General features: G+C 37.8%; 1 long non-coding RNA gene and 1 pseudogene across 1 annotated transcript; both read left to right on the forward strand.

The window, feature by feature from the left end:
* Positions 1-3,190: 3,190 nt before the first annotated feature.
* Positions 3,191-115,682, forward strand: LOC141585254 (uncharacterized). The gene is made up of 3 exons (XR_012518650.1): positions 3,191-3,227; positions 27,567-27,608; positions 115,605-115,682. It is a non-coding gene; the product is annotated as an uncharacterized LOC141585254 (long non-coding RNA).
* On the forward strand, positions 4,779-7,018 carry LOC101053557 (DNA mismatch repair protein Mlh1 pseudogene; annotated as a pseudogene).
* Positions 115,683-144,179: the final 28,497 nt, after the last annotated feature.

The following is a 144,179-nucleotide window of genomic DNA, read 5'->3' on the forward strand; positions in this document are numbered from 1 at the left end:
AATGAAAATGGCCTTCTAGTTCATTGATTCAAGACGAGTTTAATAGTCATCACCAAATGACTTGGCCTGCCATTAAGTTATAAAATATAAAATTTCCATGAAATATAGAGAAAATGATAGGCCATGTAAAACAGAAATTGCAATAAATTATATGAGTAAATATCTTAATTTTGGCAGATGTAGCCTGTAATCCCTTAATGCATTTTTTCTCCCTGAACAAAGGAGGCTTTTTCAATGATCCTTAAAAAATCAATGCTGCAGTAAATTAATCACAGCCTGCTGTTGTGATTGGATTAATGGGAAGATCTTGCTAGGGCTTACATAAAAGCCTAAAGTAAACAGTTACCCAATATACAGATCTACTGGTCTGGGCACAGAAATGCTATATGTACATACATATATATATATATAACTTAATAAATCCATCTGCTTAAAAAAACAAGAAGAAGCTGAAACTTCAGATTCTCTGTCCTCTTACCCCTTATCAATTTTGTCCAAATCAAATTTAAGTTATTAAAAGCATAGATCCCATGGAAGTCATAGGCAAGTTAGCCAATGCATCTGCCCCATTTGCTTCCTGGGGTGGTGATGACTTTAGACGCTTTAACATACGTCAGATAAATGTCTAAATTTTCATCAGATTCACTTATGAATTTAAATTAGCCTCAGAACATTCAACGCTGGGATCTTTTAAGCTAAACTTGAGAAAGTCTCTTAAGCTTCCACTGTGATAGAAAGGAAGGTACAGTTAAGAAACTGAGTCCCCACTAATTTGCATGATTCAAGATGTTCAGCATGAAAGTTGAGGGAATGATGAGTCAATAGGCACTCAGAGGTTGCCATAATGCTCCAATTTATCATATTTTGCTTTCCCCACAAAGCAGGAGACAAAATGGGAATAAAGCCAGATGAATCTATCTTTATTAGATTGGGCCTACAATCTCATATTGGGTTTAGATGCTGGATTTCCTGCCAGCTTCTCATATTGTCAGCCTATTGCTTTCAAATAAGCCAGCAATGGCCAGGGATAACAGTGTGTCTGTGGTATGAGACTTCTTAAATGGATGACACAATTTCCCTGGGCTCTGCTGCTGTGGAGTTCCCTAAGCAAGTTAGCGTTTATGTGCTGCTGATGTTTGGGGGCCAGATATGAATGATCTTTGCCTAGAATAATGATATCGTCAAAGAAAGTGGGAACACAAAGATAAATATTCTCACAGATGACATTTACTCAGGGACAGTATTGTCTGAGTGAGGAGCTGTTTTCTTTTGGCTAAGAAAGATTCAAGAATTCTTTCTGCACTGATTTTCCCTCTCATTTCCTCTTAGGTTATTATGAAATACACTTGCCTTTGACATATCCCTTATACCCAATTGTGGGATATTCCTCTTTCCCACATCAAATTTGACATATGCTCCCCAAATCCACATGTTGTAGACTTGGTCCTTTAATACTGTTCTGACATAAACTTGATCTGTGTGGCTTAAAGCTTCAGTGTGACAAAACAATAAAGCACTTTTCTTTTCTGTTTAAATTATACTTGAGACTTGGTCTGGCTACTCTTCTTATAAATGTAAGTTTGATTATAAAAGTACTAAAGTTTGCCGATAGGTTGAAAAATAGTATTTTTCATTAATTTAAAATTTAAAGACACAATCTGACATGGATGCTGAGAAAACAGGAGGCAATCAAATCAGTATAAAACTTAGATATTAGCAACGCTTTGTTAAAAATTGAAGTTCCTGGGGCTAGAAGTTGTGGATAGATGGGTAGGTAGAGAGAGGTGAGGGGCACCACATTTCTTAACCAGAAGATTGCTTCATCTCCTAGTAGCTCCTTCCGGGACTGCTTGTGCCCCTGGCATTAGCAGCTGACTGTCCCTTCTGTCTAGCAGTGTCTTGCAGGACAAAGACCAGCCTCACACCTGCTGCACTGGTCTCCATTTCTCTGTCCCAGCAATGCAACCACAAACTGATTGGGTAAGGCCCACCTGGCTGGAATGGAGGTTGGCGCTTTCCCCTCCTGACACCATTTGCTCAGAGAGTAGGGCTTCTGTGCACCTTGTTCTGGCCTTCAGGGTAAGTCCAGGGCTATGCTGTCTTGCCCCCATTCCTAACCCCCTACACACTTCTGTGGCTAGCCTTTTTCCATCTTCTTTGTAGATGATTATACCTTCTACTCTTGGAATCGTAATCTTTCAGCAGTTCTGTTTTCTTCTTTCTCTGTCTACACTCCCAGCTTCATTTATCACTAGTAAGTTCAAATATGCAGTGCCAGGGGATTGGTGTGCACAGAGGGTGAATTTCAATTCTGAAGGCAATAAGGGAGAGGATTTTTGGGGAGAAAAAAAGAGAATGAGAGACAGCAAGAGGAGAAAGCAGTTAAGTATTATTAGGATGGGATTTTTTTTTTTCATAAGATAAAATTTATTTTAGGTTGTAGGAAGCAGACAGTGAAGAAGAAGAGATTAATAATTCAAGAAACAGGGAAAAACTCACAGGGAAGTATTTGGGAGATTAACAGAGCGAGACAGAGACCTGACGGAGTACACACACAGAATAGGGAAGAGCTTGCTCAATGGAAGAGTGGTTATCAGAGAAATTACGGTAAAATTGGGATGTGGAGAGTAAGAGAGTTAAAGTTCTGACTCGAATCCTCAGTCTTGTGTATAAATAGAAGAGAATTTGTGTGTGTGTGTGTGTGTGTGTGTGTATGTGTGTGTGAAAATTGGTGAGGAAGGAACCCTGAGAAAAGTAGAACAGGGAATTTTGGACTAGTGACTGGGAGAATGGTGACAGGAGGCAAAAAAAAAAAAAAGAAAAAAAAAAAAGAGTGTGAAAGGCTGACTTTAGACTGGAATCAACAGCACCTGGTGTTAGGGAGCAAGATGGGAGGTTGCAGCTGGATAGGAGGTTGCAGCCTGGCCAGGTGGTGATGTTAGGAGGCTGAGGGGCCTAGGTACAAAACAGTGAGTGAAGATAATTAAACATGCTGACGATAGGGTATACTGTCAACTGTACTTAATTGCTTCCGCCTCTTGCTATCTGTCATCCTCTTTTTTTTCTCTTTAAAGAATCCTCCTCTCCCTCCTTGCCTTCTGCCTTGAAGTTCAGCCTCTGTGCACCCCACTCCTCTGACCCTGCATATTTGAACTATGTGGAAAAATGGAAACTAGGAACATGCCTGAGGAATGGTGAGAATAGGAGGTGTGGAGGCGACAAGAGAGGTAAGGAAGAGGGAGATCAGCTTTCCCTCAGTGCTTACTTACTGTTCTCTATTCTCATTAGCTTATCATTTCAGCCCCAATTTCACTAGTAGGTTAAAAGATGAACATGCGTGTGAATAACATCCAGTTTAGTAGTCAGCTACTTCAACAGCACATTTTTGTTCCAGCCAACATGAATTTATATGGGAAAATAGACTTTTTAAGGGGGGAACTACCATGTCTTTCTGAGTAGAGTGAGAAAAAGGGTAGTATCTGCTGTCTGAAAGCAGTAATCTGGGAACTACAGACTTTGACTTCAGGTCAAGGGAGTGAGGGATACCCCTTAAAGGAGGCAGAATGCCAAAGAATAACCTGGCCTAGCCGTATTTGGTCTTACAGGTGTCTGATGCTGAGGTAAATAAATTATTGTGAAATTCAGTCTAACCTCTGACCCAGGACCATGCGAGTGATCAATTAGGAACCAAGAACTGATGGAAGGGAAATTGCCTACGTAGACCAAGACAGTTCCCCATATCCAAGTACAGACGGTGCCCGCCCTCAATTGTTTTTTTGTCTTTGGACAGCTGCCAAGTTTTGTCTCAAGAGGTCTTTATTTTCTTTCAAGAGACCAAAAATCAATCACTTAATTCTTGGTGAGGTTAAGGTGGAAGATTAGAACGGATTAGAGTCGATTATAAACACAATCCCTTCTGCCGTGCTTCCTGGGGACCAACAGAAGCCCGTCAGTTGCCTCATTAAAACAATTACTCTCACAAGCCAGTGATAGGGTATCTACATTATCTATTGACCAGACCTGAGTCTACACTGAAACCAAGCCAGGGAAATTAAGAGAACAAAACAGGAAATAAAATGCCTCAAGGATCTCACAGATCCCAGATTGAATGCACATGGCGCACAAGCAGTCTCTCTCTCTCTCTCTCTCTCTCTCTCATGTGTGTGTGTTTGTGTGTGTGTTTTACTTTAGATCAAGCCTGGCAAGGACCTTCAGCTTCTGGAACTGACCAATCTAGATATTAATATTAGACCCACCCTTTCTGAGCTAAAATAACTGAAAACAATGATGGTGATGGTGAGAGGTGAAAGGAAATTTAACAATAAGCAAATGATAGAAAACTATAGGTCAAAGAGACAATTGAGGCTAGAAAATACTGCTGGTGCCTCTTCCACACCCCGTGAAAATGCTGGGCCTCCATGTTGCGATGAATGGCCCATCTACCCTGTCGGCTCCTCTACCAGAGTAGATTCTGTATGAGGCATTCCTGTTAAAGAATGGCTAAGTGGTTCTTCGACGTGTGGTTTAAATGTTTGCCAGGTGCCAAGTGTGAACTGGGGCTTGGCAGCCTAAAGTCCCTACTGTGTGACCTCAGAATCATTTCAAACTGTCTCTTTATCTTTTATAAATGTTATGTGAACCAATAACACTGATAAGTAATTCTTTTTAACATTGTAAATCTTAGAATGCAACTTCATTTTTAAAGAATATGCCTTCGGATTGACTGAAGGCACTTCAGGTGAGCATCTAGATGTTTCCTGAGCTCCCCTGGTGCCAAAATGTTGTTCATGGCTGGGGTTATTCAGTGGCTGGACGAGACAGCGGTGTACCGCATCACGTGAGGGAAGTTATCCAGCGGCCGGTTGATGCTATCACAGAGATCATCGAGCACTGTTTAGATGCAAAATCCGCAAGTGTTCAAGTGGTTGCTAAAGAGGGAGGCCTGAAGTTGATTTGGATCCAAGACAGTGGCACTGGGATCAGGAAAGAAGATCTGGATATTGTATGTGAGAGGTTCCCTAAGAGTAAACTGCAGGCCTTTGAGGATTTAGCGGCGGGCCAGTATTTCCACCTATGGCTTTCAAGGTGAGGCTTTGGCCAGCATAAGCCAAGTGGCTCATGTTACTATTACAGGGAAAACAGCTGATGGAAAGTGTGCATACAGAGCAAGTTACTCAGATGGAAAAACTGAAAGCTCCTCCTAAACCATGTGCAGGCAATCAAGGGACCCAGATCATGTTGGAGGACCTTTTTTTTTTTTACAACATAACCACAAGAAGAAAAGCTTTAAAAAATCCAAGTGAAGAATATGGGAAAATTTTGCAAGTTGTTGGCAGGTATTCAATACACAATTCAGGCATTAGTTTCTCAATTAAAAAACAGAGACAGTAGCTGATGTTAGACAGTAGCTAATGCCTCAACCATGGACAATATTCGCTCCATCTTTGGAAATGCTGTTAGTTGAGAACTGATAGAAATTGGGTGTGAGGATAAAACCCTAGCCTTCAAAATGAATGGTTATATTTCCAAAGCAAACTACTCGGTAAAGAAGTATATCTTCTTACTCTTTATCAGCCACCGTCTGGTAGAATCAACTTCCTTGAGAAAAGCCATACAAACAGTGTATGCAGCCTATTTGCCCAAACACACACACCCATTCCTATACCTCAGTTTAGAAATCAGTCCCCAGACTGTGGATGTTAATATGCACACCACAAAGCACGAAGTTCACTTCCTGCATGAGGAGCGCATCCTGGAGAGGGAGCAGCAGCACATTGAGAGCAAGCTCTTGGGCTCCAATTCCTCCAGAATGTCCTTCACCCAGACTTTGCTACCAGGACTAGCTGGCGCCTCTGGGGAGATGGTTAAATCCGCAACAAGTCTGACCTCCTCTTCTACTTCTGGAAGTAGTGACAAGGTCTGTGCCCACCAGATGGTTCCTGAGAACAGAAGCTTAATGCATTTCTTCAGCCTCTAAGCAAACTGCTGTCCAGTCAGCCCCAGGCCTTTGTCCCAGAGGATAAGACAGATATTTCTAGTGGCAGGGCTAGGCAGCAAGCTGAGAAGATGCTTGAACTCCCAGCCCCTGCTGAAGTGGCTGCCAAAAATCAGAGCCTGGAGGGGGATATAACAAAGGGGACTTCAGAAATGTCAGAGAAGAGGTGATCCACTTCCAGCCCAGGCAATCCCAGGAAGAGACATCGGGAAGATTGCGATGTGGATGTGGTGGAAGTTGATTCCCGAAAGGACATAACTGCAGTCTGTACCCCCCCGGAGAAAGATCATTAACCTCACCAGTGTTTTGAGTCTCCAGGAAGAAATTAATGAATGGGGACATGAGATTATTGCTGGGAGATGTTGCGTAACCACTCCTTTGTGGGCTGTGTGAATCCTCAGTGGGCCTTGGCACAGCATCAGACCAAGTTATACTTTCTCAACGCCACCAGCTTACTGTAGAACTGTTCTACCAGATACTCATTTATGATTTTGCCAATTTTGGTGTCCTGAGGTTATTGGAGCCAGTACCGCTCTTTGACCTCACCATGCTTGCTTTAGACAGTCCAGAGAATGGCTGGACAGAGGAAGATGGTCCAAAGAAGGACTTGCTGAATACATTGTTGAGTTTCTGAAGAGGAGGGCTGAGATGCTTGCAGACTATTTCTCTTTGGAAATTGATGAGGAAGGGAACCTGATTGGATTACCCCTTCTGATTGACAACTATATGCCCCCTTTGGAGGGACTGCCTATTTTCATTCTTCGATTAGCCACTGAGGTGAATCGGGACGAAGAAAAGAAATGTTTTGAAAGCCTCAGTAAAGAATGCACTATACTATGTTCCATCCAAAAGCAGTGCATATCTGAGGAGTTGACCCTCTCAGGCCAGCAGAGTGAAGTTCCGGGCTCCATTCCAAACTCCTAGAAGTGGACTGTGAAACACATTGTCTATAAAGCCTTGCACTCACACATTCTGCCTCCTAAACATTTCACAGAAGATGGTAATATCCTGCAGCTTGCTAACCTGCCTGACCTATACAAAGTCTTTGAGAGGTGTTAAATATGGTCATTTGTGCACTGTAGGATGTGGTGTTCATTCTTTGTATTCCGATGTTATTGGGAGCACTTAAGACTTACACTTGCCTTCTAACTGGTAGCGTTCCTTTATGCATGGTGGATTGATTATAAACAGTCAGATGTGTCCTAAAAAAAAAGAATATTTCATAAAATGAGTGAATTATGGTTGAAATTAATACAGTGTCAAAATTGGTATTTTAATCACATAGAAAGGCAGAACATGTAAAGTCATGACTCTCTGTGCTATTGCAATATGATGTCCCAGCAAATATTTTTTTAAAACTTAATAAATATGGTATACCGTCCCTCTCTGCTGGTACAATGGGTTCGCTATGTTTTCCTCGGGATTTTAAATTTGGAATTTTTGCTTGGATTTATAGGATTAAAGACACAGCACTAATTTTGCCCTAATATTTAATTGTGTTTTATTTTTAACTCTCCTCTTTAAGAAATAAAAATTAATAAGAGCAGAAACGAGACAGGGACATTCACTGGGTAACTCAGTCAGAGACTGAGTTGCTAATGTAAGCCTTAGGAAGGCCCCTGAAGGCAAACATGAATTGCAGGGTAAATAGCAATGCTGTCATGTGTGGTTACCCACAGTTATTCTCCACTGAACTGGACCAGCCAGTTGACTTACAAAGGGCCTTTGCTACCCACAGGATTACAACTGAATTTCAGCTGTCAAAAGCATTGGATTTAGAAGAACAAAACTTGGACTTCAGCCCTAGCTCTATCATTGACTAGCTCAGTGAACTTAGGCCAGTGATTTTACCCTCTGAGTCTGCTGTCTTATCTGAAATCATAAGATCTGGACTTGAGCTCTAGCTCTGTCATTTACTAGTTCTGTGAACCTAGGCCAGTTATTTTACCGTCTGAGTCTGCTGTCCTGTCTGAAATGAGAAAATTCCAGGGTCTTCTTAACTGGAACAGAAATTTTCTTGGGTTTTTAGAAAGATTAAATGAACTCACAAAGGGAGAACCACTCAATACAATGCCTGGTGCACAGTAGATATCAGATAAATATTGGACCATTTTCTTTTATTCTATTTCAATTAAGAAAGGATGGCTTTTGAAAAATTATTTCTGGGAGTCACGTTTCCAATTACTTATAGCTTAGGCAGAGATATCTATGCAAGTCATTTTACAACAACTTCCAAAGCATTATCAATCATCATTATCCCAATGAAAAGAGGTCCGACCCTGAGAATCTTCTAGTCAAGTTCCCTCATTTTATGGATAAGGAAATTGACCCAGAGAGGTTCTGTGAAACACCCAAGGTCACACAGATATGTGGTGGCAATGAGAACTGGAATCCAGGTCTCTTGACTCACGCCCAGTGCTTCCTTCCTGTACCAAGCTGGCACTATTTCTTATGCACTACAGAAGTGTGCGTGGCCAGGGTGCTTGTGAATCTGAAGGTTTAGGGGTGCTTGTACTTTTTCAGTCAGCTCACTGGTCTGAGCAAATGGCCAAACCTGGCATGTACCCAAATCCCTATGGAAAAAGGACTACTCAATCTGACCAATAAATACTTCCAGGAATTTGTGGAGGAGCCAAGAGTTAACTTTGAAGCTAACTTAGATCTGATCTTATACACTTATCCTCAGAGCCCACAGTAGTCTGACTGTGTCCTAAATAGTTCTACCCGATGGTGACAAATGAGAGTCTAGACATGATGGATGGAATCAAAATAGACTTGGGTGAAATTCTGAGTTGAGCATATACTTTTTCCCATAGGCGTCTCCTCTTCAGGTTGGGCTCGCAGCTGAATCTTTAAAAGCAGATAATGTCATGTGGCATACTTCAGGGAATACTCCCCAGCCCCACTGATGGCCTGTATGGGATTCTGATGGAGGTCATTTAGAACAATGGTTTCCAGAGGCCAGTCTTAAGGCTCGTGCCAGGCTGGCCAGCTGTACATCTAGGGAGTCCTCTGAGGAGAGAGCTTTAAGAGAGCTTTACCTTCCCTGCCAGACTCCTTTCATGGAGATTCTCTCTTAGTCAGCCTGTGGTGAGGTTTGAGCATCTCCATTTTTCAAAAGCTTCTCAAATACTTTGATATGCAGCTGTTGCACTAACTCAGGGTGGGAGGAGTTGGCAGAGATGTAAGGGACTGGTATAAATGGCAGTGTGAGGGTTTCTAAGCAGCCAAGAGCATCACCTCATGGAATAGATGTAATATAAAAGACAACAGTTAAGCATCGCCACCTTAAGCTACTCCTCCCTGCAGAGTCAAGTTTAACCACCCATCCACCAGAATCCAGCCTAATACCTTGAGTATACCTCTAGTAAGTATTTCACTCTGTCATGTGAAGGTTCCAGTCTTTCTCCTTTACTAAATACAAGCTCCTTGAGTTGAGAATAGAGACTGGCATATTCTTCAGTGACCCCTGTTCCTAGGGCTGTGTCTGGTGCAGGGTAGCAATAGCCTGCTTTCTATCAGGAAGTGGCATTATCTCTGCTTTGACTTTAAAAAAAAAGATGTTGATGTGTTTGGGGAGAAGCTTACATCATTAAAAACTCAGAATTATTTTTCCAGGGAACTGGTCAGTCCCTGAACTCAATTTCTGTGAGACACATCCTAACCTGGTGACCAATAATAAACACTCAGCGTCACCTTAGATGAGCCATGTGGTCCCTGGGCTGTCCACATGGCTTCATAACTCTCAGAGTGATTCAGCCAGTGGCTGTGTAACAAATACAAGTGCTGATCTGGGAAGCAAAATGAAGCTAAAAGCTAGTGAGCCCACAAATCTACAGTAAATTCGACCCTAAAACAACTGGGATACTTTGGGAAGCATATAGTCTTCTGAAGCAGATTCATCTTCAGCTGCTCTGAATTAATATGGAGATTTATAAAACTGAAATTTCAGAATGAGAAAACAATGAAAGTGTCAGCTTCTGCTGACACCCAAAGAACTAAGTGTATCAGCAAGTTATTTGCCGTGATCCAAGAGACAATTCTACGTTTTATTGAAATGAAAAATAGTGGCGGTCTCAGTTGAACTTAAACTCTGTTCCTTCTTCGCTGGGGCTCAGACAAGTCTGGACAATGCTAGCCGACTCAGGACTGCATCTGCCAGAAGTCTGTGGGACTAAGAGTAGTCTTGGGGAGAGTTTATCTCAGGGGAGGAAGAGACAGTCAGACTTGACTGAGAAGTAAAGCCTCAGCAGCGGGAATGTTTTGGACACCTTGTTGCCTCTCCTGCATATTTGTCGCCTGACCTAATCCTTATGAACTCATCTCTTGGTATACGGAGGGGAGAAGAATAGGATGGGAATATGATAGTATCTAGTACATAACTATGGAAATAGCTACATAGTGTCTACAAAGCTGCACCTGGTCCAGGCTGAAATGCAAAACTTTATCTTTGAAGCATTAAGTGAATAGAGAAACTTGGTTCACTGCTATTCTAATGAAAACATGCGGTCCTCTCCAAATTCTTGGCATCCTTCCATTCCTGGAAGTCCCTCAGTCTTTCATCCTAACAGAATTCTCCCCTCGACATAGTCTTGTCCTCACCACCCTGTTCCACCATCTCCATTCTCCTTTGCAGGGAGCTTTCACGACATGTATCTGGCGTGGCATATCTTTCTACCACATGCCTCTCTTCTCCAGGGATGTGGTTCTTTTTCCTTGATTGCTTTACTCAAATTAATCCATCTACTTAGATTTTTGCCATCATCTTGTCAGAGAGGGGAGAGGCAAAGGAGCTAAGTGTGGGGGGGAAAGGAAGAAAAACCCGTCAAACGGTTTACCTCATCACAGCTTTCAATAAAAATTCCGTAGAGCATGGGATCCAAGCAGCCCTTTTTTGATATCTCACTAAAGAGAAGAATGTAGTTTTTCACAGAGTCCCATATAATATTGGACAGGGTTTCTTGATGGTTCCTGTACAAAAACAAGCCCAATGTAGGTGATGGTAGCATGTATGTGATGGTTGCCAGAGTATGTGTGAGGGATGCATTGAGATGGCAGTGGCATATCATAGCAGAAGCATCTAATAACATTCTCTGAAAAAAGCGGTACCAGGGAAAGGCAGTGGCCATGCCCAGTGGCAGCAACAGTGTCCTGTGGAGGTGACGGCAATACTCAGGAAAGCAGTGGTACTGATGAGAGAGAGAATTACTGTGGGCTCTGCCAGCAGACACAGGACACCTTCACATGGTCCACATACACTGGAGGACTTGACAGCAGACACCGCTGAGTGCCTCTGGAGCACAAGTTTACAAAGAGGACATACTCCCTGTGGTCAATAAAGGAACTATTGGAAGCACATGTGAGATACCGTAAGAGCTGGAGGATTAGTGTTGGAGCTGGTGATGCCATAAAGCAAATAGCAAAAGACTGTGCTAATGTCACCATGTTTTTTCTGTTTTATGCCCTTCCAGAGAATAACACAATCCAGGAATGAAGACACATGGCTAAAGACTCATAGATCATTTATTACAAAAAGTTACAGTATGCAATCCAAACTGACATGCTGATATCCAAGTTTTCATAGCAAACTGTAGGCAAGCAGTTCCTCTTTTTAATTTATTTTTGGGAATCTCCATGTATCTATGATCAGAAACTCTATGTGTGTGTCTACTCCCTGGTTCAGTGTTTTCTTACATGTAGCATATGGAATACATGCCCTCCATATAGTCCCTCAAAGCCACGCTTCTATCCTTTAGACTTTTGAGTGCTTGAGAATTAGATGGATTTATTATAGTATTTGTGCTGTAACAACTATATAATCGGGAACAGATTTCTATCATTGGCTTATATTTCTTTGGCTAACGATGGAATGATGGATGCATAAATATATGCAGACAAATACGGTTTAATATTCTTCTACAGTATCTCTGAAGTAGCTAATAACATCAAGTTAGGCAGCCATTGGAAACATATTTCTTCAGTCTTCATTCTTTAAGTATCACTGACATTATAGAAAAATAAAAAAGAATATTAGAGTAGAAATCAATAGATTTATATCTGCAAATCACTATGTGTACTCAAACACATTCTTCATTTCTCCCTAGCTCAACTCTCTCATCTCAATATAATCAGAGAATTGGATTGTCACTTAAATCCCTTTTGGTTCTAAATTTTTATGATTCTGCTTTTCTTCTGTTGCTTTAATTGAGAAGAGCAATGGTTTTTCAACTTCTTAAACCAGTGATTCCCTTAATCCATATGACATAGGGATTATACTTAACATATTCAGCAAATAAAGGCAGAAGTTCTGTGAATGAAGTGTGGATGAGCGGGGAGTTGACATTCCTTGACTCCTCAACTTTCCTGCTGATCCCTTGAGTGTTTCTTCTATGCCACTTTATAAACTGTTTTGCTATGGAAGTGGGAACTAAAGAACTTGAAACTAGATGGCTCTGAAGTGATAAAGTAAAAGCTTAAATATTGAATGCATCCCAAAATTGAAACACCAGTAGTTCTGGTTAGTTCAGGAGTCAGCTAGGAAGAACATAAAAGTTTCAGAAAGATGCTCAACAGGAAAGGGGCTGATTCCACAAAACACCAATTTTCTTTCCATGATTTCAAGACCAAATTTGGTAAAACCCTTATGTCAACTTCTCTTTTTTTTTTTTTTTTTTTTTTTTTGACAAATGAAGGCACAAAGAGGGGAGCATTCCTGAAGGAATTTTGGACAGGCAAACTTAAATCAGACTCATGGAAAGAAAAATTCATTTAAATTTTTTTCAAGTAGCGTGATGCAATGACACATCAATAACAAATGCCTGTAGCCACATTTTTAAATGATGGCTTGGACTCTATCCCCATTGCCTCCCTTCTTCGTTTCAAAATAAATGGCAAATCAGGTTGAGTGAGAAATGTCATCTGTGCTTTTCCCATTCTTCTTCAATTCAGAAATGAAATGGTGTTGATATTTTATTTTGGTCACCTTTTGTTAGAATCCTAACTGCCATCCATCATGTCCTCTACAAATATTAGCAATTCCTTTTGACCTAGTAGAAGACAGTGAGTTTCAAATTGACTCACTGACGAGGGTAAGTGATAAACTATGCTACTTTTCAGCTATTTTAGGTAAAGCCCATTCTTGACATAACTCTGATGGATGGTAGTAAAACACACCATGGGCAAAAGCAAAAAGGAGGCAATGTGAAAAAGTAATCATGATATTTTCTCCACCTTCCCCTCTCACCTACCTCCCCACAAGAGAATGGTATGTCAGAGAGACCTTCAATATGAAAGTTACAATTGTTCCTTTATTTAGCACAGCTCAAGGCTGTAACTGACTGTATCACAAAGGACTCTTCAGGAAAACTTGTTGAAATAATTATTGAAAGTAAAGAATAAAGAATAGGAAAAAAAACTTCTTAAAAGTGATGTCATTTCCTGCAAATGAGAGTTACTATCTCTTTATTCCTCATCTATTCTTAATTTATCCTATGTCATCCTCAACTTTGTTTAAAGAGAATAAGATTGTGTTAATTCAGATTTTAGTTATAAATTTCTCCACGGTAAAAAATTAAAAATCAAAGATTTCTCTGCATAATTTTTCACACATCTTTTTGTTTATTCATCCAAACATTAAGAATTTATGGGCCAGGCCTGGTGGCTCACACCTGTAATCCAAGCACTTTGGAGGCCAAAGCGGGCAGATCACCTGAGGTTGGGAGTTCAAGACCAGCCTGACCAATATGGTGAAACCCTGTCTTTAAAAAAAAAAATACTTAAAAAAAAAAAAGAATTTATGAAGTTCCTATGTAGTAAGAACTATTAAGTGGTGGAGAGAAAGCAAGTGAGCAATACATGAATCCTCTCTGTGTTAGTTTGTTTGCATTGCTATAATGAAACATCTGAAGATGGGCAATTTATTTAAAAAAGAGGTTTATTTTGCCTCGTGAGTCTGCAGGCTGTATGAGATGCATGGCACCAGCATATGATCCTAATGAGGCCCCAGGAAGCTTTCAATTGTGGTGGAAGGCAGAGGGAGAGCCAGTGCATCACCTGGTTGGAGAGGGGACGAGAGAGAGAGAAGTGGGAGGTGTCAGGCTCTTTACACAGCCAGCTGTCATGCGAACTCAGAGCTAGAACTCTCTCATTACCATGAGGATGTCACCAACCCATTCATGAGGGACTCGTCCCCATAACTTCAATGCCTCTCACTAGGCCTCACCTCCAATAGTGGGAATGACATTTCAACATGAGATTTGAAGGATGAACATCCATACCATATCACTCCCCTCAAGAAGCCTACGGTTTTATTTTTCTGCATTAAAATCACAGCTTGGGTCTAAATAGAGTTGTCTCTAAACTGAATGCATTATCAACAACAGGAAGCTAAAAGTAAAAAAGATAAGCTGGGACTTAATAGCAGAAATACAGTGAGAAAAAGATCAGTTAATTCTTAGTGTTCTGTTATAACCCAGTTGCTTATCATTATACTCCCTCATTCCCTCCTATCTCATCTGGATAGGAGGTGCAGTGCCTTTGTACCAGGCCGTATCCTCCTTTCTAATACTAATGGCAGACATAAGCAGTGATTTGGGCAGAAGCAGATCACTGGTCCTTCTTCTTTTTACCTAGTGCTGTATGAAATGTAAATCTGACTTTTGAAAAAAAAAAGAATTCTAAAAAGCAAAGAGAACTTTGAATTTCCTTGAAAATTTTCTTCTTATTACATTTTTACATAAGACAATGTAGTGGGGATTATTTCTCTGTCTAGCTAATTAATTCTGTCAATGTCACTGTGAGGGAGAGATTATTGATATTGAGATTCAAACAATTGGGTAATTTACAGGAGGAAGAATGTGGCAGCAAACACATAGTTGAATGTTTGCAGATTATAATAGAGGCTCCCAAATTTGGTTTGTTAAATGATGTGTGTTTATTAATTAGAAATAATAAATACCTTATCTGTTAGAAATGTTTACTGGAAAATGTTTGCTCTTAACATATTTTTTCAAGATAGGAATTTTAATAGTATCAAGAGACATCATAAAATATTTTATCTTAATTTACACCTATAAAGAGCTATAAACATTTATGTAGAAGGTGCATTCAGGTTGGTCAAGAATTAGTGGTAGAGTAGGAGAAAGGAGGAAACAGAATGAAATAGTTACAGAATCATGTAATTCATCTATTTAAGAATATGCAGATATGAAATCATAGATTGTTTCTCTCAGCACAACTGGAGGAGGATTGCAGGGACTCTTCCACTTAAGGAAGTTCAAATGTGTCAACTATTTATCATGAATATATTCATCTGCTATGGTCTAAATGTGTCCTCCAAATTTATGTGTGAGGAGGATTGCAGGGACTCTTCCACTTAAGGGAGCTCAAATGTATCAACTATTTATCAGGAATATATTCACATGCTATGGTCTAAATGTGTCCCCCAAAAAGGCTTTATCCTCAGCATAATAGTGTTGGGAGATGGGGCCTTTTGAGAGGTGTTTAGGTTACAAGGGCTCTGTCCTAAAAAGTGAAATAATGTCTTAAAAGGGGGCTCTGGGGGCGGGTTTCCTTTTTGTTGCCCTTTAACCTTCTGCTATGTGAAGATGCAGCAGGAAAGCCTTCACCAGAGGCTTGTGTCTGGATCTTCGACTTTGTAGCCACCAGAACTTTGAGAGACTAAATTTTTGTTATTTATTTATTTATTTTCTTCTTTTCTTTTTTTTTTTTTTTTGAGACGGAGTTTCGCTCTTGTTACCCAGGCTGGAGTGCAATGGCGCGATCTCGGCTCACCGCAACCTCCGCCTCCTGGGTTCAGGCAATTCTCCTGCCTCAGCCTCCTGAGTAGCTGGGATTACAGGCATGCACTACCATGCCCAGCTAATTTTTTGTATTTTTAGTAGAGACGGGGTTTCACCATGTTGACCAGGATGGTCTCGATCTCTTGACCTTGTGATCCACCCGCCTCAGCCTCCCAAAGTGCTGGGATTACAGGCTTGAGCCACCGCGCCCGGCCTCTTTTTTTAAATTGCATTTTAGGTTTTGGGTTACATGTGAAGAACATGCAAGATTGTTGCATAGCTACACACATGGCAGCGTGATTTGCTGCCTTCCTCCCCTTCACCTATATCTGGCATTTCTCCCCATGCTATCTCTCCCCAACTGCCAACCCCTCCGTCCCTCCTCTACTTCCCCACAACAGACACCAGTGTGTGATGTTCCCAAATTACTCAGTTTGTGGTATTTTCTTATGGCAGTACACATGGACTAAGACATGAGGCTATAGAGTCCATTGGAGCATCTAAATGGATTGAGTTGACTTTTAAGTGCAGATGAACAGAAACACAGCAAAGACAGCATGCCTACTTCTAAATAACTATACTGCTTCACAAGTAATGCCGGTATGTTACAACAAAGCATTCCCAATTCTTCCCTCCTGTTCCTTATTATGTTGCTATCATTCATTTCACTTATCCATACACTATACTCACCTAGTACATTGCTGCTGTTATTATTTTGAACTGTTATCTTTTAGATCAATTAAAATCAATAAAAATGAAAGATTTCATTTTACCTCCATTTATTTCTTCTCTAATGTTCTTCCTTTCTTTGCATATAAATAGATTTTTGTCTATAGTATTTTCCTTCCCTCTGAAAAACTTCTTTAAACACTTCTTACAAGGCAGGTCTACTAGAGACCAATTCCTCCAATTCCTTCAATGTTTGTTTGAGAAGGTGTTTATTTCTCCTTCACTGTTGAAACATAACCCAATCCAGAAATTTTGGTGGTAGTTTGGTTTTTCTTTCAACCCTTTGACTATCTCATTCCACTTCCTTTTTCTTTGCACATTTTCTGAATGCAAGTCCATTGTAGTTCTTATCCTCATTCCTCTATATGTTAGGTGTTTTTCTTCTGTCTTCTTTTGAGATTTTTATGTTTGTCTTTGATTTTCTGCAGTTTTTATATGATAGGCTTAAGTATCGTTTTTTGGTATTTATTCTGCTGCTTGTCCTCTGAGCTTCTTGAATGTTGGAAACGGGTTTATGACATCGGGAAGAGTCCACACCGAGACAGTGGATCACTCAGCAAGGCTAGTTTACTTTCGGCAGAAAGGGTGCAACTCACCAGCAGCTTGCCATGAGAGCACACCTGAGAAAAGGAGGCGGCACATTTATAACTTTCACAACCTGACACAATCACCCCACCGCTGTGTCCAGTTTTCATAGGCTGGAATGGAACCTCACATTCTATGTTTGACTCAACTGGCTAAAAACTTGAAAATTTCCTGAATAGATAAGGGGGAAATAAAAAGAGGAAGAAGACAGGGAAGAAGAGGAAGCTAGTCAGGAGAAGGTCTGGAGAGTTTCCAAACAAGGAATGGCATGCACCAGGGTTTGGAGCTTGCCCAGTTCTGTTCAGACATGCCAGAGTGAGTCAAGGTAGCTGATTTAAGATGTAACTGATTTAGAGAATATATATACATGGGTATATGTTTATGCTACTAGCAGATAATGGCCATAGAGCAAAAGATTGTAACTCCTTATAATGTAGTCTAAGATATAAACTTTGAAGAAGAACTTTCCCATCTCTCACAATTCCCTTCTGTTTTTATTTCATAATTCTTCTTCAAACTTATCTAATAGGTCCTTGCTTCATTGTTCAGCTTGGTCTTCCAACAGAAGTAATTTCTCTGCATAGGGTGGAGGAGAAGTTGGAGATAGGTTAGCGAGGGTAGTATTAACAAGCCTTTGCACGAGTCCTTGAACACAGGGTATAACACAACATCCTACAAAAAGTATACCTAATACTGCTACCAGGGAAGTGAGGACTGATGCCAGCATCCTTCCATTTGCCGAACCAGTTCTCTAGCCAGTTTGAAATGAGGTTATTTATTCCTGAATTTTGGACCAGGTCATTAGATTGAGCCGTAAGTCCCTGTAAGATTCTTGTGATACTTCCATCTGGAGCTGTGTTATTCGGAATGAAAGCGCAGCATTAAGTCTTCATCATTATGCAACCACCACCCTTTTCAGCTAACGTCATGTTGAGCAATCTTGTTTTCCCATGCCATTTGGTGGGTAGACCTTAACTGTTCTGTGATTCCGTTATCACAACTATCCTTGGTATAGTTAACAAATCATTGTCAATTATAATAAATGTAATTTATCCAGTCTACATATTTATTTATTGTCACCCACCAGAATAGTGTTGATTCAAATCCAGCAGCTATATGATCTCTGGCTTTGACTTCATTTTGAACTCCTCTTAGGACTCCAATTTCATCTAAGTACACATGAGAATCAAAGGACCCATATGGGGCTCCTCTTGTATGTCGTTGGTGGGTTTTCTCTGTTGGTTGATGAAATGCCAAGGTAAAAGGGGTAACCATTTTGACTAGAGTGCAAATACCACTTCGGTTATGTGGCAGAGTGTCCAGTAAGGGTCTCCCACAATACCACCATATATCTTCTGGGGAATAGCTGATGGAAGACTGATGAACTAGCTCTCGAAAGTGTCTTACTTCACTGCATCCTGTGAAATTTCCAAGGAATGTTGAGTTCTCCTCCTGCCATGAGAGGCACGAGGTGAGCCCTACCTTGGAAGATGGAGGTTGAATGGCCCTCAGGGCCTGACCCTTAGGGTGTTGGACCTCAGGATATTGTAGAGAGAGAGCTTGGCACAGTCCATTATTCTAGGTGGTAGAATGTTGAAAGAGAGCTATCACACATTCCAGGTCCGTCTGGTGAGAGGACCACTTCAGTGGGAAGAGGATAATCTGGCCTTCTGGCCTGCCATGCACACAAGTGTAAGAGTTGCTTTTATTCAGTATGGGAAAGGAATAGTTAATCCATTCTAACCAGGCATTTGCAATTTGATACCCTGTCTCAACAGCTAAGGTTTGCTTCAGATCATTTATCTACACTACTGATACCTTTGTTTTAAGATTAGGGGTGGGAATAATTTGAACAGCTGATGTTTGATATAAGGCTAAAATGGCTGGGGTTGGAGAAGGGGAAGGTGGAAGACGGAGAAGGCATATTTCAAACATACCTATAGGATCTTTCCTGTTTACATTTGCCCCACTGCTGTAAAGGCTATTTATAACAGCTTTACTATCCATAATTGTAGAAATAGTGTTAGAAATGAGGATAGGATTGCATTGGTAAATTTTGCAATCAGGGGAAGAGGTCACTTTAGTGAAGTAGAGGCTAGATCTGAGATCAGTACAGATTCTTCCTGCCGAGGTCCAGCCTCTACACTGAGTATTCCATAAGACCTTGTCCCAGCTATTGCACAGCTGTCAGTCAGTAGGGACAAGGAATTGATGCCTGGGTTGTAACTTGTCGCATCAATGAGCACTGGAAACTGCCAAATCGGTTAGGGGGCCAGGGCATAAGTATTTCTCTGAGGAAGTTAACTGTTTTTGACTATGTAAGTTTCCACAAGGCATTACTAGGCAAGCATCAAAGGTTATAACTTGAGGGGAATCTGATCTAGTTGTATTAATGATAAAATGAGGCGTAGCAAAAGGAAGGAAAGAAAAATAGAAGTAGAAATACATCAAATTTTTCTGAATTTTAACTTAGTAGGGTTTGGTCTGGGAATAGCTGAGGGAGCGGCTGCCTTCTTGAGTCAAGTATAATAGACCATCCCTTCTTGGCTGTGCAGATGCAGTCTTGGTGGTCCACAGCACAAGACAGGATCCTTTCCAAGCTGGCTCGAGCTTCCCTCCTTCCCATCCTTTAATGAAGACAGTCTCTCCAGGCCAGTGTTGGTGTACTGGAAATTCCAAGGGTGATGCCTGTGATAAAAGACCTCTGGTTTTAAGAGGAGAGGGTGGAAGAGAGACCAAGTATATAATTTCTAAGAAACTGATCTTTGGTTTCAAACATAGGAACATTAGCTGAGGAATGTAAGTAAGGTAGTTCATATAGCATCTCATATGGAGGTAACCTATGTCGTTCCGGGGAGCCATCCTGATCTTTCTTTCTTTCTTTCTTTTTTTTTTTTTTGACTCTGTCTCCAGGCACCAGGCTGGAGTACAGTGGCACAATATCGGCTCACTGCAACCTCCGCCTCCCGGGTTCAAGCAATTCTCCTGCCTTAGCCTCCCGAGTAGCTGGGATTATAGGTACACACCACCACACCCAGCTAATTTTTGTGTTTTTAGTAGAGACAGGGTTTCACCGTGTTGGCCAGGATGGTCTCGATCTCTTGACCTCATTATCAGCCTCCCAAAGTGCTGGGATTACAGGCTTGAGCCACTGCTCCCGGCCCATCCTGATCTTTAATAAGCCAATGGGAAGGCATTTGGTCCACAGTAACTGGGTTTCTAAAATTAACTTAGTTAAATGATTTTTAAGTGTCTGATTCATTCTTTCCACTCTCTCTGAGGTGAAAGGATGCCAAGGAATATGATATTTCCATTCTATGTCTAATGTCTGGGCCAATTTCTTAATGATGTCTGAGGTAAAGTGAGTTCCATTGTCTGAGTCAATGTTATTTATTAATCAAAATCTGGGTAAAATATGCTCAACTAAGGCCTTTACTACATTATTAGCAGTAGCTTTCAAGAAAGGAATAGCTCTACCCAAAGAGTGAGATAATGAACTATCACCAGTAGGTATCTTCATCGGCCCACTGGTGGCGTGTCAGTGTAATCCATTTGTACACTTTGGAATGGCCTTAACTCGGGAGTTCTCCTACCCAGAGGTAATTTCTTCAGAGCCTGAGTATTTGTCTTCTTGCAGATGAAATGGCCATCTGTGACCTGCCTATGTAAATTCCAATACATCCATAGACTCTAAGAACGGCATTACACAAGGCCTGGGGGTGCCAGTGTGTTCCTGGGTGCAGATGAGATAAGACTTCTCTCACTAGGGACTTCGAGAGTATCTCACTCTGGTCTAGGAGAATACATTTCCTATCTACATTTTCCTTAGCTACAATTTCTGTCAGTTTCTCCTTCTCGGTAGAAGAGAAAATACAAATTAGTTTAGGAGAAAGAAGGCAGGAAGTTAGATGAAACATTGGCTTGGCGGCCACGGCTACCTTTTTGGCCCCCTGGTCTGCAAGGTTGTTTCCCTGACTTTCAAATGAAAAATCATGTTGATATCCAGAGACGTGTACGACAGCTAGTTTTTCTGCTAATTGGAGATTGTTCAAGAAACAAACAACCAATGGTTCATGAGCAAGTTCTCAGCCTTGGCTGTTCATCAGACCTCTTTCCGCTCAGATTTTTCCAAATGTATGTCTGACTCCAAAGGCATACTTAGAGTCTATATGAATGATTCCTATTTTATTTTCTAAGTATTTCAAAGCTCAACTAAGGGCCAATAATTCACAACTCACAACCTTGGGCAGAATAACTATTGGGTAATTGTTCTGATTCGCTTTTTTCAAGGGTGTCTCCAGCCCCACTGAGTACCCATTATTTTGTTTCCCATCAAACATCTGTGAGGACCCATCTACAAATAGGTGCCGTCCAGTCTTATAAGGGGTCTCATCTGATCAGAACTTTGTATGGTAATTAATAAATGTTCTGTCTGTAACAATGATTTTCTAGTTAAGAAACCACAGGGTTGAGTGAGCTATCAGTTGTTATGGTTAAGCAATCTCTTTCTTGCAGAATGGCTTCATACGTGAGATTTCTAGAACTGGTAAGCCATCTTCCTGCCTTTTGATTTAAAATAGCTTTAATTTGATGGGAGGTACTCAGAGTCAAGTACCCTCCAGAGGTAATTTTTCTACTTAAGATGGGGTATTATATGGAGACATACAAGGCTCTAAGAGCCCTTGTACGTCTTCATATAGCACCCCTATTATTATATGGTCTCTAATGAGACCTTCAATCACAGGTTTCAATCCTACCTGACCTAGAGGGATTGGGTACTACATTCTCTTAGCCACTCCCCCAGGAATCTTTAAATGAATTTGTATCCGGGAAATCTGGAGCCTCCCTCGATTTCCTTCTTTGACCATACATCAGGGTGAATTTTCCTTTCATCTGCAGTAGTCAGCAAGTGTAGAGAGGGAAATAATCCCCTTGGCCCTACCTGTAGTCTTAGTCCTAACTTCAGCATCAAGTCTCTCCCTAATAAATTAGTACCTGCTTCAGGGATTAGCAAAAATTGAATATTAGTCATTTGATCTTTATATCTTACCTCTGTGTTTTCTAAAATATTGGCCTTGAATTCTTCCCCCTTTACCCCAGATACTAATAATTCTTTGGAAGAGCAATTTAAGCCATTTGGAGAGATGCGTAAGGAAAAATGGATCACTCCAGAATCTATGAGAAACATTATTTGTTCGTAGTTTGGTCCCCACATCCAAATTTATCAGGGGCTCTTGGTGGGACTCAAGATGGGAAGGAAGGGGCCCCTGACGTCCCCCATTCTTCCTCTTCAAAAGCTGGCATGAGTGAAACAACTTCCTCTGTGGCCTCTATTTCAGGGCATTTTCTTTTAACATGGCCTGATTTTCCAGAATTGTAGCATCTATCCTGCCCACATTCTCTTCCTATTCCGGCACCCTTCTGCTTTTGCTTATCCTCATCTGCTCTGTATTTCCACCTTTTACAACACATACCATGATCCTCCCCTGTCCCATTTTGACCTTGCCTTCTCCCTCTCTGTGAATCCACATTTCGGGATACCGGTTGGAATTTTGTCCTTGGAAAGCCTATCTAGGTGAGTTATTTCCCAAACACAAAGAAAATCTTTGCTTTTGTTTTTTTTGTTTTTTTGGTTTTTTTTTTTTTTTTTTTTTTTTTTGCCTCTCTTCATCTCTTTTCACACATAATTTCTGTGCTTCCTCTAAAAGTTCTTCAGTTGATGGATTCTTCCATCTCTCTATCTTCTGCAGCTTCCTAGCAATGTCAGGCCAACTATTTGTAACAAAATATAATTTTAGCACGCCTTGCCCTAGACGGCTATCTGGGTCTAAGTCATGATACTTCCTCATTTTCTCTCTCAGTCTGTCTAAAAATTGCATGGGTCCTTCATCTTTCTCCTGTTATGCATCAAAGGCCCTAGTAAGGTTTTGAGGTCTGGGTGCTGACTCTTTAATCCCTCTTATAGTTAGCTCATCCAAGTCTTTCATGTTCTCTCTGTGGGCGGCATTGTTATTATCCCAGTAGGGGTCCTGAACAGGGAATTCGGTGTCTGCCGCCAGGCTTTTGCCAGCAGGGTGATTGCGTTCCCAAGCTGCCATTGCAACCCTGTGTATCATGTTTTGTTCCTCTTTCCAGACGAGAATACCTAAGATCGACATTAACTCACTCCAGGTATATAGTTGGGGACATAAAAACGGATCAATTTGCCCTGTCACTCTTTCCGGATCATCCGTCGGGACTTAAGCTTTTTCTTTAGGCCACAGACCTCAGAAGCGGTTAAAGGAGCATTTACACGCCGTGGTACTCCCACCTTGTGGAACTTCTCTCAATGGAAAGAGCTGAAAAGTATTAGGAAATGGGAAGTTCTGAATGTCTCTTTTACATTGCTCTATTTCCTTCTGGAGTCCTCTCCCAAAGGAAGAGCTTTTGGATGGGCAATGGCAAAGAGCAAGGCTTTGGGTTGATAACTCCTCAGGATTCAGTACATGAATCCCTCCCCCTGCCCTCGGGATGATGGCTTGAGGGAAGCGCACAAGCTGAGCAACCAGAGGCGGGACTGCCACTTGCTGTGGGGGAGGTGGGGCTACCGCCTTTGGAGGTGGTCTGCCACCACGTGGCAGGTGCATTAGGAGTTAGAAACAGGGGAAGATGATTTAAAGGTCCCATCGGCTGCTTTCTCTTTCTAACTTCTTGGCCACACCTATTTTTTGTTTTAAGTCCTTCAAGGGGCACAGAGAAACAGGCCCTGGCTGCCAGCATAGGGCACACTTTATTTCTTCTAAGGACACAAACTCCTACTGTTAACATACATTAAGAGTTGGCGGACCTAGTCTTCATCTGAGCCAAATTTTGGCCAGAAAACAGCGGGGTTTAAGATTGGCTCCTGGGTCCAAAGAAAGCAGCAACATTTGATCATCAAGTTGCTTTTTCTTATGTTTGGTCCGTTCATTCTCTTTCCAGTACTTAAGCATTAGTCCTAATGGACTATCGGAAGAATTCAGTCACTCGCATCTCACTTGTTTCTTGCCTTACTTCCTGTTCCAGGCTTAGTAGAAGAAGTATTTCCCATATTGGGTGCTAAATAGACTTAATACCACCCCACCCCCCAACCCCAAACCAGAGAAAAAAATCTCCCTCAGGAGACTCAATCCCCTAGATCTCCCAGTCCAGAGATGGCTCATCTGTCTGTTTCCCTGCAGGCCCAATTCCCCAGATCCTCCAGATCAGGGATGTCTCACCTATCCTGTCCTCAGTGGCTTGCTAAGGCTCAATTTCTTACACCAGAAAAGTCATGCTGTATCCTTTTCCCCGGGAGATAACAATTCTCCCTTCCATTTTCCCTCTTGAAGGTTATAAACACTGGTTCCACATTCACTTGGTCTTAACTGTAACTATTCACTCACACACACATTCCTTTCAAGAACTGACCGCCAAGGAAGTACTTTGCTGCCCTCTTGAGGTTTTACCTACCTTGGCTTTGCACGTGGTCTCACCATGGTCTTGCAAGTCTCTCCTCCCCTGCTTTGCTGAGAATCCAAATGTGTTCCTCACACTGGGTAAGTCCTGGCTCTCTCCTCCGAGGCCACCGAAATAGTGTGGAGGGGAGCCTCCCCGCAAGAGAGGAACAAGGACTGCCCCAGAGGGGAAACAGAATCCCCATTAGGGCCACCAAATTGTTGGAAATGGTTTTATAGCATTGGGAAGCATCCATGCTGAGACAATGAATTGCTCAGCAAGGCTAGTTTACTTTCTGCAGAAAGGGTGCAACTCACCAGCAGTCTTGCCATGAGAGCACAACTGAACAAAAGAGACAGGCACACTTAAGCCTTTCATAACCTGACACAATTGCCCCACTGCTCTGTCCAGTTTCCATAGGCCAGAACAGAACCTCACATTCTGTGCTTGACCTGACTGGCTAAAAACTCGAAAATATCCTGAATAGATAAGGGGGAAAGAAGACAAGACAGAAGACAAGGAAGAAGAGGAAGCTAGTCAGGGGAAGGTCAGGAGAGTTTCCAAACAAGGAATGGCATGCACCAGGGTTTGGAGCTTGCCCAGTTCTCTTCAGACATGCCAGAGTGAGTCAAGGCAGCTGATTTAAGATGTAACTGATTTAGAGAATATACATACATGGGAATATGTTTATGCTAATAGTGGATAATGGCCACAGAGCACATGGCCTTATAATGTAGTCTAAGATAGAAACTTTGAAGAAGTTGTTTCCCATCTCTCACACTGAATCTGTAGTTTTGTGTTTGTTACTTCAAATATTTCTTCCTCACTTCTTTCTTTTGGTATTCTCATTTTATGTACCTTTTGTAATTGTCACAGTTATTGGATATGCCATTCCATTTTTTTCTCATTCTTTTTTCTATTTGCTTTTCAGTTTGAAAGGTTGTTATTAACATATCTTTGAACTCACTGATTCTTTCCTCCATGTTGTTTAGTCTATGAATGTGTCCATCAAAAGTATTCTTCTTTTACTGTTACAGTGTGTTTTACCTCTAGCATCTTGTCATGCCACATTATGCCAACTGTCACACCCAGGGTCCAGTTCCAGTCCCTGCTGAGGTCCAAAGTGAGTGGGGAGGTGGCAGATAGCTGAAAGAACAGTTGGAGGTGCTGTAGGCAGGTGAAATGTAGCTGTATTCAGCAGCTTCCTCAGCAGCAGCTCTCACACTGTCCGCCTTTATCTCAGCTGTCTGCTCTAGCCCTGTGGCTCCTCTCAGCAGCCGGCTGTGCGGCTCCCACCACCCCCACTGCCCCCACGTCTGCAGCTGCACTCTCTGGCCTGAGAGCCAGCTCTCCCTTACAGGATCAGCAGCTTAACTCTTTTCCTCTGGGCACAAGTAAGTTCCTGGCTCTCCACTGCCTGCCTTTAAGGTGACTGCATGAACCCCGTGCGTAGCATCAGCAAGGGAGTTATACCTTTTACAGACAATAGTGGCTTAGGGCTTAATGTGAGCTTACACAAACAAGTGGAGTCATACACCAGCACTCCAAACTCACTGAGTCACTCTGGCCCGGATGTCTGCCTTGGCCTATTCCTGACCAAAGCACATCCACGTACCTTACACATTTCCTTTTGATTCTTTCTCAGACTTTTATCTTTCTGCTTACATTATCCATTTTTTTTTCTTGTATATTATCCACTTTATCCATTAGAGGCCTAAACGTATCAATTATAATTATTTAAAATTTCTCTTGTGATAATTCTGAAATCTCAGCCATCTCTAGTGTGCTTATGAAATTTGCTTTGTCTTCAAGACTATTTTTGCCTTTCCGGGTGTCTTGTAAATTTTTGTTAAAAGTTGGACCTGATGTGAAAGAAACAGAGATAAATAGACCTTCAGTGTGACGTTTTCTGTATCTGGGCAGCAGTTAAACTGTGTTTACTGTTTGTTGTAGTTGCACGTGTCAGCAGCTTACGTTTTCTCTAGCGTCCTTTTTGTCTTTTCCGTTGTCTCTGGGTTTCCTTAGAGACTTCTTCTTAAATAGGATCTGAGGCTTGCAGTTCTTTTAGCTGTAATCCTCTGTTATTATACAGAAGCCCTATTAGTGTGGTGGTCATAGATGGGGGAAAGGATTCCATAATTCTGTGATTAGGTTTCTGTCTTTTAGTGAGCTTGTGTCCTTGGTTTATGACCTTCACAAATGCTTGTCATTGATTCCCTTTCCCCAGCTTAGGTGAACCAGAAAAGTGAAAGGAGCCTAGAGTTGTGTATTTCCTTTTCCCCAGGTCAGTTAGGCTGCGGCAAGACCCAGGTAGGTAGGATCTGGTTAAACAGCTTCCTTTGAGGGCAGGCCTTTGTTAAGAACAGAGCATTCTGGGCTTATTTAAAAATGGTTACTTATCCCCCACCCCACACACAACAGATATGATAAATTTTTCTCTGATATTTACCTTGAGGCCTCCTGGAGTTTTTCTCTCTCAAGCTAGTTCCTAGCTCAGTCTCTATCAATTAGCCGAATACCGTTTAACTGTTTTTAATAGGCTCCCGCTGTGGCTTCTGATTTCAATAAGCCGTGGTTTCCAGTATTTTGTGTCTCCAGTTTTCAGGGCAGAAGTTTGCCCTGTGACCTCAATTCTCTGATACATCAATTAAGTATCACTGTTTTTTAGTTTGTTCAGCTTTACCTTGTGACGATAGAGTGATGGCTTCCAAACTTTTTACGTGTCAGACCAGAAACCAGAAGTTTACAGATTTTCAACTTTGTAATCTATCTGCCTACCTCTTCTGATCTGAGATATATGTTGGAAATGATTTTTTTAACAGTTTGTAATTTGCTTTATTGTCTCTAATATTTTAATTATAATTTTAAGTCATTAAATTTATAGGCTTAATCATATTGCATCTCGATTTTGAATCATATTTAGAAAGTTTTTAACCATTCTTAAAAATAAATTTGTCAATATTCTATATTAGAAATATGAATGGTTTTATTTTTATTTTCAGAGAGATGATTCATTTGGGGTTTATCCTACTGCGTGATTTGAGGTATGGAATTAATTTTTATCTTTTCCAAAATGACTATTCTGTTGTTTTAATACAAATGATTAAGTAGTTCACGTTTAACTGAGTGAATTGAGATTCAGTCTATTCCTATGGTAAGTTTCCAGATGTGCTTGGGTCTATTTCTGGATTTTGTGTTCTGTTCCATTAGTCTGCCTGCCTAGTCATATGTGAGTACCATCTGTTTGAATTACAGAGGATATGGTGTATATTTTAATTTCTGCTAGGGCTAGTCCTGCCTTACTGCTTTGTTTAGTGTTTGCCTAATTGTTATTCCTTGATTTTTTTCCCATATAACTTTTAAATGGGCTCAAGCCTGTAATCCCAGCACTTTGGGAGGCCGAGGCGGGTGGATCACAAGGTCAAGAGATCAAGACCATCCTGGTCAACATGGTGAAACCCCATCTCTACTAAAAATACAAAAAATTAGCTGGGCATGGTGGCGCGTGCCTGTAATCCCAGCTACTCAGGAGGCTGAGACAGGAGAATTGCCTGAACCCAGGAGGCGGAGGTTGCAGTGAGCCGAGATCGTGCCATTGCACTCCAGCCTGGGTAACGAGAGCGAAACTCCATCTCAAAAAAAAAAAAAAACAAAAAACTTTTAAATGAACTGTCAAGCTCCAGAAGACAGCTATTTTATTAATATAAGATTAAATTTATGTTAACATTTTTATGATGTTGAATCATCTTGTTAAAAAACAAGAAGTCTTTTTCCATTTGTTCAAATCCATTTGGATCTCTCAAGGATCTTTTCAGGTTTACCTTTTAGAGTTTTTGCTTATTTCTTTTCTGTAACTTTATGGAGGTATAATTGGGATTCAGTAAATTATGCCTACTTAAACACACAATTTGAACAGTTTTGACATGTACAGACCTGTAAACTAAGACCAGAATTAAAATATAAATCAATTCCATTACCCCCTAAAATGTCTTCATGCCTATCTATAATTTATCTATTCTTGCGCCCTGGTACCCAGGAATCTCCAATCTGCTTTCTGTAACTACAAATGACTTGGCATTTTCTAGATTTACATGAATAAAATTATGTAGTATGTACACTTTTGTTGGCCAGGCTTCTTTTACATAATTTTGAGATTCTCCCATGTTGTTACATGTATCACAGTTTGTTCACCTTTATTATTGAGTAACATTCCACTGTTTAGATATACCTGAGTTTGTTTATGATTCATCCAATCATTTGAGTTGTTTTTAGTTATTGGCTGTTACAAATAAAGGTGCTATAAACATAGCATATAAGACTTGGTATGGGCATGTTTTTATTTATTTTTTTCTTGAGTCAATACCTTGAAGTGGAATGGATTAGCCTTATGCTGGGTGTGTATCCAACTTTCTCATAAATTGCTAAACTATTTTCTAAAGTGATTTTACTATTTTGCATTTTCACCAGCAGTATTTGAGACTTGTACTTTCTTCACATTTTGCCAACTGTTGGTATGGCCAGTTTTGTTAATTTAGTCTTTCTAATGGGCGTACAGTAAAATCTCATTGTGGTTTTAATTTGCATTTTCAGAATGACTAGTGATGATTATCTTTTCATGAGCTTGTTTTTGGTATGTCTTCATTTATACAGTGTCCATTCAAATCTTTTGTCTATTAGCAGTGGAAGTGGGAGCAGGAAGTGTTTATCTCACCATGATTAAGTTGTATGAGTTCTTTGTATATTCTGAATATAAGTCCTTTGTCTGATATATGTATTCTAAATATCTTCTTCCATATTATAGACTGCCATTTATTTCCCCCTTAATTATAGTTTTCAAAGAACACAGGTTTTTAATTTTGGAGATGTGCACATTATTTTTATGTGCACATTATTTTATACAAATACTAAATTGTCATTACAATAAATTTTGAAATTGGATAGAGAAAGTGTAACAACTTCGTTCCTTAAATATATATTTTTTGGTTATTCTGTGTGCATTACATTTACCAATAAATTTTAGAAATAGCCTGTCAATTTCTACCAAAAAAAGAGAAACCTACTGAGATTGGTATTGCATATAAATCAACTTGGGAATAATTGTGAATTAAAGAATTGGCCAAATATAGACTTCTGTGTTGAAAATTATTTTCCTTCAGCGCTATAAAGATGCTGCTCCAGTGTTTTCTAGCCCCCCTAGTTTATATTGAGAAATTTGTGGTCATTTGGAGTCATTATTCCCCTGTATGTAATACATTATTTTGGAGCTGCTTTCAGAAGTTTTTATATGTCTTTGTTTTTTCAGCAGTTTGATTATGATGTGTCTAGGCATATTATTTTTCCTTTAGTTGTGTCATATCCTCTTTAGGGTTCAGTGAGATTCCTGAATATGTAAATTTATGTCTTTCATCATATTTGAGCATTTTTCAGCCATTATTTCTTCTGCCACATAATTTATTTTTCTTTGGCACTTCAATAGCGTGTCATTTAGACTTTTGATATTCATCTACAGGTCACAATGGCTCTTTGTTTATTTGTTTTTATTCTTTTTCTTCTTCATGTTGGATGGTTTCTATCGATATATCTTTCACTGACTCATATATCATTTTCTTGCCTTAATTGAGGTCTTTTGATAAATGTTTTAATTTCAGAAATTATGTTTTTCAAGTCTTATGTTTCTATTCAGTTCATTTTCATAGGCTGTAGTTGTTTGCCGAGAAATTCTATTTTTTATTTCTTTTAAATGTATTTTCCATGACCTCATGTGGTATAGTTATAAAAGCTGCTTCAAAATCTTTATCTCATGTTTTAAACTTCAAGATATTTTATGGTTAGTGCCTGTAGATTGTCTTCTCCCTTGAGAACTGATTAAATGTTCTGAGTAGTTTCTGATTGTGTTCAGTACCTTATAGAAAATGACACTGTATAGCCCCTGGGACCTGTATAATCATCTGGTGAGTTTGGTAACTTTTTTAAGCAGGCGGTCAACTCATTTAGGGTCAGACCCCTTGTACGGTCTCAATTTCTCTTAGTCGTTGTTCACATATCAGTTGAGCTCTGAAGGTTTTGCTGTGCTGGTTTGGGTCTGCCCCATACATACATAACTCAGAGGTGAGCCAGAGATCTGTAGGTTTATACGAATCATTAGGGGATTCCTTCTGAAACTCTTTCTGATCTGGGATTTTCTTCCTTATGCTCCAGTCCCCATGGTTTCTTTTTCCCGATTCCTGTAACCAGAAAAACAATGTTGTTGGAGTTTCAGCACCCTGTCCTAATCACTTTGCAGCCTGGCAACTAGGGTCTGTGCTCAAGAAAAAGCCTAGCATAGGAGGCAGAAAGCAAACTGGGAAAGTCACTTAGTATGCTCTCTTCTTCAGGTTTGAATTTCCCTCCACAATCTTTTTGCTTTTGTTTAGCTTTGGGGCCCTAAGTTAATTTTTGGTATTTTGTCCAGGGTTTCTAGTATTCAGCTGCAGTAGTAGGCTGTAGAAGACTTAAACACCACCACAGCAGAATTGGAATCACTTAGCTTATTTTTTTTAAAGCTTATTCTTAAGTATTTTATTTTTAAATTGTTGCTAAAATAAAATGGGTTTTTCTTCCATTCTATAATTATATCTTTTAACTGGTTATTACTAGTATCTGAAGGCTTTTATTAGCATATATTAACTTTGTATCTTCCTCTCTTATTTGTGTTAGTTTCATCAGTGATTCTTTTGAGTTTTATAGTTATTTTATCTTTGCCTCTCCAAAAAGATATAGTTTTCCATCTTTCATGTCTCTAATCATTTTATCTTATCTAATTTTATTTACTAATGCCTATAATACATTATTAAATGATGGAAAAAATAGTAGGCATCTTTAATTTATTCTTGCCTTTGCTTAGATTACCACTAAAGTATCTCTATTAAGTGCAAATATGACTTTAGAACTGAGTTATATATATTTAGTGTTAAAGAAAGAACCGATTCTTATCTTATTGAGTATATATTTTTAAATAGGAATGGGTGTTATAGTAAGAGTCATATGTTATATTCCATTTGGTGTTAATGATAGTGAACAATATTAAGAGATTTCTAATATTAAAACATCTTGAAATCACATTTGATCACAGTATATCTTATTAATATACTATCAAAATATATTTGCTGATATTTTGAATTTTGGCATTAATATTCAAAATGAGACTGGTTTTTAAATTTTCTTTTTATATGTGATTTTTGACATCAATATTATACATGTTTAATTAAAGTAATTTAGAATTTCTCCTTCTTTTTCTATGCTCAGGTGAAAAGATGTTCAAATATCTCTGTGACTGTATCTTGACCTTGATTTTCTGCTTTCTTTGGGGTAACTGTTATTTCATCGATTTTTCCTGTGAAAAATTGTTTTAAGCCTTTTATCTCTACTGAGGTGAATTTTATTGTGTTTTTCAAGGATGCTATCCAATTATTTAATTTTTCAAATATATTTGTATAGAGAGATACAAAATAGTTTGTAAGAACCTTTTAAAATTTACTTTGTTTCAAGGTTATTTTCCCCATATATTTTTTATCTGTGCTTTTTCCTCTTTTTCTGAGTTGGATTAGGTAGTGATTTATCTAGTTTGTTAATTTTTCACCAAGAACAAGCATTTTTATTGATTTATCAATTTTGTTATATTTTTGCTTCCTGTTTTATTAATTTCTACTTCTGTATTTTAAAAAATTTCTTTCTTCTGCTTTCCCCATCACCTACATACTTTTCTGAGTTGGGAATTTAATTCATTTATTTTTATTTATCTAAGTATCATAAGTACGTAGAGCTATGCATTTTCTTACAGTCACTGCTTTAATTGTATCTCGTAAATGTCTTTGGAAGAGTTCATAAATATTTGCTGAGTTTCCCTCTGTATCAAGCTGTTTCCCTATAGGCTTGGTACTTTAAAAACAGCCTGCCTACATATAATACTCTAGGCTCACATTTTCTTTTCGTGAGTTCCTTAAAATTGTTCTTCCACAGTTTTCTTGCTTCATATGCTGTTTTATGATCTTATTTCCTTTGTAAGTGATTTGGCCTTTTTTTACTTGGATGCCCAGAAGATTGCTTGTATATATTTAAGTTCTAATAGGTCTGTTATACTGTGTCTTAGAAGTATGTCTATATATTAACAATTGACCATTCTGGGTTAGTTTTCTCAGGTAAACAAATATATCCAAGTTTTCTTTTATTTATAGGAAGTTTTACTGGATTACAGTTTAATAATTAGTTCTCTTGTTTCATTGTTTTTGTTTTTCTTGTCAGAAACCTAAATGACAATGCCCAATTTTCTTTCTCTCTGACGGTGTTCACCTTTTTTATTTTGTTTTCATTTTCTTGGAATTTTAAATACATTTTAAAACTTCTTATACTTTCAGAGAAATCAATTTTCTCTTGAGTACTTTGAAATTATTCTTCCTATTTAGATGTTTATGTTTTTTAATTTCTCTCCTGGGTTCTATCCAATTTTTTTCATATATTACTTTATTTAATTCTGCTTTTCTGATTTAACATTTTTTCTTTTTGCAAAATTTTTAAAATATTTAATTCAGAGTGGGGTGTGATGTTACAGATTGTTTTCAAAGCTGACAACTAAATTGGGGTTCCAGTACAAGTGTGGCTAGCTAAGGGGAAATGAAGGAGAGCTGGATATAATTGTTTACAAGGTGCCTTTCATAGGATACATCTTTTACCTGGCAGACGGCCTAGTGTCTAGTTGTCTAACCTGTGACCAGGAAGGTTCCTCACTAAGGAAATTTGTTTATACTGGCAGATGCCCTTTTGGCTCTTGTCTCACCTGTGTTCAGTTTATGCCTGCCTGACTATTGCTCTCGTTCTAGAAGCTCAACTTTGTGCTTTCCCGTCCCATGTCAGGGAAAGATAGGCCTGGCGTAGCCCCTGATTCTCCAGATGGAAGGTGGAAATCCAATACTCCATCACAAAAGAAAAAAATTAAAATATTTTACAGATCTTGGGCAAGGAAGGTGTTGAGGGGAGTCCTCTTTCCTAGGATCACGTGAGGCCAAACTGAAGGAGTCTGGCAGAGAGAGAGAGAGCACGTGACAAGTAGTATTATGTATAAGAGAATACAGTGTGAGTTATTTTAAATTCTTAGGCAAATATCTGGATGATTCATTTAAAAAAAAGCAGTGGAAGAGTGGGTAGTCTAAGTTCCTATCTCTGGCCACCGGCTTGAGCCATTTAGTTTCAGTGAAGAACAGGAAACGGTCAGGGGTGACAGCCTTGCTTCTACACAATGGATGCCAAGCCAATATAAAATTATAATAATTTACTACACAGATCTCTGCTTTATTGTTAGTTTTAGAAGGGGAGAATTTTCATCAGTAGAAACGTTTTCTTCTCTTATTTTTTTCTGTCTTGTAGCAGTTTTTATGGCTATTGCCAGACATTTTTCATTCATTCTCAGTGAATGGCAGAGAGAGAAAGAGAGAGAGAGAGAGAGAGAGAGAGAGAGAGCGCATGTGGCAACTAGCAGTCTGCATACTGGAATACAGTGTGGGCCATTTTAAGTTCTTAGGCAAATATGTCTTATTCTTTTCTGACCAGCCATAATGTGAAGAGGTGCAGTGTTTAGGGAGTTTACTAGTTTTCTTGCTTCAAGAGAGCTTTCTTCTGTTGAATTGTTAATACAGTTTTAAAAAAATTAATGGAACTGTTTTGAGACAGAGGAAGAACTCTGTTTTTGTAAATCTCTGGATTCTTTTGTTTCTGTAGGAACTTTAATTTCTATTGCTGACTTCCTTCTTTCCCTTTATCACTAAGTCTCCAAAGAATGCCTCTCCTTTCCAAATTACCTCCTTTCCCCCAGAAATTATATCTTACCAAGAATTCCAAAATTTATCTTTCACCCTTTAAGCCATTTCCTTTTGATGACTCAAAGGCTGTGTTCTAAGACATGTTCTAAGTGTGTTTCCATTAAGGATAGGATTCTCATCATGGGTGATTTTTTCTATGTTCTGCTAAGCTAGTCTCTCATTTACATTACACTTTTCCATGCATAAGCTGCATTTGGAATATTTTGCAACATTTATTACCCTATACACCTGTAATTTGATGCATTACATTGTCTCTAGTTATGCTGTAAGAATCTATAGTAGATGGTTTAATTTACTCTCCATGTGGATCTGTATGTTTTTTGACAATGTATAGGGATATTTAAGAAACTGCAATCGTCCTACAGGAACTCAAAAGTCTATAATTATATCCTTGGTTTCCTTTTGATTCAGTCGTTTTACAGAAGTTGCTCCCTGACCCCCCAGCCCCCATGTCTCTGTATTTAAATTTGTATTTATTGTCATAAGATATTTATTATTTAAATACATATATTGGCACATGGCTATTTGGCATCAAACATATATACACACACATATAATTACATTATATATCATATACATATAATGTAATTAGCTTCAGTGTTCATAATCTTTTTATACCAACATTTTCCCCATTTCTTAACTATTTATTTTATTCTCCTAAGTTAGTTAAAATGTTTTAAAACAGATTTCTCAGACACAGTGAATAGGTTGTTTTACAGACTCTTCTGTATGTAAAAGATTGCTTTTCTGTTGCCTTCACACTTGAATGACAACATTTTCTAACTCAAATTATTGGGTCACAAGATTTTCCATTGCTTTGTGATTTTCTTGTGCTCAATGTCAAAGAAGTTTAAGGTTCATCTTGTTCTTTTCTTTTGTAAGTATCTTGTTTTTTATTTTGTTATCTTTGGTTTAAGTATCAATGTTATACTCACTTGATAAAATGAATTCAGTAGATTCCCTTTTGATTCTATTTTGGTGAACATTTTAAACAGCATTAAAGTTATACTTGCCTGAGAGGTTTAGTAGAATTTCTTTGTGATAATACATAAAAATTAGTGCATTTAAAAAAATTAGCTCTATAACATCTTCATATATTTCTTCTGTGGCAATTGATCTGTTTATATTTTCCATTATTTAGGTTAGTGTTGGGTATTCATGATTTCCTGGAAAAATCACCTATTTTATCCTAAAATGTATTTTCCTAAAGCTAATAAAATCATCCTTATAGTATTAAATCTGTCCTATCTCCCATTTTTTCGTGACCTAGTAACCTATAAATTTATCTATATAAATGATAATATCTACATAAAGAAATACTAAAATATTGTTGCTATTTTCATTACTATTAGAGAATCAGCTCTTGGATTTATTAGTGCTACCAATTTTATTAATTCTTAGTCATTTACTTAGGTTTAGTTGTTTTTCTTCTTTTTTTTTTTTTGGTGGATTTTTGGCAATTCCTTTTTCTAATTTATTCATCAGGTTCTTATTTTTACATTTTCTGAGCATACAAGGTCCATATTCTGTTCTGGATTATTTCTTTATACTTGCTTTAAGTTCAGATCTATAGCTAAATGATTTAAATTCTCATTGCCACACCTTCAGCATTTGTATTTTGTTTGGCTAAAGTTTTCTTAATGTATTCAAGCATTTGTAACTCCAGCTCAAGGGATCTCAGGCCGAGCATATTCCATATGATTTGTCATTTGCCCTTATATCCTAATAAAACATTAAGCAGGCCTGAAATCTTTGGATTAAACTTTCTTCTCTTGAGAATTTTATAGCAACATTTAGAGTTGAAAGTTGCTGTGAAAAAGTCTGAAAATTAATCTTTTTTTCATAACAAATGATTAGCTTTACATTTAGTCTCCTTTTCTTATCTTTGAAGGTGATAATTTTACCTGAATATATTTCTTAGTGTTGATAAGTGTGTAAACACTCTTTCCATGACGAAGTATGCCCCTACAAGCTAAGAATGAGTGGTTTTATTAAAAATTGGCAAAATCATGAATATTTTTATTATTTATTTTTAAAATTATAAATTCAGGGGTAACGTGCAAGTTTGTTATGTGAGCATATTGCATAATGGTGGAGTTTGGGCTTCTAATTAACCCATCATCAATGTAGTGAGTATAGTATCCAACAGGAAGTTTTTCAAACCTCACCCTCTTCCTTCTTTCCCCATTTTTGGGCCCTCAGTGTTTATTGTTTCCATCTTTATGTACATATGCCCCCATTGTTTAACTCTCACTTAAAAGTGAGAGCATACAGTATTTGATTTTATTTCTGTGTTAATTCACTCAGGATAATGGCCACCAGCTACATCCATGTTGTTGCAAAGTACTTGATTTTTTCTTATGGCTGTGTGGTATTCTATGGTGTGTATATACTTCATTTTAAAAAATCTAGTCCACCATTGATGGACATCTTGTTTGATTCCATGTCTTTGCTATTGTGAATAGCAATATTCTCCCTTAATTTCATTGTTTGCCCAAAAGTCATTCAGGAAAAGTTGTTTAGTTTCCATGAACTTGTATGGTTTTGAGGGTTTCTCTGCTGGTTTCTAATTTTATTTCACTGTGGTCTGTGAAGATGCCTGACATGATTTCAATTTTTTCAATTCATTGAGACTTGCTTTATGACTATGAGGTCAATTTTGAAGAATGTTTATGCACAGATAAAAAAATGTATATTATGTGGCTGTTGAGGAGCATATTCTGTAGATGTCTAGATGTCTATTAGGTCCATTGGGTCAAGAGTCCAATTTAAGCCCAGAGTTTTACAGTTTTCTGCCTCAGTGCTGTTAATGGTGTGTTGAAGTCCCCTCACTATTATTATATGGCTTTCTCTTTTCTTTGGTTTAGTCATATTTGTTTCATGAATCTGGATGCTCCAGTGTTGGGTATATATATATATATATATACATATATATGATATTTAAATCTTCTGGTTGATTTAAACCATTTATCATTATTTTATGCCTTTCTTTGTTTTATTTTGGTTTTTATTGTTTTTTTGTTTAAAGTCCATTTTATGATAGAAGAATATCAGCCCCTGCTTTTTTGTTGTTTTCTATTTGCATGGTATATCTTTCTCTGTCCTTTTATTTTGAGCCTGTAGGTGTCATAACATTTGAGATGGGTCTGTTGAAGGTTGAAAGCAGCAGAAGTTTGGGTGGTTTTTTTTTTTTTTTTCAATTTGTCTCTAGGCCTTTAAATTGAGCATTTAGGCTGTTTACATTCAAGGTTATATTGATATATAAGGTTTCGTTCCTGTCATAATGTTGTTAGTTGTTTTGTAGTCTCTGTTGTATAATTATTTTATAAGATCTGTGAGCTAATACGTGAACTTTCATGGTAGCAAGTGTTGTTCTTTCGTTTCCATGTTTTGAACTCCTTTGAGCATTTCTTGTAGGGAAGATTTGGTGGTGATGAATTCTCTTAGTATTTGCTTGTCTGAAAACAATTTTATTTTTCCATTTTTGAAGCTTAATTTGGCAGGATATAAAAATATTTGCTGGCATTCCTTTTTCTTTAGGAAGACTGAAAATAAGTCCCTAATCTCTCTGCCTTGTAAGGTTTCTGCTGAGAAGTCTGCTGTTAGTTTGATTAAATTTTCTTTATATGCAACTTGGCCCTTTTCCTTAGCTGCCTTTAAAATTTTTTCTTTCTCATTGACTTTGGGTAGTCTGATGACTGTATGCCTTAGGGATGGGCATCTTGTATGGTATCTTGCAGGTGTTCTCTGAGTTTCTTGTATCAGGAAATTGACCTATTTTACAAGATTAGGAAAATGTTCCTGAATTATTCTCTAAAGTATGTTTTCCAAGTTGCTTACTTTTTCTTCTGTCTTAGGAGTGTCAGTAAGTCGTATTGCTTTATATAATCTTATATTTCTCAAAGGCTTTATTTGTTTTGTAAAATTCTTTTTTTTTAAAATCTTTGTCTGACTAAAATCAAAACACCAATCTTTAAACTAAAATTATTTTTTCTGCTTGCTCTAGCCTGTTCTTAAAGTTTCCAACAGAAATTTTGAATTTCCTTTTGTGAAATTTTCAATTCCAGAAGTTCTATTTGTTTTTTTTCTTAATATAGCTGTCGCATCTTTCATATCCTGAATCATTTTCCTGGATTCTTTGTATTGGATTTCAACTTTGTCTCAGATCTCATTCAGTTTCCTTGCAATCTATATTTTTGAATTATTTATACATTATTTTGAACTTTTCAATTTGGCCAGGATCCATTTCTAGATAACTAGTGTAATTCTTTGGTGGTGTTAAGTCACTCTGGTTTTTCTGTACTGCTGATGTTCTTCTGGTGATTTCCCCTTATCTGTGAGAGTTGTCACTTCATATTTTTGAATTTTCTATTGTTTGTATGAGACTTTATTATTCTTAAATTCTTTTCTCCCTTGAATATATAACCGTTGTGTATGTTGTCTTTGATTGTTTGGCTTTATTTCTGGGTGTTTTCAGGGACCCAGGGCTCTGTATGGGTTTCTTTATCATGGATAATTTCTATGCGGTGACTTTCTCAGATGGTGCTTGTTGTAGCAATGTATTAGACATAAGAGCTGACATACTATCTCCTGTGAGACTGAGGGTGCAGAGGTCTCAGGAAGCTTACCTTGTGGATAGCACTAAAGACCTTCTGGCACTAGTTTTTTTATTTGGTGATGCAGTTCAGGCTGAAGACTAGTAGACAGTGCTTAAGAGTAACAACTCTGCCCTCATGTAGGCTAATGTTGAGTGAACACACCTGTCTTGTTAGGGGACCTGTGGGGAAGGGATCACGTTGGGTTGCACTGAGGTCTTGGGGAAGGAGTGCAGGGTGTACCAGTCCCTCACCCTGAGCTGGCAGGAATGTCGTTTGCTTCCCTATCATACCCACGTTGCAAGACTCATGATTTTCAGTTCATAAAGACTTTGTCCTTTGATTTCATGGTGCAGTGCAGCTGTGGGCTGTGAATATGACCCTCTGATGGCTACCAGCAAAATGGGCTCATGGCAGAGTGTCTTATTCTAATCCAGAGAAGGCAACTCTATGGCTTTTCTGTCTTCTGTTGCCAGATTCTGCTGGTCTGTGTAGGGAGGGGGAGTAGGGCGCCACTCTTTTTTGAGCTAACCAAGTGGCATGGGCTTACTTTCACAAGGGTGTAGCCACTGGGAACAGCATAAGGAATGTTTACTCTGAGTGCTTAAACATGCTGATCCTCAACACGAAGAACCACTGCTGCATTCACAACAGTGTACTGCGAGGGTAGTAGATGACTCCCTCTTCCATGTCTCTTCCTAGATATTGACACTTGCCCTTCCACAATTGGTGCTGGTCATTTCCTTTGTCCCAAAGGAGGATTTAGTGGTCTGTGCCACCCTTCCCTTAGGGGATGCCCACTCTGACGGTTAGATCTCCAGGTAACTGAGGAACCACCAGTCCCCTTTGCTTGTCTATGAGAGTGGGCTGTGGAGTATGTTTGCAGGACATCTGGTGGTGTGCTGACTCAAAGGCAGAGACTCCCTGGCAGGGCAGTGACTCACATTGGATGTACAGCCAGGATGGTGCCCACCTTCTCAGTTTGGGTCTGAGGAGAGAGTGTGTACATTTGCACAGGTTGGCCACCTGGTACTCTGTTCCCAGAGATTTCCAAAATTACCACTGATAGCAATGCTTTGGGCCACAAGGGCAGAGGGTCTCCTTAGCAGTTTGGCAGTAAGCAGATTGTCAGAGTGGTGAGGGAAGCAGGGTGCACTTCCATTGATCCGTTCTGTGGGGTCTTAGTTCCTTGGGGACCAATCTCTACCAGACTCTTGCTGCTTTCCATTTTTGTACCTTAGCTTCTTCCTGAGGGCACTCCAACAGGTCTTGGCTCTCTTCCCTCAATTTTCAGTTTTTTGTTTGTTTGTTTGTTTGTTTTTGAGACAGAGTCTTGCTCTGTCTCCCAGGCTGGAGTGCAGTGGCACAATCTCGGCTCACTACAACCTCCACCTCCCAGGTTCAAGCAATTCTCCTGCCTCAGCCTCCCAAGAAGCTGGGATTACAGGTGTGTACCACCATACCTGGCTAATTTTGGGATTTTTAGTAGAGACAAGATTTCACCATGTTAGCCAGGCTGGTCTCAAACTCTTGACCTCTTATGATCCACCTGCCTCACCCTCCCCAAGTCGTGGGATTGTAGGCATGAACAACCACATCCTGCCTCTTTCCTCAATTTTCTGTTCAGAACTTGTTCATTCACCAGTAATTTGATCTTTCTGAGGAGAGCTAACATCCAGTGTCTCTAGTCAGCCATCTTGAAAAAAGCCAAAAATACAAAAACTTTAAAATATTTTTTGTCCTATTATTTTAGATCTTTTTTGCAGGGTGGGGTGGAAAGAGAGGGCACAGAAGAAGACATCAGTTAGACTTATGTTGTATTTTCTTTGTCCAATGCCCATATAGATAATGTTCTAACACTTTTTACTTTTTTAAAAAATTTTACTTTTAAGTTCTGTGATACATGTGCCGAACATGCAGGTTTGTTATACAGTCATACATGTGCCATGATGGTTTGCTGTACCTATTGACCTGCCATCTAAGTTCCCTCCCCTCACCCCCAGCCTTACAACAGGCCCTGGTGTTTGTTATTCCTTTTCCTGTGTCCATGTGTTCTCATTGTTCAACTCCCACTTATGAGTGAGAACATGTGGTGTTTGGTTTTCTATTCCTGTGTTAGTTTGCTAAGGATGATGGCTTCCAGATTCATCCATGTCCCTGCAAAGGACATGAACTCATTCCTTTTTATGGCTGCATAGTATTCCATGGTGAATATGTAACACATTTTCTTTATCCAGTCTATCATTGATGGGCATTTGGGTTGGTTCCATGACTTTGCTATTGTAAACAGTGCTGCAATCAACATATGTGTGCATGTGTCTTTATGGTAGAATGATTGATATTCCTTTTGGTATATACCCAGTCAGGAGACTGTTGGATCAGATGGTATTTCTGGTCATAGATCCTTGAGGAATCGCCATAGTGTCTTCCACAATGGTTGAACTAATTTTAATTCCCACCAACAATGTAAATAAGACTTTTTATTTTATTTTGCTTCTTTCCTCAAGCCTATCATTTGTATCCTTTACTGTGTTTTCTACAGTTGCTAATTTCTGCTTCTAATTTGTCCTTTACTTCTGTTATAGTTTAAATCAGTTTTTGTTACTTCTTTTGTTGCTTTCTCGTAGCTTCCCTCTTATTTTAGAGAGAATTTTAAAATGTAATTAAGGTTCTGATTATTTTAATATTTATTTATTTATTTTGAGATGGAGTCTCGCTCTGTCACCAGGCTGCATTGCAGTGGCGCCATCTCAGCTCACTGCAACCTCTGACTTGCTGGTTTAAGCAATTCTCCTGCCTCAGCCTCCCAAGTACCTGGGATTACAGGCACGCGCCACCATGCCCAGCTAATTTTTGTATTTTCAGTAGAGACGGAGCTTCACCATGTTGGCCAGGATGGTCTCGATCTCCTGACCTCGTGATCTGCCTGCCTCGGCCTCCCAAAGTGCTTGGATTACTGGCATGTGCCACCGTGCCTGGCCTAATCTTTATTTTTATGAGAGCATATTTGCCTACAATATTATGTGCTCCATCAAAATTTTTAGAATGAGTGTATTTTATCTGTCAGTTATTTCTATATTTCTTGCCTTTGTTTATTTGTAGTGCCTTTGTCATAGTTCTATGCTAGTTCTTTTGATTTTATTACAATTCATATTTGAGTGAAGTAAGGACTTCTTAGACTTGAAATTCACTGTGAAGCTTCCTATGACTTAAGAATAAAGACTATGTTTTAAGCTTGTGGAAATTCTCCTTATGACCCAAAAGTGTGTGTGTTTGTGTGTGTGTGTGTGTGTGTGTGTGTGTGTGTGTGTGTGTGTGTGTTTGACTTCTTTCTGCCTTTACCTTTCCTAACACACTGAATTAACCTGGCAGTGTGACTCACAATATGCAAAATATTGTATTCCCTGCCTTGCTGACAAATATCTTTCAGCAAATATGGCCTCTCTGTGTTATTTCTTACTTACCCTTGATTTATATGTTACTTGAAATATTGCAGCAAAATGAGTCTAGAGAAGTGATTGCCACCAGGCAATATTCTTATTCTCATTAATTCAAACCAGGGCTCATTAGTTAGGAGTATGCTTATTTTGGAGATCTGTGCTCTGACAGGTTCGTCTGATATTTATAGACATGAGCATATGTTCTACGTTTCTTTCATGAGTCTGTTGGACTTTATTCAGTATCTCTTTCTCAGAAATTTTGGTAAGTTGTTTCTTGGTTTTGTTGAAAATGAAGACAGTACTCTTACTGGTTATTTTCTTTGAGTTTTGTGTGATGTCTATGAGTGGAAAGGAGAAATCGTTTACTGACATTTGAAACTGGGTGTACTCTTCTTTCACAATATTTTGAAGAGTCAAAGCAAAGACAAAATAAATCGAAAGCAAACAAAAATAAAATTTTAATTGTTTTTTTAATAGAAAATCATATTAAGAGTTTTTTCCTTGTGAATATTCACATTCTCTTTATTCCTGCATTTTATGGGTCTAATGTTGGTCTTTCACTTGCTGACGGAGGAAATTTTAATCAAATAATTTTAGAATTTGTATCATGAAGGATTGGTACTATATTCTAGGTCTCCACCACCATCTTCTAGGGGTCAGAAAAATTACCTTTGTTATACAAGCTTTAAGTTTGGTCTCTGTCCTTGTTAGAAAGGAGGTTTCTAATTAAGTTTTCTGGGTCTTTTCTTGCTCTGTCAGATTCTATCACTAAACAAAAGGGTATGATGCAATTTATAATTTTTTAAACAGTGGAATGATAAGAAGTACTCCCATTTCCTACTTGCACCTCTAATAGTCTTCTTGTCTCTATCTAGGTTTGGAGGATTAAATATGCTATGTTTCAATGAGTCTCTTCTCATTCTTGTATAATTTCTTTTGTGCCACCTTCCGAAAATTACCATTTTGACATGATGGTAATAAAACCAGTAAATACAAATAAATGTGGAGAGGGCACGGCCTTGGCTCTATTTGGTTTCTCTGGAGTTGGAGAATGGGCGTTTGTTCACTGTCAGTACACCTTCACTATTTCAGAGTTAGGCATTTACAGAGAAGGTGAATAAAAGTTTTTTCCTCAACTTTACTGGGTCCATCTGGCCTGTTCTGGTTCAGATATTAGAGCATGTGTTGTGCAGTTCAAGAATGTACTTCTTGATTTTATTCCCACAGCTGATGCAATTAGTTGAAATTTGGCATATGGTATTCTGTTACCTTAAATTTACAGTGATGTTGCCAGCTAAAAAAACAAACAAACAAACAAAAAAGCTTTTGGCTGGGCACAGTGGCTCACGCCTATAATCCCATCACTTTGGGAGGCTGATGCGGGCAGATCACCTGAGGTCAGGAGTTCAAGACCAGCCTGACCAACATGGAGAAGCCCCATCTCCACTAAAAATACAAAATTAGCTGTGCATGGTGGTGCATGCCTATTATCCCAGCTACTGGGGAGGCTGAAGGAGAACTGCTTGAACCTGGGAGGCGGAGGTTGTGGTGAACCAAGATCACACCATTGCCCTCCGGCCTGGGCAACAAGAGTGAAACTCTGTCTCGAAAAAAAAGAAAAAAAAAACTTGTAGATTTTTATGAATATTTTAATAGGAATTTGGGAGAGCTATCATAAGCATTTCAAGTTGGCCATCATATTAACTTTATATTCACGCAATGAAGCCACTCCTTAAATGCCTTGAGAGCAGGGCTTCATATATGTATGATTTCCAGGGCTCTTTCCTAAGTGCTCAATAAGCACATTTTTATCTAGAACCTAATGACATAAAAGTTAAGCTCTTCTAGGTTTTTACTCTAGTATACTAATCATGAACTTTATACTAACCTAGCTCTGGATACTACAAGTACACAAAAGGGATAAAACTAAGATTAAAAAACACATACTTCAAAATATTTGTTAACTTTACAAATATTATTCTATTTGAAATTTCCAATCTTTTTAAAGAAAAAAACCTTGATGTAGCTAAATGTGACTTTAAAAAGACTTAGAAGTTGTACTCTTGTTAACTATTAATAAAGCTTCCTTTAGTTCAATGTACCAAACTGCTCACAATACATAGTGAAACATTCAGCTTGGTCACATTATTAAATAACCAGTTAGTTACAAACATTTCCACTATTGTCAAGAGACACACAGGGGTTAATCATCCACATATCATCCAGTTTACTCCAGGAATTATTTATTTTACTTAACAGTCTTTACTACTTTATTCATCAGTATTAGTATTTACTTATTAACAGCAGTATCTATATATTGCCTAATGATAATTAATATTAGAGAATCTATTTTTTCCTTTTGTTTTAGTTGACGTGATAATTATACACATATATGGGATACAGGGAGACATTTTGATACATGTATAAAATATGTTAAGATCAAACCAGGGTAATAGGCATACCCATCACCTTAATTATTTATCATTTCTTTGTGTTGTGAGCACTCAAAGTCTACTCTGCAACACTGTAGGATAAATATGGTTAACTATAATTTATTGCATAGGATCTACTTTAGACTGGTACATTCTGCAGCATCATCAAAGACCCATGCCTTTGAACTAGATTGTAAGTACTCCTTCACTTCTGTGTCCGTTGCAATGACTACTGGACACAGAGCATGCTGTAAGGGTTAATCTAGAAGTATGCTTTAATGGATGGAATATGAAATTTAGAGTTAGAGGACCTGAGTTTGTGTTTTAGGCTCTGCCATTTATGAGCTGTATGACTTTGGGCATGCCATTCTCTGTCTCTCTTATTTCAGAAAAGTATGTGAATGAGTAAATTTATTTGAATGAGATTGGTAAACTATAAATATGCCAGAACATGGTAAGCTGTATTGACTGTGTGTAGTGTTTCTTCAGATAGATGGCATTCAATTATGACCAGCGCCAGATCAAACGGGCAACTGACTGGACCACTAAAATGGACCACTTAATGTACAATATTAAGAGATAAAGAAAAGTTTATTTATCAGAACTCCTAGAAGTGGGTCTCCATGTGTTTGCAAGCAGCATTTGGATAAGCCACTTAGGAGGGAGGACTAGACCTTGAAAGGATATGCTCAAGTATCCACAGATGGTAGCTAAAATGATTTCTAAGGAAGGTTAAGCAGGTTAACTCCAGCATTCTGTTTTGTCAAGTGGAAGACAGAATCTGGAACTGCCAATGGGGCCTTCTTTTTCTTTCCTTCCTTCAACACACCTGAGATATCTCTAAATGAATACTGAACTATGATATAGAAAAACATCAGCTTAAAGGGGTTACTACATCAATAGTCTATCTGGAACAAGCACAGGATGTGATCTGGCCATCAACACAATATTAAAATTTTGTAGTGACATTGGAGTTGCAGTAAATAAGAGCTAAGTGTTTTCATTGCTAAGTTCTTGAACATCAGCTCCCAGCATTACTCGCTCTGACTTAGATTTCTATGGTTCAGCTTCTACTTACTGATCAAAATCTAAATCTGTCAGGTTTCTTGTGAACATACAGCCCTTGAAATACCCAAAGGAGGCTTCCTGCTTTATTTCATAAAGAAGGTTCTCATCACCTCTCCATGCTAGGGTCAAGTTTCTATATTTGTGGGTCTGCCCAATCCCTAGGAATTAAATTAGCCATATTCTGTCTTTCAGGGATGGTTTCATGAAATGCTAATTATTTTGCCTTATAAGCCATGCCTGGTATGTGTAGGTAAGAAGTATAGACCACAGTTGATGTGGTTTGAATGTTTGTCTCCTAGAAATCTTATGTTGAATTGTGGTTGCCAGTGCCGAAGGTGAGGCCTAGTAGGAGGTATTGTGTCTTGGGGGCAGATCCCTCATAAATGGCTTAGCACCATCCCCTTGGTTATCAGTGAGTTCTTGCTCTGTTCACACAAAATCTAGCTGTTTAAGAGAGTCTGGGACCTCCCCACAGTCCCCTGTCCCGCCCCCCCATCCCCTCCCTCTTGTTCCATTTCTTACCAAGTGACATGTCTGCCCCTTCTTTGCTTCACCTTCTGCCATGAGTAAAATCTCCATGAGGCCTCACCAGAAGCCACGCAGATGCTGGCACCATACTTGCTGCACAGCCTGCAGAACCGAGCCAGTTAAATCTCTTTTCTTTATAAACTACCCAGCCTCAGGTATTTCTTTATAGCAATGCAAGAAGACTAATACAACAATAGACGCCACTGCTTGGGTCTAAGCATTGCTTTTTTTATTACTAAAATTCGAGAGATAATTTATAAAAGCTGACAATATTATGTTAGTTTCCATGAAAATTGTTTTGATTCTCTGGACCCCAGAGCAAGCCCTTTTTAGAACAGAAACTATTTGTTTACACAGTCTGGCTTGGAGGATGATTTATTATATATTCATCTGAGAAAACTGCAACTCAGGCAATTTAGGACTTTTAACTTTTTTTAAACCTCCAATAGCAATGAAATATGCTTCCAGACAAAAGCAATGTCACTTGATGAATAATCCACTTGTTATTTATCTTTCTGCTTTTGGGAGACAGTGCTAAGTCAGCTAAGGACATCTCCAAAAGGGTGTTATTATTAATAGAAATTAAGCGGTGTACCACATAGAATATGTTTTCTTCAATTAAATTCTAAAATGAGATGGAAAATAGTTCAATAACCCTAGAGCTGATATCTGATTTCAGATATTTTTCTGCATATAATTTAATTTAATCTTCACTTTGTATGAAATTTATAAAATTTCAACAAGATTAAGACATAGATGCTGGTATTAATTTGCTTAATACAACCTAATCCTTTTTGGTCTTGCTTATGGTCTGAAAAGCGTCTCAGGACCTTGACCTCTTTTTCTCATGGTTTTAAGGCTTTGGGCAGATACAGGCGATACACATAAGGGTGAAGCCATAAGCTGTAATATAAACTAAATAAATGCAAATCCATCACTTTCTTGCTTAGAATCATCCTAAGGCTCATCGTAGTTTTTGTGACAAAATTCAAATTGTTTAATATGCAACATATACTGTACACCATGATACAACCCTTTATTTTTAAACTACTTGATCACTTTTTAAATTTCATTATTGATCAATCCTTCCTAACTTCCCCTTCAAGATACACATACATGTACAAATATGGGCACACACACGCCCCACTGCAGCTCCTCAAGAATATTTTGTTCCGTCATGCTTCTTTTGTCCTGCTGTTTTTTCTGTCCAAAATATTTTTTCTCCCTTATTTGCCTGAACAATTTATTTATATTCAAAGACTCAGCTCTCTGCTTTAGCATCACTTCCCAAGTCTACCCGTTCTTTGTGTTTCCTTATTACTCTATTCATATCTCTATCATTAGCATTCATCATCCTGCTTATAATTGTTGATTTATTCATCTATCTCCTCCAACTAAACTGTGAGCTCCTTATTAAGGTAGTGTCATTACATTTTCTTGCTATATTCTGAGATCCAAAGTAGTATCTGGGCTGCAGGAGGCATCCGAAATCTGTTTGGATGGGTGAATGAATGAATGAATGCATCAACTAATCATACAACTGATCAGTGAAGAGTGACTATGTAAGACTAGTAGCTAGCCTCTGGCCATCTTATGCTCTAGGTAAGAGATCAGAATAGGAAAGAGACTGAAATTAGAGCTCAAAGCAATTTTAGGGAGGGAATTTTAAGTTCAGAGCACCATAGCTTTGCTTTCAGTAGCTCTGCAGTATTTCCTGATTTTCCAAAGAGGAAGCTTTTTAATACAGAGGAGCTTCAGTCTTTTTCCTGATCCAGGACTCATCACTCTGTAAAGTTAGACCAAGGTCAATTCAGAGTTGGTTATGGAAGAGGGTGAAGTTTAAGGACTAATATAGATAGTTATCCAAAAAAAATTATGTCAGAGATGTTTGAACCAGAGCAACTCCATCTCAAATAGGGGCTGGGTAAAATAAGGCTGAGATCTGCTGGGCTGCATTCCCAGGAGCTTAAGGCATTCTAAGTCACAGGATTAAGACAGAAGGTCAGCCAAGATACAGGTCATAAAGACCTTGCTGATAAAACAGGTTGCAAGTAAAGAAGCTGGACAAAACCAAGATGGCAACAAGAGTGATTTCTGGTCATCCTCACTGCTCCAGGGATCCAAGGACATGTGTTTTAATTGCTTCTCTAGAAGTGGTGATAATTATGCATCCCACATTCTAGTGACTTAATCATTATTGCCACCAACTGAATCCCTTTTGGAGAATTTACCAGAATTCATGTGTATTTGTAGATTTACAGTATAACTCTATCTTATATTTACATTACTTGTACCAAGCCAAAACAACCCAACCCATGGCATTCTCTCTGCAACTGCAAAGTTAATAAGTAGAGACAGCTGCAATCTTGAAATCCTCAGAGGAGATACAGTTAATTTACACTGAAATAGAATTTGTTATTGAGTGATACATGAAGGGTGAGTAAAAAAGAAAAAAAAAAAAAAGAATTGGCCAAGGGCTAGCCACTTGATGATTGAAGATAGGCTTGATTTGGGTTGTAACTCATATATTTATGAGGTATGTGATCTTGATTTTTTTAAAAATTAGTTTCCTTACCTAAAATATAAGCTGAACTAGAATATTTCCCAATCATGGAATTACTAGGGTTTATTTTCCACCCACTAGTGGGGTTTTGGAGAGACTTTCCTGGGAGAGGAAGCATGAAAAGCATAAAGAACTAGATGGCTGATTTCAAGTCTTTGGAGTATTTGGCCATGACCCATGAGCATTTTTAAAAGTTCAAAGAGCAGAGGCAGATCAAAGTCAAGGGTCAGAGACCAAGTCAGGCCTTAGCTCAACAGGAAGAAACAGGGCTAGGATCCCATGGAAGTGGGTTACAGCTGGGGACAAAGTAGAAGGGGTTATGACTTGCTACAGATCAGCTCAGACAATAAATATGCTTTAACTCACAAGGTAATTGTGAGCACAGACTATTAAAAGTCATGTAATTTCAAGCATTAAAAAACTGTACAGTCCTAACAGATATTAATATTTTTATCTTATGCAGTAAAGATGAAACAAGGGCAAAAAAACCCCCCAACACTTTGTCAAGATAACCCCATCAGGGAACAACAAACAGCTGTCCTCCCTTTTTATCCTATGGAACATGCACTTGGCACTCACAGAAAATGTGCCTTTGCTTCTCCTCATGTGTCTGACACTCTATCAGACTCAGGGCATTCACCTTCTGCTTTGATCTCTAGGTGCTTTTAGTGAATCCTCCAATTCCCAACCATAAAGGCTAATGCGATAGCAGGACTTCAGGCATTTTTCATCAAGAAATCTTTCAACTCCCGCTACCTAAAGTTAAAAAATGCATTTCTGACGGGCACAGTTATTTTTTTCCTGTTCTCCTATTTGTTGAGTGCTTTGTCCTGGTGAGCTGATGTGCTTACATTCTATTACCATAAATTCAATTGTTGGAGAATTTGCTCTCAATATTTTGCCCTCTGGAAATAAAGCTACATTTAGAATGAATTGTCTTCAGCAAGTTGCTTGCTTTCATTTTGTTGATGAGTTCTCTGAACTTTTTACTGCCTGTTTGAAGCTATTATTCCTTTTAAATAGCTTTTCATTTTCTCAAACATTACTGGTCACTTTACTGTCCAGTGAATACTTTTTCTAACTACAGGTATACATTTAACTACCAGCCATAGAGGAACTAGTATGCTAGAGATCCTTCTCTTATGTGTTAATTCAGAAGATCAATTTGTTATTGTTTTTCTTATGTAACTATCTCTCTCCTCATTGGTCCTGTTTATTTCCCCTCATTCTTCAATTCTGCACATATTTTTGGGCAGGCAGTTTATACTGCCCCTTTCTTTTCTTTTCTTTCTTTCTTTTTTTTTTTTTTTGAGACGAAGTTTCGCTCTTGTTACCCAGGCTGGAGTGCAATGGCGCGATCTCGACTCACCGCAACCTCCGTCTCCTGGGTTCAAGCAATTCTCCTGCCTCAGCCTCCTGAGTAGCTGGGATTAAAGGCACGCGCCACCATGCCCAGCTAGTTTTTGTATTTTTAGTAGAGACGGGGTTTCACCATGTTGACCAGAATGGTCTCGATCTCTTGACCTTGTGATACACCCGTCTCGGCCTCCCAAAGTGCTGGGATTACAGGCGTGAGCCACCGTGCCTGGCCCTTTCTTATAATATTAATCTAACATTCAGTCTGCTCCACTAATAGGCCTCGGTTCAAAAACACAAAGTAGAATGTGCACCCCAACCGCATTATCAAGAGCAGTTGTTATTCTACACGCTGCAATACAGTGGGGGGTCCTGAGACCACAAACCATATGCATTTTCTCTGCATATAGAATATTAAACTCATAATTTAATATAGTCACAACCTAATGTGATGAAGACAGCCTTGGATTAGAAGTATGGAAATCTGAGTCCTAATTTCTGTTCTGCTTCAAAAAGTTTAGAACTTTTGATTAAATGACCTCTAAGTTTCCTGATAAGTTTAGAACTCCCTATTTTTAAAATTTCTTTCTTCCACTACACATACAGCCTATCAGCAGTGGGAAAGGAACAGATTGATTGGGAAAGTCTCAACAATATAGACATTGGAGCTGAAGCTTGAAAGATGAGTATAACATTCCCAGATAAATAAAGGAAGAAAGCAGATCTAAGTACAGAAAATAGTATATGGAATGTCACAAAAGAGAATTTTATTTGAGAACTTTGGTCAAATAGCTAGTTTTGGATTCAAGGGAATCCCTAACCCAGAAGAACAACGTCTAAGCTAGTGGACTTTGTACTGTCACATTATATCACCACCTGAATAGACATAGAATTTAATAGTTTATGATTGACATTGAATCAGAACTATATGAGGGATTGCAAAGGCTGGTAAGGTAAATGTTTTTCCCGGCTCTCAGAAAGAGGGAGCTTCACAATGGATGCAATAGGCCCAAGACCAGCAGATTTTATTTCCAGGAAGGTCTGAAGCTTCAATCCGGTTTGAAGACAAGACTAGTGAAAGAGGAGCTTGAGCCGGGCGTGGTGGCTCAAGCCTGTAATCCCAGCACTTTGGGAGGCCGAGGCGGGTGGATCACGAGGTCCAGAGATCGAGACCATCCTGGTCAACATGGTGAAACCCTGTCTCTACTAAAAATACAAAAAAAAAATTAGCTGGGCATAGTGGCATGTGCCTGTAATCCCAGCTACTCAGGAGGCTGAGGCAGGAGAATTGCCTGAACCCAGGAGGCAGAGGTTGCGGTGAGCCGAGATCGTGCCATTGCACTCCAGCCTGGGTAACAAGAGCGAAACTCTGTCTCAAAAAAAAAAGAAAGAGGAGATTGGTCCCTAGTATGATTGTCCATGGTGCAACCAAAATGAAAAGCCAAACACAGTATAGTTGCTAGACAAAGAAGCAAAAAAACTATATCTGAGGCTCTGGGAAAGCAGGCTCAGGACAGAACGTTGAGAGTACTGCCTGGAGATAATAGCAATAATATCTTCTACACGGAAATTTTGTGGTGATTAAACAAGTCAGAAACTATGGTATTGATATTCATAGTAGGACCAGACAGATTTACAGCTGAATTCTGCCAGAGGTAGAAAAAGAATTTGGTACCATTTCTTCTGAAACTATTCCAAACAATTGAAAAGGAGGAACTCTTAAGTCATTCCATGAGGCCAGGATCATGCTGATACCGAAACCTGGCAGAGATACTACAAAAAAAGAAAACTTCAGGCCAATATCCCTGATAAACATCGATGCAAAAATCCTCAATAAAATACTGTCAAACTGAATCCAGCAGCACATCAAAAAGCTTGCCCACCATAATGAAGTTGGCTTCATCCCCAGAATGCAAGGCTGGTTCAACATACACAAATCAATCAATATAATTTATTACATAAACAGAACTAAAGACAAAAAGCCACATGAGTGTTTCAGTAGATGCAGAAAAGACCTTCAAGAAAATTCAACATCACTTTAGGTTTAAAACTTTCAATAAACTAAGGATTGATGAAATGTGTCAAAATATTAGAGCCATTTATGAAAAACCTACAGCCAATATCATACTTAATGGGCAAAAGTTGGAAGCATTCCCCTTGAAAACTGGCACAAGACAAGGATGCCCTCTCTCACCACTTCTATTCAATATAGTACTGGAAGTTCTGGCCAGGGCAATTAGGCAAGAGAAAGAAGAAAAGTATTCAAATAGGAAGAGAGGAAATCAGTCTGTCTTTGTTTGCAGATGACATGATCCTGTATCTAGAAAACTCTGTCATTTTAGCCCCAAAGCTTTGTAAGCTGATAAGCAACTTCAGCAAAGTCTTAGGATACAAAATCAATGTGCAGAAATCATAAGCATTCTTATACGCCAAAAATAGCCAACCAGGGAGTCAATTAGAAACCAACTACTTTAAAATTCATATGGGGCAAAAAAAAAAAAAAAAAAGACCTCATATACCCAAGACAATCCTAAGCAAAAATAAAAAAGCTGGAGGCAACATGCTACCCAACTTTAAACTATACTATAAGGCTGTAGTCTCCAAAACACCATGGTACTGGTACAAAAACAGAAACATAGACCAATTGAACAGAATAGAGATCTCAGAAATAAGATTGCACGTTTACAACCATCTGATTTTCAACAAACCTGCCAAAGGCAATGGGGAAAGGATTCCCTATTTAATAAATGGTGCTGGAGAAACGGGCTAGCCATATGCAGAAAACTGAAACTGAACCTGTTCCTTAGAGCTTATACAAAAATTAACTCAAGAAGGACTAAAAACTTAAATATAAAACCTAAAACCATAAAAACCCTAGAATAAAATCTAGAATACCATTCAGGACATAGGCACAGGTAAAGATTTTGTGATGAAAATGTCAAAAGCAACCGCAATAAAAGCAAAAATTGACAAATGGAATCTAATTCAACTAAAGAGCTTCTGCACAGCCAAAGAAACTATCACCAGAGTGGAAAGACAACCTACAGAATGGGAGGAAATTTTTGCAATCTACCCATCAGACAAAGGTCTAATATCCAGAATCTTGAAAATTAAGCAAATTTACAAGGAAAAAAACTCCATTAAAAAGTGAGCAAAGGACATGAACAGTTCTCAAAAGAAGACATTTATGCGGCCAACAAACATGGGAAAAAATTCTCAACCTCACTGATCATTGGAGAAATGCAAATCAAAACCACAATGAGATAACATCTCATGCCAGTCAGAATGGCAATTAGTAAATAGCCAAGAAACAATAGATGCTGGCTTGGCTGTGGAGAAAACACTTTTACACTGTTGGTGAGAATGTAAATTACTTCAACCATTGTGGAAGACAGTGTGGAGATTCTTCAAAGACCTAGAACTAGAAATACCATTTGACCCAGGAATCCCATTACTGGGTATATACCCAAAGGAATATAAATCATTCTATTATAAAGATATATGCACATGTATTTTCACTGCAGCACTAGTCACAATAACAAAGACACAGAATCAACCCAAATGTCCATCAGTGATAGACTGGATAAAGAAAATATGTTACATATCACCATGGAATACTATCCAGCCATAAAAAGGAATGAGATCATGTCCTTTGCAGGGCCGTGTATAGAGCTGGAACCCATTATCCTCTGCAAACTAACTCAGGAACAGAAAATCAAACACTGTGTGTTCTCATTTATAAGTGGGAGCTGAGCAATGAAAACACATGGACCCATGGCGGGGAACAACACACACTGGGGCCTGTCTAGGCAGCAGGGAGAGAGAGAACATCAGGATAAATCGCTAATGCATGTAGGACTTAATACCTAGGCGATGGCACATGTTTGTCTATGTAACAAGCCTGCACATTCTGCACATGTATCCTCGAACTTAAAATTAAAACTTTAAAAACAATATAAATAAATCAATAAAAAGATATCAAAAATGTTACATGGCTATTTTTGGATACCTCAATAATTTGGTAACTGCGTGCTACGTGATTCTTTTTAGTAAGGCAATTTGAGAGTCATGCCTTCATTTACAGTATGTAGGTGTACTAGACAGGTCCTCTCTGACCTATATATGTGTTAATGCTTAAAAAATAGTTTTAAAAACATATTCTATAACTTGGCTGATTCTCCCTAGAGGGGAAAAAAATCCTCTTTATTTCTATTGCAAATAACATATGGTCTAATGTGTGAACTAATGACTAAATTCATTCGTTTACACATTCCTGATAAGGGAAATTTAACTTCCATAATTAAGACTTTGCACAACAATTGTGTTACGTTGTTATCCAGAGATAAATTATTACCAAACATTCCCTGTTCTGAAGCAGTTTCAAGGAGACTTTTCCAAAGGTCCTTCTCCCCTGCAAAGTCTTAATTTCCATTGTTCTGTAAATTTAATGTCATTCTACAGAGCAATACTCAGGAAAGTTGTGAAAAAAAATTTAAAATTAGGCATGTTTTTGATACATTTCAGATAGTCTTGATGATCAAAGTCTGCATAAATAAAAAGATTCACGTTAAAAATTTAAAGACAACAATATTGTTGTAGGAGAAGAGTCTGTAAAAAGAAATGCTTCAGCTTTAGTGAAGGAAGGACCTTCTCGGAAAAGAAAGGTTAGTGGAGTGTGTGAATAAGTTTTTTTGTCAGTTCTAAAAACAGATTTTTCCAGATCACACCTAAAGTTCAAGAGTGTTCTTGAGAGAGAAAGATGCACAAACAGGAATATATGTATATTGTTTTATTCTATTTCTTAGGGGAAACAGAATAAACTACAGTATGAGTGATTCATACTAGATGTTAGAAGAACCATCATGACAGTTTACAATAATAGGCTCTGGAAAGGGTTACAGAGGAAAGATTTCAGTTATCTTTTTGTGGAGGCTCTAAAAGTAAAAGAGAACATTTAATCTGAGTGAGCTGGGACAAGTTATTCCATCATTTTTAAAATGGGAGAATCTCTCAGCATCCTTCTGATTTTGAAAATACTTCTGCCATACAAAGTGTATCTTTGGTTGAAGTTGGTACCATTGGAATGGGGAGTTTAGGTGAAACTTGGCTACTCACGAGATCTCTGCCTCTTGTTCTATGCACAGTATTTCTCTTCTCCTGTGGAACTGTACCTAATTAATAAAACTGGAGACAAGGGAAGAAACTATGACTTTTTAAAATATTTAGGCCATTCTTAAGTTTTAGTTCTTTAATGAAATTGCCGCCATCCCATCAACCCCCTACTAGATTTGTGTGTCTTTTATTTTCCTGCACCTCTGACTAAATGCAATTCACAGAGGTCATATGGGTCAAGAGAGTTACCTTTCCTCAAAATCCTCAGATGACCTGGATGTATAAAGATGACCTGGCAATTCGTCCTTGCTCACTGCTGTAGTGCTCCTATTAGTGAAAGCACTTAGGTGTTTGAAATGACACCAAAGAAGCTCTTTCTGAGTCAGTGCACGGGAGAAATTGGTAATAGTATAGCACCTGGTGAATATTATCATTATTATTATTGGAACCCACTTTTCTTCTTCTATTTTGCTCATTTCCATGGAGCTAAAGACATTGTGAATGATAAAGTAGAGTGGAAACCTGACCAGTGTGGCCCCTTCAGACTATACAGGAATTGAGGTTATCAGAAATTTCTTTTAATAATAACAAAAGCAGAAATGTTGAAACAAAGGTTTTGATGAATTAGATTTTTACGGCCAGACTGGTTCTCTATGTTCAAACAAAAGCATGAATTAGTTCCTTCCCCAATGTATTGTTATAGATGCCAGTTTATGTCTCCTAGTAGCATACAATCTGTTAAAATTAAGAAACATGACAAAAAAAAACCTACTGATTTTTGACCATTTATCAAAGCAACTCATCATGAAAAAGAACATACTGTAGCACTAAATCAGACAAAGATTGCATCATGGAGACAATAAGATTATTAAGAAAAAGATTTTTTTTCTAACTTTTAAATATTAGGATGTTGTACTATGAGATATTTTGATGTAGAAGTTAGAGAAGCAAATTCAGTTTATCTAGGAAAGTTACCATAATATTTTAAAACAAGAAATGGATTAAACAAAGAGATGTTTCAGAAAAAAAAATGTGATCTCCTAAAAACAGCACTATAGTCTGTCTTTTTCCACCTTGACAATCTACTTTCTGTCCTTTTTGTATTAAGATTAAAAAAGTGGCAATAAATTGTTGCTTTTCCTAGTTCTGCCTGGATTGTGTATAGTATATTTTAGGCAAACCTACTTTCTCCTGATCACAGCAGAGGGTTATAAATCTATCAGCAGAGTGATTCCCGGAGCATATGGTTCACGGGGGAAAATAGCTTGCATTTAGCCAGCTGTCCAGAGTGCAACAATGTTGGTAACATATTTCAGACAAGATAAACTAGAAAATATATTTAGAAAGTGCAAGCCAAGAAATTTATATTAATCTCTTCCATTTGATTCAAAAACATAAACTGCCACTGCATTATTTCTTGTAGTAGAACTTAACTAAATTATTCCTGGTCACAAAAGATCTGATTGAACAGGAATAATATTCAACATTTCAACATTTCAGACCTTCAGCTGATGACATCCATCTGGTTAAAACCATAACAATAAGCTTTCTGATAACTGATAAGTTATTCAATTGCATGTCTGACATGATTTTTGAACCTGTAAAAGTTAAAAGAGCAAGGGAAAATCCATATACATAAAATGGATGATCTGCAAATTTTCACTAGCCTTCAGACACTTAAGTGAAAACAAATCTCATTTTAAGATTCAGAGTTTATGAATTAAAAATTAGTGAGTCAGGAAAGGGCCCTGGAGATGTGGCTTAGTTGGTGGCTGGGAGAGGGAAAATATCAGATGAGCTTGAAGTATCTCATAGTGCCAGAATGAAAGGAAGTGCTTCTAAAAGAAAGCACAAAAGAAGAGGGAAATGGAACAAAGACAGATGTTTAAAAGATACAGTAGCCAACCTGACAGAGTTTCCAGTGGTCAAATCTGGAGAAATCTGAGCAATAAAATAAACAACTATAGCACTGAATTAAAATCCAGTGAATGAAAAATAATCCATGAATCCCTACTAATAAAGGACTGAATAAGAAATAAATGGAGGATAAGGGAAAAATCTTTCATACACAATAATTTCAAGTAATATACTTCTAGAAAGCAAAGCTTAATTCGTTTTCTCTTGAATGTGGGCTGGAGTTAATTTCACTTCCAAAATATAGAGTATGAAAAGAAAAAATGGTAACTTTAGAGGGAAGAGACATGACAGATCCCAACTTAAGCCAGTGATCAAATTTAATGTCACTAATGATAAATTATGTTGATAATATGTGCTCATTATGATACGATGTAATAAAAAAAAAAGGCACTTTACTTCTCAGGTATGTCTCCCCAAAACTCATAACCCCAATTTAATCATGAACTAACATCAGACAAACCTAAATTGAGGAGCACTCTACAAAATATCTGACCAGTGCTCCTCAAACTTTCAATACATATTTAAAAAAGAAAGACTAAGAAATTGTCACAGTCTAGAGGAGCTCGAGACAGCATGATGACTAGATGTGGTGTAGTGTCCTGGAGCAGATCCTTAAACAGAAAAAAAGCATTAGTGGAAAAACTGATGAAATACAAATAAAGTCTGTAATTTAGTTAACAGTATTGTAACAAGATTAATGTCTTAGTTTTGCCAAAGATATCATGTTTATATAAGAATTTAACATTAGGGGAAGTTGTGTGAAGGTGTAGTGTTGAGTTTGAATTTTTTAAAATATCTAAACTCAGTTTGTGAGTTTGCACATTCAAAATAAAGCCAGACCCCCATGTAAGAGTGTAAAAATAGCTGAGGTGGGTGGTCACTTGGGGTCAAATGTTTGAGACCAGCCTGGCTCAATACGGTGAAACTTCATCTCTACTAGAATACAAAACAATTAGCAGGGTGTGATGGTACACTCCTGTAATCCCAGTTACTCATGAGGGTAAGGCAGGAGAACCACCTGGACCCTGGAGGTGGACGTTGCAGTAAGCCGAGATTGCACCACTGCACTCCAGCCTGGGCAACAGAGTGAGACTCTGTCTTTAAAAAAAAGAATGTTAAAATAAATGCAAGATCACTTTGTTAGAAGAACATTGTTCTCTCCACAGGTCCTCCTAATGACCTTTGAGAATGATGGGATGACCATCTATTGATGGCTTTGTTCTTGACAAGATCTTTATGTTTTTGTAAAGGATATTTGTTCTACCACCTTAACTGATAAACAAAAATATGTGTATGTATGAACTAATCTTATTAAATTATTGCATTCTCCAGCCTTGCCCGGAAGGAAAATAACAAATTCATTATTGCTTATGCATTAAAAGTTTGAATAAAAGAAATAATATTTATGGAGAATTGCTTGAAAGATACACAGTATGTCAATTTCTCTCAGGTTTGTCCAACATGTTATAGGCATTATACTAACCCTCTAGGCAATAGCTTTATACTGCATTCTTCTTTGATAAAATTCTGTTAGCCTGAATTGAGAGATATATAGACTAATCCATAAAACTTATCACTATATTTTCTAGACGAATGCTGCTAGAGTTATTATTTCTCACATTACTCCATGTAATTCAGGTGTAGGATGCTTCCCAAGTATCAGCAATAGAATTAAATATATCTTTCTTGAGAAGTCAGTGGGGGATTTTAACCTTATGCATCTTTTGGATTATGAAATGTATGTGTTCCCCTTTTTGCAATGAATGCTAGAAAACTCATGATTGAATTTGTGGTGGGCATCTAACAAGTATATATATCTTCAGAGCATGCATTCTAAACATTAATCTCACTTTGACTTTAAACATTTTAAGTTATTGCTCTTTTCTTTTATATTTACATAATATTGTTGAGATGCATTTGTTGCTCAGTAGTTTTGTGAATGGAGATAAACTATTTTTTTCAAGAAGGTACTCAGATAATCATCATTAACATATTTCAGTAGAAGCATAGGAATACTAGACTTATTTAATCATTCTGTATTTTATTTTATTACGTTTTAAAGGCTGATTCAAGTCTTTTGTTTTGGAGAAGAGAGTGTATAAGTTATTAAAAATACATTGACATAAAAATTTTTCAAAACTCATTTAAGTCCTTGGTCTTATTTGGTCTTGGTTAGATCTTTTCAGTTTGTAAGTTGATTAAATTCTGTTTCTATGTCTTCATATAGGCATTGAGAATCTTAACATTTAGAAATATGCCTGTAGTCACCAATTTATCTTTAACACTGAAGATATAGAACACACTTTGCCTAGTGCATAATTAAATGACTGATCAATTCATGATTCCATAATTAATAAATGTCTTGAGAATAACCATTCTATTTTTTTTTTGTCTTAATTGGAACTAGGAACAAATCTACCTTTTCCCTCTTGACTGAAGAATGGCAACATTCATTAGGTAACTACTGAAGTACAAGTTTTACTCAAGGGCCTCTTTAGAGTTCTGCTAGTCTCTCTAGCAAGAACTTAACTAAATGAGATCTTAGAAGTAATAATCATTTTGATATATAAGGCATTATAGCAGCATCAATGCTGTAATAATAATAGTAATAAGATTGATATCTATGTCTTTTTAAAATAGTGAAGAGAAGAGGAAAAGAAGATAAGAATGAAATAGAATGGGTTGTATAAATAATTTCTATTAGAGAAATCATGGTCTTAGTCCTTTTAAGCATGTCTTATTAAAGAAGATCAAGGGGAAAAAGAAAAAGGAGGAAGGGGAGGGAAAGAAGGTGTTTAAATAAAGAGGAAAATAGAGACAAGCTAAAGGATTTTAACTGAGAAGCATTAAAAAGGACTAAAAGAATCTCATTCAAAAATGATGTTAAAGGCATTCTAAAACCGTGGAAAATGCTCACTGATTCGCAATTTTGGACTGTTAGAGCTGGGAGGGCATCTTTCATCTACTTTAATCTCTCTCTCTCGTCTCTTCCTGTTCCATTTTTCTCTCTTTCTCTCTCTCCTCATTCTTCCTCTGCCTCTTCATTCTTTTTCGGATGAGGGACTTGAGATCCAAAATATTGTTATACTCTTTCTCAAGTTATACAGCTCTGGAGCAGAGCTAATGTTAAAAACCTAGACCTCTTCATTTCTAGCCCAGTTTTCTTTTTGCTTCAGTGGATGGGGACAAAAATATAGCAATGGCAAAATACAGTATACTCAAACATAAATCATGGTTAACTGTAATACTTCTGAGGTTGGGTAACTCAAGAACTAGACTTCTGTGTGTGCCTAAATTGGGGGTACACAGTTAAAGATTTTAGCAATTACTTGTATTTCTCTCCTGCTGATTTGTCCATAATAAGTGATGAATAAATGTAATCTATAAAAAACTATTGGATCATTGTTGACTTTCTACCCAGACTGATTCTTTAATTAGACCTTTGATGTGGGAGTTACTGTGACCCTTGAGCCCTTAGCTGCCTCCAACTTCTATTGCATTCCCCATGCCAGTCATGAACCCTAGATCACCCATGTCCTGTAAAACAGCTGGAGACAGTCACACACTGAGTGAACTTCATTCTCTAACCACTAGCCCTTGATAGATTCAGACAGTTGCTCCTAATTAAGGTTCAGGAATTCTTTCTTCCCCTAATTAATTCTCTGGAAAGTTCTTACTCTTGTCACTGTTGTGTTCTACCTCTATTTTCATGTCTAGTTTTATCTTCTGAGCCAATAACCCAATCTATTCTTTCACTGAGAAGCTTGAGGCCATTTATTTTCCTATTTCTAGAAAATATCTATGTACGTGATTTGGGCATATTTCTATGTACTTCTATACACTCATTTTCTTTCCTAGTTTAACTGACACCTATGCTTCCTAGCCCTGTTTCCCCCTCTCCATTTCCAACCTTCCTAATTTCCCCAACTCTTCAGATTTTTAAAATTTCATTAATATCTGGTTTGCTTAAAATATGTATTTAGTGATTATTTCTCTCTCTCTCTCTCTCTCTCTCTCTCTCTCTCACTAATTATCTTTAAAAATGTTCATGCCTCCACTTTCTTGCTGCTTATTTACCTGGCCTTGGCCCTGGAAAATGCATTAACTCTCAGTATTTGAGTTGTTGCTATTGTTTAAATCCTTCACAGACCTGTATCTCCAGCTCAGAGCTTTATCCTGAGCCATGGCTAAATTCTATTCAATTATGTTCAAGACTATTCCAGTTTAGTTCAGTCCATTTAAGAAATTTTGATTTCCCATCTGTTATCAACTTTCATTTTTAATTTCTGACTTGGTACACATTTATTTCATTTTCCTTGGTTCTCTGATCTCCTTTTATATTTACAGTTACTCCAGTAATCCTTCCTTCAGTTTCTCCTGGGTTCGATCACATTCTATTATAGTTCAAGTTGGCATTTCCATATAACAGATGTCACTCTTTTATTTCTGATTTGGCAATATCTGTCAGGTATATAACCACCCATACTCATGGAATTGATAAACTTGTTTCCTGCATAGGCTTTTCTCAAACAGCTGGTGATTAGGTAACTACCTGGCCAATTCTGTATTATCTCACACTCAATGATTAACAGTGACCTTCATGCAAGATTTGTAGCCAGTGGATTCTGAGCAAAAATGGAAGATTAAGCTCCCCCAAACACATTTTTTTTTCACATCATCCCCGCTCTTCAAAATTCTTCACTATCTTCCCATGATGTATTCTGTAGGACAGAGTCTAAATCCCTCAGTCTGGAATTCAGGGTTTCCACTGTAGTTCACATCTCCGATCTCACATCTCTCATCGACATGAATCTACCTCTTTTTACAGATCTACCAGATTTATCTACCCAGACCTGCATGTGCATTTTCACTGTAGCACTTTTGTTTATGCAATTCTTTCCACTGTAAATCAATCAAACAACTATATCTTATCTACATCTTACCTTTCTGATGCCAAAAACATTTTTTAAATAAAATTTAACATCCATTACTGCTTAAAACTCTTAGTTACCTAGGACCAGGTAGACTCTTCCCTAACTTGACAAAGGATTTCATCCTAAACCAATAGCCAGTATCATATTTAATAGTAAAATTCAAATTCTATTAAAATGAAAAATAATATAAGGATGCTGGCTATTACCAAAATGATTTAATACTGCATTTGACCTCTCTGTATTAAGAGACATTTATTTTGGAAAGGAGAGTCCAAAGTTATCTTAATTTGCAGATTGCATGGCTGTTGCGTACTCAGACAACCCAAAAGAATCAAATGTAAAAAGTAATAGAACTAATAAGAGAATTCTCCAGGTTTGCTAATTATAAAATAAATATTCAAAAACCAATAGATTTCTTATATACCTGCTATGACTAGTTAAAAAAGAAATAATATTTTTTACAATAAAATATACAAATATTATATAATAAAGAATAAATTTAACAAGAAATGTTCAGGATTTACATGAATAAATCTGCAACATTTTAGTGAAAACTATGTATCATATCAGTCATTCAGTACTGAATTCCGTCACCTCCAAAAAAGCTTTCCAAAACCAAGATCAAATATTCTCTCTCATCTGAATTCCTGTCATTTTTATTGTGAATAAGTTAACTAACTCTTAATCACATAGTTCTTTATATTTACACCGTGAGATTCTCAAAAACAAAGATTGTGCTATTTGTTTGGTGATTATCACATAAATTTGGTCACCTTAATCTCTTTAACCTTTATTTCTTATCTATAAAATGAGAATTATATGAATATGCCCATCACTAGGTTACTATGCAGGCTAAATGTGTAATTCATAATTAATGGTAGTTTTAATAATTTATAGCAAATACTATTTAACAATTATAAAATCATATATTAATTATTTAAATAACTAGGTTAAGTTTGTATCCCTAGTGTACAACATGGAGCATAATAAGGCCTCAATAAATGGTACCCATTAGTTATAACTCTTGGTACAACTCTTGGTTACACAGAGTTGACCAAAGTGTTGACAATTGTCAAGAACGAATAAGACCTTTATTTCTGGGGATAGTAATATGGGAAGAAACACAGACAAAACACAGCAACCACAATTAAGAACTAAAGGAAGCCAGAAACCAAGTAAAACAAGGTAAGGGACTGGGAATCAGGAGAACACATACATAGTTTGGGACTGCTTTAGAGTAAAGGTTGCTGAGAAAGAATGGATCCAATGGATACTTCGGAGATCAGAAGTCTGAAGTAGTGAAAAGTCCTTCACATGTTTTTGAAAGAATATTACACTTATGCCAGTAGAAAGATGAATGTATCCAGGGAGGTGACAATTTGGGCTTGCTAATGTTTTAAGAACTAATCATACAGAAAGATTAAAAATAGCAGCTTTTAGATCAACGGGAATATGACTGTGGTGGCAGCAGTCAAATTGTACCCTATTAAAATGTCACATCTATTCCTATAGTAGATGCACAGTAAATGTGCTTTGGATAAATGCCATGTACTTTAACAGTAATGAAGATCACCTAGGGTGATCTTGATTTAAGGTATTATGAAACAATTGATTATTATCAACTGGTTCTAAAGCCAAATTCCAATTAAAAAATATTTATTCCACATGAGCTACGAAACTACCAAATTAGGCTTATGCTAGCCAGTTTGACTTCAAGAGAAATTAATTTTTAAAATTATCCATCTTCAAATTTTTCAAAAAGAATTTAAGGCAGCAAAATTCCGATTTTTATTCTAATCCTGGTAAATAGTATCAAATCCCGCTGCTAGAACAGATGAGAACCCTCATGTAATTTATATTATGTAACATTTATATGTCTCTAAGAATGTTATGATCAGTAAATTTTCACCTATGTAACTATGTAACAAACCTATACATTCTGCACATATATCCCAGAACTTAAAATATAATTTAAAAAAATTAAAAAAGAGAGAGAAGTGAAAGTATTCTGCTGAAGACCTGGGTTAAAATTCTGACCCTGCTGTTACTGTTTTACATGGGTGCTTTATTTACTCCCTTAAAAACTCATTTTCCTCATCTATACATTGTTTGACAGTAATCTCCACTTTTTGAGTTGTTTAGAGGATTAAGTAAAATAATTTATATAGAAAAACCTTAGTAAATTTTACTAATTAACACTATGAAAATAATATAAACACTATAAAGTGTGTGTGTGTGTGTGTGTGTGTGTGTGTGTTTGTGTGTGTGTGTGTGTCTTTCAAGGCCTTAAGAAGGCAAGTTTATCAAGTGAATTGACTAGGCTGTGAGTTTTATAAAGGTTGGAACCGTAACTGATATTTTTAACTTGGAGTTTAGCTCAGTACCTGGCACTCCACAGATATTAGTTGAGTGAAAAAAAAAAAAAAGAATAAATGGATACGTAGACATTCAAAGTGGAGGTAGTTTCTGGAAGGAAGGGTTAGAAGGAAGCTAGGTTACATTCACTCACGCATTTCGTTTGTTGCCTCCTGTCTTTTTACCAGGACAATACAAATGCAAGGAATGCAGAGACACTAAACTCTGTCTAGTATAAAGGGAAACCTCTGCCATCCAGCTGATGAATGTTTATAACTAAGGGTAAACAAGATAACATGGATCACGGCCTAGTTGCTGCATAGTACTTCCATTCTTCAAGTAATCCCCTACGTTTCTTAGTAACCTCATGCCCTCAAAGATAATCATGCAAATCAGGATTGATGCTTATCAAAAAAGATACAAAAGCACACTGATGAACTATACATCCCGTCAAGAACGAATCACACACTTTTGAATATTTATGAGATGTCCTATAGGAAAGGGTTGGTAAACAATAGGCAGCAGGACAAAAGAAACATTGGCTACGAAGATCATTCAGCTCACAAATGCACCTCCTTCTATCCCTTCTTGGATAAAACATCGAGATCTTAGGGGTCACTCAGAGCCTTTGTGGTGTGGACTGCTTTGTACTGGACCCTGTAGGAAGGTAAAGGAAAGTGAAACTTGAAAGCACTTATCGAATGATAAAAACAAATGTGAATGAAAAATATGTAACCCCCCTGCAAAAACTGAAGAGAATATGGCTAAATGAACCAACTTTAGAGTCAGGTCTATCAGGACCAGAATCCTGGCTCTATCACTTATGAACAAAGTGACTGTATTAAACGAACATGAAATTTCTGTGTCTTGGTTCTCATGGAAGTTATGATATTTTGGAGGGTGACTTGAGTACTCAATATAATCACACAGGTCATTCATTTGGTGAAAGGATTTGATAATGAAAGCCATTAATTTTATGTTAAGGGAAATGATCTCGATCTTGGAAATAGAAACACCCTTCGTCCTACTTAAAATTCAGTTAATAATAATTTTGTCTTTCCTTAACTTCTTAAACGCCTGAACACTGAGAGTTGAATTGTTGCTAATTGAAATAATAGACAAACAAGAGAAAAAAGAGACACAGGGGTCATTGCTGGGGAAGAAAGACCTCTGTTTTTCATTTCTGATTCAGACGTATCTGAAACTACCGACTTTCAGTGTGGACTTGGAACTGGACAACCAGATTCCATGGCACCATGCCATTTACTAGCTTTGTTACCTGGACAAAATTCTTCCCTCCCCAAGCCTCAGTGCCCAGTTCTTTAAGATGAGAATGGTGCTACTACCTAATACAGAAAGTTGTTGGGGGTTTAAATGAAATTAGAATATCAAATGATTAGCACAAAACCCAGAAGATATAAGCATTAAAAAAATAGATAATAATAAAAATAATAAGTAGGGCACCTTGTAATCCAGAAGTTTAATGTCATTGAAGAATTCCTTATAAGGAGTTAAAACCGTGAATTCAAAGTGAAATGAAGTATTACTGGCACTACATATTTCATAACTAGAGTTTAAATTGGTATCAATTTGGGCATAGGTTTTTACAAACTTGTGATAGACAGCTCTTATTTTCTGTCTAATTTTTCCCCAAATTATCCATTATTTTTCTCAAATCTTCATTAACTTTTGGTTAATTTTTTTCCCTCCTAGTCTTTTATGATATTTGTCAAATATTTTACACTTAACTATGTGCTGTCACATAAAATAACTTTTATCTCCAAATAACTTCAAATTCTAACCTGTAAGCAATGTGAAACCCCTGGGAAGAGTGGAAAGTCTAGTAAGGTCAAATCGAGCAACAGGGACACTTTGGCAAGACAAACCTTAAGAAGCTGTTAAAAAGAAGTGAGCACTAATTGAGTACCTTCTACATATCAGGTACTATGCTAGGCTCTTTACCTACTTAAGAGAATTATCATAATAATCCTGAAGGGTAAATACTATTATGCTCATATTTGGAAAGCAGACCTTGAGATGTGAGGCAATTTGGTCAAGATCAAAGAGTTAAGGAATGGCAGAATCAGCGCTGAACTCTAAGTTTGTCTGACTTCAAAGCCTGCCCTTTCTTCCTTAAGCCTCAGTGCCTCTCCCCAGGAAACTGGGCACTCACCCAAGCCCATGGCAGGAACCACAGCAACCCGCTGGTGGCAACATGGCTCAGGCCTCCTTGCAGACAGCACTGTGAAATCCAGTCTCCATTAGAAGGTGGTGCTACGGCAGCTGCAAGACTCCCTGCCCCAGACAGGATTGGTAGTGGCACCAAGCTTGTCTGCAGGTGAGACCCAGAAATCCAGCTTCACTGGCTGGCAAGAAGAAGGCAGAAGGGCAGGTAGAACCTCCAAGAGAGGGGTTTACAATTAACCTGTTTGGTCCATCAGATTTCACATATCGTTACTCACAGAGATGCTTAGTTTTGCTGTTAACATGGCACTTTTTTCAAATGAACTTTTATGTGTTACCTTTATGTAAATGATTGTGTAAGTAAAAGCTCAAGTGTTGTCATGTGACATCATCAAGGTACAGAGAATTAGGGCCTCTAGGCCCTTTCTGGCTTATATTGGGTGGCCCCCATAGCACCCCTGTGGGTCCCTATAGTCCTCAGGAGCACTTTAAAAATCACCAAATCACCTATTAATTATTATTTCTCCAAGCATACACAAGAATAAATCAAACAAATCATTTTTACAATGCAGATTCCTGTTTTCCAGCTAAGACTTGTGATTTGGAGAGTTCTTAGCCCAAATATCCAGATTTCCCTTCTTGCCATGTTCCAAATAATTCATATGTGTGTGTGTGTTTATGTATATATGAATGTTAGGCATATATATTATATATATATGAATGTTAAGCAAATATATCATATATATGGCTTAAAAGATTCAGAATTTAAAGAGTTCCATCATTCAGAAGTTCTTTTACTTTCTTTTTTAAGTGGATAATATTTTTATTTCAACTTTGAGGTCTTAAACTAAATTGTCTTGGTATTTAAAGCTCTATTTCTGCAGCTTTCAGTAAAAAGAAAAAGAGTAAATTGAAGTTTAATTAATGTTTTTGTTTAACTTATATTTTAGGTTCAGGGATACATGTGCAGGATTGTTATATAGGTAAATTTGCTGTCACAGGGATTCGTTGTACAGATTATCATCACCCAGGTAATCGACAGAGTACCTGATAGGTAGTGTTTGATCCTTACCCTCCTTCCATTCTCTTCCCTCAAGTATGCTCGTGTCTTTTGTTCCCTTCTTTGTGTTCATATGTACTCAGTGTTTAGCTCCCATATGTAAATGAGAACATGTGGTATTTGGTCCTCTGTTCCTGTGTTAGTTAAGTTAGGATAATGTCCTTCAGCTCCATCCATGTTGCTGCGAAGAACACAATCGCATTTTTTTTTTTTATGGTTTTGTAGTATTCCATGGTGTATATGTACAACATTTTCTTTACACAGTCTACTGTTGATGGGCATTTAGGTTGATTCCATGTGTTTGCTTTTGTGAATAGTGCTGCTATGACCATATGCATGCATGTGTCTTTATGGAAGAACAATTCATATTTTGGGGGGTATATATGCAGTAATGGGATTGCTGGATTGAATGGTAATTCTGCTTTGAGTTCTTCAAGAAATTGCAAAACATCTCCACAATGGCTGAACTAATTTACATTCCTACCAACAAGGTATAAACATCCCTTTTATCTATAACTTCACCAGAACCTGTTATATCCTGACTTTTTACAACAAGCATTCTGACTGCTCTTAGATGGTATCTCATTGAGGATTTGATTTGCATTTCCTCTACTGATTAATAGTATTGAGCATTTTTTCATATGTTTCTTGGCTGAGTATGTGTCTTTTTTTTTTTTTTTTTGAAAAGTATGTGTTCATGTCCTTTGTCCACTATTTCAATGAGGTTGTTTGATTTTGCTAGTCCATTTGTTTAAGTTCCTTATAGATTTTAAATATCAGACCTTTGTCACATGCACAGTTTGCAAATATTTTCTCTCATTATGTAGGTTGTCTGTTTGTTAACAGTTTTTATTTTTCTGTGCAGAAACTTTTTAGTTTAATTAGGTCCCGTTTATTAATTTTTGTTTTTGTTGTAGTTGTTCTTGGCATCTTTATCATGAAATCTTTGCCAGGTTCTATGTCGTAGGTACCTAGGAAATAGATTTTTAAAGGGTTTCTATAGTTTTAGGTTTTCCATTTAAGTCTTTAATTTATCTTGAGTTGATTTTTGTGTATGGTGTAAGAAAGAGATCCAGTTTCAGTCTTCTGCATATTGCTAGCCAACTATCCCAGCACCATTTATCAAATAGAAAGTCCATTCCCTATTGCTTGTTTTTGCCAACTTTGTCAAAGAACAGATTGTTGTTGGTGTGTGGCATTATTTCTGGGGTCTCTATTTGTTCCATTAGTCTATGTGTCTGTGTTTTTACCAGGTATCATGCTGTTTTGGTTACTGTAGCCCTATAGTAGAGTTTGAAGCAGTATAGTGCAGTATAGTATAGTATAATAATGTGATGCCTCCAGCTTTGTTCTTTTTGCTTAGGATTGCCTTGGCTATACTAGCTAATTTTGGTTTCATATTAATTTTTAAACATTTGTCTCTAATTTGGTGAAGAATGTCATTGGTAGTTTGATAGGAATTGCAGCGAATCTATAAATTGCTTTGGGAAATATGTCCATTTTAACAATATCGATTCTTCCTATCTGTGAGCCTGGAATGTTTCTCCACTTCTGTCATCTCTAATTTCCTTTCGCAGTGTTTTGTAATTTTCATTGTAGAGATCTTTTACCACCCTGGTTAGGTGTATTCCTAGCTATTTATTCTGTGTGTGTGTGTGTGTGTGTGTGTGTGTGTGTGTGGCCATTATGAATGGGATTGCATTCTTGATTTGGCTCTCAGCTTGGAGGTTCTTGGTGTAAAGCAACGCTGCTGATTTCTGTACATTAATTTTGTATTCTGAAACTTTTCTAAAGTTGTTTATCAGATCAGGGAGGTTTTAGGCAGAGACTATGGGGTTATCTATGGGTAGAATCATATTATTTGCAAACAGGGATAGTTTGACTTCCTCTCTTCCTATTTGGATGCCTTCTATTTCTCTTTTGCCTGGTTGCTGAAGCCAGGACATCTAGTACTATGGTGCATAGGAGTGGTGAGAGAGTGTTCTTGTCTTGTGCTGGTTTTTGAGGGGAATGCTTCCAGCAGGTACTCATTAAGTATAATGTCATCTGTGGGGTTGTCAGAGATGGCACTTATTATTTTGAGTTATGTTCTGTCAATGCCTATTTTATTGAGAGTTAAATTTTATGGAAAGCTTTTTATGTGTCTATTGAGATAATCAACTGGGATTTTTTTAAAGTTCTATTTATGTAATAAATTACATTTATCGATTCTTATATGTTGAACCAACCTTGCATCCCAAAGATAAAGCCTACTTGATTATGGAATATTAGCTTTTTGATGTGCTACTGGATTCAGTTTGCTAGTATTTTGTTGATAATTTTTGCATCAAGGATATTAGCTTGAAGTTTTCCTTTCTTCTTGTGACTCTGCCGTGTTTTGGTAATAGGATGATGCTGGCCTCACAGAATGAGTTAGGGAAGAGTCCCTCCTCCTCAATTTTTTGAAATAGTTTCAGTAGAAATTGTGCCAGGCCTTTTTATATATGTGGTAGAATTCAGTTATGAATCCATCTGGTTCTGGGATTTCTCTGACTGGCAGGATTTTTATTACTGATTAAATTTCAGAGCTTGTTATTGCTCTGTTCAGGAATTCAATTTCTTCCTTGTTCAGTCTTAGAAGGCTTTTTATTTCCAGGAATTGATCCATTTCTTCTAGGTTTTCTAGCTTGTGTGCATAGGGGTGTTCATAGTAGTCTGAGTTTTTGTTTGTTTGTTTGTTTGTTGTTGTTGTTGTTGTTGTTAAGACAGAGTCTCACTCTGTCATCCAGGCTGGAGTGCAGTGGTGCAGTTTTGGCTGACTGTGATGTCCATCTCCTGGGTTCAAGCCATTCTCATGCCTCAGGAGTAGCTGGGACTACAGGTGCATGCCACCACACCTGGAATTATTATTATTATTAGTAGTAGTAGAGATGGGATTTCACCATGTTGGTACAGCTGGTCTTGAACTCCTGGCCTCAAGTGATCTGCTTGCCTTTGCCTCGCAAAGTTCTGGGATTACAGACATGAGCTACCATGGCTAGCATTTTTTATATTTCTGTGAGGTCAGGTCAGTGGTAATGTCTCCTTTTTCATTTCTGATTGTGTTTATTTGGATATTCTCCTTTTTTGTCTCTAGTAGCCTACCTACTGGTCTAATTATCTTACTAATTTTCTCAAAGTACTAATATCTGGATTCATTAATGTTTTATGTGTGTGTATATATATATATATATATATATATATATATATATATATATATATTTGCATCTCGATTTCCTTCCAGAAATTCAGCTGAATTTTAGTTATTATTTGTCTTCTGTAGCTTTGTGGTTGGTTTTCTCTTGTTTCTCTAGTTTCTCTAGTAGGGTTGTTAGTTTCTTAATTTGAAATTTTTCTGCCTCTTTGATGTGGGCATTAAGTGCTATATACCTTCCTTTTAATGTTGCTTAGCCATGAAACAGAGACTCTGTTGTGTTGTATCTTTGTTCTCATTGATTTCAAATAATTTCTTGATTTCTGCCTTACTTTTATTGTTTACCTTAAGGTCATTCAAGAAGAGCTTGTTTAGTTTCCATTAATTTGTATGGTTTTGAGTGATTTCCTTAGTATTGGTTTCTGTTTTTATTCTGCTGTGGTCTGGGAGTGTCATTAGTATGATTTTGTTTTTTTGGTTTTTTTTTTTTTTTTTTTAAGTTTGCTGTTTATTGTTTTATGTCCAATTGCTTGATTGATTTTGGAGTATTTGGTAAAGTGTCTAGTTCAGGTCCTGTGTGTCTTTGTCAGTTTTCTGCCTCAATTTTAGGTCTAATTAGGTCAATGGGGTCTTTAAGTGTCCCACTATTATTGTGTGGCTATATAAGTCACTTTGTAGTCTCTAAGAACTCATTTTATGAATCTAGGTATGTTGGGTGCACATATATTTAGGAGAGTTAGATCTTATTGAATGGAGCCCTTTTTCATTATAATGCCTTTCTTTTTCTTTTTTTATCTTGGTTAGTTTAAAGTCTGTTTTGCCTGAAATGAGGATCGCAATCTCTGCGTCTTTCTATTTTCTGTTTGTTGGCAGACTTTTCTGCATCCCTTTACATTGAGCTTATGGGTCTCACTGCATGTGAGTCTCTTGAAGACAGCTTACTATTGTCTTGCTTCCTTTTCCAGCTTGCCAGTCTGCCTTTTAACTGTGCCATTTAAGTCCAATTACATTCAAGGTTAATATTGATATGTGGGATTTCATATCTGTCATCATATTGTTAGCTGGTTATAATGCAGACTTGTTTGTCTGTTTACTTCATAGTATCAATGGTCTATGTACTGAGGTGTTTTTTTGTGTGTGTGGCTGATAACAGTCTTTCCTTTCTATATTAGCACTTTCTTCAGGATCTCTTTTAAGGCAGGCCTGGTGGTAACAAATTTTCTCAGCATTTGCTTATCTGAAGAGGGTCTAATTTCTCCTTTGCTTATGAAGTTTAGTTTGGCTAGGTATGAAATTCTTGATTAGAAATTCTTTTCTTTAAGATGCTGAATATAGGTCCCCAGTCTCTTCTGGTTTGTAGAGTTTCTGCTCAAAGGTTCACTGTAAGCCTGATTGGGTTCCCTTTGTAAGTGACCTCCTCCTTTTCTCTAGCTGCCTTTAACATTTTTTTCTTTCATTTCAGCCTTGCAGAATCTGATGACTATATGATGGGGGATGATTGGAGATGGGGATGGTGTTCTTGTTTAGTATCTTGCAGGGGTTCTCATTCTCTATATTTCATGAATTTGAATGTTGCCCTCTAGTGAGGTTGGGGAAATTTTCATAAATGATATCCTGAAATATATTTTCTAAGTTGCTTGCTTTCTCTCTCTCTTTCAGGGATGCAATGGTCATAGATTTGATCTCTTTACATAATTCCATATTTCTCAGAGGTTTTCTTCCTTCTTCTATATGGTTTTTTATTTTTGTCTTACTAAGTTATTTTTGAGAGCAGGTCTTCAAGCTCTGAGATACTTTCCTCAGTGTGGTGGAATCTGCCATTAATACTTGTAATATTCTGAAAATTCTTGAAGTTTTCTTTTTAACTCTATAAAATCAGTTTGATTCTTTTTAAAATGGCCATTTCTCCTCTTTCATTTTATTGTGCTCCTTGGAATCCTTGGATTGAGTTTTGACTTTCTCCTGAATTTTGATGATCTTCATTCCTATCCCTATTCTGAATTCTGTGTCTGTCATTTCAGCCATTACAGCCTGGTTAGGAACTACTGCTTAGGACTACTACAGTCATTTAGAGGCAATAAGATTATCTGGCTTTTGGCACTGCCAGAGTTCTTGTGATAGTTCTTTCTCAGCTCTGTGAGCTGAAGTTCCATTGATCTTTTGTCCTTTGAATTTTGTTTTCATTTATCTTCTTTGATGGTCTTGGGGGTTTGATTGTGGTATAAGGTTGATTCAGTTGACTGGCTTTGTTTCTGGAAGATTTTAGGGGCCAAGGCTCAGTTCAGGGTTGTGTGCTTTAACACTGGAGGTGGAGGGGGGCACTGGTATCAGGTTTTAAGCTTTTTTTCTGGCCCCTCAATTTAGGAACCTGCTGTGCTATAAGCTCTGAGGTGTTCATGAATCACTGACCACAATACTCTAATGAGTGGTGCCAGCCACTTTATCAGATGGTGGCATTGGGATCCATGCTTGTTTATACGTGCCAGAGGTAGTGGCAGTGTAACAGGGTGCACACTAGTTGGCTGGGGCATGATGTTGTTGGGAAAGGGGGTGCTGGCCTCCATGTGGGTCTTTGCAGCAGCAGTGGTGGCAGTGTGACACAAGGGTACAGAGCTTCTGGTGTCCATGCGCTCATTTGCACTAGTAATGACATTGACCTGGGGGTTTGGTGGTGGTGGGCATTGGGCTGGCTGTCTCTGTGTGTGTTTGTACCAGCTACAATGGTTTTACATGGTAGGGACTGGCAGCAGTGGCATGGGGAAAGGAAAGGCAAGATCCACCTTCCCACTTGCCCATTGACAAAGTGATGTGGGGGTGGTCATGGGTAAGTGCATGCTGGAAAGGTGGCACACGGTAGACTGCAGTGAAGGGAAAGTGTAGGTAGACTGGTGGGAGAGTGTGGTTGGGCTGGTGGGGGTCAGTGGAGGCCACTGTACTGGAACTCTCCAAGAGTCAGGTGTGGTTTGCCTGTGCAGAAGCTGTGATGTGGACCCTTGGAAGGCACTCTTGCTGGGCATCTGAGGCTGCACTGCAAACAGGCATGGCCAGGCTGGGTCTCTGTGGATTGCCAGCAGACAGAAGAATGCTCAGGTCTTACCAGCCCCCTATCATGGACAAGGTCACCCTACTCTGATCAGGTCTGACAATTCACCTAAGTCTAAATTCTCCTAGGAGAGCAAGGTGAGCCTTGGGGATGGGCATCCCTGGCCATGCTCCACTGCAGATGATCCCACACCAAGACTCTGCACTGGCTGGAGTTCTGTGCCTACCATGTCTCTAAGCAGATCTTCCTGTCTACTCACATATTCATGGCATCTCCTGCTGCTAGGATTTCGAAGGTCCATGATGAGAGTGGGTCACTTCTCACATGCTAAACTCACCTCTTCTTCAGGAGGCATTGGGGGCCAGGAATGAGTCACAGTGCACAGTAACCCAGTGCAAGGTTCAAGTTATGTTCTCTTTCCATCCACTCTCAATGCCTTCCCTGTAAAGATCTATTCAGAGTGCACCAGTTTCCCCAGTGTCTCAGTCCCTCAGTGTCAGGTGTTTCTCCTGGCTGCATCTATTCAGCCATCTTGCCTCCAGGCTTTGAAAGTCTTTTTCAGTTCAGACTACAACTTGGCTGCAACATTTCCCTGCTGAAATTACTTACCTCATGCTCTTGACCTAAAAATAATAGACAATAATGCCATCCAGTGACAACTTTTTCTTACTTATGTGAGTTACAGGATTCCTCCAACATCTAATAGCAATGTGAAAAAATACAGGCATATAAAAATTGTCATGATATAGATTAAGGAAAAAATATTTTGAAAAAATCCAATGTTCATTTGTTTCCTCCCTTAATTGTACCTTTCACGAAATATTTGTAGAAATAAAAGAATTGGGATCTTTGACAAGATGGCAGAATAGGAAAAGTTCTTGTCTGCAATTCCCAGCGAGATCAACTGCATTTCCAACTGAGGTACCTGGCTTATCTCATTGGCTCTGGTTAGACAGTAGTTACAGTCCATGGAGGGCTAGCAGAAGCAGGGTGGGCTGTCATCTCACCTGGGAAGTGCAAAGGGTCTGTGAACTCCCTCCCCTAGACAAAGGAAGCTGTGAGGGACTGTGCTGTGAGGAACGGCGTACTCTGGCCCAGATACTATGCTTTCCCCACAGTCCTCACAACCTGCAGATCAGGGATTCTTTCAGATGCCTACGCCACCAGGGCCCTGGGTTTCAAGCACAAAACTGGGCAGCCATTTGGGCAGACACTGAGATAGCTGTAGGAGTTTTTTTTTTTTTCATATCCCTGTGGCACCTAGAACACTGGTGAGACGGAACCATTCATTCCCTGGGAAAGGGGGCTGAAGTCAGGGAGCCAACTGGTCTAGCTCAGTGGATCCCACCCCCATAAAGCCCAGCAAGCTAAGATCCACCAACTAGAAATTCTCACTGGCAGCACAGTAGACTGAAGTCAACCTGGGATGCTTGAGCTTTTTGAGGCGAGGGGTGTCTGCCATTACTGAGGCTTGAGTAGGCAGGTTTCCCCTCACAGTGTGAAGCAAAGCTGCCAGGAAGTTTGGACAGGGTAGAGCCCAGCAGCTTAACAAAGCTACTGTAGCCAGCCTGCCTCTCCAGATTCCTTCTCTCTAGGGAGCTTTCTTCATCTCTGAAAGAAAGGCAGCAGCACCAGTCAGGATCAGGGGCTTATAGATAAAACTCCCATCTCCCTGGGACAGAGCACCTGGGGGAAGGAGCAGCTGTGGGCACACTTCAGCAGACTTAAACGTTCCTACCTGCCAGCTCTTAAGAGAACAGCAGGTGTCCTAGCACAGTGTTTGAGCTCTGCTAAGGGACAGTCGGCATCCTCAAATGGGTCCCTGACCCCTGTGCCTCCTGAAGGGAGGGACACCTCTCAGCAGGGGTTGACAGACACCTCATACAGGAGAGCTCTGCCTGGCATCTGGTGGATGCCCCTCTGGGATGAAACTTCCAGAGAAAGAAGCAGGCTGCAATCTTTGCTGTTCTGCAGTCTCTGCTGGTAATACCAAGGCAAACAGGGTCTGGAGTGGACCCCCAGCAAACTCCAGCAGACCTGCAGAAGAGGGTCCTGTTAGAAGGAAAACTAACTAGCAGAAAGAAATAGCATCAACATCAACAGAAAGGAGATCACACAGAAACTCCATATGAAGGTCATCAACAGCAAAGACCAAAGGTAGATAAATCCACGAAGATGAGGAAAAACCAGTGCAAAAAGGCGGAAAATTCCAAAAACCAGAATGCCTCTTCTCCTCCAAAAGATCACAACTCCCCTCCAGCAAGGGAACAAAACTGGATGGAGAATGAGTTTGACAAATTGACAAAAGTTGGCTTCGGAAGGTGAGTAATAATAGACTCCTCTGAGCTAAAGGAGCATGTTCTAACCCAATGCAAGGAAGCTAGGTACTGTACCTTGAAAAAAGATTAAGGAATTGCTAACTAGAATAGTTTAGAGAAGAAAATAAATGACCCAATGGAGCCAAAAAACACAGCATGGGAACTTTGTTAAGCATACACAAGTATCAAAAGCTGAATCAATCAAATGGAAAAAAGGATATCAGAGATTGAACCCTTCCTTACACCTCATACAAAAATTAACTCAAGGTGGATTAAAGACTTAAATGTAAGGCCTAAAACCCTACAAGAAAACTTAGGCAATAGCATTCAGGACATAGGCAAAGGCAAAGACTTCATGACTAAATCACCAAAAGCAATGACAACAGAAGCTAAAATTGACAAATTGCATCTAATTAAATTAAGGAGCTTCTGTACAGCAAAAGAAACTATCAACAGAATGAACAGGCAACCTACAGAATGGGAGAAAAATTGTGCAATCTGTCTATTTGACAAAGGGTTAATACCCAGAATTTACAAAGAACTTAAACAAATTTACAAGAAAAAAAAAACCACCAAAAAGTGGGCAAAGGATATGAACAGACACTTATCAAAGAAGACCTTTATGCAGCCAAAAACATGAAAAAAAGCTCATCATTGCTGGTTATTAGAGAAATGCAAATCAAAACCACAGATACCATCTCACACCAGTTAGAATGGTGATCATTAAAAAGTTAGGAAACAACAGATGCTAAAGATGATGTGGAGAAATAGGAATGCTCTTACACTGTTGGTGGGAAGATGAATTAGTTCAACCATTGTGGAAGACAGTGTGGCAACTGCTCAGGGACCTGGAACCAGAAATACCATTTGACCCAGCAATTCCATCACTGAGTACATACCTAAAGGATTATAAATCATTCTACTATAAAGATACATGCAAAAGTATGTTTATTGCAGCACTGTTCACAGTAGCAAAGACTTGGATCCAACTCAAATGCCCATCAATGATAGACTGGATTAAGAGTCTATCATTGGAATACTACACAACCATAAAAAGGTTTTTCATCATGTCCTTTGCAGGGGCTTGGATAAAACTGGAAACCACCATTCTTAGTAAACTGACACAGAAATAGAAAACCAAATACCACATGTTCTCACTCATAAGTGGGTGTTGAACAATGAAACCACAGACACAGGGAGGGGAACATCACACACCGGGGCTTAGGTGGTGGGGAACTAGGGGAAGAATAGTAGGAGGTGGGAGGATTGTGGAGGGACAGCATTAGGAGAAATACCTCATGTAGATGATGGGTTGATGGGTGCAGCAAACCACCATGGCACATGTATACCTATGAAATAAACCTGAACGTTTTGCATGTGTATCCCAGAACTTAAAAATAAATAAATAAATAATTTTAAGCTTTGCACTTCCAGATTCTCACAAGAACAGTTTATTAGACTTTTTAGGAATGGAATTCATGAATCTGCATCTTTATCATCTCCCCCAGGTGATTCTTAGGCTCACTATCACTTGAGAATCAGCAATCTAAAACCTTTCTCTCAAAGTGTGACCTGCAGAGCAGTAACGTGGTCAGCCCCAAGAAGCTTGTTGGAAATGCAGAATCTAAGGCCTCATCCCAGACCTTCTGATTTAGAATTTCTGTATTTCAACAAGATTCCCTGGCAGTTTATCAGCACATTTAAGTTCAAGATGCACTGGTTTAGAAGAGGCAAAGCAGACTTTTGAATCTGTAGCTGGAAGACAGAGGTGAGAGGAACCTGGCAGCAGATTCTCCTGGCATGCCTGGTATGGTCAGTCATAGGTTCCGGACTGCAGTGAAAGCTGCCTATCCACAGAGTAGGCAGTCACTTTTATACTTGTTCCTTAGCTGGTCTCTTGTCTCATCATGGCCTGGTGAGGAGATGGGTGCAGAAAAGTTCTTCCCTTTGATGTTTGAGCAGGAATGTTAACATTCACTGTTAATTAAAAACTATTTATTCATTGCCTGTGCATTTCAGGCAGTGAAAGAAGCCATTGTTCCAGCCCTCCAGGCCTCACTCATTTCCACATCAATAGGCCTGGCCCATACTACGCAGTCCTCTCTGACTGACCTCCTACCCCCAGAGCCCATTTTGAATCTAAATAATGAGCCTAATGTTCCACTTAGGTGAGGCCTTCTCTGATTAGCTAGAGCTTGGTTGGGCCACATTTCACAATACCCTCAAGGATGGCTGATGTACTACAATAGCATTTCCTTTCACCTCATGTTGGAATTTGCTCAGCAGCCACTTCCTGGCTATGACCTCCTCAGGTGAAGGAGCTGGCAACCCCCACATAGTGGGGTTGCCCTTGACTGCTCAGACCCATAATCTGAAGACAGACACTCTGAATGACTCTATGATCCTTGTGTCCCTTCAGAAGACAGTGTCCTGCAGCCACATTGCCTGAGGGTTAAAAGGAAAGGTAAATTCCCATCCCTGGAATTTTGTTTCTCCTGACCAGAAGGGATTTCAGTCCCTCACCATATATGCAATGTTGTGTTGCTGTCAGCTAGTCTTCACACTGCTCTGTTCCTTTCAATGTGTTCTTTCTATTAAGTATTCAGTCATGTGGAAACCATCTGTCCCCTTCCCACGATATGTGTCCCTTCACAGAGAATGGAGGTAAAGGTGCCTGTGTGGCACTGAGCTCATTTTCACAGTCATCCTGTGGAATCACAAGAATGCTGCAGAAGCTCCTCCAGAGAGCTCTCCATCACAACCGCACTGAAACCAAGTCAAGTCTGCTTCACATGTGAATTTATCTTCTTTGAATGAGACAATGAAAGTTAGGTTTTCCGTGTTTTCAGATATTGCTGCTGTTACTGATTCAAGATTGATTTTGGAGCACACTATGTAACTCTTACACCCTTGCACCTTTTCCCACTTATTCCACACCTCCTGTTAGTGCCCTAGCACAGCTGTGGAAAAGTCCCTCAGTTGGATAGACATATTGATTTGTCTTCTCTCTCTTTTCTCATTCATTTTCCAAAGAGAAAAGTTCCAATACTTTGGATAATCCGTCTCTAGGCTAACAGGGAATTGCCAGTTATACTCTGGGAGGACGCTAAGCTCACTTGTTTTTGAAATAAACTCAAACACCATTTTCTATACATAATTGTAACTTGAGTGTCGTAAAAGTCGTTAAAATTCTAGGGATGCCACATCTGTAAATGCAAATGTTCTTATCTGAAGGCTGGAGGCCATACAATTTGACCTTCTAAAGTCCTTTTTAGCACCAATACCTATGAAATGGTAAACTTCTCTCTGCCTAATCTCACCATTTTTCCACAGTCTTCCTTAGTCTCAGAAAAGTAAGGGCATTGTACTCTCTCCTGCAGTTTTACTATGAGGTAGCTTCCACTTGGTTTAGAAGACTAGACCCATGGGGTTCCAAGAGAGGCTGTTACTCTTTCTCAGTGAAAGGAGACTACTGTTTCTCACTGCATGTATATTCTGCTTCCTGTCCTCCCCAGTTTTTATAATCTGGCTCTTTGAAATCCATCTCCTAAAACTGGACCTTATTCACTGTTTGTTCTTGTATTTATTTTTGAATTTTTTTTTCAACAAATGTTCACAGAATGCCTTCATATGCCAGCCACTATGCTAGGTACTATGGATTCAAAGGTGAGCTAGCCTCATGGAGCTAATAGTATAGAGAGGGAGGTGAGTATTCACCAAAACACAGAATGTATAATCACAGAATGGAATAAGGATCCCAAAGGAAAGGTACACTGTTCCAGGAGAACCTGTTACAACTGAATCTGGCTGTGACAGTCTATGTGATGTCAAACTTCATAAGGAAGTCAGAGCCCGAAGAGATTTATTGACACAAGTGGACAAGCCAGACAAAACTCTGCATCAAAATCTTGTCTGAAGGCCCTTGTAGTCTGTCACATCATGGAGCATTCTCCAAACAGAATAGTTAATTAATGCTTGCTGAAGACAGGTGAACTCATGTGCCAAAAAGGAGCCAACATCCTCCCAGCCTCTACACAGGCCTATTAATTAATTGTATTGTCACTATATCAAGTCTTGCTCAACAGCTACCAAGCCTTAGTGAACTATGGGAACAAAGTAACATGACAGCTTAGAAGCACTAAGGAAGAAAGTCCCAAGATAGACTAATCTCATACAAACACAATTTCTATACCACTATTCATGTCAGGTGGCCTGGACAGGCCTTGAACTCATATTCCATCAATTGTACTAAATTTCTTAGGTTTAGAACAGATTATAAAAAGAGGATTCTCCAAAGTAAATTCCCCTTTAGTCTTTTAGTCATAATGCTAAAGGCAAGAAAAGTTGTTAGAGTTTGATATCAATAATATAAATGACAAGGCCCAAAACTAGATCACAAGGGGCAAGAACTGGACCACAGGAGCCTATTGCCGCCTCATCTTTCTCATTGGTACCTTTGGCCAGATATATAGGTGTACTCATCATGAATGTTTCAGATGTAAGTACCAAAGCACAACTCAAGTTTACTATTTCAAACTAGTGATTTATTTGTTCATGTATTGGAAATGTCCAGGAGTGGGTCTGGTTCCAGTCAGAGGCTGAAATGATGCAAGCTGTATCTGGTCTCTCATTTTCTTCTCTACTTCTTTATTTGTACGTTGTTTTTTGTATTACCTTTGCTCAAAGGTAGATTTTATCTACATCATGATCTACAGAAGATCCAGACCTAGATCTTTCAGGGGTAAAGAGAATTTCTCTCCTCAGTAATTCCAGAGAAACCTTATGAAAGGTTCTCAATGGCCCAGTTGTTCATATATTTATCCCTAAACCGATCATAATTAATGAGGCTTTATTTGGTTCTGTGGTTTCTGCTGAAACCTGGAATTGATGCTAGTCTCATATACTTTATGGCTAAGAGTGATGTAGATAGATTCGCAAAGCAAAATCCAGGGAGCTATTAACAGAATAGGGAATAGAGCTAGATAAGCAAAATCACTATATGTTCTTTATGCTCTTTAGTATGTGCTAATGTTAGGACTTAGCAATAGAATGGGTGTTTTGCACATATGAACAGGAGGGCTTTCCAGATAGGTTAAAAAAAAATCAGGCTACTTGTTTGAGAAACAGATAAAGTTATCGGCAAAATTTGTAACTTAGGATGATAGTCCAAATTATGTCAGGCAAGATCCTGGAAGAGTAGAAAAGACAAATAGCATTATTCTTAAATGGAGGACAAATATGATCATGTCATTAGGTGTTCCCAATTCTCATTTTAAAATGACTCACACTCAGTAAACACTCAATAAATATTTTTATTTGATTCCGGTGATTTAATACCCAGAGTGAAAATTCATCTTCATATAATTGCAAGAGAACTAATTAAGGTAGCAAAGTTATTGCTAAGATGCCTAATCAATAAAGCCTGCAGGTGTCCTTTCAATTAGAGTGGGAAATTAATGAATTCACATTTTTTCCTTAATTTACTATGCCTACCTAAAATTTCTCCCAGGCTTTGAATAATTTCATTTTGTTTTCATAGAAACAAAAAGAACACAGACACTTTCAAATCTTACTGGATCTTTATCTCATGGGTCTAAGTAGGCTCATATCTAAAACCATCCCAGGAACATGCTTACAATCAGAACTGGATGATGTGAACCAATTACCCAGTCATGTTTTCTCCTCTCCAAATTAACCTCAGCACCTGTGCAAAATCACCTGGCCCAACCACCCTGAATTTTATCATATTTTCTAAGATTTATAGGAATTAAGAGATGAGACAATACTGAATTAAGAGAGGATACAATAATGGAGGAAAAGGCCAAGCCAGCCATTCTAAGATTCAGGATTATTCAGTTATTTCAAGATGGACTCCTGATATGCGTCATAGTAAAAGAATAAAAAAGATAGTGTCACTGGGGCCAATGAGGTTGGGATTAAAATATTATCGTTGCTATTACTTTCCACAAATTAGTTAACCCTTCTGAACTTCAAATCCCTCATGAGTAAAATAGAATAATAACTACCTGAGGGGTTAATATGAGGATTTGATGTTCTGCTATATACAAAGTAGTTAAACAGAGGACAGCTTCACAACTCGTTGTATAATGGATGTTCTTCAACTCTTCATAAACTATTCATAAAGAATACACATAAATGTATGTTCTTCAACTCTTCAACTCTTCATACACTTGAAAATGCTATTGATAAGCATTTTTAATGTCACAAAAAATACTCATGAATCCAGATATTACATCTCTAATACACTAGGTCAAAGATGTTTTAAGTATTTCTCTGTCTATAGAAAGAAGAGACTTGATGAAATGAAAGTTTTAATTGTCAAGTAGAATTAGGTCAGCCATTGATGACATCTTACTATTTTTTAAAAGAATGCATTACATATTATGCACATTATATGCAGTCAGTCCTCCATATCCATGGGTTCCACATTTGTGGATCCAACTAATTGCAGGTCAAAAGTATGTTAATAAAAATTTCATCTGTACTGAGTATGTACATACTTTGTCCCTCATCATTATTCCCTAAACAATATGGCATAACAACTATTTACATAGAATTTACATTGTATTAGGTATTATAAGTAACCTAGGGAAGATTTAAAGTACACAGGAGGATGTGCATAGTTTCTATGCAAATATTGCACCATTCTTTATCAGGTACATGAGCATCCTCAGATTTTGGTACCCATGGGAGGTTCGGGAACCTGCACACATTGGAAACCAAGGGATGATTATAGATATATGTATAACATATACACACTTATATATAAATATGAAGTCCTCATATCATATTAGTAGTATTGAATGTAAATTTATTTCTCAAATATTTACTTGTTTGTAACAAGAAAGAAAAACGAATAAAACACATGAAAAAAATTACTTACATTTGTTCTGGAAAGGGGGAGATCGACTCTTCATTAGCCCCAGTCCAGTATTTTTTATTAAATTCAGTGTAGGTAAGTGAAGAAAGTACAAATAATTAATTTTTTCATTGAGGTATTATTGACAAATGAATCATACTAATTAACCTATCCATTGCCTCATATATTCACATTTTTTGGTAAGAAAACAAGAGCGTGTAGCCTGTTGTTCCTAGATATAAACTTGTACAACACGTTACTGTATTGACTACTACAGACGATTGTAACACAACCCTAACCATTTGCCTAAGTAAGTAAATCTAATCGTAGGAAAGGTACAGTAAATATATAGTATAAAAGTTGAAAAGGTTGTACTTGTCTGGGGTACTTACTATAAATGGAGCTTGTGAGACTGAAAGTTGCTCTGGGTGAGTCAGTGGGTGAACAAAAAGGCCTAGGTCATTACTGTACACTACTATGACTCTATAAACACTGTCAACTTAAGCTACACTAAACTTATTTAAATTTTTTTAACCTTTTTTCTCTTTTTTTAAACATATATATTGCACTTTATGTTCTGGGGTACATGAGCAGATCATGCAGGATTGTTACATAGGTACATACATGGCAATGTGGTTTGCTGCCTCCCTCTCCCTGTCACCTATATCTGGCATTTCTCTCCATGTTATCCCTCCCCAGCCTCTTTACCCCACAATTCCTTTCCCCAGACCCCCCCAACAGACCCCAGTGTGTGATGCTCCCCTCCCTGTGTCCATGTGTTCTCATCGTTCAACATCTGCCTATGAGTGGGAACATACTGTGTTTGATTTTCTGTTCTTGTGTCAGTTTGCTGAGAATGATGGTTTCCAGATTTATCCATGTCCCTATAAAGGACACAAACTCATCGATTTTTATGACTGCATAGTATTCCATGGTGTATATGTGTCACATTTTCCTAGTCCAGTCTATCATCGATGGGCATTTGGGTTGGTTCCAGGTCTTTGCTACTGTAAACGGTGCCACAGTGAACATACGTGTGCATGTGTCTTTATAAAAGAACGATTTACAATCCTTTGGATAAAATTTATTTTTCTTGAATAATAAACAGTTTACTGCAACTGTTTTATAAATTTTCAATATTTTAAAACTTCTGAATCATATAATAAAACTTAGCTTAAAACACAAACACAAATAACAAAGTTATTTTTCTTTATATTCTTATTCTGTAAGCTTTTTTCTACTGTTAAAGTTTTCAATTTTTTTAATTTTGCTTTTTAAATGACTGTCAATGCAGTTTGTTTGCACCAGAATCATATCAACGCATGGGTAATTTGTTGCTCTCAATGTTACGATGACTGTGATGTCACTGCTCAATAAGAATTTTTGGCTCCATTGTAATCATATGGGACCACTGTCATATATGTAGCCTGTCATGGGCTGAAATGTTACGCAGTGCATGACTGTTCATTATCATTATTAACTATAGTCACCATGCTGCCTTTTATCTCTAGAACTTATCTTCTAACTGTAAGTTTGTGTCCTTTGACCAACATACTCTCATTTTCTCCAATCCACCCCCAGCCCCCTGACAACCACTGTTATACCCTCTGTTGATATGAGTTCAACTTTTTAGGAGTCCACGTATAAGTGAGATCATGCCATATTTGTCATTCTGTGTCTGGTTTATTTCAATTAACGTAATATCCTTTAGGTTCATACATGTTGCAAATGACAGAATTTTTTTCTTTCTCTTTTAAGGTTGAATTCCATACACACAAATGCCACATAAACACATATATCATACACATATATGTACATAAACAAACATATATATGTGTGTGTGTGTGTGTGTATATATATATATATATATATATATATATATATATATATATGTTCACACATATATAATCACATTTTCTTTATCCGTTCATCTATCAATAGACACTTAGGTTGTTTCTGTCTCTTGGCTATTTTGAGTAACGCTGCAATGGACATAATAAGTGCAAATATCTTTTTGAAATAGTGATTTTATTTCCTTTCGATATATACTCAGAAGTCAGATTGCTGGATTATATAGCAGTTGTGTTTTTAATTTTTTAGAGTACTTCCATACTATTTTCTATAATGGCTGTACTAATTTACCTTCTCACTAACAATGTATGAGGGTTCCCATGTCTCCACATCCTGGCCAACATTGGCTATATTTAGACATTTTGATAATAGCCATGTCTAACAGGTATGAGGTAATATCTCACTGTGGTTCTGATTTGCATTTCCCTGATGTTTAGTGATGCTGAATATTTTTCTTCATATACCTGTTGGCCATATGTATGTTTTTTCTCTTTTTCTTTTTTAGGAAATGCCTATACAGACCCTTTACCCATTTTTAAATTGTGTTATTTGGTTTCTTGTTATTGAGTTGTATGAGTTTCTTATATATTTTGGATATTAATCCCTTGTTATATATGGTTTACAAATATTTTCTACTATTATGTGGGTTTTTTTTTTCACTTCATTGTTTCCTTGGCAATGTTGTCACAGGGTGGGGTGCGGGGGCGGGGTGGAACTGTCTGGCTCTTTATCTATCAAGGCTCTAACTCCAATGGTGGTTCAGCAGGGGAAGGTGTGAGTGTACTCTTGTTGCAGCAGTGGCAGGGCAGGGTGCATGCTCACAGTCACACTGGTGGGACAAGGAAGGCAGAATCCACTCATGCACATATGTACCACAAAGTGATGTAGAAGCTTGCTGTTGACCCAGGGGAAGCTGCAGTATGGGGAGAAAGTGGACATGCCCTTATGGGCTAACCGAATGGAGTTCTCCATTTGTCAGGCACAGTCCACCTGCACAAGAGCTATGATATGGGCCCCAGGGCACTCGAGGCTATACTGCAAGCAGAAGCTGCCAGACTGGGGCCCTGGGAAAGGCTAGTAGACTAATGGGTGCTCATGTTTGACCAGCCCCATCTGATGGGCAAGACTACCCTGGAGAATTTTGGTTCAACAGTTCCCCTAGGGCTAATGCCTCCTATGGAAGCAAGCTGAGCCTAGGCAGATGGGCTTCCCTGGCCATACTCCTGCAATGAACCCCCTGGGATCCCCTTTAGCTGCTGTGCTCTCTTTACCACTTCCCTGCAACTTGAATGTCCATGGTGGTCAAGGAGTCTCCTCCTGCCAGGATTCCAGGAGCCTGTGGTAAGAGTGGGTTGCCCCTTGCCAATTCAACTCATTCATTCTCCCAGAGTCACTGAGGGCCAGGAATGAGTGCAATTGCCTGGTAACCCCTTGCAGGGTTCCCAGCTTCCTCTGTCTTCAGCCCAGGTTATATGTCTTCCCTCCATCCACTCTTGTTTCTTTCCACTGAAGATCTGTCAGGAGTGTACCAGTTGTCTCAATCCCTTGGTAGCACCTTTTCCACCTTGATGCATCTAGTCAGCCATGCTGACACCTTTACTATGTACATTTTCTTTACCCAGTCTACCAATGATACACATTTAGGTTAATTCTATGTTTTTGGTGTTGTGAATAATGCTACAATGAAGATATATATGCATGTGTCTTTATGGTAGAACAATTTATATTCTTGTGGGTATATACTCAATAATGGCATTGCTGGTTCAAATGGTAATTCTGTTTTGAGTTTTTCAAGAAATCACCAAACTGCTTTCCATATGGCTGAACTAATTTATACTCCCACCAGCAGCATATAAGCATTCACTTTTCTCTGCAATCTCACAAGCATCTGTTACTTTTTGACTTTTAAATAGTAGGTATTCTGACTTGTGTGAGATGGTATCTCATTGTGGTTTTGATATGCATTCTCTAATTATTAGTTATGTGGAGCATTTTTCATTTGCTTATTGGCTGCATGTTTGTCTTCTTTTGAGAAATGCCTGTTCTTGTCCTTTGCCTACTGTATTAGTGCATTCTTGCATTGCTATAAAGAAATACCTGAGAGACTGAGTGATATGATTTGGCTGTGTCCCCACCCAAATATCATCTTGAATTGTAGTTCCCATTATCTGTACGTGTTGTGGGAGGGACCCTGTGGGAGGTAATTGAATCATGGGGGCAGTTACCTACCTGCTGTTTTCGTGATAATAAGTGAATTCTCATGAAAGCCGATGGTTTTATAATGGACTTTTCCTCAACTTTGCTCTGCACTTCTCCTTCCTGCTGTCATGTAAAGAAGAACATGTAAGCTTCTCCTACTGCCATGATTGTAAGTTTCATGAGGCCTTCCCAGCCATGCTGAACTGTGAGGTAATTAAACTTCTTTCCTTTATAAATTATCCAGTCTCAGGTATACCTTTATTAGCAGCTTGAGAACAGACTAAAACAGTGAATTGATACTGGTAGTGGGGAGCTACTGTAAAGACTCCTGAAAATGTGGAAGGGACTTTGCAACTGGATAATAGGAAGAGGTTGGAATAGTTTGGAGGGCTCAGAAGAAGACAGGAAAATGTAGGGAAGTTTGGAACTTCCTAAAGACTTGTTGAATAGCTTTGACCAAAATGCTGATAGTGATACAGACAATAAAGTCCAGACTGAGGTGGTCTCAGATGGAGATGAAGACATGTTGGGAACTGGCTGTAAATTTTCGAGTTTATTTCTAGGTTCTCTGTTCTTTTTTATTGAACTATGTGCTTGTTTTTATAACAGTACCATGCTGTTTAAGTAACTGTCGCTTTGTACTATAGTTTGCAATCAGGTAATATGAAGGACCATTTCAGCTTCAGAATTCCCCATGGAATAATATAAGGCCTTTGTTGAGACTGCATTATAGCTCAACTTCTCCCTTTGTCAAATCCAGCTTCATTGCTTTCTCTTCCAGGGTTTTGACCCCAAGAGCACTTCTCTCACGCATGTTAATTTTTGCCTTAGATTCTGCTCCCTGGGGCTCTGTCTGCTACACTTTCTTGATCTAGGATTGGAGGGATAATTTAAAAAGCAGAGATGTGATATTAATTTTAAACAATTCCTTTTTGAAAGTGTAATTTCAATTTTATTCCCAATTCTTCAGGAAAAGCATTATCACAAGAGCTTTGTGATAATCTGTAGCATTGAGAACTAAAGAACAGGAGCATTTCATCTTACTTGGGCATAAAAGACATAACCATTTATACCACAGTTGTGGCCTGAGACATGGACTGGAAGGAAGAGTTCAAAGAAAAGTAAGACAGAATGTTGGCCACTTGTAGAACATAAGCACCATCTCACATTGTCATCCTAGAAGAAATCACTAGGCTTTCCAAGGTAAAGTGTGATGGAGAATTAAAGTACTCTATGTAGATATTGAAGAAATTGGTGGCCTCAGTGGAGATGTTATCCTTTGTAAATGTAGGTGATAATGATCCTTCTAGGTAAGTCTATATCAAGTTGATTATCCAGTCTTTTTTTTTTTGAGACTGAGGCTCAGTCTGTTGCCCAGGCTGGAGTGCAATGGCACAATCTCAGATCATTGCAACCTCCACCTCCCAGGTTCAAGTGATTCTCCTGCCTCAGCCTCCCTAGTAGCTGGGATTACAGGCACCTGCCACCATGCTCAGCTTTTTGTACTTTTAGTAGGAACAGGATTTCGCCATGTTGGCTAGGCTGGTCTCGAACTCCTGACCTCAGGTGATCCACCCGCCTAAGCCTCCCAAAGTGCTGGAATTACAGGTGTGAGCCACTGCGCCCAGCCCCAGCCATTCTTATAGGATTGTATGTTATTTCTGTCTTGCTCAAGAAACAACCTGGAAGCCTTGCTGAGAATTTTCCATGGTAATAACACTCAGAATTGGGGTTCCATGAACACAAACCACTAACTTAGTTGAGAAATACCCTTTGGTTGACTTCTGAACCACTGAAAAAGTAAAGTAATTTCCTAACATCTATGGATCTTTACTGCAGTAAAGGCTTTCAATCTCTCTCAGCCTCTGCTTTCAACCACCAAAATAGGTGCTTCTAGACTCAAGATGTTTGAAAACTCAGCTCCAGAGAAATCCTGGACTTAAATATTTGTCTCAACAGCTTCATTTGTCTATTGATAGAATTTGTAGATTACTTTCCCTGAAACTGTGTCTACAGCTACTCACATCTTGGAGCATTTAGAAAAAATTAGAAAATAGTATGAATAATTTCAATGAACGATTGTGGTGACATGTTCCAAGCTCTATTTATAAAGTTAGTTTATAATCAAATTTGTTCATTTTTGTTTCCCAAGAGCTGGCAAAGAATAACTTCTGGTGGGTATAGGTTATCTCTGCTTTTGTAACCCTAATAAATGTTGGGCCTTCACCTGGCAAATGTCTACATAAATTCACAGTCAAAGCTGACTCTGGGTTCATTGGAGACTAATGAAAGTCATTTCTGTAAATTTTCTCATGAAGTTTAGTTTAGGGGTTTTATAGTGTGCCACACAGAATGTTCCCTGAAGTCAATTTTTATATAAGTTACCCAATCCCAGCTAATGCTAAAAATTCTTCCCATTCTCTAATGTCCATGTTTTTCTGTCTTTTATGTTCATCCCTCAGGGTCTGTCCCTGAGATGATGGGCTCAGGAGCAAATCTCTCCAGTGGGAACACCTCATGTCACCATCTGTATTCCGTTTTCATGGAAATCTCTTCCTTTTTGATCTTATCTTCTTTTTCAACTCCATTACCTGTTATTTGTTTAACCTTATTGCTTCCCTGTCCTTATTCAACACCTTGCTTGTCCTCTCATTCAGTCTGCAAAAAGTTTTAAGTGAGGGGCAGTGAAAACTAATGGTAAAGTCTTACTGTAGTCTAATCTCATCTTGAGGTGGATTAAATAAGACAAAACTTTTCCCACTACCAAGATGTACATTTCTCTCCTCTCTCCTCTCTCCTCTCTCCTCTCTCCTCTCTCCTCTCTCCTCTCTCCTCTCTCTCTCTTTCCCCTTCTCCCTCTTTGTACTAACCCAAGTCCTTTTATTAAATGGAATTTCCTTCACTGGCTTGAGTTACCTTACCAAAGGCCCATTTCAGCCAACCTTGGTAAACATATGCCAAATTTAGAAGAAGAAAAAAAAACCTCATTCCCCTAAAAATAGAATATGTTCTAGAGAGTCTGTAAGCCTAAGATTTATGAAGTCTCCCATACAACTTATAACATAGTTTCAGTGGAAAAAAATGCAACCACAGTTCAAAACAATTGAGTTACATACTAACTTTTGAAATTGAAGCTGGTGAAATGGCTGTAGCTCTACCTCAATCTTTGTCATTGCTCCAGAAAACTACGCTCTTGACTATATTTTGTTGATGAAAGAGGTAAAATGTTTAGGCAGAGGAAAGCTGCAGAGTTTTATTAATGAATTAGAGGGAAGGATGTAGCAAATAAGAAAAACTTCACAAAAGCAGTAAATATATTTGGGTGAGTGATATAGATCTCCTAATGTCAGAAACCCTTTCCATAGATCAAATATAAAATTGAACTGGTTTTTTCACTACAAATAAATCCTGGTTTGTTAGGTTAATATACACTGCTCTAAGATCCTTATTTTTGAAATACTATGTAAATAGCAAAAAAAAAATGCTATTATAGTTGAGTTCATATATTGTTATTCATTCTTTCTCTCTTTGAATGGATAAATAGGTAGCTAAATGGACAAACACATTTCTTGGTGTCAGTGTACAAGGATGACATCTGTGTTCCCCAAAGCAACTTGTTCTTCAGCCCTGCTCCTATTCCAAGGCTATTCTTAGTACTTTGCTATAACTCACTCCCAAGTCCCTTCCCCAAAACACTTGCAAACCAAATTTTGTGAACTCAAAGCCAAATGTAAATTTTTACGAGAGCTTTTGAGGAAAGCAGAGGAGAGTATTACTGCACACATCCTATACTAAAATGTTACACCGGTTTGTTCTGGCCAGTTAAGTTCCCTTTTCCTCCCCATCCTGGTGGCTCTTAATCTCTTTCAACTTTCCTCTCTACCTCTACACAGCACTGCCAACCCTGCTACTGTTCCAATTTACTTCTCTCCTGGAGCCCTAGTTGCCCCACCTCTACCACCACCACCACCACCACCACATGTCCACTCACATTTAGAAATCTATACTCTTAGGCTTCTTCAAATTGCATTCTTACATATTGTTTTGTTTAGAAAAATAAAGAAGCATCCTTAGATGGATTCTATTTGCTATAGAAGGCATGGTGTATTGTAAGTAACAGTTCTTGTCAAAATGGAGGTAAAATTCATACGGAGGGACAAGGAAGTAAGGTGACCCCCAAAACAATTCTTCTGGCCAGGCAGAGTATTTTTAAATGGACACAATTTAAGATAGAAAGCTCTTGCTGCTGGGGCATCAAACACTCAGAAGAGCCATTCCTGGCAATACCTTCTCAATGCACCTGGGACAGACATCGTTTAAAGTCTTAGAGAGTGTAAACAGCTTCAGGTTCCGAATTCTATATACAGATATTAATATTATGAACTATATAGAGATAAGGATCATTAAGCTCTTTTTATTTATTAAAACAAAATAACCTCAGCTAGGAATAACCTTCCATTTTGCCCTCCAGGTTATATTGAGGATATAAAAATGTTTACATTATCAAACTGCTTCAAAATGAGAATTTGTACAAATATCATAGTAATAAATGGTAATCATCACAATCTCATCTAAGTTTTAAAAATCATCTCATTATTTTAGCAGTTTTTCACATTATAAAAGCTGGTCTTCCATATATATGTCTGTTCATGCTTTCCCACTTTCCATATTTTTACCTTAAAATTAGGGAAAGCAATTATCTGACAATTTGTATCTATCTGTTCACAAGACGTTTAGCACATTTTGGCTCAGAGAAGAACAGACCAGTGCTTAAGCCCTAATTGCAGCTCCAGGGTCTTTAAACAAAATTTACCATGATGAGAGTCATAGAGCTTCACAGCTCAACAGCCCAAAGTAAAAGAAGAAAAATAGCTGGAAAAGAAGAAGTGAAGAAAATATAACTGACTAGGAGTAGAATAGGAAATTTTGTTTCTCTCTTCTTTTAGCACAGCCAGGGGCTAACCAAGAATTCTGCTGTATGTTAAGAAATGCTCTCAAAGGAAGTGTTTTGCCCCCAACTATGAAACTGATTGGTGTTCTTAAAACCCTGGAAGAATCTTTTCTAGCACTGTAAATGCTATTGGGGTGGGGGAGATATTCAGAAAGGGAAATTCTCAAAAAAATTTTTTTTTCTTGATTTTCTTTTCCAAATGCAGGCAAGTTAGAACATGTAAAGAGGAAAATATGTGATCTGCACATTCCACTTACAGAGTACATATGTGTTATGAAATAAGGATCCAGATTCTGCAAAAGAATTTCTAGGCAATCTGTAGTGTTGATTCAAATCTATTTTGTTCTCCAAGTCACAGCAGCATTAGAGCTATATCAACCAGATGCAATGGACAACTCCCCTTCTGGGGACCCTTTCCTGCAATGTCTGAAACCATAGGAACAGATACCCATTTAGGAGCTTCATAAAATATTGCATGCTTCGTAAAGGTAAAAAAAAAAAAAAACATTAAAATACCTAACCCATAAAAGCTTTTCTGTGAAGAGGGAGAGCTATGATAATATGGTACATGTAGAAAGTTTTCTGGTGATTTTCCATGGCATAAAGGTTATTAAAAAATAGTAAAATGTAGAGGCTCATAATATTATCGCATCTCCTTGCCACCCTCACTTGATTCCTACCAGTTCCCCCACACACTTCAAGAAAATCACTTGATACTGTCTACTTAGCTTCTATTTCCCTTTCCTGAACACCAAATAGAAAAAGAACAAAATCCATAAGCAATCTCCCCTCGCAAAAAAAAGGTGAAACACACCCTGAGGGACACTGCAGTACCAGGAGGTATAATGTACCAAAGGGCTGAAACGTTAGCGATGAGACAGAGTTCACTGGGTAAGATGGCTGGGATGGTCTGCTATCAAAGAGAAAGTTCTAGGCCAGGAGATAGGAAGGTTTCTACAAAGTGAGAATGCTAGAAACAAGAAAGCTTAAGAGAGTTGTTACAGATCAACTATATGACACCCCTTTACATGTTTTCAAGAGATATGAATAAAGATTGAGATTTCTTTGGGGACTGATCTTTAAAAGCAACACAGCTCTGGTCTGTTCATGTTGGGCTTGGCTTTATAAGAGTAACCCAAAGAAAAAAATGAGAATACTGTATATAAATTTCTCTTTCTCTTTGATTACCAAAAATTCAATAAGGCAAGTTTGATGCCTTTGTTTACATTGCTTAGTGCAAATACTAAGTACAATGTGCAGAATCATGCACATCAAATAGTTTAGAGCCATTTTCTCTAAATGTGTTAAAATGGCAAAATGCTGTTTTTTCATTTAGACTTCAAATAGTTTTTCTTTATTAGTGGAAAATTTGCTAGAGAAAACAAGTTTATAAAATCATCTAAATGGGTAAAAATGAACACAAATAACTAGCTGGGTGTGAGAATGGTACCACCCAATCCAGAAGTCTCCTCCCCGGAGGTAAGATGGATGTTTGTTAGACAACCAAGATAATCACCTCTGAAGTCCTCCTTAGTGTGCTGGACACTGCACTGTATGGACTCCCCACCAAAAATCACATCTGTGAATATGTTTGTGAATATGACTTTATTTTAGGGTCTTTGTACATATAATCAAGTTAAGATAAGGTTATAATTGATTAGAAAGGGCTCTAATGACTGGTGTCTTTATAAAAAGAGAAAAATTTGGAGACAGACACACAGAGAGAATACCATATGATGATAGAGCCAGAGTGATGTATCTACAAGCCAAGGAAAACAAAGATTGCTGGCAACCACCAAAAACCAAGAGAGGAGCATAGTACAAATTCTCCCTCACAGTCTCCAGACTGTGAAAGAATATATTTCAGGTGGTGTAAGCCACCCAGTTTGTGGTCCTTTGTTATGGCAGCCCTTGAAAACTAAATCATGTTACAACCTGAATACTGAATCTTGCATATGTCTGTCTGGTTTTCCAACATGGAAAGACACCGACTCTTGATCGCCAATGAGTATGCAGATTTGTCCTATTTACATATTTTTGTAGTCAGTTTAGAATTGGAACTGTAGAGTAGGAAGCAGATTTCGAACCTACTGTCCTTTATTTCTGTGAGTCTTTGACTTCAGGAAAAAAATGCATTCGATTAAAAGAAAATGAAAAACAAAGGCCATGTAAATAGGTAAAAATAGACTGATAGAAAGACCCATGTAAAGAGATATGCAAAATGGGTTATTATTCTTCAGTCTGCCAAGCCCTGGGGTCTAAGGGGTAGGGATCAATAAATAACACTCTCTTTTCTCCACTGAAGTAAAAAATCTTGAGAAATAGAACAGGAGTCAGGTATATGGATTTAAAAAATATTACCTTTATTGCTTATGAAGTTATTGGGGGGACGTTACTTAGTGTGAAGGCCAACTAGACATGCAAGCACTTTCTCTTCCCCTACTCATAGTCCAGTCATAGCACTCAAGGGAAAAGTCAATTTGCAGACAAGGTGCACATATCCCAAATTTCTTTTTACACTGAGAATGGGAGAGGAAGGGAGACTGACTTCCCATTACATACAGGTTTTAATATATTATCTTTCCCCACCTGAGAAACATAACCCCATGACCATTGTTAAGCTGACACTTCACTCTGCCTTCTCTGGGAGGAGTGATTTAGGAAAAGAGAAAGATGCCAAAAGTATATCTCCAGGGGGGTTCTCACTGTATGGAATTCAGAAGGGTGGGAGGGGGATGCATTTTGCCATAGCATTAAGATTAAAGCTTTTCTTATTTTGTATTGGAGGATCCATTTCTTTTTAATTCTGTATAATACCATAGGGTTGGAAAACTTAAATCCAATAAACCAGTGGGAAGAGAGTATGTAATATGAGGGAAAGTAGAATGAAGACTTTTTATTAATTAAAATATCACAATTTATGTACTACCTTTTTAACAAAAGAAAACAGTTAAATTCCAAGCAAGGTTAATAAGAGCAGTGAGGAGTCTATTTCAGTCATTCCTAAAAATGTTCTATAGATCATCAGAATTACTCGAAAGGTTTGTTAAAATGCAAGTTCTTGGGTCTCACCCCAGACCTATTGAATCATAATCTCTTGAGACAGAGATGGAAAATCTGCATTTAACAACTTCTTTGAGTAGTTCAAATGTGTACTGAAGATTGAAAATTATCTACTAATTGTAGGACAGCATGTACCTGGTACTACAACTTTATTTGACCCATAGTCACAGCACAAAATTGGCCTTAATTCTCCTGAGATTTTAAAATGTGTTTCTTTTATATTAGGTAAGAAGTATTATTTACAAATAACAATTGAAAACTATAAAACATTAATCAAGATATAGGGAAAACTATACCCTTTCTTAGTAAAGCAAGAGAAAGTAAGAAAACGGCAACAGAATTTTGAGATATACTGCAAAGCTGGTCTGGTGCCAGGTCACACTTGAACAATTCTTTTTATTCAGATCCAGAAAATGTGTTTAAATCTGCAACTCTCTGGTTTATGCACCTATGATTTTGATTACATTTCAGGCTACATAGCTACATAGTAATTAGTTTGTACAGATTGGCTGAAGTGCTGCACATCCCACTTGGAAATCCTTTAACTAGATTAGAAACCCCTGGGTCTGCACATAGAAAAATATTTTCCAGAAGGAATCTACAGTAATTAGTGATTAGTATGTTTTTTGGACCAACTGTTTCACAGTCTGAGACAGTTAATCCATAAATGCATTAATTGTATTAGACTATGTAAGAAATAAAAAGTCTACTAAGTGGGAAAATTACTGAGCTATTCTAGTTCATTGCAAAAAAAATAGTGTCAGTAATTGACTGTCTCTAAAGCATAATACAGACAAATTAGCTCTAGTGTTTGAGTCAATGAATGATGGATAAATACCATTGACTGTGAATTTTCACAAGTATATGGATCTTTTTCACATAGTTAGAGAAGTTTGAGGTTTATAATTTAGATTTAGAGGAGTTTGAGATTTAAAGAGTTTGAATTTTCAAAATATATTTGTAAAACAAAAATACAAAAAGATGTGTCATTGTTTTCTATTGATTAGATTATTTGGCAGTTACCAGAGACCTAAAGAACTCTTCAGATGTCAATTGGCAATGCAAAGTACCACATCATGTACCCCTGAAGTTTTGCACTCTGAAAAACCAGGACTGCTAAAACAAATTTTGTAATGCAAAGATTTCTAGTATTCTGATACCAAATACATATTTTCCCAGCTGTTAAATACTTTTCAGACAGTTTTTAGTAACAGAACTTTAGAGGTTACCATTATTTATTCTATAAGAGTTAGGGATATGAAACCAGTTTTAATATTTCCCCTTTTCACAGAACTGAACATGGTTTCATATAATACTCAAGTTATTCAATAGAAGTTCCTAGAATTGAATAATCTACTCCAGAGTGTCAGTTGTAGAAATAGATGCATCCCACCAAAGACTTTTTTATATTCCCAAAGTACACAATCCCCTTTATTCTGTTTCCTGATGATAGTGAACACCAATCCCTCCCCAAATATTGAGAATCATCCCCCCAGAGAGAATCTCTGTAATATTACTCAGATCTACTGGAGGAGATAGAAAGTTAATTGTCACTGATGTGGCCCAACCATATCAATTACAAAAATAAGGCCATTTAGGCTAGGATTATTAGGTAATTTAGGTTATAGTGTGGAACTGATATTAAACTAAAAATTGTATCATTGTCAGATGCATATTAAAATGTGGGTTAAAGTGTGTGAAAAGTAACATCTGAGAGTACAGAGAATCCTGGGATTTTTATTTCTAGGCAAAATTGAGTAATGGTGGCTAGACTTATTCTCTCATCAAACCAACTAAAAATATAGTCAAAATACACGAAACACCTGTTGACAAACATCAGGTAGCACCAAGGAATGATCACTTAGAGAAGAAGGACAAACAAGTGAGCGATATAACTTCCCTAGCTTACTTCCTGGAGAGAGTTTCTGGCCTAAAGCACAGGGAGAGGGAAGCCATGTAGAAACCAGCAAACTGAATGAGAAGATGGAGAGTGGAGTCTGGGTGATGTGGTTTGGCTCTGTGACCCCACCCAAACCTCATTTTAAACTGTAATCTGAATTGTAATCCCCAGGTGTCAAGGGAGGGACCTGGTGGGAGGTGATTGGATCATGAGGGTAATTTCCCCCATGCTGTTCTTGTGATAGTGAGGGATTTCTCACAAGATCTGATGTTTTCATATGTGTTTGACAGTTTTTCCTGTGCTCCCACTCTCTCTCATGCTGCCTTATGAAAAAGGTGCCTGCTTCCCCTTCTGTCATGATTGTAAGTTTCCTGAGGCCTCCCTAGCCATGTGCAAATGTGAGTCAATTAAACCTCCTTTGGTTACAGATTACCCAATCTTGGGTATTTCTTTATAGCAGTGTGAGAATGGACTAAGCCACTGGATGAGTCAATGTGGCTAGAGTTAACAAAGTATAAAATACCCAAGAGGAGAGATCTGCATAAAGATTCCTGAGGATATGTCAAGGGTCCTGAGTATTAAGCAGCTTATTTTTATGAAGATACTACCCAAGGATGGAGAAAAATCTACTTAAAAGGCTGAGTATGTGTAATCCCTGGAACTCACACATGACGGAATAATTGATGTTCCCCTCAGCCAGAGTGAAAAACTTTACTTTTATTTTTTATTTATCTCAATAGCTTTGGGGGAACAGGTGTTTGTTTACATGAATAAGTTATTTAGTGATGATTTCTGAGATTTTGGTGCATCCATCACTTAAGCAGTGTATACTGTACCCAATGGGCAGTATTTTATCCCTCACACCCACTTTCTCCAATCCCCAAAGTCCATTGTATTATTCTTATGCCTTTGTGTCTGCATAGCTTAGCTGTCATATTTTCTTTATGCAGTTGATTGATGGTCATTTGGGTTAGTTCCATATTTCTGCAATTGCAAATTGTTCTGCTGCAAACATGTATGTGAAAGTATCTTTTTCATATAATGGCTTATTTTCTTCTGCGTAGATACCAAGGAGTGGGATTGCTGAATCAAATGGTAGATCTAATTTTAGTTTTTTAAGGAATCTCCACACTGTTTTCCATAGTAGTTGTAGTCATTTACATTCTTCCAGCAGTATAAAAGTATTCCATTTTTACCACATTTTACAAACATCTATTATTTTTTTATTATGGTCATTCTTGCAGAAGTGAGGTGGTATTGCATTGTGGTTTTGATTTGCATTTTAATGATAATTAGTGATGCTGAGCACGTTTCTATATGTTTGTTGACCATTTGTATGTCTTATTTTGAGAATTGTGTATTCATGTCCTTAGCCAACTTTTTGATGGAATTGCTATTTTTTTTCTTGCTAATTTGTTTGAGTTTATTGTAGATTCTGGATATTAGTTCTCTGTCAGATATATAGATTGAAAAGATTTTCTCCCACTCTATGGGTTGTCTTTTTACTCTGCTGACAGTTTCTTTTGCTGTGCAGAAGCCTTCTAGCTTAAATAAGTCCCATCTATTTATCTTTATTTTTGCTGCATTTGCTTTTGGGTTCTTGGTTGTGAAGTTTTTACCTAAGCCAATATCTAGAAGGGTTTTTCAAATGTTATCTTGTGAAATTTTTATAGTTTTATGCTTTGGGTCCTTGATCCATTTTGAGTTGATTTTTGTGTAAGGTAAGAGACAAGGATATAGTTTCGCTCTCTACATGTGGCTTGCTAATTACCCCAGCACCATTTCTTGATTACAGTATCCTTTCCCCACTTAATGTTTTTGCTTGCTTTGTTGAAGATCAATTGATTGTATTTGGGTTTACTTCTGGGTTCTCTATTCCATTCTATTGGTATATACACCTATTTTTATACTAGTACCTTGCTGTTTTGGTGACTATGGTCTTATAATATAGTTTAAAGTTGTGCATTATGATGCCTTCAGATTTGTTCTTTTTTCTTAGTCTTGTTTTGCCATGTGGCCTCTTTTTGGTTTTATATGAATTTTAGGATTGTTTTTTGTAGTTCTCTGAAGAATGATGGTGGTATTTTTATGGGAATTGCATTGAATTTATAGATTGCTTTTGGCAGTACGGTCATTTTCACAATATTGATCCTGCCCATCCATGAGCATGGGATGTGTTTCTAATTGTGTTGTTTATGAGTTCTTTCAGCAGTGTTTTGTAGTTTTCATCTCCTTGGTTCGATATATTTCTAAGTGTACATATATATATGTGTGTGTACATATATATATATATATATATATATATATATATATATTTGCAGCTGTTGCAAAAAAGGTTGAGGTCTTGAATTGATTCTGAGCTTGGTTGCTGTTGGTGTATAGCAGTGTTATTGACTTGTGTACATTAATTTTGTATTCTAAAAGACTGCTAAATTTTTAAATCGGTTCTAGGAGCTTTTTGGATGATGCTTTAGGGTTTTCTAGGTATATAATTATATCATCAGCAAACAATGACAATTTAACTTCCTCCTCACCAATTTGGGTACCCCTTACTTCTTTTTCTTGTCCAATTGCTCTGGCTAGGAATTCCAGTACTATGTTGAATAAATGTAGTTAAAGTGGGCATCCTTGTCGTGTTCTAGTCCTCGGGGGAAATGCTTTCATTTCTTCCCCATTCAGTATAATGTCGTCTGTGGGTTTGTCATAGATGGCTTTTATTACATTAAGGTATGTCTCTTCTGTGCTGATTTTGCTGAAGGTTTTAATCATAAAAGGATGCTGGATTTCGTTGAATGCTTTTCTGCATTCATTTAAATGACCATGTGATTTTTGTTTTTAATTCTGTTTATGTGGTATATCACATTTATTGACTTGTATATGTTAAACCATTCCTGTATTCCTGATATGAAACCCACTTGATTATTGTGGATTATCTTTTTGATGATATACTGTTGGATTTGGTTAGCTAGCATTTTTTTTGAGAATTTTTGCATATATACTCATCAGGAATATTGGTCTGTAGTTTTTTTTGTTTTTTTTAAATGTCTTTTCTTGGTTTTGGTATTAGGGTGATACTGGCTTCAGAGAAGGATTTAAGGAGAATTCCCTCTTTCTCTATCTTTTGAAATAGTGTCAATGGGTTTGTAGCAATATTTCTTCAAATGTGTGATAGAATTCAGCTGTGACTCTGTCTGGTCCTGGACTTTTTTGTTTGTTTGTAACTTTTTAATTGCCATTTCAATTTCACTGCTTGCTATTGGTCTGTTTATAATTTCTATTTCATCCTGTTTTAATCTAGGAGGGTTGTATACATCCAAGAATTTATCCATCTCCTCTAAGTTTTCAAGCTTATGTGTGTAAAGGTGTTCATAGTAGGCTTCAATGATCTTTTATATTTCTGTGATATCTTTGTAATATCTCCTGTTTCTTTTCTAATTGAGCTTATTTGAATCTTCTCTCTTCTTTTTTTGTTAATCTCGCTAATGTTCTATCACTTTTATTTATCTTTTTAGGGAACTAGCTTTTTGTTTCATTTATCTTTTGTATTTTTGTTTCAGTTATATTTAGTTCTGCTCTGATCTTGGTTATTTCTTCTTTTCTGCTGGGTTTTGGTTTGTTTTGTTTTTATTTCTCTAGCTCCTTGAGGCGTGACCTTAGATTGCCTGTTTGCGCTATTTCAGACTTTTTCATGTAGGCAATTAATGCTGTGAACTTTCCTCTTAGCACCATCTTTGCTGTATCTCTGAGGTTTTTATAGGTTGTGTCACTCAAGTCAAAGAATTTTTAAATTTTCATCTTGATTTTGATGTTGACCCAATGATCATTTAGGACCAAGTTATTTAGTTTCCATGTATTTGCATGGCTTTGAGGTTACCTTTTGGAGTTGATCTCCAGTTTTATTCCACTGTGGTCTGAGAAAGTACTTGCTATAATTTCAGTTTTCTTAAATTTGTTGAGACTTGTTTTGTGGCCTATCATATGACTATCTTGGAGAATGTTCCACATGCTCATGATTAGAATGTATATTTTGCAGTTGTTGGATATATGGTTCTGTAAATATCTGTTAAATCCATTTGTTCTAGGGTATAGTTTAAGTCCATTGTTTCTTTGTTGACCTTTTATCTTGATGGCTTGTCTAGTGCTGTCAGTGGAGTATTGAAATTTCCCGCTATTATTCTGTTGCTGTAAATCTCATTTCTTAGTTCTAGTAGTAATTGTTTTATAATTTTGGAGCTCCAGTGTTAGATGCATATATGATTAGGATTGTAAATTTTTTTCTGAGCCACAGGTGTTAGATAGCAGTCTTACTGAATGGTGCAATTCCTTGTGGAGCAGGGCTAACTCATAGGCATTGTACCAAGAGTAAGAAACATATGACCTCTTAGCAACTGTGTTTATACTTACTTAAACCTACTTTCAATTACATACAGATTAAGGGGCAGATCAATGCACATTGAGGGGCAGGTTCTATAGCTTTCTAGGAAAGAGGCAGTAACTTCTGGATCATTGCCATGGAGAGGAGTGGTCATTTCAGGTTAGTGCCATGACATTTGTAAACTGTCATGGCACTGGTGGGAGTGTCTTATGTCAATGAGCAATGAGGGCAGCTAGGGATTACTTTCATTACCATCTGCTGGTTCCTGCTGGTTTCTTCACTTTATTCTGCCTAGAGCACATCCTGTTTTAATCAGCAGAGTTGTGATCAGAGAACAAGTTCTGCCAGTCTCCCACATCCTTTATATATTCTATTAATCCCTTAGAAGAAGGTTTTGCAAATATTTTCTTCTGTTCTGTAGGTTTTCCCTGCTATATTTATTGTTTTCTTTGCTGTGCAAAAGCTATTTAGTTTAATGTAATAAAATTTGTCTATTTTTCCTTTTTTTGTCTATGCTTTTGAGATCTCACCTAAAAAATCTTTGCCCAGCTAAATGTCTCAAAAAGTGTTTCCCCAATGTTTCATTCTAATACTTTTACAGTGTCAGGACTTACATTTACATCTTGAATCCATTTTGATTTAACTTTTGTACCTGGTGAGATATAGGAGTCTAGTTTAATGTGCTGCATAGGGATTATCAGTTTTCCACAGCACCATTTATTGAAGAGATTGTTTCTTCTGCAGTGTAAGTTCTTGGTGCTTTTGTAAAAACAAAACAAAACAAAAACAAAAACAAACAAAAAAACCCACGAGTTCCTGTAAGTGCATGGATTTATTTCTGTGTTCTCTATTCTTTTCTGTTGGTCCTATTTATCTGCTTTTATGCCAAATACCATGCTGTTCGGGTCACTAAAGTTTTTTAGTATATCTTGAAGTCCAGTAAGTATGATACCCCAGCTTTGTTCTTTGCATTCAGGGTTGCTTTGGCTATCCATGCCCTTGGTGGTTTCATACAAATTATAGGATTATTTTTTCTGTCTCCATGAGGAATTTCAGTCTTGTGATGGAGATTACCTTGAATCTGTAATTAGCTTTAGATAGTATAATCATTTTGACAATATTAATTCTTCCAGTACACTAACACATGATATCTTCCCATTTTGGAGTGTGTTCCACAACTTATTTCATCAGTGTTTTATAATTTCTATTGTAGAGATCTTTTAATACTTTGGTTAAATTTATTCCTAGGCATATTTTGTTGTTGTTTTCTTACTGTAAATGGATTACTTTTTAATTTTTAAAAATTGCTTGTTGATATATAGGAATGCTATTAATTCTTGTATGTTAATTTTTTTATTAGGAAACTTTACTAAATTTGTTTTTATCATTCTAACTTTTTAAGTAAAGTCAGATTTTTCTAAATATAGAATTAGGTCATCCATAAACAAGGATATTTTGATTTCTTCCTTTCCAATTTGAATATTCTTTATTTTTCTTGCTTAATAAATCTGGTTAGTACTTCCAGTAATTTGTTGAATAAAAGTAGCAAAAGTGGGCATTCTTGTTTTGTTCCAGATCTTATCAGAAATACTTTTACTTTTTTCCCATTCAGTATGATGTTACGCATGGATGTCATAGATTGCCTGTGTTGTTTTGACATATGTTTTTTCTGTACTCAGGTTGTTCAGAGCTTTTATCATAATAGGGTGCTGAATTTTAATTAATATTTTTTCAGCATCTATTGAAACAATCATATATTTTTCCTTGATTCTTTTAAGATAATGTATCACATTTATTGATTTGCATATGCAGAACCATCTTTAAATCCATCAGCTTAATCCCAGATGATCATGTTAAATGGTATTTTAAATGTGTTGTTTAATTTCGTTTGCTACTACTTTGCTCATTGTCTGTGTATGTTTGTTCATCAGGGATATTGGCCTGCTATTTTCTTTTTTGTTGCTGTTGTATCCTAGTTTGGTTTTGGCATCAGAGTAATGTTAGTCTCAAGTAATGAGTTTAAAACTATTTCTTCCTTTTCAATTTTTCTGGAATAGTTTGAATAGAATTCATATTAGTTCTTTCTTAAATGTTTAGTAAATTTCAGCAGTAAATTCATTAGGTCCTGGGTTTTTATTTAATGGGAGACTCAATTACTGCTTTGATCTCATTACTCATTATTATCCTGCTCAGGATTTCTTTTTTTTATAATTCAGTGTTGGTAAGTTGCATGTGTCCAAAAATGTATCAATGTCTTCTAGGCTTTCCAATATATTGGCCTATAGTTTTTCATAATATTGTCTAATAATCCTTTATTCTGTTGTGTCACTTGTAATGTTTCCTTTTTTGTCTCTGATTGTATTACTTGGGTTTTCTCTCTTTTTTTCTTTAGCTAAAGGATTGTTGATTTTGTTTATTTCAAGAAACAAGCTTTTCATTATCTTTTGTGAATATTTCTTTTTGAGTTTCATCTTATTTCTGCTCTGATTCTTATTGTTTCTTCCCTTCTAATTTCAGCTTCCCTTTGTTCTTATTTTTCTGTTTTCTTTAAGTACATTGTTGTATTGTTTATTTGAGGTTTTTCTACTTTTTCAATGTTGTCATTTATTGCTATACCTTTTTCTCTTACAACTGTGTTTGCTGTGTCTCTTAGCCTTTGGTGTGCTGTGTTTTCATTTTAATTTATCTCAGAAAATTTTAAAATTTCCTTTTCAATGACTTCATTGGCTCATTCATTATTCAGGAGCATATTGTTTAATTGCCATAAATTTGTACAGTTTCCAACATTCCTTTTGTTATCGAGTTCCACTTGTATTCCACTGTAGTCAGAAAACATACTTAATATGATTTCTGTTTTAGAAAATCTGTTAAGGCAAGTTTTGCATCCTGACATATGGCTAATCCTGCAGAATGTTGCATGTGCTGATGAAAAGAATGTGTGTTCTGCAGCTGTTAGGTGAAATGTTCTATAAATACCTGCTAGGTTCATTTGTCTAAAGTGCAGTGTAACTCCAAGCTTTCTTTGTTGATTTTCTGTCAGAATGATCTATCCATTGCTGACAGTGGGGGTGTTGAAGTCCCCTACTATTAGTGTATTGTAGTCAATCTTTCCTTTTAAGTATATTTATATCTGCTTTATGTAATTGGGTACTCTGTTGTTGGTGCATATAATCACAATTGTTATATCCTCTTATTTTATTGACGCTTTTGTAATTATGTAGTGACTTTATTGTCCTTCCCCCCCATTCTATACTTAAAGTCTATTTTATCTATCATAAGTATAGCTACTTCTGTACTTCTTGGTTTTCATTTGCATGGAATATCATTTTCTATCCTTTTACTATTAGTCTGTGTATGTCTTTATAGGTAAACTGCATTTCTTGTAGACAGCATTTAATTGGCATTATTTTTTATCCACTCAGCTACTCTGTGCCTTTTAATTCGAAAATTTACTCCACCTACATTTAAGGTTATTGTTTACAGGTAAAGATATTGTTACTTGTTTTCTGGTTGTTTTGCAAACAATTTATTCCATTTTTCGTCTCTTACTGTCTTCCTTTGTTGTTAAGTAATTTTCTATAGTAGTATGTTTTGATTAAGTACTATTTATTTTTAGTATATCTATTATAGGGTTTTTCTTTATGATTACTATGGGGCTTGTGGAAAACATCTTATAGTTATAACACGTTATTTTAAACTAATAAAACAATGTTTATTGCAAAGAAAAGTAACAAAACCAAACTACCCCGCCAACATTTTGACTTATTGATGACTCAATTTACATCTTCTAATATTGCTTATCTCTTAATTATTGTTATTATTTTTTACACTCATGTAAGGCTTTAATAATTACAAATAATATGGCACGTGAGGAGAAGAAAAGTGCAGGCAATTTTAGGAAGACTGAAAACTCCTAGTGCAGTCCTCCCAAGGTCTTTTCTCAGTTGCACAGGAAGCATTTCATCTTTGGATTATGAACTTTCAAATATATATGAAGTATCTAGATTCAGCATAGTCCAAATGCAAGTTTACTGAAAGGCCTTTTACACCTTTGCTGGTCACTTTGCTACAGCCAAGCTGTGTAACAGGTTAAACCAAATGCAAACCATCAATCCACACATCCTAAACAATGTAGACAAAAATAACAGGGAGTGTCTCCAGGACAGTTTGAACTTCAAACGACATATCCTAAATCACTAGCTATTACATCCCATTCTTATATTGACCAAGGGTCAGTAGCAGACTTTCAGGTGTCCCTGGAGATAAGCAGAGAGCTGCCCTAGTCCAGCTGTAAGATAACCCTATTTTTGCACATTGTTATTGTCTCCATTTTACAGATGAGCAAATTAAGGTATTAACATGTTAAATAGGTAGCCAAGGCCATAAAACTGGCAAGTGACAGAGCTGGGATACCGCATAGGAAGAAGTTAAATGACTTCTTAAAGTTGATACTAGTACTGAACAAGGCTGGATTTAAGAGGACAATTCAGGTTTGGCAATACTGAGTTATTGGTTTTGGATAAATTGTCCCTGTCATTCAAGTTGGACTTACCATGAAAATTAGAGAAAATTTCAACATGGAAAAATATAGAGGCATAGCGGTGTATTCAATGAGTAGAAAGCAACTGCAAATAATTAACCATGATTTAAAGGTAGGGTGGTGTCTGAAGCTCATATAATTTTGGCAGCCCTTTTAAGATGAATAGAATATAAATTGCTTATATAGAATTAAGAATGAAAATGAATATTTAAACTGAGAAAGAAAATTATAACAAATTACAGATTTAAATAGCTGAAAAATTCCAAAACCAATACATAATTTAGAAAAAAAATTTATATTAACTATCTTACATCTCTCTATATTTTTCTTATATTCTTTGTCTACATACTTTAAAAGTAGATGACATTTTTTAAAAGTGTTAGATTCACAGAGCAGTTAAGACCCAGATTCCCCTATTATTATCATAGTACATTTGTCAGTTTTATTGTTAATGGATCAAATTGATACAATATTACTAGGGTTCATAGTTTATTCAAATTTCCTTAGTGTTTCTTTTTATATTTATTTTAGAGCTGGATACATGTGCTGAATGTGCAGGTTTGTTACATAGGCATACAGGTGCCATGGCGGTTTGTTGCACATATCAACCCATCATCTAGGTTTTAAGCCCCACATGCATTAGGTATTTGTCCTAATGCTATCCCTCTCCTTTCTCCCCACCCCTCGACAGGCCTTGGTGTGTGATGTTCCCCTCCCTGTGTCCATGTTTTCATTGTTCAACTCCCACTTATGTGTGAGAACATGCGATGCTTCATTTTTCTGTTCCTTTGTTAGTTTATTGAGGATGATGGTTCACAGCTTCATACATGTCCCTGCAAAGGACATGAACTCATTCTTTTTCATGGATGCATAGTATTCCATGGTGGATATGTGCTACATTTTCTTTATCCAGTCCATCATTGATGGGCAACTGGGTTGGTTCCAAGTCTGCTGTAGAAAATAGTGCTGCAATAAACAAATGTGCATGTGTCTTTGTAACAGAATGATTTATAAATCCTTGGGTACATACCCAGTAATGGTATTGCTGGGTCAAATGGTATTTTTGGTTTTAGATACTTGAGGAACTGCAACACTGTCTTCCACAATGGTTGAACTAATTTTCACTCCCATCAACAGTGTAAAAGTGTTCCTATTTATTCACATCCTCTCTAGCATCTGTTGTTTCCAGACTTTTTAATGATCACCATTCTAACTGGCATGAGATGGTATTTCAATGTGGTTTTGATTTGCATTTCTCTAATGGCCACTGATGATGAACTTTTCTTCATATGTTTGTCGGCCACAGAAATTTTTTTTTTTTTTTTGAGACAGGTCTGTTCCTATCTTTGCCCACTTTTTGATGGGTTTGTTTGTTTCTTTCTTATAAATTTCTTTATTTTTCTTGTAGATTCTGGATATTAGCTGTTTGTCAGATGGATAGATTGCAAAAATTTTCTCCCATTCTATAGGTTGCCTGTTCACTCTGGTGATAGTTTCTTTTGCTGTGCAGAAGCTCTTTCATTTAATTAGATCCCATTTGTCAATTTGGGCTTTTGTTGCCATTGCTTTTGATGTTTTAGCCATGAAGTCTTTGCCCATGCCTATGTACTGGATGGTATTGCCTAGGTTTTCTTCTAGGCAATACCATTTATAGTTTAGGTTTTATGTTTAAGTCTTTAATCCATCTTGAGTTAATTTTTGTATACAGTATAAGGAAGGGGTCCAGTTTCTCCTTTCAGCATATGACCAGCCAGTTTTCCCAGCACCATTTATTAAATAGGAAATCCTTTCCTCATTGCTTGTTTTTGTCAGGTTTGTCAAAGATCAGATGGTTATAGGTGTGTGGTGTTTTTTTTTTTTTTTTTTGAGAGCTCTGTTCTGTTCCATTGGTCTATATATCTATTTTGGTATCAATACTGTGCTGTTTTGGTTACTGTAACCTTGTAATACAGTTTGAAATCAGGTAGTATGATGTCTCCAGCTTTGTTATTTTTGCATAGGATTGTCTTGGCTATATGGGCTTCTTTTGTTTCCATATGAAATTTAAAATAGTTTTTTCTAATTCTGTGAAGAAAGTCAATGGTAGCTTGATGGGGATAGCATTGAATCTATAAATTACTTTGGGCATGATGTTGACTCTGTCCCTGAGCATGGAATGTTTTTTTCATCTGTTTGTGTCCTCTCTTATTTCCTTGAGCAGTGGTTTATAGTTTTCCCTGAAGAGATTCTTCACATCCCTTTTAAGTTGTATTCCTAGGTATTTATTCTCTTTGTAGCAATTGTGAATGGGATTTCACCCATGATTTGGATCTCTATTATTGGTGTATAGGAATGCTTGTGATTTTTGCATGTTGATTTTTGTATCCTGAGACTTTGATAAAGTTGCTTAACAACTTAAGGAGACTTTGGGCTGAGACAATGGGGTTTTCTAAATATACAATCATGTCATCTGCAAACAGAGACTATTTGACTTTCTCTCTTCCTGTGTGAATATCCTTTATTTCTTCCTCTTGCCTGATTGCCCTGGCCAGAACTTCCAATACTATGTTGAATAGGAGTGGTGAGAGAGGGCATCCTTGTCTTGTGCCAGTTTTCAAAGGGAATGCTTCCAGCTTTTGCCCATTCAGTATAATATTGCCTATGAAACTGTCATAGCTCTTAATATTTTGAAAAATGTTCCATCAATACCTAGTTTATTGAGAGTTTTTAGCATGAAGGGATGTTGAATTTTATCCAAGGCCTTTACTGCATCTATTGAGGTAATCATGTGGTTTTTGACATTGGTTCTATTTATATTATAGATTACATTTATTTATCTCCATATGTTTAACCAGCCTTGCCTCCCAGGGATAAAGCCAACTTGATCATGGTGGATAAGCTTTTTGATGTGCTGCTGGATTCAGTTTACCAGTATTTTATTGAGGATTTTTGTATCAATATTCTTCAGGTATATTGGCCTGAAATTTTCTTTTTTTGTTGTGTTTCTGCCAGGTTTTGGAATCAAGATGATGCTGGCCTCATAAAATAGGTTAAGGAGAAGTCCATCTTTTTCTGTTGTTTGGAATAGTTTCAGAAAGAATGGTACCAGCTCCTGTTTGTACCTCTAGTAGAATTCCACTGTGAATCCATCTGATCCTGGGCTTTTTTTGGTTGGTAGACTATTAATTGCTCCCTCAGTTTCAGAACTTATTGGTCTATTTGGTGATTTTACTTTTTGTTTTCATCTTGGGAGGCTGTATGTGTTCAGGAGGTTATCCATTTCTTCAAGATTTTCTAGTTTATTTGCAGAGAAGTGTTTATAATATTCTTGGATGGTAGTTTGTATTTTTGTGTGATCAGTGGTATATTCCCTTTATCATTTTTTAATGTGTCTATTTGATTCTTCTCTCTTTTTCTTCTTTAATGATCTAGCTAGTGGTCTATTATATTAATCTTTTCAAACAACCAGTTCCTGGATTAATTTTTTTGAAGGTATTTTTGTGTATCTATCTCCTTTAGTTCTGCTTGTTCTTAGTTATGTCTTGTCTTCTACTAACTTTTGAATTTATTTGTTCTTGCTTCTCTAGTTCTTTTAATTGTGATGTTACGGTGTCGAATTCAGCTCTTTCCTGCTTTCTTATTTGGCTAAATTCTGGTATATAGCCTCTTTGTTTTCATTTATTCTGAATAACTTTGTTATTTCTGCCTTAATTTTGCTGTTTACCCAGCAGGTTTTTCATGTAGTTGTGCAGTTTTGAGTGAGTTTCTCAGTCCTGAGTTCTAATTTGATTGCACTGTGGTCTGAGAGACTGTTTGTTATGATTTCAGTTCTTTTGCAATTGCTGAGGAGAGTTTTACTTCCAGATATGTGGTCTGTGCTATGTGGTGTTGACAAGAATGTATATTCTGTTAATTTGGAGTGGAGAGTTCCGTAGATGTCTATTAGGTCTGCTTGGTCCATAGCTGAGTCAAGTTCTGAATATCCTTGTTAATTTTCTGTCTTGTTGATCTAATATTGACAGTGGAATTGTCAAAGTCTTCCACTGTTATTGTGTGGGAGTCTAAGTCTCTTCATAGGTATCTAAGAATTTGTTTTATGAATATGAGTGTTCCTGTGTTGGGTACATATATACTTAGGATAGTCAGCTCTCTTGTTGCATTGATCCCTTTACCATTATGTAATCCCCTTCTTTGTCTTTCTTTTTATCTTTGTGGGTTTAAAGTCTGTTTTATCAGAGACTAGGATTATTTTGAGCTTATGTGTGTCTTTGCAGGTGAGATGGGTCTCCTAAATACAGCACACTGAGAGTTCTTAACTCTTCATTCAATATTTCAGTCTGTGTCTTTTAATTGGGGCATTTAGCATTTACCTTTAAGGTTAATATTGTTATGTGTGAATTTGATCCTGTCATCATGATGCCAGCTGGTTATTTTGAACATTAAGTGATTCAGTTTCTTCATAGTATTGTTGGTCTTTATATTGTGTTGTGTTTTTGCAGTGGCTGGTACAGTTTTTCCTTTCCATATTTAGTGGAGCTCTTGTAAGGCAGGCCTGGTGGTGACAAAATCCCTCAGCATCTGCTTGTCTGTAAAGGATTTTATTTTTCCTTCACTTATAAAACTTAGTTTGGCTGGATATGAAATTCTGGGTTGAAAAATCTTTTCTCTAAGAATATTGAATATTGGCCCCCACTCTCTTCTGCCTTTAGGGCTATTGAAGAGAGATCCACTGTTAGTCTGATGGGGCTTCCTTTGTAGGTAACCTGGCCTTTCTCTTTGGCTGCCCTTAACATTTTTTTTCTTTATTTCAACCTTGGAAAATCTGACAATTATGTGTCTTGGGGTTGCTCCGGAGTATTTTAGTGGTGTTCTCTATGTTTCCTCAATTTGAATGTTGGCCTGTCTAGCTAGGTTGAGGAAGCCTTCCTAGAGAACATCCTGAATTGTGTTTTCCAACTTGGTTCCATTCTCTCAATCACTTTCAGGAACCCCAGTGAATTATAGGTTTGTTCTTTTGACATAGTCCTATATTTCTTGGAGACTTTGTTCATTCCTCTTCATTTCTTTTCACTAATATTGTCTTCACTCCTTATTTCAGTAAATTGATCTTCAATCTCCGATATCTTTTCTTTTGCTCAATCGATTTGTCTCTTGATACTTGTGTATGCTTCATCATGTTCTTGTGCTGTGTTTGTTTTTTAGCTTCATCAGGTAATTTATGTTCTTCTCTTAACTGGTTATTCTAGTTAGCAGTTCCTATAACCTTTTGTCAAGGTTCTTAGCTTCCTTGCATTGGGTTAGAACATGCTCCTTTAGCTCAGAGGAGTTTGTTATTACCCACCATCTGAAGCTTACTTCTGTCAATTCATCAAAGTCATTGCCTATCTTTTATGCCCTTGCTGGAGAGTAGTTGCAATCATTTGGAGGGGAAGAGGCGTTCGGGTTTTTGGAACTTTCCGCATTTTTGTACTACTTGTTCCTTATCTTCATGAATTTATCTACCTTTGATCTTTGAGGCTGATGATCTTTGGATGGAGTTTTTGTGTGAGGGTCCTTTTTGCTGATGTTAATGTTACTGCTTTCTGTTACCTTTTTTCTTCTAACAGTCAATCCCCTCTTCTTCAGCTCTGCTGCAGTTTGCTGGAAGTCCACCCTATTTTCCTGGGTATCACCAGTAAAGGCTACAGAACAGCAAAGGGATACTGCTCTTAGTTTTCTTTCTTGGTTATGTTCTCTCCTGGTTTTGGTATTAGGGTAATACTGGCTTAACAGAATGATTTAAGGAGAGTTTCCTGTTCCCTATCTTGTGGAATAGTGTCAGAAGAATACCAATTCTTCTTTGAATGTCTGGTAGAACTCAGTTTGGAATCCTTCTGGCCCTTTTTTCATTGGTAATTTTTAAACTACCACATTAATCTCACTGCTTGTTATTGGTCTGTTCAGGGTATCTAATTTTTCCTGATTTAAGCTGGGAGGGTTGTATCTTTTCAGGAATTTACCCATCTCTTCTAGGTTTTCTAGTTTATGTGGGTAAATCTGTTCATGGTAGCCTTGGATAATCTTTTGTATTTCTGTGATGTCAGCTGTAATATCTCTCATTTGGTTTTTTATTAAGCCTATTTAGAGTTTCTCTCTTTTTTTTTTCTTAGTTAAACTTGCTCATAGTCTATAAATTTTATCTTTTCAAATAACCAGATGTATGTTTTATTTATTTATTTTTGTTGTGGTGGTGGTTTTTATTTCATTGAGTTTTGCTCTGATCTGGGTTATTTTCTTTCTTCTGCTTGGTCTTGGTTTGGGTTGTTCTTGTTTCTGTAGTTCCTTGAGGTGTGACCTTAAATTGTCTGTTTGTGCTCCTTCAGACTTTTTATTATAGTTGTTTAGGGTTATGAACTTTCCTTTCAAAACTGCCTTTGCTGTATCTCAGAGGTTTTCCTAGGTTCTGTCACTATTGTTGTTCAGTTCAAATAAGTATTTAAATTTTCATCTTGATTTCATCCTTAACCCATCATTCAGGAACAGGTTATTTGATTTCCATGTATTTTTATGGTTTTGAAGAGTTTTTTTGAAGTTAATTTCTAATTTTATTCCACTGTGATCTTATGGAGTGCTTGATATAATTTCAATTTTTAAACATTTATTGAGGCTCACTTTGTGGCCTATCATATGGTCTGTCTTGGAGAAAGTTCCATGTGCTATTGAATAGAATGCATGTTCTGTGGTTGTTGGATGGAATACTCTGTATACATGTTAAATTCATTTGTTCCAGGGTATATTTTAAATCCATTGTTTCTTTGTTGACTTTCAATCTTGATGACCTTTCTAGTGCTTTTGGTGGAGTATTGAAGTCCCCCACTATTACTGTGTTGCTGTCTATCTCATTTCTTAGTTCTAGTAGTAATTGTTTTATAAATTTGGCAGCTCCAGTGTTATGTGCATATATGTTTAGGAGTATGATATTTTCTTGTTGGACAAGGTTTCTTTTATCATTATATAATGTTTCTCTTTGTCTTTTTTAACAGCTGTTGCTTTAAAATTAGTTTTGTCTGATGTAAGTGTAGCTACTCCTGCTCAGTGTCTATTTGCATGAAATGTCTTTTTCCACCTCTTCACGTTAAGTTTATATGAGTCCTTATGCATTAGGTCAGTCTCTTGAAGGGAGCATATAGTTGGTTGGTGAATTTTTATCCATTTTACAATTCTGTATCTTTTAAGTGGAGCATTTAGACGTTTATATTCAATGTTAGTATTGAGATGCGAGATACCATTTCACTCATTGCACTATTTGTTGCCTGTATACCTTGGGTTTTTTTGGTTGTTTTTTTTTTGTTTTGGTTTGTTTTTTTAAGTTGTGTTGTTATTCTGTTGATCTTGTGAGATTTATGGTCTTAGTGGTTCTGTTTTGTTTTGATGTTTTTAGCAGTGCTTGTAGTTCTGGTTTGGTAGGGGCAAATTCTCTCAGCATTTGTTTGTCTGAAAGATTGTATCTTTCCTTCATATATGAAGCTTAGTTTCACTGAACACAAAATTCTTGGCTGACAATTGTTTGGTTTGAGGAAGCTGAAGATAGGGCTCTGATCCCTTCTAATTTGTTGATTTTTGCTGAGAACTTTCCTGTTAATCTAATAGGTTTTCTTTCATAGGTTGCCTGGTGCTTCTGTCTCACAGTTCTTAAGATTCTTTCCCTTGTCTCAACTGTAGATAACCTGATGACAGTGTGTCTAGGTGACAAACTTATGGAAACACAAAATGCTCTGGAAAGTCTCAGCAACAGAATCAAACAAGAAGAAACAAATTCAGAGCACAAAAACGAGGTCTTCAAACTAACCTGATGCAACAAAGACAGTTATAAGTTATTTGTTATTTTTCCCAGTTATAGAATATTCTGAATTTTTGTTGTTGATGATGAGTGAGTTTAATACCTTCAGATGTTTTCATGTTACAGATTAGCATCCGTTCTTTTGTACTGAAGAACTCCTTTTAGCATTTCTTTTAAGACAGATCTGATGTTGCTGATTCCTTCAGCTTTTGTTTGGGAAAGTATCTCTCCTTCATGTTTTTTGGGTAAAGTATTCTTGGCTGGAAGTATTTTTCCTTCAGTACTTTAAATATAGCAACCCACTCTCTTCTGCAGGGCTTTTGTTGAGAAATCCACTGAAAGCCACACTAGTGCCTTATTCAATTTTATATGTTTCTTTTCTTTTGAAGCCTTTAGTGTTATTTCTTTGTATTTTGTTTTTGCTAATTTGAATATGACATGCTTCAATAATTTCATTTTTGGGTTAATTTAATTAGTGACCTCTGAGCTTTCTGTGCCTGGATGGTGTCATCTTTCTCCAAGTTTGAAAATTTTTCAGTTATTATTTCCTGATATATGCTCCCTGGGTCTTTTGTCTTTCACCTTCAGGGATTTCTATTATGTGGAGGTTAGTTCACTTGATGGTGTCTTATAATTCTTTTAAGCCTTCTATTCTTTTTTGTAATATATATGTATTTTTATTTTTGCTCCTCTGATTGGGTAATTTCATATGCTTTGTCTTCTAGTTTGCTAATCTTTCTTCTGTTCATTTCTGATTTTGAAACTTTCTAACAAGTTTTTCACCTCATTTGTTGTATTCTTTATTTCTAAGTTTGTTTGTTTTTGTCAAATTTCTCATTTTGCTCCTGGATTGTTTCTCAAATTTTATTTTATTTTTTCATTTTCTTATTATTCCATCACCTTTTTAAGAAGATTATTCTGAATTCTCTGCTTGACATTTATAGATGTTTAGTTCTTCTGCATCTATCATTGGAGACTTGTTAGCATTTTTTTGGTGTTGGAGTATTTCCCTGATTTTTCACAATCCTTGCATCATTACATTTATGTTTGTATATTTGAGGAGGCCATAAACATTCATGTGCATGTGTCTTTAAGGTAGAATGATTTCTATTCCTCTAGGTATATATGCAGTAATGAGATTGCTGGGTTGAATGGGAATTTTGTTTTTAGCTCTTTGAGAATTTGTTACACTGCTTTCCATAAAGGTTGGACTAATTTACACTACCACCAGCAGCATATAAGTGTTTCCTTTTCTCCATAACCTTACCAACATCTGTTATTTTTTGACTTTTTAATAACAACCTTTCTGACTAGTGTGAGATGATATCTCATTGTGGTTTTGATTAGCATTTCTCTAATGATCAGTGATAGTTATCTTCTCATATGCTTGTTGGCTGTATGTATGTCTTCTTTTGAAAAATGACTGTTCATGTCCTTTACCCACTTTTTAATAGAGTTGTTTATCTCTTGCAAAGTGTTTTAAGTTCCTTATAAATGCTAAATATTAGACTTTTAACAGATGCATAGTTTGCAAATATTTTCTCCCATTCTACAGGTTGTCTGTTTACTCTGTTGATAGTTTCTGTTTGCTGTGCAGAAGCTCTTCAGTCTAATTAGATTTCCCACAATGTGTAAGTAAGTTTTAAATTGCATGTCATTTTGAGTAGCATGATGAAACCTTGCACTGTTCCGCTTCAACCTTCCCAGGATATGAATTATCCTTTTTTTCATTCTATCTATGTCATGTGCCCATTAATCACTTAGTAGCCTTTTTACTTATCCAATTGACCATCATGGTATCACAGTGCCTGTGTTCATATAATCCTTATTTTATCTAATAATGGCCCCAAAGTACAAGAGTAGTGATGCTGGCCATTCAAATATTCAGAGAGAAGCAAGAAAGTTCTTTCTTTAAGTGAAAAGGTAGAAGTTCTTTCTTAATAAGGAAAATAATTGTATTATGAGGTTGCTAATATCTACAACAAGTGTTCCATTTATAAAATCATCAAGAGGGAAAAAGAAATATGTGAAAGTTTTTCACTTGTCCCTCAAGCTGTTAACAGTTAGTCACAGTGCACATTAAGTGTTTAGCTAAGATAGAAAAAGCATTAAATCTGTGGGTGTAAGACATGAACAGAAATGATGATGATAGCAGTTGGGTTCAATACTATGCATGATAGTTTCAGGTATCCATGGCACTCTTGGAACATATCACTCACCGATAAAGGGGGACTACTATATAAAACATTTAAATTTCAATGAAAATAATAAAATGGACAAAATATCCAAGTAGACATGCATCAAAAATGATTCAAAAATCATATGTCAACTGCAAGTAAGCACACGAACAGATGCTTAACATCATGAGTCTTTAGGGATATGAAATTTAAAGCAATCATAGACTATGAAGGGCCTGGGACTTTACTCGCATGCTAACAATCTAGCCTATTACTGTTTCATGGATCCTAGCAGAAGATGTAAGATTGAATAGATACAAAGAATTTTATTTATCAAGGTACAGTAGCATAAATATAACATTTATTCAGTTCTCCTTTTCCCACAAGTCCCACAAGGTGGTTAGGAAGGGATCTGGCATATGCTGCCTATGTAATTCATCTGTTTGAAGCATAACTGAGGAACTCTGAGCTTAGAAAACTTAAATATTTTACCCTGGACAGTAAACATAGCTGACCAGGGAGGCTGTCTTTATCTTCCAAGACTGTTTGTTTGCTATTTAAAAAAAAAATAATAGGCCAGAATAAAGGGGCAGTCAGTACCTCTGCTTAAAAGATGTTCAGAAATGCAAAAAATCCTTGGAATTACCTCCAGAAAATAAAACAAAACAAAAATAGTACTGTCATCAGCTGAATTTCACCTCACTTCCCCAAATTCATATGTTAAAACCCTCATCACACACCTCAGTCACATACTTCACAGAGCTCATGTACCTCAGAATGTGATATGGCTTGGAGTAATGAGATTGCTGGGTTGAATGGGAATTTTGTTTGGCCTTTAAAGAGGTGATTAAGTTTAATGAGACTATTTTGATAGACCTTAATCCATTGCACCTCAACCTATTCTGGTAGGCCTTTATCCAATTCACTATTTATAAGAGAAACTTGGCATATCAAGACAGCAGAAGCACATGTGCACAGGGGGACAACTTTGTGAAGAGCCAGAGGGATATCAGCCATCTGTAAGCTGAGAAATGGGGCTACAGAAGAAACAACTTGCCAACACCTTAATTTTGAACTTTCAGCCTCCATATCTGTGAGAAAACAAATTTCTGTTGTTTAAACCACCTAGTCTATAATACTGTGTTATGACAGTCCTAGCAAATAATTACAGGTACTTTTATAAACCTATCAGAATGAGCTAAAATTAAGGAGTGCTGTCTGGTGTGGAGTTGGCTGTGAATGAAGAATAGAAAGAGATTTGAAGAGCTGCTGGTCTGAATGAAATAAGGAGTCAGCTGGCAAAGAAAGAAAAGATCATCTGGCAATCTTTAGGGCTATACTGAGATAGCAAGGTACAATTTAGGGGCCATTCGTAGGGCCATAATTTTCTGTTAAAATAAAGTTCTGCTATAACCTACTTGATAAGCTGTAAAACTCATTTTTCCTGTGCTTCCTACATCCTTTCATCCTTTTCTAGTCAAGTTGAATGTCAATTGCATCGTATCACCAAATGAGTCAAGAAGACAATGTTAGTTAATTTCAAGCCAAGTATGTCAGGGCTCACTTGCAATAAAAGGATTGTGTTATGATAGATCATTTAGTGGTGATTTTGGAAAATGTTCTCTTATGTTTTGATATGAGAGAACGTTCTCCAAAATCACCACTAAAAATCAGTGTGAAGAACTGCTGTGTGATTTGAGCCATCAACATTAAATAATCAGAGTAAATGGATATTCGGATTAACCGTGGCTAAAAATTGTCAAAATGAGTATGGCAGAGAGTAGGGGACAGAACCTTAGGAGCTAGTAAGTGTAGATTTGAAATGTGAGCCACAGAGTCCAGACGAGACTGAGACAAACACTTAGAAGTGACAAAAAACAAAATAGAAGTGTTCAGAAATTCAGAGATTTTGTGGGAATGGCACATGGGAGGAGAAGGAAAAGAAAGAAGAAACAGGAAAAGTGGAGGAAAGCTAATATTTAATGTATGCTTATTCTGATATGCAACAGTATCACTATATTATAAGTAGAAGAAATGGAGATGTGGAGCGGTTGGGTAACTTATGAACAGTTAGAGAAGTATGGGGCCAGCATTCAAACTTGGGTCTCATAAGGCAGTTCATGAGCTGCCTTATGAGTCCCAAGTTTGAATGCTGGCCTCATACATTTCACTACATTCCAATAACTGCCAAGATAAAAGGCAGTGGGAGAAAAGAGAGACAGAAAGTCAATTAAAGAGAAGCTTGAAGTCTAAGATACACAAGTTGATGCATGGAGGCCTGAAGATAAATTTCAAGGTGTGGGTGCCCTTGCATTTGTTGGAACAGAGTGGAGATGAGCTAACAGGATAAGAAATGTTAAAGACCTGGAGCCCAGTACATGTGACCATAGCATAGGTATGGAGATTTTAGGTCAGTGTAGAGAAGTGGAAGAGAGCAACTGAGAGACTGAGAGTGTGTATATTCAAATATTTGTTCTCATAGCTGCTGCCTCAAACTAGACAAAATGATTCATACCAAGATTCTATATTCTTTTTCCTTACCTGATTCTATGAAAGACAAAAAAAGAAAAGAAAAGAAAAGAAAAAGCCCGAGGGTAGGAATGTCAGGTTTTGTTTTGAGGAGTTTTTCCTTTAAATAAATGCATAACATACAAATCACGTTTCATTGTTTCTGTGAGAAGGTACATAGAACTAAATAGTACAAAGATGCTCTGTTTTTCAGTCTATTTGCTATTTTGATTTGTAGTAAAGGATTCATTTGCTCTTGGATTCTGATCTCTGATCCTGACCACAGCCATGATTTCACTCTGCAGGTTGAAGTACTGGCTATGAAATATTAGTCAATTAAGTCAAGAAACCTCTGGCTTAGTATCAGGGAAAGTATAGTTACCAGTTCATCAGACAAACCTGCTGTTTTGTGTATTATGCAAAATAGGAAAGGTTTCTTCATTTCCATGAACCTCTGTGGGCAGAGAGGGTATCTTCCATGTGTTTCTGAGCATCTCAGAGGTAACGAGAGCTCTGTGCAAATTGTGTTTTAAGATCTCCTGGATCCTTCAAAGGCCCCATTGTTACTGGTTCCTGAAACAAGGCTGTCATAAAATTTAAGGTATTCAAGAAAAATGAAAATACTGTGATTCACACTGTCTGTGCTGCTTAAGTTACTTAAATTGCACAGTCTATTTATGCTAATAAAAAATCCCTGAAAATCCATTTGCATAGTATGCACCCATAAGTCTTTAAAATTAAGATAGAGAAAAACTGTCAAATAGTTGCTATACATAGACACCCTATTGTTTAATTATTTAGAGGACTCTCTTTAATTATAATTCAAAGGGATCATCTTCCACAAGTGCAATTTTTAAGATAGAAAGGAACTTTTAGTTTAATAAGGTCCAAAAATAAAATTTATTCAATTTTCCTGATAAGTGTCTCATCTAATTAACTGAGTATCTGAAACTGACACATGAAGAATATTAGCTATTTTTGCATGCTTTGATTTTTAAATAATATTTAAGTGCCCACTCTGTGCCAGGTAATTTATATATGTTATTTTATTATTAAAACAACCTTATGGAGTAGGTATTATTATAGTCACCATTTTAAATCTGAGAGTGCTGAAGGCAGCAAGCAACTTGTTCACACAGTAAGTGGTAGAGCTAGGATTTATGCCTGTACCCAAAAACAGCACAAATTAAAATTAAAACATAAACTTGGTATAGCCCCTGCATTGCATATCTTTTTTAATAAGAATATTTAATTAACATTTATTATTTTCCATGTTTTAAGTATTAAAGTATTAAATTTAATCATTACAGTTATTTTGTGATATAGATGCTGCATTTGACAAATGGTAAACTGAGGCAGAGGAATCCCATTGGTAATCAGTGGCAGAGCTGGATCTGAACTCAGATCTGAATCACTTCTCTTAACCACTATTCTACCTTTTTAGTTTCAGCTTGATTATCAAAGCCATCTATGTAAGTGTGGCTTATTTGGGCCTTAACAGAGTACGACAGAGATAAAGATATTTTTAAAAGTTCTCCTGGTCAGTTTTTATTGGTGTTTGGCTTGGTATAATCAAGGAAGCAGGCTATACCTTACTAAGAATACATCCTCGAGGGGGATCCAAGATGGCTGAATAGATACAACTCCAGGGCACAACACCCAGCGAGAGATGCAGAAATCCAGAGATCTTCTAGCTACAACCAAGGTACCAGGTGCATTTGAACGGGTCTGGTCCAACAGTGAGCAAAGCCCACTAAGGGCAGACCAAGGCAGGGAGGGGTGCTGCTTCACCCAGAAAGTGCATCTGACCAGCAAGTCAGAGGCTCCCCCTCTGGCACTCCAGTTCATTTACAGTGCTTCCCCCAAAGCCTCAGCAATACACAGAACAGGGGATCTTTGCTAGTCAAGCACCAGGAATTAGAAGTGCAGAGTTGAATAATAATCCAGGACAGTGTCCTGGATTGGCACACAGACCTAAACAGATACATAAGCCCAAAAGGCAGCCGGGAGAACCTGAGGACTGAGCTATTGCCCCCTCCCCCCACCTGAAGAGAGAGGGAGCTGTAAGCAGAAGCAGCTGCTCGGGTCCCTACCCCATAACAGAGGGAGATGGCTGGGTGCTGCTGGGCAGGTCCCTACCCTCCCCCACATGATCCAGCCCAGTGGAGGAAGGGCAAAACCCACCATTAGAGGGGTGGGACTGGGCTACATGTTTTAACAAAAACCACAGGAAGCCTACATAGCATCGGGATGGAGGGATGGCGTTCTTGAAAACCAAGCAGTGCCTACAGGTCAGCGGAAGAGGCAGGCCTTATCTCCCACTATAAACGAAAAAGACACAGGAAGCTTCCCTAGTAACCTGAAGGAGTCACAGTAATGCCTCCACAGGCAGACAAGTGACCTCATCAAGCAGCTCCCTGACAACACAGCCAGGTAAACCCACAAAGATGGGAAAAAAACAGCACAAAAAAAGATAAAACCATCAAAGACCAGAACACCTCTTCTCATTCAAGGGATCACAACTCCTCAACAACACAGGATCACATCATGACTGAGAAGGAGTGTGATGAACTGACAGAAACAGGCTTCAGAAGGTGGATAATAAGAAACTTTTCTGAGCTAAAGGAACACATTCTAACTCAATGAAAAGAAACCAAAAACCTTGAAAAAAGTTAGACGAAATGCTAACTAGAGTAACCAGCTTAGAAAAGAACATAAACGACTTGATGGGGTTGAAAAACACAGCATGAGAACTATGTGAAGCAAACACAAGTGTTAATAGCCAAATCAATCAAGCAGAAGAAAGGATATCAGAGATTGAAGATCAACTCAATGAAATAAAAAGAGAAGTCAAGACAAGAGAAAAAAGAGTGAAAAGAAATGAATAAAGCCTCCAAGAAATATGGGATTATGTGAATAAACCCAATCTTCGCTTGATAGGTGTACCCGAATATGACGGGGAGAATGAATCCAAGCTAGAAAACATGCTGCAGGATATTATCAAGGAGAACTTCCCAAGCCTAGCAAGGCAGTCCCAATTTCAAATTCAAGAAATACAGAGAACTCCACAAAGATATTCCTCAAGAAGAGCAACCCCAAGGCACATAATCATCAGATTCACCAGGGTTGAAATGGAGGAAAAAATGCAAAGGGCAGCCAGAGAGAAAGGTCAGGTCACCCACAGAAGGAAGCCAATTCTCGCAGCAGATGTCTCGGCAGAAACCCTACATGCCAGAAGAGAGTGGGGGCCAATATTCAATATCCTTAAAGAAAACAACTTTCAACCCGTAGTCTCATATCCAGCCAAACTAAGCTTTGCAAGTGAAGGAGAAATAAAATCCTTTACAGACAAGCAATTACTGAGAGATTTTTGTCACCACCAGACCTGCACTACAAGAGCTCCTGAAACAAACACTAAGCATGGAAAGGAACAAGTACCAGTCACTGCAAAAGCAAACCAGTGGGCAAAGACCAAAAATGCAATAAAGAAAATGAGTCAACTAATGGGAAAGAAAACCAGCCAGTGACAAAATGGCAGGATCAAATTCACACATAACAATAGTAACATTGAATGTAAACGGCCTAAATGCCCCAATCAAAAGACACAGACTGGCAAAGTGGATAAAATGTCAGAACCCATCGGTGTGCTGTATTCAGGAACCCATCTCACATACAAAGGCACATACAGACTCAAAATAAAGGAATAGAAGAAGATTTACCAAGCAAATGGAGAAGAAAAACAAGCAGGGGTTGCAATCCTAATCTCTGATAAAACGGACTTCAAACCAACAAAGACCAAAAGAGACAAAGAAGGACACTACAAAATGGTAAAAGGATCAATCCAACAAGAAGAGCTAACTATCCTAAACATATATGCATCCAACAGAGGAGTACCCACATACATAAAGCAAATTCTTAACTACCTAAAACGAGATTTAGACTCCCACACAATAATAGTGGGAGACTTCAACATTCCACTGTCAATATTAGACAGATCAACGAGACAGAAAATTAACAAGGATATCCAAGACTTGAATGCAGAACTGAACAAAGCAGATCTAATAGACATATACAGAACACTCCATCCCAAATCCACAGAATAAACATTTTTCTCAGCACCACATGACACTTACTCTAAAATTGACCACATCATTTGAAGCAAATCACTCCTCAGCAAATGCAAAAGAATGGAAATAATAACAGTCTATTAGACCACAGCACAATCACACTAGAACTCAGGATTAAGAAACATACTCAAACATGCACAACCACTTGGAAACTGAACAACTTGCTTCTGAGTGTCAATTGGATAAACAATGAAGGCAGAAATAAAGATTGCTTCAAAACCAATCAGAATGAAGGCACAACTTACCAGAATCTCTGGGACACCTTTAAAGCAGTGTCGAGAGGGAAATTTATAGCAATAAATGCCCACATGAGAAACAAGGAACGATCTAAAATTGACACCCTATCATCAAAATGGAAAGATCTAGAGGAAGAAGATTAAAAAAAAACTCAAAAGCTAGCAGAAGACAAAAAATAACAAAGATAAGAGCCAAATTGAGGGAGATAGAGACACAAAAAACCCTTCAAAAAAATCAATAAATCCAGGAGTTGGTTTGTTGAAAAGATCAACAAAATAGACTGCTAGCCAGATTAAAAAGAAAAGGGAGAAGAATCAAATAGATGTAATAAAAAATGATAAAGGGGATATCACCACTGATCCCACAGAAATAGAAACTACCATCAGAGATTACTACAAACAGCTCTATGCACATAAACCAGTAAACCAGGAAGAAATATGAATAAATTCCTAAACACTTGTACTCTACCAAGACTAAACCAGGAGAAAGTTGAAACCCTGAATAGACCAACAACAAGGGCCGAAGTAGAGGCAGCAATCAATAGCCTACCAACCAAAAAAAGTCCAGGTCCAGAAAGGTTCACAGCCAAATTCTACCAGACATACAAAGAGGAGCTGGTTCCCTTTCTTCTGAAACTGTGTTGAACAATACAAAAGGAGGGAATCCTCCCTAACTCATTTTATGAGACCAACATCATCCTGATACCAAAACCAGGCAGACTCAAAAAGAAAACTTCAGGTCAATATCTATGATGAACATTGATGCAAAAATCTTCAATAAAATACTGGAAAACAGATTGCAACAGCACATCAAGAAGCTTATCCAGCATGATCAAGTAGGCTTCATCCCGGGGATGCACGGCTGGTTCAACATACACAAATCCATAAATGTAATCCATCACATAAATGGAACCAAAGACAAAAACCACATGATTATCTCAATAGATGCAGAGAAGGCCTTTGACAAAATTCAACAGCTCTTCATGCTAAAAACTCAATAAACTACGTATTGATAGAACGTATCATAAAATGATAAAGGGTATATATGACAAACCTACAGCCAATATCACACTGAACAGGCAAAAGCTGGAAGCATTCCCTTTGAAATCAGGCACTAGACAAGGATGCCCTCTCTCACAATTCCTATTCAATGTAGTATTGGAAGTTCTAGCCAGAGCAATCAGGGGGAAAAAAAAGAAATAAAGGGTATTCAACTAGGAAAAGAGGAAGTCAAACTGTCTCTATTTGCAGATGACATGATTGTATATTTAGAAGACCCCATTGTCTCAGCCCAAAATCTTCTCAAACTGACATGCAACTTCAGCAAAGTCTCAGGACACAAAAATCAATGTGCAGAAATCACAAGCATTCCTATATACCAATAACAGACAGAGAGCCAAATCAAGAGTGAACTACCATTCAAAATTGCTACGAAGAGAAAAAAATACCTTGGAATACAACTAACAAAGGATGTAAAGGACCTCTTCAAGGAAAACTATAAATCACTGCTCAATGAAAGAAGAGAGGCCACAAACAGATGGAAAAACATTCCATGCTCATGGTTAGGAAGAATTAATATTGTGAAAATGGCCACACTGCCCAAAGTAATCTATAGATTCAACACTATCCCCATCAAGCTACCAATGACCTTCTTCACAGAACTGGAAAAAAAAAAACACCTTAAAATTCATATGGAACCATAAGAGAGCCCACATAGCCAAGACAATCCTAAGCAAAAAGAACAAAGCCAGAGGTGTCACATGGCAGGACTTCAAACTATACCACAAGGCTACCGTAATCAAAACAGCATGGTACTGGTACCAAAACAGAGACATAGACCAGTGGAGCAGAACAGTGGCCCCAGAAGAAACACCACACATCTGCAACCATCTGATCTTTGACAAACCGGGCAAAAACAAGCAATGGGGAAAGGACTCCATGTTTAATAAATGGTGTTGGGAAAAGTGGCTAGCAATGTGCAGAAAGCAGAAACTGGACACCTACTTGTCACCTTACACTAAAATTAACTCCAGATGGATTAAATATTTAAACATAAAACCTAACACCATAAATACACTAGAAAAAACATATGCAAAATCATTCAGGACATAGGCATAGGCAAGGACTTCATGACTAAAACACTGAAAGCAATGGCAATAAAAGCCAAGATAGACAAATTGGATCTAATTAAAGTTCAGAGGTTCTGTACAGCAAAAGAAACCATCATTAGAGCAAATCGGCAACCAACAGAATGGGAAAACATTTTTACAATCTACCCATCTGACAAAGGGCTAATAACCAGAATCTACAAGGACCTAAAAAAGATACACAAGAAAAAAACAACCCCATTCAAAAGTGGGGAAAGGATATGAACGGACACTTTTCAAAAGAAGACATATATGAAGCCAACAAACATATGAAAAAATGCTCATCATCACTGGTCATTAGAGAAATGCAAATCAAAACCACATTGAGATATCATCTCATGCTAGTTAGAATGGCGATCATTAAAAAATCTGGAGACAACAGATGCTAAAGAGGATGTGGAGAAACAGGAACACTCTTACACAGTTGGTGGGAGTGTAAATTAGTTCAGTCATTGTGGAAGTCAGTGTGGCAATTTCTCAAGGATCTAGAAATAGTAATTCCATTTGACCCAGCAATCCCATTACTGGGTATATATCCAAAGAACTATAAATTGTTCTACTATCAATACACGTGCACACATATGTTCACTGTAGTCCTGTGTACAATAGCAAAGACCTGAAACCAACCCAAATGCCCATTAATGATAGACTGGACAAAGAAAATGTGGTACATATACACCATAGAATACTATGCAGCCATAAAAAATGATGAGTTCGTGTCCTTTGTAGGGACTTGGATGAATCTGGAAACCATCGTTCTCAGCAAACTGACACAAGAACAGAAAGCCAAGCACTGCATGTTCTTACTCATAGGTGAGTGCTGAACAATGAGAATACAGGGACTCAGGGAGAGGAGCATCACATACTGGGGGCAGCTGGAGGGGTAAGGGAAAGACAGCAGGTGTTGGGGAGGGAAGGGAGGGTGGGACAGGATAACGTGGGGAGAAATGCCAGATATAGTATGCACCTAAAGTTAAATAAATAAATTTAAATAAAAGGAATACATCCTTTTAATATACTGTCTTAGTTTTTTTGGGCTGCTAAAACCAAATACAATAAAACAGCTTATAAACAACAGAAACTTATTTATCACAGCTCTGGAGGCTGGGAAGTCCAAGACCAAGGTGCCAGCAGATTCAGTGTCTGATAAGGACCTACTTTCTCATAGAGATTACCTTGTCACTGTGTCCTCACATAGCAGAAAGGGACAATGCAGCTCTCTGGGACCTATTTTACAAGTACACCAATCCCATTTACAAGGGCTCCTCTCTCATAATCTAATAATCTTCCAAAAATCCCACCTAATTTCATCACATTGGTGTACATTTTCAGAGGACACAGACATTTTGACTGTAGCATATACTATATTCTGTAAATTGCCCCTTGCCAATACCCTGTAATCATGACCCCAACCAAATCTTATTGTCTAATGTAGCCTATCTAGGCTAACTATACCACTCATTAGTTAAGACTATGGGTTGTGGCTGGGCCTGGTGGCTCACGCCTGTAATCCCAGCACTTTGGGAGGCCGAGGTGGGCAGATCACCTGAGGTCAGGAATTTGAGACCAGCCTGGCTAACATGGCAAAACTATGTCTCTACTAAAAACACAAAAATTAGCTGGGCATGGTGGCACACAACCTGTAATCCCTGATGCTAAGAAGGCTGAGGAAAAAGAATCACTTGAACCCAGGAGGCAGAGGTTGCAGTGACTTAAGATTACACTACTGCATTCCAGTCTGGGCAACAGAGTGCGACTCCATTAAAAAAAAAAAAAAGATTACAGGTTCTGAAACCTCAGTTGTAGTTGTGTATAAAAGATTTAATAAACATACAATGTTCAATACAAAGCCTGAAATATAATAAATGCACAATAAACATTAGGTATTATTATTACTCTATTATATAGCGTTCTAAGATGTAGGGATGTCAAATCTTAACCTCTGTTAAGATTTCTGCTATCAGGACACTTGCCCATAACTCGGTTGTGTGTTCCATGTTTGAGGCATGGGATTAATATACAATTAGTTCCTATAGGTAGATTTGTATATGTGCATGGGTGTGTGGGTGTGTATGTGTGTGTGTGTGTGTGTGTGTGTGAGAGAGAGAGAGAGAGAGAGAGAGAGAGAGAGCGAGTGTACCTAATCATTGGGTCTGTCTTTGAGGTTACTTCAGTCTAAATGACTTTTTTTTAATCCCACCTTCTTGTTTCACCCAACATAGCCTCCTTCTTTCTCTTTTTATTTATTCTAATTAATTTATTATGAACCAAATCCTAATATAGGTGACAAAAGTAGGAAAAGACATTTATGAAAACCACATAGTAATCAAAGACATATTTCTCAGCAACATCTTTTGCCCTCCAGTGCTAATGTAGAAAGCATGTTAATTCTTATAGCTTTGTGAAGGACAGCAAACTTTTGTGGCTCTGTCCTTCACCCCTAATCTAACTCTCTGAAACATCATGCCCAGGATCAATATTTGGAAGTTCCATAACACATTAATATGTCAGATGATTCCCCTTAGCAAGGTGTAAGTCAGACCCATCTCTGCTATGTAGCAAACAGAAGAATCAGGTGTCCCACCCAAGACTTTTAAACTATGATTTTTTTTTTAAATTTTTTGAGACAGAGTCTCACTCTGTCACCCAGGCTGCAGTTTAGTGGCATGATCTCGGCTACTGCACCCTCCACCTCCTGGATTCAAGTGATTCTCCTGCTGCAGCCTCCTAAGTAGCTGGGACTACAGGCACATGCAGCCACACCTGGCTAATTTTTTGTGTTTTTAGTAGAGATGGGTTTTTATCGTGTTAGCCAGGATAGTCTTGATCTCCTGACAGTGTGATCCACCCACTTTTGCCTCACAAAGTGCTGGGATTACGGGCTTGAGCCACCATGCCCAGCCCAACATATGATGTTTTTAAGATAATTTTCCTTTTGAAAGAGAAGTTTCCTTTTGAAATCAACTCTAATTTTCTAAAGAATACTGGTCTGTGTCTCATGATGAAGAAACCATAAGGAAATCATACTCATCATAGTCATTCTTATTTATTCTTGTTTTGTTTTCAGTTAAGGCTTTGTACATTATTCAACTATTAATCCTCTCAAGAGCTATAGGTTGATTATCCATATATTGCATTTCCAGGGTCTACTTAATCAAATATTTTACAGAAAAGGAGACTGGGAGCCCATCTTTCCAGAGTAGGAGGAAATAAACATATGACAGTTTGTTCCAGACTCCAGGTCTCCTCACCTCTCATTTGAAAAGAACTGCCTTTAAGTGGTCAATTGTGAAAATTTAACAAAGTGGTGAGGTCTTCTGGGATTTCAGCTATACTGGGCTCTAGCTAAAAATGAAGAAAACGGGGATGGTAGAATTACATCTAGAGGATATTGGCATGGTCATTAACATATGATGACCAGAAACAGTGCCTTTCTTAGCACTTCTGTCCTATATCATAAACAGATGAAGTCATTCTTAGTTTGAACTGCCATCATCAATATACAAGGCACTCCAATGAGAAATGGTCACAGATCAAAAAGACAGATGGCAGGAGCCAGTGGCCATGAGGTTAGTGACAGTCATAGTTTTTGATCACCTGTCTGTTGAGAGAAGAACCACAACCAGGAATCAGGGACAGTGTCTAGCCTCCCACCATCACCAGTGTTGGTGATAGGAACTAACCAGTACAGACCCTAACAGAGCCTGGGCTTCTGGGTAGAGCTCTGTAAGTGGCAGAAACCCAGGGTGTGTCCTACATACAGAAACTAGTCCAATAAACAGTGACATATACCACGTATACCTGATTCTTGGCCTATTGGGGGGTGGGTGCAGCAAGGCCAAAGCTAAATCACACCAGGTAGTAGTTTGAACCTACTACTTACAGTGCATCTCAAACTTTAATGTGCATATAAATTGCCTGGTGAGCTTCTTAAAATACAGATCCTGACTGTGGGAAGATGTGGGGCTGGGTTTATATTCTGCGTTTCTAACAGACTCCCAGATGATGATACTGCTGGGCTGAGGGCCACACTTTTCTGTTGGAAAAGAAAAATACTACCTGCCTTGTTTGAAATTCACTACAGTATATGAGTGAAAGCTAGAGGTTAGAATGTGAGTGTAGACTAGAAAAATTAGCGCCTGGACTTAGCAGAGGCTAGGGAATGCGAAGTGACTTATAGTTAGTGGCTGTGCCGTCAGTGTCAGTCAGGGGCTTCCAGAGTCCCAGGAAGTGAAGCTTGGGACTATGGGGTCATAGTGACCTAGTACAACCATTTTCTGATCCCTTTGGGCAACGATAGTGCCAAGGATAGGAGGTAAAAGAAAGCTGCTCTCCTGGGATTCCTTGACCAACAGATTTGCTCTGAAATGATGTGTTCTCCATTGTGACAGAAGCAATAACAGAGGACAGGTATTGGCAGCACCTTTTCTGATAAGCCCATCTCTGTCCTGTTCATGTCTTGGTTACATCATTTATCCTCTCCTGATGGGATACCCAAGTACAGAGCTGGAGATATACTGTTCTTTTATTATAGAAGCTATCTTAAGCTCAGGAAAGAGAAAAAATATCTGCCCATCCATGAAAAACCAGTGATCTATCTCATTGTTGCAAGAGAAAACTGAGCTCAGAGTAGTGAAAAATAACTTCAATGACAATCTTTTTTCTCCCCCAAAAATATCAGTTTCCTCTCCCATACCAGCCAACTGTCCATACTCTGCCAGATATATTAGAAGATGCCAGTACAAAGCTCCTACCAACCTAAGAAGTAAATTAATAATCCAAGAATAGAGACAAGGTAGAAAATTCAACAAATTAAGGCTCATGTTTTGAAACTGAGCACAACCCAAGTGGTTTTATTCTAGCTAATCTCAGCGCTAATCCAGAGCACAGAAATTCTGATTTTGGTCCACATAATACTAGTAGCCATTACTCTCAGAAAATAGATGTTTGGTAACTTCCACAAGTTTTCCAGTTATGAAGTCTGATATTATGCACCAGGAATCTTTGTACTGCCAGCCGTCATGGAGGATATTCAAAAGAACAATGTATAGACTTTCCATGTCACTTTACAGCATGCTTCATCTCCTGCTATCTCCAAAAATGACAGCTTGATCATAATGTAATTATCTTTTGTCGTGAAGCTAGTGCATAATTTTATTTCCAGATGGGTTTATGTTGCTTATATTTAAACTCATTACTGGAAAAGCAGTCATGGAGCAAAATATAAATAAATAACCTAAAGGCAGACTATTATAAATTCCTTTAAAGAGGAGAGTCTAAGTCAAGGACTACAGGGAAAGCACTCCCTTCTGTTTTATGTCCTGCATATTCTACTGTTTGAAAGATAAATATCTCTGTTTTAAGAGGACAGAGACGGTTCTGAGTCAGTGGAGATGTTTCTATGGAAATGAAAAAATATGGAAATGCTGCCATAAAGAGCATGAAAGCATTCCTGCAACAGATAATTTGACCAGAGTGGGGTTCAGGGGACCGTATTACACAGAGGAGACATGGATAAGCTGGTGTCAAGGCCCATTGGAAGCATGCAGCTAAAACACCATGTTAGATAAATGAATGGAAAAAAATCATTATAGTTATAATCCCACAAATAGTATTCTTCATGCTTGTAGAGGAAGAGTTTATTTCCTGTTCTGCTCCTACAGGTTCTTTGGTACATTTAGTTCTGTTGATTTCCATTTTTATTGAAATCGGTAATATTTGCTTAAATTTTAAGTTCTGAAATATTCTGTAATTTGATTTAGCAAGTCATAATGTTAGATTCTTGAGTTATGTCCTCCAAGTCCAATCACATGGCCTACAGAGGCTATTTGACTTACCACACAACTCTTAAGTACCATGTGCCAGCCCCTATGATAAAAAACAATTCAACTGGGGTTTTTGGGAGGGGGCATGTAGGTTTTAATAAGAACCCTGATGAGAAAGCATTTTAACTTTAGAAAATACTTCACAGTGGGATTTCAGCCAAGATAGCTGAATAGAAACAGCTCTAGAGTGCAGTTCCCAGTGAGAGCAATGCAGAAAACAAGTGGTCTGCACATTTCCAACCAAGGTGCCAGGTCCATTTCAATGGGACTGGTTGGACAGTGGGTGGAGCCCAAGGAGGGCAAACCGAGGCAGGGTGGGGTGCTGTCCCACCCGGGAAGTGCAACTGGATGGAGGATCAGGGACTCTTCCCCGCCGGTACTCTGGTTCAGATACTGCACTTCTCCCATGGCCTTTGTAACCCACAGACAAGGAGATCCCTGCCAGGCTGAAAAGCACTACAAGTTATTAGCACAGATCTCAGCAACACCTCCAGCCAATGCCATGGGTTGTCAGCACAGATCTGGGTGGATGTTTTGACTAGTGCCAAGAGCACATATGGGACAGAACTTCCCACTCCCCAGAAAGAGGGGGAGCTGAAAGCAGGGAGACAGGTGATACGGCTGGGTGGGTGGCATCCCCACAAAGACCAAGCATTCCTATACACCAATAACAGACAAACAGAGAGCCAAATCATTAGGAAACTCCTATATAAAATTGCTACAAGGAGAATAAAATACCTAGGAATACAACTAACAAAGAATGTGAAAGGTCTCTTCAAGGAGAACTACAAACCACTGCTCAAGGAAATACAAGAGGACAAAAACAGATGGAAAAACATTCCACGCTCATGGTTAAGAAGAATCAGTATCATGAAAATGGCCATACTGCCCAAAGTAATGTATAGATTCAATGCTATCCCCATCAAGCTACCATTGACCTTCTTCAGATAACTGGAAAAACTACTTTAAACTTCATATGGAACCAAAAGAGAGCCCACATAGCCAAGACTGTCCTAAGCAAATAGAACAAAGCTGGAGGCATCACGCTACCTGACCTCAAACTATACTACAAGGCTACAGTAATCAAAACAGCATGGTACTGGTACCAAAACAGAGATATAGACCAGTGGAAAAAAACAGAGGCCTCAGAAGTTATGCCACACACCTAGAACCATCTGATCTTTGTTAAACCTGACAAAAGCAAACAATGGGGAAAAGAATCCCTGTTTAATAAATGGTGTTGGGAAAACTGGCTAGCCATATGCAGAAAGCAGAAACTGGACCCCTTCCTTAACCTTACACTAAAATTAACTCCAGATGGATTAAAGATTTAAACATAAGCCCTAACATCATAAAAACCTTAGAAGAAAACCCAGGCAATGCCATTCAGGACATAGGCATAGGCAAGGACTTCATGACTAAAACACCAAAAGCAATGGCAACAAAAACCAAAACAGACAAATGGGGTCTAATTAAACTTAAGAGTTTCTACACAGAAAAGAAACAATCATTAGAGTGAACCAGCAACCAAAAGAATGTGAAAAAATTTTTGAAATCCACCCATCTGGCTAATATCTAGAATCTACAAAAAACTAAAGCAGATCTACAAGAAACAAACAAATCCATTCAAAAGTGGGTAAAGGATATGAACAGATACTTTTCATAAGAAGACATTTACGAGGCCAAAAAACATATGAAAAAATGTTCAGCATCACAGGTCATTAGAGAAATGCAAATCCAAACCACACTGAGATACCATCTCATGCCAGTTAGAATGGTGATCATTAAAAAATCTGGAGACAACAGATGCTGGAGAGGATGTGGAGAAACAGGAACACTTTTACACTATTGGTGGGAGTGTAAATTAGTTAAGCCATTTTGTAAGACAGTGTGGCGATTTCTCAAGGATCTAGAAATAGAAATTCCATTTGACCCAGCAATCCCATTACTGGGTATATACCCAAAGGATTATAAATTTTTCTGTCATAAAGACACATGGACATGTATGTTCATTGAGGCATTGTTTACAATAGCAAAGATCTGGAACCAACCCAAATGCCCATCAATAACACATTGGATAAAGAAAATGTGGCGCATATACACCATGGAATACTATGCAGCCCTAAAAAAGGATGAGTTAATGTCCTTTGTAGGGACATCGATAAATCTGGAAACCATCATTCTCAGCAAACTGACACATGAACAGAAAGCCAAACACCACATGTTCTCACTCATAGGCAGGTGTTGAACAATGAGAACATATGGGTACAGGGAGGGAAACATCACACACTGGGGTCTGTTGGGGGGTGGGGACTGGGGAGGAACAGTGCGGGGTGGGGAAAATGGGGAGGGACAACATTAGGAGAAATGCTTGATGTAGGTGATGGAGGGATGGAGTCAGCAAACCACCATGGCATGTCTGTACCTATGCAACAATCCTGTAAGACCTGCACATGTACCCCAGAACTTAAAGTATAATATAAACAGTGCCTTATAGTGATGGTGATGTTTGACTTGAGTTTTGAAGAAAGTAGCCATGTGGATTAGCATGTGGATACTGCTATTTCTAAAAGGAAGAGGAAAGACATATCAGGAGAGGTGATGCTTAGTGTATATGTGTGTAAATGCTGGCCAGTGTAGGGATGTCTCATCTTTCTGAGTTACGCCTGTTTTTTGTTTTGTTTTATATTGTTTTTATAATAAGCTATGAGGCAGACCTTTTAGGCTATCAAGAGAGCTAGATACCAGTTTGGTATTATTCTATTCCCTGTTCATCATGACTTTAAATAATGTTCCTTATATTTACATATTCACTTTGGCTCCAGCCTTTTTTTTCAGTATACTTCTCTCTTTCTTTTAGATATTGGAGCAGATTTAGACTGCTAACATTTGTATGAAGTAGTTACAGAGTTTTCTCAAAACAAGACATGTGTTTCAAAGGGAGAGAGTACACTGATCATTGGTATAGCCTCTCTGAAGGCAGGTATAATTTGTGGTGATGACACTAACAGTAAACCCATTATCTCATAAATAGGAAGAGTAGACAGATTTTTTTTTCTTTCCTCTATTAGCAACATTGAAATACAAATTTTCACATTTTTTGAACAAAAATGTATCATAGAAACTTAGAAAATATTACATGTTCTATCTGCTGTAAAGCTGTGGAATGCACATTGTTCAGAAAGGTGCACATAGATCTTAATGGTACCTACTTAACGGATAGTTCATTTTTCCATTCCTGTCAAAACACAGAAAAAGAATTAATGTTACAGTATTTAAAGAAGCTATTTGGCCTATAAAGGGGAACTAGAACCAGAGTCTCTTGAGATAGGTACTGTCCTCTCCTTCTGTATTAGTATGTTCTCACACTTCTATAAAGTAATGTCTGAGACTTGGTAGTTTATTTTTAAAAGAGAGAGAGAGAGAGAGAGATCTAATTGGCTCACAGTTCCATAGGCTGTACAGGAAGCATAGCTGGGGAGGCTTTAGGAAACTTGTAATCATGGCAGAAGGTCAAGGGGAAGCAGGCATGTCTTTACATGGCCAATGCAGAAGGAAAAGAGAGATGGGGAGGTGCCACATACTTTTAAACAACCAGATCTGATAAGAACTCTATCATGAGAACAGCACCAAAGGGTGAAATCCATCCCTATGATCCAATCACTTACCATCAGGCCCCATGTCCAACATTGGGGATTACAATTCAACATGAGATTTGTACAGGGACACAAGTCCAAGCCATATCATTCTGCTCCTGGGCCTTCCCGCATCTCATGACCTTCTCATACTGTAATATACAATCACCCCTTCTTAACAGTTCCCCAAAGTTTTAACTCATTTCAGCCTTAACTCAAAAGTTCACAGCCCAAGTCTCATCTGAGACAAGGGTTGTCCCTTTAACCTGTGAGCCTGTAAACTTAAAAACAAGTTAGTTACATCCAAGATGCAATGTGGGTATAAGTACAAGCCCCATGCCAGTCTGAAACACAGCAGAGCAATCACTAAATCTTGAAACTACAAAATAATCTCTTTCGACTCTGTATCTCACAGTCAGGACATCCTGGTACAAGGGGTGGGTTCTCAAGGCCTTGGGCAGCTCCGCCTCAGGGGCTCTGCAGGGCTCAGTACCTGCAGCTGCTTTCTCAGGCTGGCACTGAGTGTCTGTGGCTTTTCCAAGTGCATGGTGCAAACTGTTGGTGGATTTATCATTCTGGGGTCTGGAGGGCAGTGGCCTTCTCACAGCTCCAGTAGGCAGCGCCTCAGTGGGGACTCTGTGTGGGGGCTCCAACCCCACATTTCCCCTCTGCACCTGAATCACCCCTGATTCTCCATCAGGGTGTTGCTCCTGCAGCAGACTTCTTCCTAGACACCCAGTCTTTTCCATTATCTTTTGAAATCTAGGTGGCAGCTCCCAAACCTTATCTCTTATACTCTGTGCACCAATAGGCTTAATTCCACATAAAAGCTACCAAGCCTTTTCGTTTGCACCCCCTAAAGCAATGGCCCAGGTTGTACCATTTAGCCATGGCTGGTGCAGGAGTGGCTATGATGCAAGGACCAGTGTGCCTAGGCTGCACAGAGCAGTGTGGTCCTGGGCCTTGCCCATGAAACCATTCATTCCTCCTAGGCCTCCAGGGCTGTGGTGGGGAGAGTGCTGCCATGGAGGTCTCTGAAATGCCTCCAAGGTCTTTTTCCAATTATTTTGGCTATTAGGACTTGCCTTCCTTTTAGTTATGCAAATTTCTGCAGCTAGCTTGAATTGCTCCTTTGAAAATGGGCTTTTCTTTTCTACCACATAGCTGAGCTGCAAATCTTCCCAACCTTTATGCTCCACTTCCTTTTTAAATATAAGCTCCAATTTCAGGTCATTTAACTGCTCATAAATATGGGCATTAGGCTGCTAGAAGCAGCCAGACTATTCCTTGAATGCTTTGTTGCTTAAAGATTTCTTCCACCAGATAGCCTAAATCATCACTTTCAAGTTCAAAGTTTCACAGATCCATAGAGCAGGAACACAATGCAACCAACTTTTTGCTAAAGTTAGCAAAAATGACCTTTGTTCCAGTTCCCAACATGTTTCTCACCTCTACCTGAGACCTCCTCAGCCTAGAGTTCATTGTCTATATCACTATCAGCATTTTGGTTACAACCATTCAACAAGTTTCTAGGAAGTTCCAAACTTTCCCTCATTTTCCCATCTTCCTCTGAGCCCTACAAACTGTTTCTACCTGTGCCCATTACTCAGTTCCAAAGCTGCCTTTACATTTTCAGGTATCTTTTTTTTTTTTTTTTTTGAGACGGAGTTTCACTCTTGTTACCCAGGCTGGAATTCAATGGCGCGATATCGGCTCACTGCAACCTCCGCCTCCTGGGTTCAGGCAATTCTCCTGCCTCAGCTTCCCGAGTAGCTGAGATTACAGGTATGTGCCACCATGCCCAGCTAATTTTTTGCATTTTTAGTAGAGATGGGGTTTCACCATGTTGACCAGGATGGTCTCGATCTCTTGACCTCGTGATCCACCCGCCTCGGCCTCCCAAAGTGCTGGGATTACAGGCTTGAGCCACCGTGCCCGGCCACATTTTCAGATATCTTTTTAGCAGTGTCTCACTCCTGGTACCAATTTTCTGTATTAGTTTGTTCTTGCACTACTATAAAGAAATTCCTGAGACTGGGTGACTTATAAAGAAAAGAGATTTAATTCACTTATGGTTCCACAGGCTACACAGGAAACAGGACTGAGGAGGCTTCAGGAAACTTACAATCATGGCAGAAAGTGAAGTGGAAACAGGCACATCTTCACATGGCCAACACAGAGAAAGAGGGGACGTTGCCACATACTTTTAAACAACCAAATATTGTGAGAACTCTATCATGAAAACAGCACTAAAGGGGAAAAGCAGTCCCCATGATCCAATCACCTCCTGGCAGGCCCCACATCCAACATTGGGGATTATAATTTGACATGAGATTTGGGCAGGGGCACAAATCCAAAGCACATCACCTTGTCATGGTGTGGTACGAATAGGGAGGCAAATGAGTATGGAGCTCTGATTTATAAAATTACAAAATATATACACGTGAACAGTATTTGGGAAAGAAGCAGGGCTACATGAGAATATAGCCAACTGAAGAAGAGATCAAACTATCCTATTATAGTAAAGAAAGTTCATAAATACATTGAAATGAAAACTATAATTGGTGTATACCTTCCCTAAGCTGGCCTAAAGGGTTTAATTATATGGACATAATATGTCCATATATGTATGAATTATTGTATAAACATAGCATAATGGAGCACCTACAGCAAAATAGAGTGTAAAATACATCAGTCTTTAGTAATGGAGCAATCTATTCAGTTCACTGTTATTCTGGGCAATAGAGGTCTCAGAGGAACTGCTTTTCATACTCCCAAGTTCAGAAAAATCTAAGTAATTGGATGACTCCATAGGGTAAGGCATAGAACTTTTCACCTTTTTAGTAGAAGGACTGAAAAGTATAACATGGAAAGACAGATTTTCTCTTTACATCGAAGTGACTTTCAGGTGGTTACACCAAAGTGCTCTGAGACAATCCAAAATTAAATGACATTTCTGAAGCCAGGGCACATGGTACACAAGAAAGAGACACTGTAGGAAGTAGGCCTTCCACTGAACTGCAACAACCCAACAACCTAAAGTATAGGCTTGAGTAGGAACCACCACGCGAATTAAAAATTTGCTTTTCTATGTTTAGGAAAATAAAACTCATGTTAATGAGTTATGGTATAGCATTTTAAAATCTATATGGGAAGAATTGCTACTGAGATAATAATAGATATTATAATTGTGCCTTCAAACACATGGTGTAATTTTTTTTACAGACTCCAAACTGTGTAAATAGTTAAGATCAGAAGTTATTCAATACAATGCCAGAAGCGCCAGTTTATTTCTGTATTTTGACAAGTTGTATTGCATTTGTAACTGTCCCCTTACTAGCTACCACTGATCCAGGGGTTTTATTTTTCCCAGTTAGTTCTATTTGTTACACATTCTTAAAAATGTCCTCTCACATTTGGGAAAAAAAAAAACCAAGAAAAATATAACACTGGTGATAAATTACAAGTGTCAGTTTAACTTAAACAAACTAAGGCTACTGTTAGTACTCATGTGAGGTATTATATTTAGTGTTTGAATTAGAACTCAGGAAGGCCAGGATTATTATACTTAGAGCCAATAACCTGGGATAGCTTGAGACTAGTTACTCTGATCTGCTAAAACACAGCAATCTTATCTGACATTACAGAAAATATTATTATATATTTTATATTTTATTAATATTTTAATAATAGTAGGGGAAAATCTCAGTGATATTGCTGGATTAGTTCCAGACCATCTCAACAAAAGAAATGTGGCATTAAAGCAAGTTATATATTTTTTAAAATTTACTAGTGCATATAAAAGTTATATTTACACTATACTGTAGTCTAAAGTGTGCAACATTATCTCTAAAAAGCAATGTATGTACCCTAATTAAAGAATACTTACTAATAAAAACTCTAACAATCATCTGAGCCTCCAGCAAACCATAATCATTATGCTGGTGGAGTATCTTGTCTCAATATTGCTGGCTGCTCGTTGATCAGGTTGGTTGCTAAAGGTTGAGGTAGCTGTGCCAATTTGTTAAAATAAGATAACAATGAAGTTTGCTGCATTGATTAACTCTTTTTTTTAATTGCATTTTAGGTTTTGGGGTACATGTGAAGAACATGCAAGACTGTTGCATAGGTACACACATGGCAGTGTGGTTTTCTGCCTTCTGTCCCCTCGCCTGTATCTGTCATTTCTCCCCATGCTATCTCTTCCCACCTCCCCACCACTCCGTCCCTCCCCCATTTCCCCCCAACGGACCCCAGTGCCCAACGATGATAGACTGGATAGGTAAAATGTGGTACATATACACCATGGAATATTACGCAGCCATCAAAAACGATGAGTTCACGTCCTTTGTAGGGACATGGATGAACCTGGAAACCATCATTCTCAGCAAACTGACACAAGAGCAGAAAATCAAACACCGTATATTCTCACTCATAGGCGGGTGTTGAACAATGAGAACACATGGACACAGGGTGGGGAGCACTACACACTGGGATTAACTCTTACTTTCACTAAAATTTCCACATTTTATCCACAGTAGAAGTTTTTTCAAAATTGTAGTCAATCCTCTCAAACCTAGCCACTGCTTTATCAAGTAACCTTATGTAATACTCTAAACCCTTCACTGACATTTCAACAATGTTCACATTATCTTTACAAGGAATAAATTCCATCTCAAGAAAAATGACTTTCTTTGCTCACCCATAAGGAGCCACTCCTCATTTGTTCAAGTTTTATCATGAGATTACAGCCCCTCATTCACATCAGTATCCACTTCTACTTTTAGTTCTCTATTTCCACCACATTCGTAGTTACTTCCTCCACTAAAGCCTTGAACCCTTCAAAGCATCCATAAGGATTAGAACCAACTTCTTCCAAACTCCAGTTAGTGTGACATCTCCCCCTTCTCTCATGAAAAATCACAAAATGTTTTTCATGGCACATAGAATGGTAAGTCCTTTCTAGGTGGTCCATTTTCTTTGCCTGGATCCATATGAAAAATCACCATAATGGTTATAGCCTTATGAAATGTATTTCATACATAATAGGACTTGAAATTCAAAGTTACTCCTTGATCCATGGGCTACAGAATGAATGCTGTGTTAGCTGGCATGAAACCTTTATTCATCTCCTTGTATATCTCCATCAGAGTGCTCAGGTGACAAGGTGCATTTTCAATGAGCAGTAATATTTGAAAAGAAACTTCTAAGCAGTAAGTCCCAACAGTGGACTTAAAATACTCAGCAAATCATGCCATAAAAAGATGTGCCATTACCTGGGCTTTGTTGTTTCATTGATAGAACATAGGTAGAGTAGATTTAGCATGATTCGTAAAAGCCCTAGTATTTTTGGAATGGTCAATGAGCATTGGCCTCAACTTAAAGTCACTAGCTACATTAAGCTCTAACATAACAGTCATCCCATTCTTTGCAGCATTGAAGCCAGACATTAACTTCTCTCTTGCCATGAAAATCCTAGATGACGTCTTCCTCTAATAGAAGGCTGTTTTGTCAACATTGAAAATCTGTTGTTTAGTGCAGCCATATTCGACAATTATCTTAGTGAAATCTTCTGTATAACTTGCTGCTTTCTCTGTATGTTTATATGGAGATGGCTTCTCTCCATAAACCTGATGAACCAACATCTGCTAGCTTCAAATATTTCTTCTGCAGTTTCCTCACTTCTCTCAGCCTTCATACAATTAAAGAGAGTTAGGATTTTGCTTTGGATTAAGGGATATTGTGAATGGTTTGATCTGTTCAAACCACTAAAACTTTCTTTATGTTAGTATTAAGACTGTTTCACTTTATCATTTATGTGTTCACTGGAGTAGTGCTTTCAATTTCTTTCAAGAACATTTCCTTTGAATTTACAACTTGGCTCTTTTTGGTGCAAGAAACCTATCTCAGCTTTCAACATGCCTTCCTCACTAAGCCTAATAATCATTTCTACCTTTTGAATTAAAGAGACAGATGTGTGACTCTTTCTTTCACTTCAACACTTAGAAGCCACTATAGGGTTATTAATGGGCTTAATTTTAGCATCGTTTTGTCTCGGGGAATAGGGATGCCCAAGGAAAGGAAGAGAGAGTGGGGAATGGCCTGCCATTGGAGCAGTCAGAACACCCAACATGCATTGATTAGGCTCACCATCTTATATGGGCATGGTTCACTGTGCCCCAAAATAATTATGATTATAGCATGAAAGATCACTGATAACAGATCACTATATTGATGATGATGATGATGATGATAATAATAATAATAATAATAATGTAGTTTACAATACTGTGAGAATTACTAAAATGTGACACAGAGAAATGAAGTAAGCACATTCTATTGCAAAATGGCACAGAAAGACTTGCTTAGTGCAGGGTTGTCACAAACTTTAAGTTTAAAAAAAAAACACACACACAACAAAATACCTGCTAAGTGCAGTGAAACAAAGCACAATCAAACAAAGTATTCCTGTATAGGATGAAGAGGCCTTTTCTTCAGAAATTAAGCAAACCTGACAACAAAGGTAATACATTATATAAGTTAGATATCAATTAAACCTTTGTAGGGCAGGTTCCAAGCTCTTAGAGTAAAAGTATCCTTAATTTGAAGCTAGGGACACTAGTCTGTGTCACACTGAACATCATCATTTTATCCATTTCAGGATATTACCTGGTTAAATAAATAGCATCCGCCTCGTTTCATATTATTGCCTTGAATAATAGTCTAATACAAGGTTTTATAATGCCTTAAAGGGTAATGCATCTATTCTTCCCAAGAATTAAGAAAAAATGAGAGGTAGAATATTTTGGGAGATTCTTACAATGTCCTACCTCTTGCCCTTTTGGCTGTCAAATGACAACCTTTTCTTCACATGCTATATTAGATTCCTAGGGTTACCATAATAAAGTGACACAGCTGGATGGCTTACAAGAATATAAATTTATACTCTCACAGTTCTGGAAGTTTGAAGTCTAAAATCAAGGTATCAGCAGGGCCATGCTCCCTTTAAGAACATCTTTGCTTCTTTCTAGCTTTGGGTGGTGACTATCAATCTTTGGTGTTCTTTGGTTTCAGGTGCATTCCTTCAGTCCCTGCCTTTATTGCACGGCACTTTTTCTGGGTGCTTTTGTCTTCATATGATATTTTCCTCTTCTTATGAAGAGATCACTCATGTTGAATTAGACTCCACTGTAATGACCTTATCTTAACTTGATAATATAGGCAAAGACTTTATTTCAACATAAGAGCATACACACAAGTACTGATGGTTAAGACTTTTCAGTGTCTTTTGTGGGGTATATAATTCAACCCATAACACCAGAAAACTAGATAAACTAGGATACCTTGGGCTATCACATTCTCAAGAGCTAGATATGAGGACAAAACAGTCAATGTGTAGATGTATAATGATTCGAAACCATCCTGCCTTGAAGAGTTTAGGCAAGAATTTCTGGATGATTAGAAGATCTAAAAATTGCTGTTTAAGTTCATTTCGAATTCTACTTATTAAGACTATATAACAACCATAGCACTTTACAGCTATACCTAGACCCACTAAGCCTGTTCGTGAATCTTACCAGAATGTAAAGAGAGCTTATATCAGCAGAAAATTATGACCTTGCTTTTTTCTTCTTTTAGCTAATTGTCTCACAGTCCAAATCAGAGTTCATTACTGCCACCCCATGATAGCCAAGTGCTAAAACTGCAAAATCCCAGCTATGAATATAGCTTTATGATACTATATTTTAAAAATACGTCCATATGTTGTGTTAATAAACCTTTTCCAGCCAAATCTTAACAAACCTACTTGAGGCTGAACTTCTTACTGTATAAGGTACATCCACTATAAAACTATATATTTTCATGGCAAAAAAGGAGGCCATATTGGAGTTTTTCTAACAAGGTTAATGTCTTCATCCATTTTGTAATGCAGTAAGAGAATGCCACAGACTGGGCAATTTATAATAAACAGAAATTTATTTCTTATAGATCTAGAGAATGGAAAGCCCAAGCCCAAGGTGCCAGCATCTGGTGAGGGCCTTCTTACTGCTTTATAACACAGTGTAAGTCATCACATGTCTGAAGGACAATGAGAGGGTGAGACAAAGAGAGAGAAGGAGAAAGAGGAAGAGGAAGAAAATTCACTCCTACAATAACAAACGCTTTTTTACAATAACACACCCACTCTCATGATAATGGTATTTGTCCATTCATGAAGGCGGAGGTCTCAAGACCTAAACATCTCTTAAAGATCTCACTTCCAAATGCCATCACAATGGCAGTTAAATTTCAACATGAGTTTTGGAGGGGATAAACCTTCAAGGCATGGCAGTTGGTATCAAAAGTTCTCTTCCACCAGAGTGCATTTAATTAAGGCCTGTACTGTTGCCTCAATTTCTTTCTGAAATGAAGAGAAAAATGAATAAATTTATTTATATTTCGACTATTTGATATTTGCTTTGGGACAACAAAAGAAAAAAATAAGTGGAAGGGAAAGATGAATACCAATCCACATTTCTCCTAATAATAAATGTGTATCTACGGTTTCCTCTGCTGAGTGCCTGTATTAGTCCATTTTCATGTTGCCGGTAAAGACATACCCAAGACTGAGTAATTTATAAAGAAAAAGGTGTTTAATGGACTCAGTTCCACATGGCTGGGGAGGCCTCACAATCATGGCAGAAGGTGAAAGTCACATCTTACATTGGTGGCAGGCAAGAGAGAACATGAGAACCAAGAGAAAGGGGTTTCCACGTATAAAACCATCAGATCTCGGGAGACTTATTCACTACCATGAGAACAATATGGGGGAAACAACTCCCATGATTCAAGTATCTCCCACTGAATCCCTCCCACAACACATGGGGATTAGGAAAGCTACAATTCAAGATGAGATTCAGGTGGGAACACAGCCAAACCCTCTCAGTGCCAGGCCCACATACCACAAATCTGGGCATGTGTCCACTATATGGATCTCAAAATTAATGTGTCTAAATCTAAACTTATAATATTTATCTATGCCCAGCTTCTTCTCCCATATAGCGTCTATGTCACTGAATTGCATAACCACCTAAGCTATAAACTTACGTGTAATTCTTATCTTTCCCTTGGTCCTCACATTAAGTTAATATCACCAGATTTTATGAATTCCACCTTATAAATATTTCTCAGATATGTCTCCTTTCTCCCCCTCCACAGCTGCTTCTTTAGTTTGGATCCTCATGTTTCTCACTTGGGTTATTACAACAGCTTTCTAATTGCCTCCAGTCATGTCTTTCTCTCATTTATTCACCACATTATACCCATGCAAATATGATCAAATTGAGTTGCCTCAATATTTCTTCTCCACTATTGTACAATTTATTCATTTAATTATTCAGCCAATATGCAATGACTGTGTACACTAACCCAAACATTGAGGGAATGGTGGGTAATTTATTATCATTGATTCTGTTCAGAATTACACACAAGAATG

The sequence above is a fragment of the Saimiri boliviensis genome, chromosome 8, assembly GCF_048565385.1.
Source record: "Saimiri boliviensis isolate mSaiBol1 chromosome 8, mSaiBol1.pri, whole genome shotgun sequence".
NCBI lineage: Eukaryota > Metazoa > Chordata > Mammalia > Primates > Cebidae > Saimiri > Saimiri boliviensis.